This window comes from Pistacia vera, unplaced genomic scaffold (assembly GCF_008641045.1).
Source record: "Pistacia vera cultivar Batoury unplaced genomic scaffold, PisVer_v2 Contig57, whole genome shotgun sequence".
Lineage (NCBI taxonomy): Eukaryota > Viridiplantae > Streptophyta > Magnoliopsida > Sapindales > Anacardiaceae > Pistacia > Pistacia vera.
Window position 1 is genome coordinate 181,434 of NW_022196412.1, and position 123,078 is coordinate 304,511.

A 123,078-nucleotide genomic window follows, 5' to 3' on the forward strand; every position below is an offset into this window, starting at 1 on the left:
TAACAAATAACAACATGTGTATTTATACATACTAAGTCAAATTAAGTGGTTAAGATTTTAATATATATCATGACTGGTGGGTTAAATAAATTCATATTTTAATTGAAATTTGAACTAAATTATAGGGACATATTTCCTCTTTATATATAATAAAGAGAATATGTATGCAATATTCCAGTGCACATGTATAGGTTTTGTTACTACTGAAAAGTTAAAAACAGTATTTGTTTAATCACTCCAGTCGAGTGATTATCACCCTAATATATATAAGCCTAAAATATGAAGTCACAAGATCAAAAGAAATAAAATAAAGGAGGGAATAGTTCAAGTCAGTGTATTCAAGTTCAAGGCTTGCAGGAGTGGTTGACTGTACCGATTTCAGCCAAATACTACTCGTTGCACATGGCTTTTTTTAAGGGCGGTGGTTGAATATAGTTGCAGTAAATAAATAACATAATAGTCACATTCGGTGCGTTTGTTTATTTGTTTTTGCAATATCCTATCCCTATTTTTTCGAAATAAATATTTGTTTTTTGAAAATTTTATTTTATTATATTTAATTATCTTTAAACCCTCTAGGTTTGTTAATTTTACTAAACACCCAAAAAAAGTTTAAAAATTGACAAAAACACTCATATCCACCCATATCTGTCAGATTCCGACCCAAAATCTGGTATTATGGCGTAGTACTGGTTGGATCTAAAGGTGGAAAAGTAACCCGCCCGGCCCAGCCCGACCTGGCCCGCGGCAGGTTACATGCTTTGGCGGGCTGGGCTCAACCCGCCCGCCAACAAAGGCGGGCCGGGTTAGGCCCGCCAATTTAGGGAGAGTGGCTGGCCCAGCCCGGCCCGCCAGCCCTAACCCGCCGGGTTAGGCACGGTCCGGGCCGGGTTAGCCCGATTTTTTTTTTTTTGTGTTTTTTTTTTTTTTTTTTTTTTTTAATTTAACTTTTCAAATAAATAATTATAAATATAATTGTTTTTAGTTAACTTTTCAAATATCAATAATTCAATTCAATTCAATTTTTTTTTTTTTTAACATTTCAAATATTAATTCAATTTTAATACAATAAAATTGTAATATAAGAAAAATTAGACTTATTCATTTATCAAAAAATAAAATAAGAAATTACAACAATTATTGCCTCGTTAAAAACCTCACCAAGAAAAACCCAATGGGAGAAAAACTTGGTAAAGAAAAAAGAGTGCAATAATTGACAATTAATTTACAAATTACATTTTACAAAACAACTAAATTGGGGGTGGTTCACTAGGACCTCCCTCATCTGTATCATCTATATTACAAAATTGAAATGATTCTACTAAAGCATTGTCGATAACCTCGTATTGATCTTGATGGCGCGATCGTTCCCAATCTCGAAGACATGTGAGGACTTCAATCATTTTTGGAGCAAGTTTAGTCCTCCTTTCATTTAAAATCCTTCCACTTGCACTAAATGTTTGTTCGGATGAGACGGTTGAGACAGGAACAGCGAAAACATCCAAGGCAAGTCTTGATAATACCGGAAAAATACATTTTCTGGCTCTCCAATACTCTAAGAGATCAAAGTGACCTGTTGAAAACATTTCGGGGGTTGCCAAATATTGTTGAAGTTCATTACTCTGCGACTCCATGGAGGACAGCATATTAGTTGTTGTTGTTGTTGGTGGTGGTGCGTCTGAAGAGGAGGCTGTGCTTCGGACTCGGGTCCTCTTCGGCCTATTCAGTGCATTCCAAGAGAATAAGTCTTCATTTGTTTCTTCTGCTACAGCTTCTCTGGATATTTCGCCTCTTTGCGACTGCGGGTTCCCATACCTGTTTTCATATTGGAAATATACTTCGAAAAGACTATTTTTTACCTCTCCTATTTGATTGATATATGATTCGTTTTGTAAATTTTCACTTAAATTGTCAAGACCATTTTCTAAACGTGCTAATTTAATTCTAGGATCAAATATAGCACCTAAACAATAAAGAAAAGGAACGGGTTTCCAATATTTCAAAAAAAAATTTTCCATTGCCTTTATTGGTGCATGTAAAATTTCATCATCTTTGTTTTTTGTAAATAACTCGGAAATTTTTATAATTGCATGTATTACCAATGGACTAGTAGGGTAATACACACCAGAAAGTTGTAAAGTGGCTTGGTAAAAACATTTGAGAAAAGAATGAAATACTTTAGCTATCTTCCAATCATTTTCTACCAAATGATGAGGACCTCTATTATTTGCTACAAAATAACTAATTATATTAGCATAAGGTAAACATGAATCAAGCATTAAATAAGTACTATTCCATCTAACAGGCATATCTAATGCAAAAGTTCTAGGAGACATATTTGATTTTATACAAGCTTCTTGAAATTCAGCATTTCTTTTATTACTACCAGTAATCCAAGCTAAAGATTCCCTAATTCTATCAATATTTTGTTTAATTGTTTTCATACCACTTTTCACAATTAAATTAATAACATGACATGCACAACGTTGGTGAAAAAACTTCAAATTATTATATAAAAGATAATTATTTTGAAAAAATTCTATAGCTTTACTATTAGAACTTGCATTATCTAAAGTTAAACTTATCACTTTATCAATAATATCATAATCTTCTAAAACTTCAATAATTTTATTATAGATTTCTAAACCACTATGATCCACATCCATTAATCTAAATCCTAATAAAGATTTATTTAATTTAAATTCATTATCAAAATAATGACTAGTCACACAAATATAATCTTGTTTAGCTCTACCACTCCAAATATCAGCAGTTAAAGCCACACTAATATGACAAGTATGAAATTTATTTTTTAATTCTAATTTCATTTTTTTAAACAATTTTATTAAATCATTTCTAGTTGCAGTTTTAGAATAACTTTTAAATCCTGGAAAAAATGAATTTTGAACAAATCTTTCAAAATATTTATCTTCTGCCATATTAATAGGTTGATCAGATGCAGCAATATATAAAGCTAACTGTTCCCTATATACATCAGAATTATAACGCCAAGTAGTACCCATATTAGTTATTTGAGTTTGATTGCTTTCTCTATTTCCATGTTGATTAATATGTTTATTAGCATGCCTTTTTAAAGTACTAGTACCATTACCTGAATCAGCTTTATAAACATTTGCACAATATTTGCATCTTGCTTTCTTGACTTGAACGCCATTTTCTGTCTCGTAAAACTTGTCGAAATGCGCCCAAACGTCTGATGTGTGTCTGTTTTCGCTTTCGACGGCAGTTGATGATCCCGCCTCAGCTTGAGATGAAGTTGGACGAGGACGACGATTACGAGGACGACTTCTAGAACCACCGGGCGCTGTTGGAATCGACGGCATATTTTGAGGTGTATCGGATTCTGAGACTGGGATTGGGACAGCGGGACTATTTGAATCTCCTGCATTCATAGTAAAATCAGCGGGACTAGGACTAGGATAATAGTTTTCTTCCTCATTGAAATTGATGGGAGAGAAATATCTATCCATTGTAGACTTGTAGTTGAAAAAAAAAATGATGTAGAAGAAATAAAAATTAAAGAAAGAGATTTGGAATATGGAAATTGGAAATATGAATTGAAAATTGCAAAACCTAATAAAAATTAAAATAAGAGCAAATTGATAACAAAAATATTAAGAGAATAAATGAATAATTGAGACTTGAGAGTTGAGAGAATAGAGATTAGAAATTTAGAATAGAGAATATGAGAAAATGAGAGAATTTGAGTTGTGAGAAAAATATGAGAGTTTAGGGCCAATTTATAGAAAAAAATAGGGAAAGAAAATGACGAAAAAGACCCCTCCAACGGCTATAAAACGGCTATATTTCAAGGGTAAAAGTGTAGTTGAAAAAAATAAAAAAGATTTACAATTATTATTTTTTTTTTTTGGCCAACCCGGCGGGTTGGCCGTTGGCAACAGCCAACCCGCCAGCAACCCGCCGGGTTGCGGGCCTCTTGTAAAGAGGACAAATTAGCAACCCGGCGGGCCGCCGGGTTACCATTGTGTAACCCGGCCCGCCTGAGGGTTGCTGGCGGGTTGGGCTCGCCCTCTTTTTTACGGGCCAGGTTAGGGTTGGCCCGCCTAACCCGGCCCATTTTTTCCACCTCTAGTTGGATCTAGCCGATAGTGCACTGATCTAGTCTTTTCGGTCAGATCCATTGTGGATCTGGTTAGAAAATGCTAGATCTTTGGTCGTAGCTAGTCGTTAACAACAGTCATATCTTTGGTCGTCGCGACCAAACGCAGCCAGATCTAGCTATTAACGATTAAACCTAGTCGTAGATCTGACCTTTTCTGACCAGATCTACGGTAGATCTAATTGAAAAATGCCATATCGGTGCACGACTGGCCAGATCCAGCTGGTCTTAGGCCAATACGGTCACTCCGGCCACCCTCCGGCAGTGGTGGCCAACTGCTGGTATTTAATGGGTGAGTGTGGGTGTTTTTGTTAATTTTTAATGTTTTATTAAGGGGTGTTTAGAAATTAACAAACATATGGGGTATTTTTGTTAACTTTCAAATTTTACCTCGTAATAACCATTAAACTTTTAGGCTCCGTTTGGTTCACAATTGGGTGTTTTTGGAAAAAGTTTTCTGAAAAAAGTTGAATTGGGCGGGTATTACGAGGTAGGATTTATAAATTAATAAAATACCCTTTATATTTGTTTATTTACAAAACACCCCCTATAATAAAATCTTAAAAGTTAACAAAAACACCCCCAACCCAATGTCAAATACGGACAGCCGGCCACCACCGCCAGAGGGTGGCCGGGTTCACCGTATTGGCGCATAACCGGCTGGATCTTGCTGGTCGTGCGCCGATATGGCCTTTGCCGGCCAGATCCACGGTGGATCTGGCCGACAAAGGCCAGATCTACGGCCAAATTTGGCCGTCAACGGCCAGATCTGACCGTATTTTCTCGTCAACGATAACCAACAAACGATCGTCGTTGATGGTCAACGACGACCGTTCGTTGGCCGTCGTTATAAATCGTTACGGCCAAAGATCTGGCCGTCAACGGCCAGATCTTTGGCCTTAGATCTGGCCTTTTCCAGCCAGATCCACCATGGATCTGACCGAAAAAGGCTAGATCGGCGCACTACGGCCAGATTCAGCCGGTAGTGCGCCATCCTAACAGATTCCGGCCATTTTCCGGCAGTGGTGGCCGGAATCTGGTAAATATGAATTACTGGGGTGTTTTTGTAATTTTTAAAAAAATATTTAGGGGTATTTAATTAAATTATCAAATTTAAGGGGTTTAAAAAAAGTTGAATAATATTGGGAGTAGTATCCCCAAAAATCAAAGTTTTTGAGTATTTTACTGTTTAACTTTTTTGGGAATACTAAAAGTAGTATTCCCAATTGGCAACCAAACGGAGCCTTACTTTTTCAAAAATACTATAAATCCTATCCAAAATAATAAAACAAACCAACCCTAATATATCTTCTAATGGTCATCAAATTCAGAGTGCTTCAATTATGTGAAAAGAATCTTTATTGTTTGCCATGAAACTCGACTCATCAATTCATTGTTTATTTATTTGATTGATGTATTATATGTTTCAAAATTTTAATTAATTAAGGTGAGCCTAATTTGAGTCTGTGACGGACAACTTGTATTAATTTAGAGTTTTAATCAATAATTAGCTGTAAGTGACTAAGCGTGTTCTATAATGAAATGAAAAGTCTTCCTATATATGCTACAACCAAAATTGGGACAAGGATTTTCCCTTTTCTTTCTATTTTAATGTTGGTCATATATAAATTAAGTAATATTTAATACAAACTATATAAAATAAACATAATTTTGAGGTGTGAGCATGAGTGGCATGGTCCTGGCCCTAAGGAGAACCCAGGAGCTTAAAGAGAGAGAGTCTCATCCATGTGGTCCAGTGGTTCAATTTGGCAAATTAGGAAACACCGTATTTGTGTGGAAGGTGTAGATTATTACTAATTAGTATTGTTGGCACTGTCATTTTATACTTGAACATATATTTTATTTTAAATTTATATACTTATGAGTCGAAATAAAAATTATGGTTGCCAACTTAGCTCTACAAATTCTCACACCCAGTAATTAAACAAATCAAAACCTTATAATATATAAGATTTATAAAATTGTTAAATTGCAGTAGATGCTTTGGATAGACCTGAAATCCCTTTAGTTAATAAAAAGCATGAAACACTTATTTAGTACAAGGAAAGTTCAACTCTAGTCTCTACATTAATTTACGGCTTTGTATTCCAATAAAAGCTGTGCCAAATATGGATTGGGCTCAAGTGGTTCTACTTTGCCACAATCCATTTAAGATTTGTTGACCAGATGTATGCCTTTAAAGGCATCATCCAATATATGGGTTTGATCATGAGTAGGGGCGGACCCTCATATTTAAAAAAAAATTGTTTATATAGGCCCGTAAAAAAATTCTGTTAATATATATATTCATGCCTACTTTCAGATTTAAAAAAAAAAAAATGAGAAACACTATATATATATATATTCTCTCAACTTTTTTCTACGTCTATCTATTTTTTTTTTTTTTCCTAAAATTTTTTACTCCCATTCTCTCTTTCACTTTCTTTATGTTATTAGTTCTTAAAACTTTTGAAAACTGAAATTGTTGAAGCTTTCACTAATCAAGGTAAGTTGACTTAATTTAAGAAGTTTGAGTTATTATCTATGTTTATACTAAGAAAATTTTCCTTTTTTTATTAATTCATATTAAAAGTCAAGGCCAGGTTGATTTAATTTAAGTTTTGATCGACTTTAGCTTAGGCTAGGTCTGATCAAAATCATGAAAATTTATATTATAATCTTTGAAAGCAAAAAAATAAAATATAAAAATTAAAAAAAGAGGAAAAATAAGAAATTTTTGTAGAACATTTTTGTAGATTGTGATTGTTGTAAACTCTTTTAATTATATTGCATTTAAGTATATCGTTAGATTCCCATGGTCTTTTGCTCTCTTTAAATGAAGAGGTTTTTCTACGTAAAAATTTTCTTGTGTTTCCTCGTGAATTGGATATTATTTTCAACATAATTTGCTAAGGTTTTGCTTCTCATAGATTCATTCAAGTAATAAAGTATTGTATTATTGCATTATTTTCTTTCAGATTATTGATATTGTATTATTTCATTTGCTTAAGGTTTGGTGATTTTTTTAAAGTTTTCACTAGTTGTTTGACAAATAATGGCGGAACCGCGAGGCCCCCCCGGGCAAAAATACTGGGTCCGCCACTGACCGTGAGAGAGGGTATTGGAGTCCCACATCAACTATACACGCTCAAGCCTACTGGTTTATAAGAGGAGGTAATTCTCCTATTTAACAAGACCTTACTGGGTAAGGAGTCCGACCCACCTCAAATTCTATCCATTTTTATTCATATAAACACTCTAAATTTTATGAATACAAATAGCAAAGTTTGAGACCTTTTCCTTAACTATTAAAAAAAAAAAAAAAATTATGAAGCAAGAATCAAAAAATAATTTTAAGAAATTATAAGCAAAGGAACTAATAGAGCGTATTATAAGTATTGAATATGTTGTGTATGATCTTTTCAACGACCATATTTGTGCCCCCTAACCTCACACAAAACCAGGATCTGATGGTCGAGCTTACCCCACGTTTCGCTTCCATAGCAGATGATTTCCCTAACAATTCCATCAATTTTAAACATGGGTGTTCAGACTTGAGTATGGGAAGGGTTAACTCAAATCTGGATTATGGGAGATTATGCATGTAATCTACCTTATAACAACAACTCTCAACCACTGTCAGACAGTATATAAAAGGGAGACTCTACCTCTATTTTGGGGGGATGATTCAAACATAGAACATGAAACCCACTTAGAGAGAGTTTAACCTCGCCTTTACGTCCCTTGTAGTGGTTCTGTGTGTAAAGCAAATACAAACAACACTATAGCAATGGATGTAAGCTTGATTCAGACGTAGGCTTGATTCATACTTACCGAACCACTTTAAAAACCTATCTTATCATTTCGTTGTGGATTTTCTAATTCATTCCAAGTTGATTTTTCTTAATCACGCACACATTCTGTCTAGAATTGTCAAAGATCGATCGGGTACCTCTTGGTTGTTGCGTTTTCGCATAAAAGTTTTATATTTCATCATCTTGTAGTAACATTTTATTACCTACCATAAACATTTCGTGTTTAAGATGTGAAAAATAATCATATTTAACTTTCTTTTATAAAAAGAGAGTTAGAAAATTGTTAAAATATTATATATAAATAGTAAAACAAAAGGGATGCTTTTGTTGTATTGGTACGTTGGGTTGTCTTCCGTAGATTTGAAAACAAATAAAATAAAATCACGAGTTGAGTGACAGAAAAAGCCGAGAGAGGTAAGCATCAACTTAATCTCTGTTTAGACAGCCCCTGCCTGCCACACTCCTTAGTTTTTCAAATTCAAATAGTGGCTTTTTGGAGGGAGAACAGAGCACAACCTAATTGCCCTTGTGGTTGTGGACTTCTAACGGGTCCATAATTTTGTGGGACCCACCAGGCGATCTATGTTCTTGTCTTTTGTCTCCTATTTTAATAATCAAAATAGATCCTTAAAACAAAAAGGATTCAATCTGGACCGCTCCTTCTCTCGATTTCATACAATAACGCAGGCTCTTGCCAGTTTAGCATTCATAGTTGTTATATTACCCTTATCATTATGTATGTTACCAAGAGTTTTAAAATTATAATTTCATAGCAATATGTAATTATATATGTAAAAGTAAAAACACAACCTGGGAGTTTTTGCAAATTTGAGAGAACAAGAGGGCCATATGAGTCATGACCAAATCAGAAAATACTGGAAATAATTAGAAAAATAATTTTATGGGAATTATTACCAGGCAGCTCTAGAGGTAGGGCCGCAGGGTTATAGAAATAGAAGTACAAGACGGTAGAGAAAAGACAAATATTTTGGAAAAACAAAAAGGAAAAAAATTCATTTCCCTTTTACCTTCCCCATTAATCACGCGAATGACATAAAAAGGACCCCTTATTATTGGAAATATCAAACTTGTCCTCATTTTGCCCTTTTTTTATCACTCAACGGTATCCAATTACTCTTAACCCTGAAAATGACATTAATTAATTATTCTTCATTATATCATTCACCAAACTTTAATTATATCATCAAACTACCAAACTAAATTTAACCCCACTTAGTCATTTCATGCTTATGTTTACTTCTAAGCAAAATAAAGGATTAGTTTTCATAATAACATTTATTAATGTGTCACCAATTTAAGCCATTACATATGGATTTATTTGGGAGTGAGGAGATAATGTTGATTTGGATAATTAGTTAAAATACTTTATGCACAACGACAACGGTAACTGTCACATGGTAAAGTGGCATTCTTGATATAAACCAAAACACTAAGGTTAAATAAAAAGAATTGTGTTGATAAAGTGACGGGCATCAGAAAATTTGAAACGAGTGGCCGTTTGAAGTCCAAGTCTAAACTTGAAAATCCCACCCGACATAAATACAACCATCAAACGAACTCTAACTCAACCTGAAATTTAAAATTCTTCTCCTCACCAAGAACATTGACCAAAGACAGATTAATCTTGAAGCATGACGGGCCTGGTAATGGTGAGAGTTGGATGTGGTGGTGCTGGTAAAGGAAACAAAGGAAACAGAGACAGTGATGAAGAACAGAACCAGCTTTCACTGGCGGAGATTCTTATAGCAGCTCTCAAAAAATCAATGATGTCCTGTCATGTTGATAGAGATGAAGATGTTATCTCTACGGTTGATAATATGGATATCGGCTGGCCTACTAATGTAGAACACATAACCCACGTCACCTTTGATCCTTTCAATGGCTTTCTTGGTCTTCCTGTTGAGTTCGAAGTTGAGGTCCCATGTCAAGTTCCAAGTGCTAGGTACTCGTTTATTTTATTGCTCTTGTTCAATTTTTAACTAGTCTTTATCCGGGCTCTTGTTTATGCTTTGGAATGTTTGAAATTTGAATGCGCGCTCTTATGTACGGATTAACACAGATCTTTAAATGAGCTACCATGTAGTTTCATTCCAGCTGAAAGTTGGTTCTTCTAGCTCATGTTGATGGGATTCTGAACTATATAACACTGTAGGGAGGTTAATCATACACCGTTTCGAAGCCCTACTTTGCTGAAAAATTCAGCTGAGTATAGGGGCTAAGTATAACTTCTACTTGAATTTAATCTATTTTATAAAATTTAAACCCAACCTCGTTGTTATCATAAGTTGGAGAGAGCCCCTGGTTTCTCATCTCCCTGATTAATATAATTCAAGATTAACAATTTTGCTCTCTCCCAATTATTCATTTTCTATGTAGCGAAAAAATGAAATTTGGGTTCAGAATAGTCTTACTAGTGTTAATGGCTTTTGTGATCTTCATATAGTCATAAATAAGATGCAAGAATTGTTTAAAGGTATTAGATTTACCACTTGAGATTTCTTTAACGCAGGAAAGAAAAAACCAATAAAAGATTTTCTCAATTCATCAACTATGCAGAGTTTTAGTTTCTTTCCATTCCAATTTCGAAATGTATTGCATGGATTTTCACTTGCTAATTTGCAATTGCAATAATCCAGTCCATTTTTTTGTAGTATGTTTCGTGTTAGCTCTTTTCTCTGGATATATGTATTGTTTTTAACGAACATTTCCTATGTGTCTTGTCCGTGGTCTTGTCTCTCGAATATCTAATTTTGCAGTGCTAGTGTGTTTGGCGTCTCAGCGGAATCAATGCAACGCTCTTTTGATTCAAGGAGGAATAGTGTCCCCACTATTCTCTTGCTAATGCAGGAACGTTTATACTCACAAGAAGGCCTTAAGGTACTTGATGTTAAATTTTGACATTAGCTCACCTTCATACAATATGAGCATCGAGTTCCTCACTAGTTTTTGAGTCGCTTTGTAGGCAGAGGGAATTTTCCGAATAAACCCTGAGAATAGTCAGGAGGAGCATGTGAGAGACCAGCTGAACAGGGGCATTGTGCCAGACAATATTGATGTCCATTGTCTGGCTGGCCTTATAAAAGCCTGGTTCCGAGAACTTCCATCAGGAGTGCTGGATGGACTTTCACCAGAGCAAGTTCTCGATTGCAATACAGAGGAAGAATCTGTTGAGCTTGTGAAGCAATTGAAGCCAACTGAGGCTGCATTGCTCAATTGGGCTGTTGATCTTATGGCTGATGTTGTGGAGGAAGAGGAATCCAACAAAATGAATGCGAGAAATATTGCGATGGTTTTTGCTCCAAATATGACACAGGTTATAAGCTGTCAACTATCCTAGCTATCTAAAAATTATATTTACTTGTTTTCAAATGAGAAGTCGTACCAAATACGAAGTTCTACTTTTTGAATGCAAGAAATTCATCTTAAATAACGTCATAATGCCACTGAAAATTTTGCTCCTTGATTAGATGTCTGATCCATTGACGGCTTTGATGCATGCTGTTCAAGTAATGAACTTGCTCAAGACCCTAATTACCAAAACTCTGAGGGAACGTGAAGATACAGCAACTGGAGGATATTCACCAATGTTATCACATTCATCTGGTCAGCAAACTGATGAGGAATATGATAGTCAGCAAGAGAGGGATAGCAGCTGTGAATTGAGGGGGCCAATATCAGAATATGATGATAATGCACATTACAGCCACAGTAGTGAGGATGAAGATGAAATTGAGTCACTCGGTGAAGTAGAAGAATGCTTCTTGAGGCAATTGGATGAGAACAAAAATGTCTCAAATGGTGGTTTCTTAAAGCAGCCAGTGGGTGATTTGCAGGGAGAGTATGCAAGTCCCAGAAGTTTTTCTGGGTTTAATCCTGAGTCTGGTATTTCTTTTACTGATAGCAAAAGCTCTTGTTCAAGTGATGGAGAAGACTCGAGGACAAGTATGATTGCTGTAGAGCAAAACATCAACAAAACGGGTCCATCAAAAGGCATTGAAAACACAAAGGATGTGGAAATGGTCGAGAAATTAGTGGAGTCAGCATCAATCATGAGTGTCCAATAAATCTGTCTGACTATCATTCTCACGGTTAGGAAAAATACTTTATTTGCCCATTTTGGTTTTCTTGCTCTCTCTTCAATCAGAGGGTTATTTCTGTAAATTGATATTGCTTGAAGTTTGGGGGTTTTGCTTGAACTGGGTTGGGTGCGTTTGCTTGTGGTGGTGGATGATTGAGAAAGCCGGTCGTGGTTCAGCTTGGGCTGAACATGTACTAGTTCTATGTTGATGTTCTAGATTGTAAAAGAAATTTAACCTTGACTTATTTAAGATTTAGTATTCCGGAAGTCTATTTGTGGATGATTTCTTAGGGAGTTTGACCTTGTCATGCTTGTTTGATTTGTAGTATAAATGTCCTTCAATAGTGAAAATATAATGGCTCTTTGATTCACTCTTTCAAATAAGATTCTGCGTTTTCCTAATAAAGTTAAATAGTAAAATGGGTTTATTTTCAAAATATTATTTTATATTATTTAATTTTTTTAAACCCTCTAAATTTATTAATTTAATTAAATACCCCTAATTTTTTTTGAAATTACAAAAACACCTCCGATAACCCACATTTATCAGATTCCGACCACCACTGCTAGAAGTTGGCCGGAATCTGGTATAATGGTACACTACCGACTGAATCTGATCAGTAGTACGCTGATCTAGCCTTTTTCGGCCAGATCTACAGCTAGATTTAGTCGAAAAATGCCATATCGACGCAAGACCGGCAAGATCAGGCCGATCATGCTTCGATACGGCGACTCTGGCCACCCTCCGGCTGTCTGCATTTAATGGGTAGTTTGGAAGTGTTTTTGTTAACTTTTAATATTTTATTATAGGGGTGTTTAATAAATAAACAAACATAAATGGGCATATTTGGCTTATTATTTTTATCCATATTCCCAACCCTATTCTTCAAATAATGTTTGGCACATTATTCCAGAAATATTACCCTATTTTTTTAATTACTTTGAGACCCCGTAAGGTTATTAATTTCATCAAATACACTCTAAAAAAAAAGTTTAAAAATTATCAAAAACACCCCTACAACCTATACTTGCCAGATTCCGGCGGTGGCTGGAATCTGGCACTGTAGGTGGTGGGGGTGATTTTATCATTTTATATATTAGGGTATTTAATTAAATTAGCAAACCTATGGGCTTTTTCATAAATTTTTAAATTTTATCTCGTAATACTCCATTATCCAAAATAATAAACCAAACGCACCCAAAGATATTTTTATTAATTTCTAAATCCTACATCATAATACCCACTCAATTTAACTTTTTTTTTAAAATATTATCTTAAAAAATATCAAAATAATTAACCAAACGACCCAATACATTTGTGTGCCAGTGAATAAATAAACTAAGCTTCAAATTGTATTCGGATCTAATTTCTGATGCTTCTTGATTAATAGTATCAGAACTGGAAGTACTTTTACAGGACTGGCTTTAAAGTCCCAGGCGTACCCATTTTTTTATGATTGGTTGAACCGTTGTAGATCAAGAAAGGGTATTCTTGCAGTTCTCTCGTCTCGTTTCAGTTTTGAATATACTCCTAAAAGAGATGATGGTATGTTGATGTAAGTTTCGGATGGTATATGAATTTTTTAAACTGAAAGACATAATTTTTTACTATTGATGATGGCGGAACCTAATCCGTTGATGAACCACTATTAGCTACTTGCTTATCTTTTTAGTTTTTATATTTAATATCCGCATGCTACTAAAGCTGGGATCAACAGATTTTTCAGAATCCAAAGTTTATCTTTCACCTCGGTTTGATGCTTCCTCTTGCTCTCTTTCTTCTTTCCTCACTGTATTCTCTCATACGACGCCTAATTTATCATAGATTGGCATGTTCTTCTTCTTTAAGAAAAAGTGGGTGTTTATTTATTTACCTTGCTTGCGATTTACAACCAATCACCTCAACAATCCATCTTGCAATACTCCGACAAAAGATAATCAACTGCAAACAGTAATCCGGAAAATTTAACTCAAGTCAGTAAATTAAATATGATAATTTGTACAGTTGTTATCATTGAAGTAATTAACTGTCTTTAGACAGGCTGTTTTCCTACCTTTCTCTTTAACTCCAAACCAAATGAAATGATGTTACAAGACGAACAAAGGATCCCAATCCCAATTCCAGAAGAAATATTAGCAAAGAAACTAAATAAGAGAAAACAGAAGCCAGAGTTAAGATGCCAGACACGTTTCCCAGAACAGCTTGTTCTTCTCCATTTCACTCATTACTTTTTCAGATGAATCATTCGATTTCTTGTCTCCAGAAATACCATTTTGTTCTTGACTTGACCATGTTCTGTAACTATGAACCTCCTCTCCTTCCTCCACTTCATCATCAACATGTACAGCTTGAGCATCAAACCCGTTATTTACATCACAAACAAATGGGAAGCCAGATAAAATGTAGCTACATGATTCAGCATCGTCATCTTCATGGTTAATGGCAGTAACAATGTTAGGATCAACCACAACATCAGCCTCTGAGTCACCAGTTGCTTCAAAGAAAAAATAAGAAGACACATCAAAAACATTCTTCACGTCCATCTCTTTCGACGAAAAAGAAGAAAGCGCAACATGAGTTGGATGATTCAGGAACTTTGGTTTAATGACAGCCCACGTATATATATATATATATATATATATAGGAAGCTCTCTACATGATTGGAAAGAAACAAAAGTGAAGAACCAGGGCTGTCTTCTTTTGACTTGATTAATATGTTAACAGTAGTTCGCCGTTTTAGCTGCAGGTGGGCTTCATTTCATCAACTTGCCAATTGTTTTATGTTCAACAAAAGAAGAAAAGTTGATGTTGAAATATAAGAAAATGACCGATATAAAAAAATGTGCATCCCTTCTAGAAGAAAATATCAAATATAGGGTGGGTAATTAAGAAAAATATGATTCATAAAAATATATATATATAGATGAAAACCAGTCTTCCAGAAGGAAAGATAGTCCATGTGTCAACATCTTGGACCTTACTTGTTTGGCACCTCAAACAGTTCTCATCATTTAAGAATTGTTACTTTACCACATTCCACGATTTGCTGCAAGTATTTAGCTATAAAGAAACCCAAACTTGCATGTGTTGACATAACAAAAATTAATGGTAAATTAACTATTGAAAAAGTCATCGTCAACATGCCAACTCCAGAATTAGAAGATGGTTGAAGACAATAGAGAAAAAAAAACGTCATCAAATTTTACCAAGTTGAACAAATTCAGCGTTGAAGACTCAACCGTTAATCAATATACCACGGTTAGTATATAGGTAGGCCCATCTGTTTTTCGTCCCAATCGGTTTGTTTCTTCTTTTAGAACACAAAATGAAAACAAGTGAAATATTTAATGTTTCACGAAATCATTAATCAATGAACATGACAGGGTGTTAAACCATATTTCTGAATCGTGGATGATTCTCAATAGAGACTTGTCCTGTTAAATTATTGTTCCAAATTCCAATCAGTAGGTGGGTTTGCACAAAAAAGGGTAACCAGGATCTAGAATACAAGCTTGACTTTGTGACAACTCAACCTTATCATAACAAGATAATGTCGGGAATCGAAATTAACAGATATATACGTGAATTAAATGCATACGGCAAGACAAGGCAATTACATAGGATTCCACCAATGATTTTACCCACTATAAGTCTTAAATCTACCACGTGTCTATGGATTATTGCCTGATACTTAAAAACCCACCCGAATTGGCACGCCGATGCCTCTAATAGTCAAGTCATTTGGTTTTCGCCTTACCCTTATCAAAGAAAACAATGCGAGTAACGATTGACATTTGACTGTTGATTTATATTTATAAGCGTAGAGCTCACTCTAAATCAGTTTTACCATGATTATCAATTAGTGAGAAATACCTTAGCCAGCCACAACATTCCAACTTCTTATAATACACGGTACACAAAATCTAAGGCCATTTGTTACGTTGAGCTTAGGAAAAAAAAAACACGCGCAAAATTCATTACATTTCGGTCTAAATTTTACTATTGACTTATCAGAATTTTTTCTTTTGTCCCTTCTAGATTTCAGACCTACTAGAAGATGACCAAACTATATTCTCATGCGAGCAAGAAACATGAAAAATTAGAGACCAAGACAAACTCGCACCTGAAAAACTTGCTGCAAATTAGAGGATTGGCAATAATCATGAGCTGCAAAAGCAAAACATGAAACATATTCTTCACAGACGGATACATAAAGTCTACTTTCTAAAAAGCTGGCCAGTCTAAAGATGGAACCTGGCCTCTCTCTAGAAGCTGGCCCAGTCTAAAGATGAAACATCTTCTTCACAGACTGATTCTTCAAATTTATCTCTTCATAGCTTTTTCTACCTTCCATCAACATTGCCATAGTAGACACTATATTAAATAATAGGAATTCAGATTTTTGATACTTGAGACATAATACAAATCACAGATAAATCTTCTATGAATGCAATTACATGATCATGTGGCCTTTCAGATTTATTTAAAGACCATAATCCAACTCAAGGAGTGACCTGATGTTGACTGTCAAATCTTTATTTCATGTGTATATCCTTGCACTAAACAATATTCAGAAGCTGCATTAGATTCTTCACAGACGGATGGATAAAGTTTACCATGATGTTTCCCAGGCAATATCTAAATAATGCATAAAAAGTTAGAAATCAAAACCAAGAAATGCTAATATAATGAGCCAATCTCTCTTAAACTTTCAAGTCCCTAATAGAGTTACAACTATTGAAATAGCTCCTTTGCTCTCTTGTGCTGGTCTTCAACTGTGTGGCTGTAAGGTGATCAAAGTACATAAAATTAGAAAGCAACTAGGGAGCAGAATCACACCAGAAAGAGGATTTTTAACGAACAATTTCCTATGTGTCTTGTCCGTGGTCTTGTCTCGTAATATCTAATTTTGCAGTGCTGTGTTTGGCGTCTCAGCGGAATCAATGCAACGCTCTTTTGATTCAAGGAGGAATAGTGTCCCCACTATTCTCTTGCTAATGCAGGAACGTTTATACTCACAAGGAGGCCTTAAGGTACTTGATGTTAATTTTGACATTAGCTCACCTTCATACAATATGATCGAGTTCCTCACTAGTTTTTTGAGTCGCTTTGTAGGCAGAGGGAATTTTCCGAATAAACCCTGAGAATAGTCAGGAGGAGCATGTGAGAGACCAGCTGACACAGGGCATTGTGCCAGACAATATTGATGTCCATTGTCTGGCTGGTTTATAAACCTGGTTCCGAGAACTTCCAATAAGTGCTGGATGGACTTTCACCAGAGCAAGTTCTCGATTGCAATACAGAGGAGAATCTGTTGAGCTTGTGAAGCAATTGAACCAACTGAGGCTGCATTGCTCAATTGGCTGTTGACTTATGGCTGATTTGTGGAGGAAGAGGAATCCAACAAAATGAATGCGAGAAATATTGCGATGGTTTTTTGCTCCAAATATGACACAGGTTATAAGCTGTCACTATCCTAGCTATCTAAAAATTATATTTACTTGTTTTCAAAGAATCGTACCAAATATGAAGTTCACTTTTTGAATGCAAGAAATTCATCTTAAATAACGTCATAATGCCACTGAAAATTTTGCTCCTTGATTAGATGTCTGATCCATTGACGGCTTTGATGCATGCTGTTCAAGTAATGAACTTGCTCAGACCCTAATTACCAAAACTCTGAGGGAACGTGAAGATACAGCAACTGGAGGATATTCACCAATGTCATCACATTCATCTGGTCAGCAAACTGATGAGAATATGATAGTCAGCAAGAGATAGCCTGTGAATTGAGGGGGCCAATATCAGAATATGATGATAATGCACATTACAGCCACAGAGTGAGGATGAAATGATTGAGTCACTCGTGAAGTAGAAAATGCTTCTTGAGGCAATTGGATGAGAACAAAAATGTCTCAAATGGTGTTTTTCTTAAAGCAGCCAGTGGGTGATTTGCAGGAGAGTATGCAAGTCCCGAATTTTTTTCTGGGTTTATCCTGAGTCTGGTATTTCTTTTACTGATAGCAAAAGCTCTTGTTCAAGTGATGAGAAGACTCGAGGACAATTGATTGCTGTAGAGCAAAACATCAACAAAACGGGTCCATCAAAAGGCATTGAAAACACAAAGGATGTGGAAATGGTCGAGAAATTAGTGGAGTCCAATCAATCATGATGTGTCCAATAAATCTGTCTGACTATCATTCTCACGGTTAGGAAAATACTTTATTTGCCCATTTTGGTTTCTTGCTCTCTCTTCAATCAGAGGGTTTTTTCTGTAAATTGATATTGCTTGAAGTTTGGGGGTTTTGCTTGAACTGGGTTGGGTGCGTTTGCTTGTGGTGGTGATGATTGAGAAAGCCGGTCGTGTTCAGCTTGGGCTGAACATGTCTAGTTCTATGTTGATGTTCTAGATTGTAAAAGAAATTTAACCTTGACTTATTTAAGATTTAGTATTCCGGAAGTCTATTTGTGGATGATTTCTTAGGGAGTTTGACCTTGTCATGCTTGTTTGATTTGTAGTATAAATGTCCTTCAATAGAAAATATAGCTCTTGATTCACTCTTTCAAATAAGATCTGCGTTTTCCTAATAAAGTTAAATAGTAAAATGGGTTTTTTCAAATATTATTTTATATTATTTAATTTTTTAAACCCTCTAAATTTATTAATTTAATTAATCCCCTAATTTTTTTGAAATTACAAAACACCTCCGATAACCACATTTATCAGATTCCGACCACCACTGCTAGAAGTTGGCCGAATCTGTATAATGGACACTACCGACTGAATCTGCAGTAGTACGCTGTCTAGCCTTTTTCGGCCAGATCTACAGCTAGATTTATCGAAAAATGCCATATCGACGCAAGACCGGCAAGATCAGGCCGATCATGCTTCGATACGGCGACTCTGGCCACCCTCCGGCTGTCTGCATTTAATGGGTAGTTTGGAAGTGTTTTTGTTACCTTTTAATATTTTATTAAGGGGTGTTTAATAAATAACAAACATAAATGGGCATATTGGCTTATTATTTTTATCCATATCCCACCCTATTCTTCAATAATGTTTGGCACATTATTCCAGAAATATACCCTATTTTTTTAATTACTTTGAGACCCCGTAAGGTATTAATTTCATCAATACACTCTAAAAAAAATTTTAAAAATTATCAAAAACACCCTACAACCTATACTTGCCAGATTCCGGCGGTGGCTGGAATCTGGCACTGTAGGTGGTGGGGGTGATTTTATCATTTTATATATTAGGGTATTTAATTAATAGCAAACCTATGGGCTTTTTCTAAATTTTTAAATTTTACTCGTAATCTCATTTCCAAAATAATAACAAACGCACCAAAGATTTTTTATTAATTTCTAAATCTACATCTAATACCCACTAATTTAACTTTTTTTTAAAATTATCTTAAAAATTCAAAATAATAACCAAACGACCCAATACATTTGTGTGCCAGTGAATAAATAAACTAAGCTTCAAATTGTATTCGGATCTAATTTTGATGCTTCTTGATTATAGTATCAGAACGGAAGTACTTTTACAGGACTGGCTTTAAAGTCCCAGGCGTACCATTTTTTTATGATTGGTTGAACCGTTGTAGATCAAGAAAGGGTATTCTTGCAGTTCTCTCGTCTCGTTTCAGTTTTGAATATACTCCTAAAAGAGATGATGGTATGTTGATGTAAGTTTCGGATGGTATATGATTTTTTAACTGAAAGACATAATTTTTTACTATTGATGATGGCGAACCTAATCCGTTGATGAACCACTATTAGCTACTTGCTTATCTTTTTAGTTTTTATATTTAATATCCATGCTACAAAGCTGGATCAACAGATTTTCAGAATCCAATATTTATCTTTCACCTCGGTTTGATGCTTCCTCTTGCTCTCTTTCTTCTTTCCTCACTGTATTCTCTCATACGACGCCTATTATCATAGATTGGCATGTTCTCTTCTTTAAGAAAAAGTGGGTGTTTATTATTTACCTTGCTTGCATTTACAACCAATACCCTCAACATCCATCTTGCAATACTCCGACAAAAGATAATCAACTGCAAACAGTAATCCGAAAATTTAACTCAAGTCAGTAAATTAAATATGATATTTGTACAGTTGTTATCATTGAAGTAATTAACTGTCTTTAGACAGGCTGTTTCCTACCTTTCTCTTTAACTCCAAACCAAATGAAATGTGTTACAAGACGAACAAAGGATCCCAATCCCAATTCCAGAAAATATTGCAAAGAAACTAAATAAGAGAAAACAAGCCAGAGTTAAGATGCCAGACACGTTTCCCAGAACAGCTTGTTCTTCTCCATTTCACTCTGACTTTTTCAGATGAATCATTCGATTTCTTGTCTCCAGATACCATTTGTTCTTGACTTGACCATGTTCTGTAACTATGAACCTCCTCTCCTTCCTCCACTTCATCATCAACATGTACCTCTTGATTTAAGATGTGAAAAATAATCATATTTAACTTTCTTTTATAAAAAGAGAGTTAGAAAATTGTTAAAATATTATATATAAATAGTAAAACAAAAGGGATGCTTTTGTTGTATTGGTACGTTGGGTTGTCTTCCGTAGATTTGAAAACAAATAAAATAAAATCACGAGTTGAGTGACAGAAAAAGCCGAGAGAGGTAAGCATCAACTTAATCTCTGTTTAGACAGCCCCTGCCTGCCACACTCCTTAGTTTTTCAAATTCAAATAGTGGCTTTTTGGAGGGAGAACAGAGCACAACCTAATTGCCCTTGTGGTTGTGGACTTCTAACGGGTCCATAATTTTGTGGGACCCACCAGGCGATCTATGTTCTTGTCTTTTGTCTCCTATTTTAATAATCAAAATAGATCCTTAAAACAAAAAGGATTCAATCTGGACCGCTCCTTCTCTCGATTTCATACAATAACGCAGGCTCTTGCCAGTTTAGCATTCATAGTTGTTATATTACCCTTATCATTATGTATGTTACCAAGAGTTTTAAAATTATAATTTCATAGCAATATGTAATTATATATGTAAAAGTAAAAACACAACCTGGGAGTTTTTGCAAATTTGAGAGAACAAGAGGGCCATATGAGTCATGACCAAATCAGAAAATACTGGAAATAATTAGAAAAATAATTTTATGGGAATTATTACCAGGCAGCTCTAGAGGTAGGGCCGCAGGGTTATAGAAATAGAAGTACAAGACGGTAGAGAAAAGACAAATATTTTGGAAAAACAAAAAGGAAAAAAATTCATTTCCCTTTTACCTTCCCCATTAATCACGCGAATGACATAAAAAGGACCCCTTATTATTGGAAATATCAAACTTGTCCTCATTTTGCCCTTTTTTTATCACTCAACGGTATCCAATTACTCTTAACCCTGAAAATGACATTAATTAATTATTCTTCATTATATCATTCACCAAACTTTAATTATATCATCAAACTACCAAACTAAATTTAACCCCACTTAGTCATTTCATGCTTATGTTTACTTCTAAGCAAAATAAAGGATTAGTTTTCATAATAACATTTATTAATGTGTCACCAATTTAAGCCATTACATATGGATTTATTTGGGAGTGAGGAGATAATGTTGATTTGGATAATTAGTTAAAATACTTTATGCACAACGACAACGGTAACTGTCACATGGTAAAGTGGCATTCTTGATATAAACCAAAACACTAAGGTTAAATAAAAAGAATTGTGTTGATAAAGTGACGGGCATCAGAAAATTTGAAACGAGTGGCCGTTTGAAGTCCAAGTCTAAACTTGAAAATCCCACCCGACATAAATACAACCATCAAACGAACTCTAACTCAACCTGAAATTTAAAATTCTTCTCCTCACCAAGAACATTGACCAAAGACAGATTAATCTTGAAGCATGACGGGCCTGGTAATGGTGAGAGTTGGATGTGGTGGTGCTGGTAAAGGAAACAAAGGAAACAGAGACAGTGATGAAGAACAGAACCAGCTTTCACTGGCGGAGATTCTTATAGCAGCTCTCAAAAAATCAATGATGTCCTGTCATGTTGATAGAGATGAAGATGTTATCTCTACGGTTGATAATATGGATATCGGCTGGCCTACTAATGTAGAACACATAACCCACGTCACCTTTGATCCTTTCAATGGCTTTCTTGGTCTTCCTGTTGAGTTCGAAGTTGAGGTCCCATGTCAAGTTCCAAGTGCTAGGTACTCGTTTATTTTATTGCTCTTGTTCAATTTTTAACTAGTCTTTATCCGGGCTCTTGTTTATGCTTTGGAATGTTTGAAATTTGAATGTGCGCTCTTATGTACGGATTAGCACAGATCTTTAAATGAGGTACCATGTAGTTTCATTCCAGCTGAAAGTTGGTTCTTCTAGCTCATGTTGATGGGATTCTGAACTATATAACACTGTAGGGAGGTTAATCATACACCGTTTCGAAGCCCTAAACCTTCTTTTCTTTGCTGAAAAATTCAGCTGAGTATAGGGGCTAAGTATAACTTCTACTTGAATTTAATCTATTTTATAAAATTTAAACCCAACCTCGTTGTTATCATAAGTTGGAGAGAGCCCCTGGTTTCTCATCTCCCTGATTAATATAATTCAAGATTAACAATTTTGCTCTCTCCCAATTATTCATTTTCTATGTAGCGAAAAAATGAAATTTGGGTTCAGAATAGTCTTACTAGTGTTAATGGCTTTTGTGATCTTCATATAGTCATAAATAAGATGCAAGAATTGTTTAAAGGTATTAGATTTACCACTTGAGATTTCTTTAACGCAGGAAAGAAAAAACCAATAAAAGATTTTCTCAATTCATCAACTATGCAGAGTTTTAGTTTCTTTCCATTCCAATTTCGAAATGTATTGCATGGATTTTCACTTGCTAATTTGCAATTGCAATAATCCAGTCCATTTTTTTGTAGTATGTTTCGTGTTAGCTCTTTTCTCTGGATATATGTATTGTTTTTAACGAACATTTCCTATGTGTCTTGTCCGTGGTCTTGTCTCTCGAATATCTAATTTTGCAGTGCTAGTGTGTTTGGCGTCTCAGCGGAATCAATGCAACGCTCTTTTGATTCAAGGAGGAATAGTGTCCCCACTATTCTCTTGCTAATGCAGGAACGTTTATACTCACAAGAAGGCCTTAAGGTACTTGATGTTAAATTTTGACATTAGCTCACCTTCATACAATATGAGCATCGAGTTCCTCACTAGTTTTTGAGTCGCTTTGTAGGCAGAGGGAATTTTCCGAATAAACCCTGAGAATAGTCAGGAGGAGCATGTGAGAGACCAGCTGAACAGGGGCATTGTGCCAGACAATATTGATGTCCATTGTCTGGCTGGCCTTATAAAAGCCTGGTTCCGAGAACTTCCATCAGGAGTGCTGGATGGACTTTCACCAGAGCAAGTTCTCGATTGCAATACAGAGGAAGAATCTGTTGAGCTTGTGAAGCAATTGAAGCCAACTGAGGCTGCATTGCTCAATTGGGCTGTTGATCTTATGGCTGATGTTGTGGAGGAAGAGGAATCCAACAAAATGAATGCGAGAAATATTGCGATGGTTTTTGCTCCAAATATGACACAGGTTATAAGCTGTCAACTATCCTAGCTATCTAAAAATTATATTTACTTGTTTTCAAATGAGAAGTCGTACCAAATACGAAGTTCTACTTTTTGAATGCAAGAAATTCATCTTAAATAACGTCATAATGCCACTGAAAATTTTGCTCCTTGATTAGATGTCTGATCCATTGACGGCTTTGATGCATGCTGTTCAAGTAATGAACTTGCTCAAGACCCTAATTACCAAAACTCTGAGGGAACGTGAAGATACAGCAACTGGAGGATATTCACCAATGTTATCACATTCATCTGGTCAGCAAACTGATGAGGAATATGATAGTCAGCAAGAGAGGGATAGCAGCTGTGAATTGAGGGGGCCAATATCAGAATATGATGATAATGCACATTACAGCCACAGTAGTGAGGATGAAGATGAAATTGAGTCACTCGGTGAAGTAGAAGAATGCTTCTTGAGGCAATTGGATGAGAACAAAAATGTCTCAAATGGTGGTTTCTTAAAGCAGCCAGTGGGTGATTTGCAGGGAGAGTATGCAAGTCCCAGAAGTTTTTCTGGGTTTAATCCTGAGTCTGGTATTTCTTTTACTGATAGCAAAAGCTCTTGTTCAAGTGATGGAGAAGACTCGAGGACAAGTATGATTGCTGTAGAGCAAAACATCAACAAAACGGGTCCATCAAAAGGCATTGAAAACACAAAGGATGTGGAAATGGTCGAGAAATTAGTGGAGTCAGCATCAATCATGAGTGTCCAATAAATCTGTCTGACTATCATTCTCACGGTTAGGAAAAATACTTTATTTGCCCATTTTGGTTTTCTTGCTCTCTCTTCAATCAGAGGGTTATTTCTGTAAATTGATATTGCTTGAAGTTTGGGGGTTTTGCTTGAACTGGGTTGGGTGCGTTTGCTTGTGGTGGTGGATGATTGAGAAAGCCGGTCGTGGTTCAGCTTGGGCTGAACATGTACTAGTTCTATGTTGATGTTCTAGATTGTAAAAGAAATTTAACCTTGACTTATTTAAGATTTAGTATTCCGGAAGTCTATTTGTGGATGATTTCTTAGGGAGTTTGACCTTGTCATGCTTGTTTGATTTGTAAGTATAAATGTCCTTTAATAGCTAAAATATAATGGCGATTCACTCTTCCAAATAGTATTATGTGTTCTCCCAATAAAGTTAAATAGTAAAATTAGCTTATTCTCAAAAATACCCTAACAACCCACATTTACTAGATTCTGGCCAGCTTCTAACAGTGGTGGCTGGAATCTGGTATAATAGCGCACTACCAGCTGAATCTGGCTAGTAGTGCGTCGATCTAATCTTTTCAGATCAGATTCATGACAGCTAGTGGCCGTAGCCAGTCGTCGACGATGGCCGTATCTTTGGCTATCGTTGACGACCAAATGCAACCAAATCTGGCCGTCAATGGCTAGATCTAGCCGTAAATCTGGCATTTTCTAGTCAGATCCATCGTGGATCTAACCGAAAAAGGTCATATCGACACACGACCAGTAAGATCCAGCCGATCATGCACCGATACGGTAACTCTAGTAATGGTGGTCGGCTATCTATATTTAATGGGTGAATTGGGGGTATTTTTGTTAACTTTTAATATTTTATTATAGGGGTGTTTAATAAATAAACAAATATAGAGAGTATTTTTATTAATTTCTAAATCTTACATCGTAATACCCATCTAATTTAATTTTTTTCAAAATATTATTTAAAAAAGTATCATAATAATCAGCCAAACGACTCAATACATTTGTGTGCCAGAATAAATAAACTAAGCTTCAAATTGTATTCGGATCTAATTTCTGATGCTTCTTGATTAATAGTATCAGAACTGGAAGTACTTTTACAGGACTGGCTTTAAAGTCCCAGGCGTACACATTTTTTTATGATTGGTTGAACCGTTGTAGATCAAGAAAGGGTATTCTTGCAGTTCTCTCGTCTCGTTTCAGTTTTGAATATACTCCTAAAAGAGATGATGGTATGTTGATGTAAGTTTCGGATGGTATATGAATTTTTTAAACTGAAAGACATAATTTTTTACTATTGATGATGGCGGAACCTATTCCGTTGATGAACCACTATTAGCTACTTGCTTATCTTTTTAGTTTTTATATTTAATATCCGCATGCTACTAAAGCTGGGATCAACAGATTTTTCAGAATCCAAAGTTTATCTTTCACCTCGGTTTGATGCTTCCTCTTGCTCTCTTTCTTCTTTCCTCACTGTATTCTCTCATACGACGCCTAATTTATCATAGATTGGCATGTTCTTCTTCTTTAAGAAAAAGTGGGTGTTTATTTATTTACCTTGCTTGCGATTTACAACCAATCACCTCAACAATCCATCTTGCAATACTCCGACAAAAGATAATCAACTGCAAACAGTAATCCGGAAAATTTAACTCAAGTCAGTAAATTAAATATGATAATTTGTACAGTTGTTATCATTGAAGTAATTAACTGTCTTTAGACAGGCTGTTTTCCTACCTTTCTCTTTAACTCCAAACCAAATGAAATGATGTTACAAGACGAACAAAGGATCCCAATCCCAATTCCAGAAGAAATATTAGCAAAGAAACTAAATAAGAGAAAACAGAAGCCAGAGTTAAGATGCCAGACACGTTTCCCAGAACAGCTTGTTCTTCTCCATTTCACTCATTACTTTTTCAGATGAATCATTCGATTTCTTGTCTCCAGAAATACCATTTTGTTCTTGACTTGACCATGTTCTGTAACTATGAACCTCCTCTCCTTCCTCCACTTCATCATCAACATGTACAGCTTGAGCATCAAACCCGTTATTTACATCACAAACAAATGGGAAGCCAGATAAAATGTAGCTACATGATTCAGCATCGTCATCTTCATGGTTAATGGCAGTAACAATGTTAGGATCAACCACAACATCAGCCTCTGAGTCACCAGTTGCTTCAAAGAAAAAATAAGAAGACACATCAAAAACATTCTTCACGTCCATCTCTTTCGACGAAAAAGAAGAAAGCGCAACATGAGTTGGATGATTCAGGAACTTTGGTTTAATGACAGCCCACGTATATATATATATATATATATATATAGGAAGCTCTCTACATGATTGGAAAGAAACAAAAGTGAAGAACCAGGGCTGTCTTCTTTTGACTTGATTAATATGTTAACAGTAGTTCGCCGTTTTAGCTGCAGGTGGGCTTCATTTCATCAACTTGCCAATTGTTTTATGTTCAACAAAAGAAGAAAAGTTGATGTTGAAATATAAGAAAATGACCGATATAAAAAAATGTGCATCCCTTCTAGAAGAAAATATCAAATATAGGGTGGGTAATTAAGAAAAATATGATTCATAAAAATATATATATATAGATGAAAACCAGTCTTCCAGAAGGAAAGATAGTCCATGTGTCAACATCTTGGACCTTACTTGTTTGGCACCTCCAACAGTTCTCATCATTTAAGAATTGTTACTTTACCACATTCCACGATTTGCTGCAAGTATTTAGCTATAAAGAAACCCAAACTTGCATGTGTTGACATAACAAAAATTAATGGTAAATTAACTATAGAAAAAGTCATCGTCAACATGCCAACTCCAGAATTAGAAGATGGTTGAAGACAATAGAGAAAAAACAACATCATCAAATTTTACCAAGTTGAACAAATTCAGCGTTGAGGACTCAACCGTCAATCAATACACCACGGTTAGTATATAGGCAGGCCCATCTGTTTTTCGTCCTAATCGGTTTGTTTCTTCTTTTAGAACACAAAATGAAAACAAGTGAAATATTTAATGTTTCACGAAATCATTAATCAATGAACATGACAGGGTGTTAAACCATATTTCTGAATCGTGGATGATTCTCAATAGAGACTTGTCCTGTTAAATTATTGTTCCAAATTCCAATCAGTAGGTGGGTTTGCACAAAAAAGGGTAACCAGGATCTAGAATACAAGCTTGACTTTGTGACAACTCAACCTTATCATAACAAGATAATGTCGGGAATCGAAATTAACAGATATATACGTGAATTAAATGCATACGGCAAGACAAGGCAATTACATAGGATTCCACCAATGATTTTACCCACTATAAGTCTTAAATCTACCACGTGTCTATGGATTATTGCCTGATACTTAAAAACCCACCCGAATTGGCACGCCGATGCCTCTAATAGTCAAGTCATTTGGTTTTCGCCTTACCCTTATCAAAGAAAACAATGCGAGTAACGATTGACATTTGACTGTTGATTTATATTTATAAGCGTAGAGCTCACTCTAAATCAGTTTTACCATGATTATCAATTAGTGAGAAATACCTTAGCCAGCCACAACATTCCAACTTCTTATAATACACGGTACACAAAATCTAAGGCCATTTGTTACGTTGAGCTTAGGAAAAAAAAAACACGCGCAAAATTCATTACATTTCGGTCTAAATTTTACTATTGACTTATCAGAATTTTTTCTTTTGTCCCTTCTAGATTTCAGACCTACTAGAAGATGACCAAACTATATTCTCATGCGAGTAAGAAACATGAAAAATTAGAGACCAAGACAAACTCGCACCTGAAAAACTTGCTGCAAATTAGAGGATTGGCAATAATCATGAGCTGCAAAAGCAAAACATGAAACATATTCTTCACAGACGGATACATAAAGTCTACTTTCTAAAAAGCTGGCCAGTCTAAAGATGGAACCTGGCCTCTCTCTAGAAGCTGGCCCAGTCTAAAGATGAAACATCTTCTTCACAGACTGATTCTTCAAATTTATCTCTTCATAGCTTTTTTTACCTTCCATCAACATTGCCATAGTAGACACTATATTAAATAATAGGAATTCAGATTTTTGATACTTGAGACATAATACAAATCACAGATAAATCTTCTATGAATGCAATTACATGATCATGTGGCCTTTCAGATTTATTTAAAGACCATAATCCAACTCAAGAAGTGACCTGATGTTGACTGTCAAATCTTTATTTCATGTGTATATCCTTGCACTAAACAATATTCAGAAGCTGCATTAGATTCTTCACAGACGGATGGATAAAGTTTACCATGATGTTTCCCAGGCAATATCTAAATAATGCATAAAAAATTAGAAATCAAAACCAAGAAATGCTAATATAATGAGCCAATCTCTCTAAAACTTTCAAGTCCCTAATTGAGTTACAACTATTGAAATAGCTCCTTTGCTCTCCAGTGCTGGTCTTCAACTGTGTGGCTGTAAGGTGATCAAAGTACATAAAATTAGAAAGCAACTAGGGAGCAGAATCACACCAGAAAGAGGATTTGGTCTGTGAGGTATTTACAAAATACTAACGTGGGATAAAAGTAATAAGTGAGAGGTAAAAAAAGAAGCACTCATCACTCAGAAATGGGGATAGAAAGCTTTTGTACTGTCTATTCTTTGTGTCGTCTTTGAAACCTTCAGTAATGCAATCACAAACATCAATAGGGTTGCTGAAAGCTACTTGAAGCTGCAAAAAAAAGCTTCACAACTCCAAATTAAAAAAAAAAATTGTCAAAATAAGATACTACTGACAGGTTTGACCATTGATCACAACATAGCAAAGATAAACAAACATTATTATGAAAGCTCAACTCACCCTGTACATACAAGCTCAACTTCTTCATAGGTCATGAGGAAAAAAAATCAAGAACTAGAAACAGTCACGATGACAAAGCACAAAAACATTAAAATGCTACAAGAAGACAAGAATTCATAAGCAGTGTCAAATGTCAAGAAACAAGAACTCAATCCTCTAGTCAGATACAATGTTGATACCGATGTGGAAGGAGAAACTTCACAAAGGAAGAACTATAGCAAATAAGATACTGAAAAGATTTGGATATGAAATAGGCCCCAACGTATTCTCATTATCAACAATTTAAATTGGCTAATATTAGAAATATGCATGCTAACGTGGATGTAGTGAAAATAAGTTACACTTAGCAAAGAGCAAAAGAGGAAGGTTATAGTACACTGCACTTCAGACAGACAACAAGCATCCTAACCAGCCTGCATTGAAAAGCTTTTTATTTCAATGGTCAGACATGGTTTTCACATTGAGTCACTGTAGACTAAGAGACTGCAGCATCTCTATTTTCAAATATTTGTTTGGAGAAACTATCTACTTCCTACTGGCTGTTTCCGGTTGCAAATTGGTGTGAACTGTCTAAGTAAAATTTTAAAAGATGAAGTCCTTGCAAAGACCAAATATAGTACAGTATCGACTCTTAAGAAGAGTAAAGGGAAAAGGGGATTAAAAAAGTACAATTCGTCATTGTGAACAAACAATATTAATCCTTCAGCCAAATTTGTCGTGGGCAAGAGTTTACTAGTGAAATGAAGAAGAGTTTGGATTTGTGTGTGAGTTAGCAAAAGCATGTATATGCATATATACAGTAGTTTGTAGAAGTCTTTCGCAAAATAAGAAAGATTCAATAAGTGTGTCAACAGGAAACCAAAAAGTTCATTAAGGCCAACAGCACAGACCTCCATTCATATCCTCACATAACGATGTACCTCTTCATCCTATCCTTGTCAATCAATTATCTCTGGCCACCTACAAAAAATGTCATGCTGGTTAAAACTGATTAACAATGAAATATACAAAAATGCAACATATACTTCTATAACAACATACCTATCCTGGTATCAAGTGAACTATCCAGGAAAGAGAACATAAGCATGCAGAATGTTAGATAGAAAAAAAGTAAAATCACCCATGAGAAAATTAATAAAGCAATATATTCAAGAATTGGAAAACAATGTTCACTAGACAAGTTCCTAATTTGAGTTATAACATGATCCTAATATTAGTATTTGATGTGACATCCATTGTATGAACTATGAAGTACACAAAAAAAATAAAAATAAAAAAATAAAGAAAGACAAGAGATCAACACAGTTTTCTCAGCAAATATGTATATGGTAACTGAACATTGATACATATCCTCAATGGAAACAACATTGACAAGCACTCAGTATAACTTTGATTTTGACCCAACCAATATAGCACAATTCTTGGAAAATGATTCTGGTGGCTAAAAAACTAATTTTTTTTTTTTTCTTTATATGTATCTTTTTGGACGCAATCACGCAATGGCCTATGCCAGGGAACACGGGAAAGAATAAAGAACAATGCACTATGCAGTCACAAAATATGCAGGAGATAACATACTTGTAAATCTTTAAGTATCTCCAACACAATGAATTACTTCCTGATTCCTGAAAACAAACGCTGCCAATATTAAGAGAAACAAAAAGGTTTTTATCAAAAGAAAATAAGCAAAAATGCCAATAAGGACAGGAACTCTACAGCGAAAGAAAAAAGAGAGGCACAGGGGGGGATATGTGCTACAGAGGTTTCGTAAAACATCATACCAACAACGTATTTTGTGGGAAAAATCAATAAATTAATAATTGATGTCTAAATGAATTTCCATGATACACAAATTACAAATTGTATTGGCACAGGATGCACCATGAATTACAAGTTTCTGGGATTTCAATCCCAAGAGGCAATTACAAGGAGGATGGAGTAATGCATGTAAGCACCGATTTATCTCAACCATCCCAGATGCAGATACTGAGGTCACTCCCGAACATCCAGATTGCACGAGAGCACATATCATAGAGCATTCTGCTTCCTTCCATGACTCAACCTTCCAATCAATAAGGTTTATTCTGTTTGTTGTCTCTCTTAAGCTGAACTTTCAATTTCTTACCACTTAATTGGAATCCATTCATCATAGCAATGGCGTTTTGAGCAGCAACTGGTCCGTCATAACTGACAAATCCTGCAAATAAAGGCTTACTAAGATATACAACCCTACGTATTTCCAATGAATTCAGAGTTAAGAATAATTTGCTCACCAAAACATTTGCTTACACCAGTAGCTTTATCAACAAAAACTTTGGCGCTCAGGACCCTACCAAATTGTTGAAAAGCATTGGCAAGATCTTGGTCACCAAAATCTTGAGGTATGTGATAAATGAATAGATTAGCACCCGGTGGACCTAAGTAAGAAGATAGCATAAATTAACGGAATAAACCTCCAAGAGCTTTCCATGAAAACAAGTGAAATGAAGCAAAAGATGGCAAACCTTCAAGCTGACCCCCAGAACTTGTACCAGGACTCGATGAAGCTGCTGAGTTAGTATTTGCACCTGTAGGTGTGACCGAACCAGGTGAACTGCTCAAAGGTCGGTGACCCAACATTCCTCCAGGATATGCCATGGGATACTGAAGAGCAGGTACATTAGGATAACCTGAGCCCACATAACTTGCAGGAGGTATTGCATAATTTCTAGGGCCCATATTTGGTGAGAGGTCAGGTGTGGCACCACGTATTGCATTTCCTTGATTTACAGGAGGGATTATACCATGAAAGGCATGTTGATTCTGCATTGGTGGTAGGCGGTACTGCATAAGTCCATAGGCCCCAGGAGCCTACAAAGAGAAGAGATGATCAACAACTTATAAGTCAATTTTGATTTTAAGTACTATTCAGGAAGTGTGGTACAAAGCCAAAATAGGTGAAATTGCTGATCATTTCTACTATACTAGCCCAGATGCATTGCAAAAAATTTAATAAACACCATATAAAGCAAACATAACTGAACTTGCCTGATATCCATATCCATTATATGGGGGAACATACCCTACTGGCAAGGCTCCGAACAATGAGGGATGTTGAGAATCAACATTTGGTACATTAGAAGCCTGGGATTGAGCTTTCTGGGCCCTTCTTGCTTGTCTTTCCTTTTCTGTATCTGCCCATTTGACAACCAAAGGAACACTTGAACCCTAGCAGAAACAAAGGATAACCATCAGAATAAAATCACAGAAATAAATTAGCCCAGCAGTCCCAGGCTTCTAATTGTATATAAGCAAATGGTAATTATAAATCCAACTCAACAACTTCAAAAATAGTACTGTAGATTAACACATTGAAGTTAATTGCTCTAGGCTTAAGAGCATACTCAGAAGCAAATTTTCTGTCTTTAATTGTAATCCTACTATTGATTACCATGGCAGATCTATTGAAGAAAGATAAGAAGGGACAGTGCAACACAAGTTTAGGGCCAAAAAGAAAGATATAACCTCAGATGTCTTTGTCCAGAGAAAGCTAAAAGAATTATCAGAACATTGTACTCCAAGTAATTTCTTCTAAAATACCAAATAGAACAGGAATAGATCTCCTAAACAAGTACCAGCAACCCAGAGGTTAATTTTTTGAGATAATATCTCAACTACAAAAAGAATATAAATATTAGACAAACCTCCATTTTATGTTTTCCATTGATAGCCTCCAAGGCAGCAAGGGCTTGTTCTTTTGTCTCGTACTTCAAAAAAGCACAACCTGCAATAAAGAGAAACATGTAGACAAATAAACTATTTTGCTAACCTTGAATAAGATAATTCATTGTTTGGAAACAATTAAGCCAGAGACATGGAAAAGGAAAAAAAAAAAAAAGGATCTTCCAAGCACCTTTACTCGTTTGCTGAGAACCTCTTAAAATTTGTAAATCCTTTATTGTACCATATTTAGAGAACAAAGCAGAAACTTCAGCTTCAGAAACATTCTTCGGCAGCATACCTACAAAAAGTTTGTGTTCTAGATTGCAAAGACAGCAACCAAAAACAAAAGATCAGAATACATGATATGAATATAGTATAAAATGCAGCAAATGGAGCAGCATCAGACAAATGAGATTTACTGCTGCAACAACACACTTTAAAGGAGATATAAGTACCAAGTATTAAAAATATATTATACCTAGCCTTTCCAATTCGCCATCTGCATATTTCACTTGCAACGGACTAGATGCCTGAATTGAACAATGAGCAAGAATAACATGAGCAGGTCAAAATCAGCAATCAGCTGTGGCAACACACTTAAATCAACGGAATTCATGTAAGCACTTACTCATCAAATTTTTCCATTTCTATTTTTCATAAAATTGGATTTAATCAAGAAGTTCAAACCATAAGATCATAAATAACTAGTAAGCATATGCAAGAACACAAAGGCTTAACTGGGTAAACACTTGAAAGTCCAGTGAGGCCTAAATAAGGCACTAAAGTAAAGATCATACTTTTTAGATCTGCGTTTGAAAGCAGAATCAATCAGTTAATAAATAAAATATTCAGTTTAGCTCTTTTTCATGGATTTCAATTCTATTTTGACAAAAAGTTTGTCCCATTTCTCCATAATCATTTGCAATTATTCACAGCTAGTCCTCAGTATTTTCCCTTCATATCTAGTCTATCCAAACCAATAACCATTTGACAAATGCAATTCACCAAAACCCATTGCTCTTTTCTTCCATCAACAATACACTTTGCTATGTGATTAGAAACGCACAACCAACAATAATAGAATTGGCAATTGCAAAACAATTATATCTCCAAGAAGAAGCATTGACCTTCAAAAGGACCATACAAGTAATAATTGGCCAAACGTCCAACTCCAAATGAAAAGAAAACAAAAGGAACAGGATACAAACCCAGACAATTGATTCTATTTAATGCACATAAAAAGTTTCATAATGCAAATTTCAACTCTCCAAAAATTTAAGCATGTTGTATTTTGCAAGTCTCTGTTTATACGTTATAAACAGAGCCATTAATTTGGTGATACATAATCTAGGTACTTCCGTTTCACAGCATACCATGCACAAAACCAAACTAAAGACACTGTTTTACAATGTGGATCAACACATTGCATCATATTTGCTTCCTAATCTACTTTGAAAACAAGTAAATGTTAACTTCAAAACTAACAAATAAGTATACACCATTAATTACTTAATATAATTATTGAACACAATGTGAATTAATCTACAAATACTAACACAGTAAATGCAGCAATTAGTTTCAGTTAACAACTAATTATTTCACTAATAGTTATAGTTGGACACTGAACAGCTTCTCAGATATTTGACCACATTACAACATTTTATCAAGTTATTAGATCTGGAGATCATTATTATAAGCAATTAAACATAAATTCTAATAATATTGACTGATAATGTACGAAGTAATCTATAATAAAACCCAAAGAAATACACATAATTGAACTAACCCCTGGAAGTGTCTTCTTATTATGACAGGCATTGACCGCCTTATCGGCCTCCTGTCTCGATGGACATATTACAAAACAACACCCTACAAACCAAATACACCAAGATTAGGGTTTAAGACTCGCACTGACCAGACAAATCTCAAACAAAACAAAACAAATCACACATTCTTAACAAACACAATAATTTTTTAAAAAACGAAAAAAAAAAAGAACAAGCTTGCAATAATGCAAGATTTGAAAGTAACCTCTCGAGGCACGAGTGGTCTTGTCTTTGATGATATTGACCTCGTCGACCAGGGCGAACTCTTTGAACATTGAAAGAAGCTGAGCTTCGTTCATGTGTTTGGGTACTTGACCTACGAATAGCTTGACGCTTTCTTCGTTGGAATTCTTTTCTTTTTTACCCTCCGCCATTAATGCCTTAAACACACAAACAGGAACACAACTATCGCTCTGTGCCTCTGGTTCTACTTGTTGTCTTGGTTTCTCTCTGTATAAAATTGCTTGTTTTGCGTTGGTTTTTCTCTCTCTAGATTTTCTCTTTCTTCGTGTAGTCGTCCCTTTTTGTTTTTGTTTGGGGAAATTTGGGGATTTCTGGATGGCAAAGTTGGATCTTCAGTAGATTTAATGTAATTAAATTACATCTTAGTGGGCTTTGTTTTAGATTTATTAACAATATTACCCTTACAGCTGTTTCAGTTCTTGGGTTGATGATCGGTGTACATGTACAGTATTGAGTTGAATGGAAGACTTTCGTACTTCCATTACTCTGTCATCTCAAATGACGTCTCTGCCCTTTCTTCTCACTGTCTTATTCCAAGTCTGCATATTTTTTTTTAATCAAACAAATTGATGGATCACGTGGGGCAGATGCGTCTTGTTGGCTTATACAATGATTTAAACCATTTAGTTAACTATCCATTTGTCTTAATTGCCAATTCTCTTTAACGCTATATTATTGTCACACTCATTATTTTGATGTAATATAAATATATATTAAAAAAATAATTTAATTATATATTTGAGAGATTCATATTTGCTATAATTGGCATGCCAACTCTTTATCTTGTTATGGATTAGTGGGAAAAAAAAAAAAAACCAACTTTTTAGCTCATTGTCAAAACAAGTTTTCCCTTGATTCTTTTTTAATTTACTGTGCGGTACCCACTCGTGACGTGTCCACAAATAAATGTAAACTTAAAGAAACAGAAATGTTCCATGGTTGGGGAATTAGGCTTTTTGTTTTTTACTTCATTAATTTGCATCTGATTGATCTAAAAATTCAATTACTATATTACTTCCATAAATTCAACTTAATTAAAATATTATCTTTAAAATAAATAGTATTATTGGAGATAGCTTTAGTCAAGATGAAGCAATAAATACATGTGGATCACCAACAAACAATAAAGACGGCATTCCTTTTTGGTTGAATCATCATTGCAATTTACAACTACCCCTCTACCTCATTGCTGATTATGCATTAATACATCTTCAAATAGTCCCTTTCCACTTTCAGATTGCTTCTCCAAAAATTCAGGTTGGATTTTTACAATCAAGTCTTATGTTTTTGACATGTTATATTTTCATTCATTATGTTTAATTAATTTGTTGGAGGTAATTACTAATTACGAAAAAAGAAAGCATGAAATTCAGCAAAGAAGAAGAAAAAATAACATCAGTTGAGTTTGAGTTGACCATTCCTGGTTGGGTCATTTTCAGCAGAAAAGGGTACGGATGCCGTTAAATGTTAGGGGTAAGATAGTGAAGAGAAAGGGCACAAGTGTAAAAAGAGAAGGAGGGGTATAACGGTAGATTAGCGTGAAAACTGAGGCACAAAGATAAGTGCGCCAGACTGTCCCGCCAAGGCCTCCGCTTAGCTTCCAACACTGCCACTTCTGTTTCCGTTGCAACTTGCAATACAAACACACCACTTCAAATATTTACCCCCACCCTCTCGGTTTAAAAAAGTGAACATTATTATAACTAGCAGTCAAAATGCCCAATTCACCGACATAAAACATAAATGTCATATATAAATTAATTATATCAAAACTTTTTATATTTTCAGTTTGACTTGGATAAACTAAAAGTTGTTTGATATGACTTAAATCATATTATATGATAAATCATGACTTAGTCGGCATGTCCAAGGATGTGATTTTATTTATTTAAAAAAGGCTTTATTGAATTGAAAACAAATCCAAATAATGCATGAAACCAATATCCAGCAAAACATTTGAGTGGGACCCTAAAAATCTGCATCTTATGTTAGACTAGATTATGGGCTGGGTCAAAATACAGTAAGTGGGATAATGATGATGACTCCAGTTTTGTTTTGATCCTTAGACGTAATACCAGATGCACTCGGAAAAACAAACGTATATTGTAAATTGTCTTGGGGCCAAAACTCTGTGAAGTGCGGGAACATGTGACAGCATTTTGATGTACTACCATCAGAATCTTGCCAACCTCTACATTATAAAAATAAACCACCCCTAGTCAAATTCAATTACTCAACTCATTCGTTGTCTGCATATATTCGGGCGGATCAATCTGTCCACTCACTATTTTTATGCAACATATGAAAGTCAACTACAGTATTCCTTCAAGCTCAGTTATTACTAATAACATAAGTTGGATGATTAAAAAAAAACTGATAGGATAAGATCATAAGAAGAAACAACAATATAATATATGACAGAGGCTGCACACTGATATAATCATATAACAAAGACGCAGTTCAATCAGTAACCTTCATTTTAAGAGGTAAGAGTGTGGTTTAAGAAATTTTCTTAAAGTCAAATGATAGTTGGTTGTACCTAAATCTCTAATCAAGTGAGCATCGGTCAAACACATAACAGCAAGTCCACGTTTCACATGCTCCTTCATACCCTTCCATCTTCTGTAATGTCAATCAGAAATTTCTTGACTAATATTTATCACTAAATAAATCCCCATGGATAAGGAGAAAAGACAAAGTAGAGCATCAGTACATAAACAAACGAGAGACTTACGTACTTTTGCCAAAACCAAATAAACAGCAATGCCATTATTGACACAGTCATGCCTGTAATACAAGATGGTTTAAGTTAGACCAGCAGAAGGTTGCATGTTTTCGTTGATTCTTTTAAAATGATACAAAAGTGACAAGTAATATGACTGTAAATTTAACAAAACAAAAATTTTTATAGTTATACCTGACCAGAGCCAGAAAAAAAAAAAAATGTTACACCCCTACTATAAGAAGCCAACTAAATATTGGTTTTCCTAAAAGGGAGTGGCAGTCCTAACCACCAAAGAATTAATAGAAAAGCGAACTAAAATAAATTCCCTTAGTTGGCATTTGCTGGTTATGATGGAAGCTCTCTGGCATATCAAAAAAAGGCTTTATGGTCAACTATTGTGGCCTGTGGGTGACTGCAAATAGACAATCCCACCACTACATAGCATCCAATCCAGCAAGCTTGCGTAGCTTCTCACAGAGGATAAAGGTGATTGTACTTTGTGGACCCAATCTTGCGAAAACGGCAAAGCCCCTACAAAAATTTTAGTGGAAACTGTTCAAAACCATGAACTTTAACATTAACTGAAATGAAAAAAAGAAAATAACCTGTTAAAAGATGCAAATACATCAGAAATATTTCAGAACAGTAACTCCGCCCTCAGTAACCAGAATTCTTTGGAGAATGCACTGAAGTAAACATGGTAATAAATTTAAACCATTAACTAGTAAGTCATTGAGTAAAGGCTTTAATAGATCATCACCCTTTATAAAGTGCCCTTAGGCCTTCTGTACGCATGACCTGAAAATGCACATTACTAAGATATCAGACAAGAAATACAGGGAATGAATAGTGTTTCAGAAGAAAGTTTTATTCTAAAACTATAATTGGTAGTCAAGTGTTCAGCACGACGCATTAAAGTGATATGTAAAATAAGATCATGTTAATTCAAATTGAACCCTGATATGTGTGTATTATAGAGGAAAAGGAGGGTGCAAACACACAACTTTTTTTTTAGCATAGTCAGAACAGGTTATGGCAATGACTCGGGAAAATGTGGATCAAACAACAAATGAAACCTTTAGCAACATGAATATGGAAACCAGAAGTGTTAAAATTGGGACTCTGGTTACGATTGCATGTTACAACGAGAATGATATAATGTGTATTGAACCCACAACAATGGCAGAAAGGAAACAGAAGAAAGCAGCGAGAAAACAATTTCCTAAAAGGTAAAGAAAACTAGCACAACACAATATCATCTGCAAAGCTCAGTGGTCTTTTCATACTTAAAGGTACAAAAGCTATATATCAGAGTCACTGAATTACTATTCTAATCGTTGACTAATTTAAACAACACAAGTAATCAACACTACAATAAGGTCAATCTCAATGATAAAATAATAAGATAGGTAAAGGAAAAATCTAAAAAAGTAAGAAGTAAAAATGAAACAGAATAGATACCTGGTATGCACAATGAAATCCATTTTTATAGCTTCCAACTGTCCTGGATTCCCGTTGCAACATGAGACGGGTTTTGACCATGTCCACAGGTGCAGTTATAAGGGTACTCACCAAGCCTGCGATTGAACTTGAGCTACATCAAGTACACTACAGTTAGATATCAATGAAATAAAACAACAAAACTAAAACATTTAATATTGAATTAAATGGTGTCAACAAAAGAAAGTATCACAAGATTGGGCTTCACTTACTAGTATATGAGCAAATCTAGTAACAATATAATACACCATGAAGTATTATATTAATACTATGTAAACACTTCATCAGAATGACTAAAAATGTCACCAAAACATTCATTCAGTCATACTTTGATAAGACTTGACCACATCGATTGAACCTTCATCTTTGATAACTTTGGCTTTTTCTGTGACAGCATCAATTATTTGACTAGAGTGTATTTAAGTAATAATTTTTAAATTATTATTTTAATAATCTAATAATTTAAATTTGATTAGTTTCATGATCTTTTTAGTTTTCAATGTCATCTTAGGGCCTAACTTTAGAAGGTTCAAAAGTTCTCTGAAATTTAAAACACTGTATCTCATAGGAAGAGGAAGAAAGTTACAAATAATGTCATACATCAAATGCAGATGAAATCCTTCTTCAAGAGGTGTCCACCTAATCAAAATCTGCATCAATCAGAAAGGAGAACATTTAAATTATGCAAAGACTGTTTAGAAGAAAATATTTGGACAATGACAAAACAGACAGTCTCTTTAGGCTACAAAACTAAAATGAATTAAACCGTTCAGAAACTGTGGAAATTACTTCGTGGCATTCAAAGTGAAAAATAGCATGCTTAGAACTTGACCCGCTTGGATTCATCGTACGTTGCAAGCTGCGAGGCAGTCAAAGCAGCAGCTCTGGCCATAGCAGGGCCGACCCCTTTCCACAGAGCTCTTATTCCTTCTTCGGAAATGAGTCTCTGCATTTCTGCAATTGGTCCAAGGCTCGTGTTAGAGCTCATTTGCAGCCGTACCTGATGAAAGAAATGATTTCTTAGATCCAAGTATAAAAAGGAAAGTTCTGAAAAGCCTAACCTTATAGTTTACCTTCAGAACTTCAGTTGGATTAGTTAGTGCAGTTGCAGTCGCACCAGAAAATGCTCCAGATGCAATCTTAACCAAGATATTGGTGGACCCAAATGCCCAATCGCAGGCATACTTTGAGGGCTCATACAAGCCCAAACGTAGACCACCATACAAAAGTGATCTTGCCAGTGCAGGTGTCAATCCCAGATACAAAGACTTTGGGCCTTCATTTTTCAACATTTGAACAAATAATTGTCCCTGTATGCATACATTAACAAATCATAAAACAGAATTAACTAAGAAACCAGAACATCATGGTAAAACAAAATCAAAAGCTTGGCAACATACCATTCCAGTCAAAGGACCCCTCTGACCAACAAGTTGCATTTGCAGCCTAACTTTGAGTACATCTGCATCCCAAAATGAGATAATTAGATGTCTAAAGATTCAGGAAACTTTTCCTATACTTCCTACAGCATATTAGAAAGTTCAAAATCAAGGTCTAAAACATCATCTTCCCTTTGAATTCCAATTGTTTCATATCTAATTGTTCTCAAATATAGTTACCAGGATAATCATCCATGACTTAATAATAGTAGAATAGTGAACCATTTATCCACTTGCTCCCTTTAACGCAAAAGCTCATTGTTCAAGAAGATTTCATGAATGTACAGCTTGCAATATGAAACCCTCTGTTCTTTTTTCTAAGCTAAAGGTTCATACTCCTTAATCCAACTTATGCTTAGAAAGCTAGGTTGAACCTTCCTATGAATGCAGTTACTCCTATAGAATTATTGATGATCATTTGCTCATAACCACCAAAACACAAAAGTCTTTAATAAAGGGTCCAGTCGGCACCTCATTGTCAACCCTTTCGAAGGATAGACCAGGCAATTGAAAATTTAACCCAAATCATCATCTACGTGGAATGCAGAACAGTGCAATGAATTTACGGCCAATGGCAGTGCATCAGTTCCTCCAAAAGAGATAATCCAGTTTGAGTTGAATTGTGACAAATTGGAAACTCTTAACTAGCAAAACATAACTCCTAGTTTCTAGCAATTTCTCATAACACAATGTAAAGCTACTTTTCACAGCCACCTTCAACATTTTGTCTATAGTAACCCCATTTATATACACTGTGAACCAGACCACCACGTTGAATGGAAACAAGGAATAAAGAACCCAATCCAGATAATCCCTGAACCTTTAATTTTTTTCCCACCCACTAGTTCTTGCTTTGACATTTGAAATTAAGCATCAAGCAATCATGATAAGATTACACATGCACAGTTGAACTAAGATAGTGCCATGCCCAGAATTTTTTTTTTCTTCTTGTAATAAAAAGATTATTAAAAAAAAAAAAAAAAGTTATTGCAAGTCATGGAAAAATGAAATTAACCTAAAGGATGAGTGACACCAGTTGCAACTGCAACAGCAAGTCCGCTTGTGCCGAAGTGAGAAAGAATATGAGATGGCGTAGCCGACCAAATCTGCTTCTCTTTGACTTTGACATTAACGGCACCTGAAGAATCCAATTAAGACATCAGTATCAAATTTTTACTCTCACTTAACGAGGCATAACCATCAATAACGCTAACGATACGAAACATAAATTTCATAGATCCGAAAAAAGATGATTATCTGTAAAGTACATTAGTTCTGAATTTATTTAATTTTCTCTATCTCCGTCTTCTCAGCAAACGAACAACGATGAAGATCGAATAGAAAATCGGAAATTACCGGAAAGCGAAGAATCGGCGCCCATGCTCTCGATTTTTTCCTGCAGTTTACTGTCGGAGAAATTAGTGAGGAACTGAGGATGTAAGGTTGGTTTAAGAATCACTTTAACCGTTATCCTTTTATTCAATGGGTAAACGCCACGTGTAATTGGAAAGAAAAAAATGATTTTCTCTTCTACAAATTATTTTAATTATTTTTTACATTATAAAATTATCAAAATTGTTATCATTCCGTAAGCTTAAAATGCATGTCAAGACAAACTGTTCAAATATATAATTTTCTTATATATAAGTGTGCTTGTGCACGCGCATGTGTTAATTTCTTATAAATTTGTTACTCTCTCTATTTCGAAATAAAAGATGTGTTAACCTTATAAATTTTTTCTAAAATGAATATCGCTCGACCAAATGCAACCCTCTCTCTCTTTGTCGAAGTATGCCCTTATCTCCTCTCTCTCTCTCTCTCTCTCTCTCTCTTTCTCTTTCTCTTTCTCTTTCTCTTGCCCTTTCTCTTTCTCTTTCTCTTTCAAAAGCCATTTAACACAACTTTTATATCAATCATCATTGTTTTTTCTTCGTTCCATTTCCCAGCACTTTCAGAGGGAGGAGCAAAGAGAACAAAATTTTACATTAAAAAATTAGTTTATTAAAAAGTGTACAATAACTTAAAATGATTTTTACTTCGAAACGGAGGGAGTAATTAATTAAAAAAACTTTTTTCATTAAAAAATATTATATTGAATTCTATTCTTTTGTTTGATAGAATAAAAAGTTGAAATAAAGTTGCAGCATTCTTAGGAAAGAAAAGGACCTTTTTAAAATTATACGTTGATTTTACTGACCTTTAGACGTTTTTAATCGATTTTAAACTTCAAAAAGGGTCATCTATGTAAATTCATTTGGTATAATATTCTCTTGTAATGAAAACTTTCACTTATAGCAATAATATGCTCACAAATCAATGAATAAAACTCATATGATATTGTCACTCTTTTTTTCTTTTTTTTTGGTTAGTTACAATGAATATTATTTTTGTGTTTTAGTTTTTAGATTATAGCAATAAATAATATATCATTGTGTCTTATTAAAGGATTTTTTTTTTTTAATTTTATAAAAAAATATTTTGTAACATAATTTCAAACTTTCAAATCTGGTCACACGTTTTCTAACAGCCCAAGAAATTTTAAATTTGGGTGCCAATCGATTCATATTCATCCTCATAATTACAACTTTGAAAAATTGATTAATAACTTCCACATGTGATAATCGATCACGTGCATTCAAAACTATACATTCATGGACATTAAAATGCAAATAAAGAAAATGAAAGATATTAGCTATCTATATTCAATTTATTTGAGAAAGTTTAAAAAATTACAACTTTAATAAGCACAATAAAATGTGACCATTCAATATTTAATAATTATAATTTCTTCGACCCTCACATTTTGGTATATTAAAAACATTCGAACCACATAATAAATTTAATAGTCACATAATTCACATTCTATACACTACAAAACATGATTTTACTTGACCACCTTGCATTAGTAAAAAAGAGTAATTTTATTATTATATATATTTATTTGGGTCAAAATTTTCGAATCAAATCCACTTGATTCTCATAATGTAAATTTTAGTTATTTTGTTGATTACACATTAAAATGGTGACTCAATAGAATGGATAGTGAAATTTAGAATAGTAGGGGTGAAAGTGATATTTTAAGGAACTAAAGGGGTAACAAATAACTAACAGTAAGGCGGTTTTTGTTATTTTGAAAACGATAGGGGTTTCTTTATTATTAGATAACCTCAGAAGGTTACATAGATATATAAATATGGTTTCTGTCCATTAGCGAAATGTTTCTCTAGTTGGTTCACTCTCTCTCTGCTAGGGTTTTTAATTTTTTCTCAATTCACAGCATTGATTCTTGCTATTTGGTTTTTTGATCTATACTCGGTTGTAAATTGATCTACACAAAGCTATGCCTCGGTACGTCCTTTTAAGTTTTTGATGTTTGATTACGAACGATTTTATGTTTATCTAATCGCGAATTCTTACGCATTTTCTTTTCATGTTGTTTGTACTAATTCGCAGGTATTACTGTGACTATTGCGACACATATTTAACCCACGATTCTGTAAGTGGTTTTGGTTTTTTCCAAGTTCACTTTTAGAATTGATGTTAGTGAGCATGATTCAATTTTTCTTATGACATTTGATTTTATTAAAAATTGCGCTTGCCTTCATTCGTACTATTTGTGCGCATGTTGTGCCTTTGAATATCTTCCAAGTCATCTAACTGGAAACATCCTACTAAACTGATTATTCTTGCTGTCTTTTTCAGCCATCTGTCAGGAAGCAGCACAACGCAGGCTACAAACATAAGGTATTGTACAAATGTGTCCTATATCTAAGTGAAATGCGCCACTTTATTTTCTCCTAATTATGTATTCATTTAAGGCAAATGTGAGAAGCTACTATCAGCAGTTTGAGGAGCAACAAACTCAAAGTTTAATTGATCAGAGAATCAAGGAACATCTTGGCCAAACTGCTGCATACCAGGTTGGTGCTGCTTACAATCAGCATGTAATGGCTCAGAGGCCCCGCCCACCAGTTCTACCAACACCTGTTATGCAAATGCCTGGAGGTGCTCAGTTAAATCCAGCATTACTCCCAGGGATGAGGCCTCCTGTTCTACCAAGGCCAATTCCTGGTCCTCCAGGTAAAGTGGGGTTAAAATATATTTTGAATCCTTGCTAAACATGTATTGATTCATATGAGAATGCATTTTGCATGTGAGCACATATATTTTATAACTTGATTGTTGGTGCCCACATCCTTGCTTATTGATCTGGCAGATGTCTTGTCGCTGGCTGTTCCTGCTGTTGGTTGATGTCATACGTCGGTAACAAATTTGTATAGTGATGGAGAACTTATAGATTTTTTCTGTATCAGTTACAAACCATGTTAATAAATCATTTACTATTGCCAATTCTCTTTTTCAAACTTAATTATCTTTCTTTAAGGATTTATTACTGGCAGCACCAGTTTATTAAGTGGGGGTTTTGCTCGAGTAATTAGATACAGAGACCATTTGATAGGCTTATTCAATTTTTGCTCCTAGATACTTAGGTTATAGGTTTTCTCTTTTGATCTCCTTGTGGACAGCTAATTGACCCAAATGTACATCTTTGATAAAAATTTCTTTATTTCCTATTTAAAAAGATTAATGGGCAGTATCAGTTTAATCATTTGATTGGCATGGGGTTGTTAGAAGGTTCATTTGACATGGATTATGGTGGATTGCTCTGTTTATGAAAACTAGGGCTGCCCCGCTCTTTACTATCAACTGGCTCTTTTTTTTCTTCTCCTTTTTTCTAGAAAGGTAACTGTATTATCCTAGGTTTCTTTGACAGACATGCCAAAAAAACGATGCCTGTTGACTTCCCTTTTTAGAGTTTAATGCTTGTGCTTTTTGGTGACCATCTTATAATGTATTTTTTGCATGTAATCTAATCGTGTGGCAGCAAGAATGCATGGATTTGAATTATTCTGATGGTGTTAGCAGGTTATGTGTCTGCTCCAGGCATGCCATCGATGGTGGCACCACCTGGTGCTCCTCCTGTACCTGGTCAAGTAAATGGTCTTCCTAGACCTCCTCCTGTGCTTAATCCAATAGCAGTTCCTGGTAGTGCCGCGCCACCTCCTTCGTCTACTGGAGCTCCTACCATGGTTACACCTTCATATCAAGCAAATTCATCTGTTCCAACGAGCGGTGGGTTTGATGGTTTCAATGCCAATGCCCAAGCTAATGAGTCCAATCATTAGTATGTTCCAAGCCGGTATGTTTTGCTTCTCTACCAAAATGAAGGATCTTTATTGCAAGTATGCCTTGGAATCTTTTGTGATTAATGACGTGTTATATCATCATTAGTGCGATGAAATGTAAAAGAATAAATTATATAAGTGCTCTTTGACTAGAGTATGTGTGGAATATGAGGCAGTATGATAACAAATTTGGGCAATTTATAACAATTGAACAAATTGTGTTATGTTTGGTCACTTTTTTCTTTGAAGTTTATGGAGTTCCCATGCAATAACTTTTCCAAAGAACTGTCCACATCATGAACTGTAACTTTGAAGTGGATGACTGACTGGGTTCCAAACAGATCTGTTTAAATTATGTTAGGATCAACTTCCCTTAGCCCACTTACTTGGGATGTTGAATCTTACACATTTCTTTTCTAATAAGATTTTGGGGTTTGACAAGAGTCCCTAATTTAGACTTCGGCAAAAATTTAGAAGGTTGAGACTCTTTGGCAACAAAAAAAAAAAAAAAAAAAATAAAAAAAATAAGAACGAGATGATTAAATGTTTTATATATCAATACTCTTTAAAAGCTTCTAGTTCTGATTTCTGTTCTTTTATTGCCTTTGAGAATTTAAGACAAATGAAGGCTTTTCTGATGTTTGGCTTCCAATGATTTTTAAGTTTTTTGTATTAATGATGACTACATTTGGATACTTATTTTATTGTAAATGACACTGCTTTTGTTGCAGGGAGTCTAACTAGCACTTTCACTGCATGATGTATGACTTGGGGTTCTGGATAGGTTGTAATGTGCTCCCAGAGCTTGGCATGCAGCCCAAAATGGTTGTGAATTTTTGTCATTTTTGTAAACATTAATGAAATGTCATGGAACCCATGTAGTTATGTTAAAAGGTTGTGAAAAATTTCTATTCAATGTGATTTGATTAGTGGCGGAATAAGAATAGAAGAAGTTTGAGACTAATACAAGTAATTGCTGAAACTAATGGTTCTTAATGGATTTTAGTTTGTTTTACTCGGTATGATTAAGCTGAAATGGTGCTTTTACCTATAACTGATTGTCTTATGGAAATATATTATATCTTTATATTAAGCTGGCCAGATGTAGGAAAGGTTTCACTTTGTAAATTATTGCACTTCACTGTTGGTTGGCAAGCTTAGTATGGGTAGATTGTCTCATTGTAATATGAATGTTCTTCACTGGAAGACGATTTTAAGAGCAAGAAGAAAGAGACATCTTGTTCTCCTTTAGGATATATATATGTTTAAATTCTAATTGAGTTTACAAGAGTAACAAGACAAGACGATTGCAATTGCAGCACACACCAACAAAAAGATGGAAAAGGTCGCCATCCAGTGTTTTACCCTTACAATTTGACTAACTCCCGTTGCAAGCACACATCTTTCCTTAACCTTGTTCTGGTTTGACTCCGACTGGCATGATTCTTGAAGAGCTGATGTCTGTAAATAAAATAAAAAATATATATTATATAAACCAAAAACTTGATTCACCTTCACAACTCCAAAAGCATGAGAAAAATTCCAAATGCTAATCAATAAACGATTGATTCTTGTTCTTGCAATGCAAGTTCTGACCTCTCAAATTCCAGTTTCTGGATTATTATCCCATTCAGTATAAGTTCTGAAGTATACGCCGCTATTCCTGTAGTAAGAATAGACCAAAAATGTTTTACTTTTAACATTTGAGTAAATTCTTTTGTTTAAAGAAAAATGGGTTAGTTGTATTACCTTTATCAAGGAGAGGAACACAGATTGCACGATCTTCTTCACAGGAAAGAATGAATAGATTATCTTGGATGTTTGCAGCAGAAGCAGATATCTGACTTTTCTCCACTACCTAAGTAGTAGGAACAAATATCAAGCACATTAAAGGTGCTATAAATTGCTCTACTGGATCACTACTAGCCATTGAGTCACAATTTTTTGGCAGATTCACAAACCTGGCCATGAACTGCCTTGACCAAGCTACTCATCATTTCTTTAGGAGGTTTTATGTTTGGGGTAATGAATACACTCCGACCCTGTTCATATCACCATTTTCAGTCTCTCTAATAACATGACATTTTTGTTATTTTTTAATTTTTATTTTGAATCAACCAAAAAAATTGACAGTAGCTTATGCACAATCACCTCTAGAAGTGGATGCTGGCTTGCACGAGCAACCGAAACAGCCATGCTAAATCCAATTTCTTTTTCCTTTTTGGCATCCCTCAGGATGTAATTCTTCTCATCTATTAAACACCTTGCTTGTCCGCAGCTCTCCAGCCATAAATGTGTCACCACTGGTTTACCAAGAGCAATGACTTCTAACATATTCCTTGTACGCACAAATCTATTTGCTATAAAGTGTGTGGCATCCATGGGACATGTTGCGGTGGAAATGCCAAGCCGTGCTGAGATCTGCTGGAATCAAAAGGAAATAACAATAACAATAAATACACATATATATAAGTATATAAGTGATCTTGCAGCTGATTGAAAGACAAAGGACTTGTAAAAAACACCTTTTTCTGATGCTTGATTACACTGTCATCCAAATGCTGGCTAAACAATACACGAACATGTGCCGTATCTTTTCGTCTTCTTAATTCCTTCCATGTGAAATCGGGTATTGACTCAGGGACACCTAATTTGATAAGCTCTTTCAAAAGGGAGGATTTGGGTAGGTTTTTACTAAAGGGTCTTTTGTGATATTTAGAAGAAAAACAGTTGGAACGTGCGACGTTCATAAGATTGGTACGGTTAGTGGTAGTATATCCTGAACTCGAGAGCTCAAGGTTCTTGTTTGGTGAAACACCAAACTCCCGGTTCTTTTGTACACCATTGCTAAACAACCCAAAGTCCATTTCATTTACCTCGCTGGACTGCATGAATGCCATTTTTCTATCATGGTCTCCTCTAAAGGTTTCCTTTGTGCCTCTATTGTAAGAAGAGGTTTTGTGATTGTCTTCCATAATTCTTTCACTTTTGTTACAATAACTTTTGTGTACATTCCCACCTAGTGTTCGTAAAGGAACAGAAATGTCATTGGATTTTGAATGGCTTCGCACTTTCCGCAATGCTTTTTTCCCTTTAGGGTGGCTCCATGTAACTAATTTCATACAACTGGTTGAAGCACATAATTCTTTGCAACTTTCCTCCTTTTTACTTAAGTTGCTGTCTCTAGCTTCAGCTGATGAATCTGCATAAAATGTAGGACATCTTTCTCTGCCACTCACAAATTTAGTAGGATCGGCCACTAATCTACTCCTCTTTCTCCTGTATTTAAGGATGCCATCATCTGTCTTTTGTCCCGGATTATCTGATTGATGATAGGTCCTTTTCAATATATCTCCAGCCGAAGACGGCGGGATTGCTCTGTTTATGAAAACTAGGGCTGCCCGCTCTTTACTATCAACTGGCTCTTTTTTCTTCTCCTTTTTTTAGAAAGGTAACTGTATTATCCTAGGTTCTTTGACAGACATGCCAAAAAAAACGATGCCTGTTGACTTCCCTTTTTAGAGTTTAATGCTTGTGCTTTTGGTGACATCTTATAATGTATTTTTGCATGTAATCTAATCTGTGGCAGCAAGAATGCATGGATTTGAATTATTGATGGTGTTGCAGGTTATGTGTCTGCTCCAGGCATGCCATCGATGGTGGCACCACCTGGTGCTCCTCCGTACCTGGTCAAGTAAATGGTCTTCCTAGACCTCCTCCTGTGCTTACCAATAGCAGTTCCTGGTAGTGCCGCGCACCTGCTTCGTCTGCTGGAGCTCCTACCATGGTTAAAACTTCATTCAAGCAAATTATCTGTTCCAACGAGTGGTGGGTTTGACGGTTCAATGCCAATGCCACAGCTAATGAGTCCAATCATTAGTATGGTCCAAGCCGGTATGTTTTGCTTCTCTACCAAAATGAAGGATCTTTATTGCAAGTATGCCTTGGAATCTTTGTGATTAATGACGTGTTATATCATCATTAGTGCGATGAAATGTAAAAAGATAAAATATAAGTGCTCTTTGACTGAATGTGTGGAATATGAGGCAGTATGATAACAAATTTGGGCAATTTATAACAATTGAACAAATTGTGTTATGTTTGGTCACTTTTTTCTTTGAAGTTTATGGAGTTCCCATGCAATAACTTTTCCAAAGAACTGTCCACATCATGAACTGTAACTTTGAAGTGGATGACTTACTGGGTTCTAAACAGATCTGTTTAAATTATGTTAGGATCAACTTCTAGCCACTACTTGGGATGTGAATCTACGCATTTCTTTTCTAATAAGATTTTGGGGTTTGACAAGAGTCCCTAATTAGACTCGGCAAAAATTTAGAAGGTTGAGACTCTTTGGCAACAAAAAAAAAAAAAAAAAAATAAAAAAAATAAGACCGAGATTAAATGTTTTATATATCAATACTCTTTAAAAGCTTCTAGTTCTGATTTCTGTTCTTTTATTGCCTTTGAGAATTTAAGACAATGAAGGCTTTTCTGATGTTGGCTTCCAGATTTTTAAGTTTTTTGTATTAATGATGACTACATTTGGATACATTATATGTAAATGACACTGCTTTTGTTGCAGGGAGTCTAACTAGCACTTTCACTGCATGATGTATGACTTGGGGTTCTGGATATGTTGTAATGTGTCCCAGAGCTTGGCATGCAGCCCAAAATGGTTGTGAATTTTGTCATTTTTGTAAACATTAATGAAATGTATGGAACCATTAAAAATTATACGTTGATTTTACTGACCTTTAGACGTTTTTAATCGATTTTAAACTTCAAAAAGGGTCATCTATGTAAATTCACTTGGGATAATATTCTTTTGTAATGAAAACTTTCACTTATAGCAAAAATATACTCACAAATCAATGAATAAAACTCGTATGATATTGTCACTCTTTTTTTTTTTTTTTTTTTTTTGGTTAGTTACAAATACAATGAATATTATTTTTGTGTTTTAGTTTTTAGATTATAGCAATAAATAATATATCATTGTGTCTTATTAAAGGATTTTTTTTTTAATTTTATAAAAAAAAATATTTTGTAACATAATTTCAAACTTCCAATTCTGGTCACGCGTTTTCTAACAGCACAAAAAATTTTAAATTTGGGCGCCAACAGATTCATATTCATCCTCATAATTACAACTTTGAAAAATTGATTAATAACTTCCACATGTGATAATCGATTACGTGCATTCAAAATTATACATTCATGGACATTAAAATGCAAATAAAGAAAATGAAAGATATTAGCTATCTATATTCAATTTATTTGAGAAAGTTTAAAAAATTACAACTTTTATAAGCACAATAAAATGTGACCATTCAATATTTAATAATTATAATTTCTTCGACCCTCACATTTTGGTATATTAAAAACATTCGAACCACATAATAAATTTAATAGTCACATAATTCACATTCTATACACTACAAAACATGATTTTACTTGACCACCTTGCATTAGTAAAAAAGAGTAATTTTATTATTATATATATTTATTTGGGTCAAAATTTTCGAATCAAATCCACTTGATTCTCATAATGTAAATTTTAGTTATTTTGTTGATTACACATTAAAATGGTGACTCAATAGAATGGATAGTGAAATTTAGAATAGTAGGGGTGAAAGTGATATTTTAAGGAACTAAAGGGGTAACAAATAACTAACAGTAAGGCGGTTTTTGTTATTTTGAAAACGATAGGGGTTTCTTTATTATTAGATAACCTCAGAAGGTTACATAGATATATAAATATGGTTTCTGTCCATTAGCGAAATGTTTCTCTAGTTGGTTCACTCTCTCTCTGCTAGGGTTTTTAATTTTTTCTCAATTCACAGCATTGATTCTTGCTATTTGGTTTTTTGATCTATACTCGGTTGTAAATTGATCTACACAAAGCTATGCCTCGGTACGTCCTTTTAAGTTTTTGATGTTTGATTACGAACGATTTTATGTTTATCTAATCGCGAATTCTTACGCATTTTCTTTTCATGTTGTTTGTACTAATTCGCAGGTATTACTGTGACTATTGCGACACATATTTAACCCACGATTCTGTAAGTGGTTTTGGTTTTTTCCAAGTTCACTTTTAGAATTGATGTTAGTGAGCATGATTCAATTTTTCTTATGACATTTGATTTTATTAAAAATTGCGCTTGCCTTCATTCGTACTATTTGTGCGCATGTTGTGCCTTTGAATATCTTCCAAGTCATCTAACTGGAAACATCCTACTAAACTGATTATTCTTGCTGTCTTTTTCAGCCATCTGTCAGGAAGCAGCACAACGCAGGCTACAAACATAAGGTATTGTACAAATGTGTCCTATATCTAAGTGAAATGCGCCACTTTATTTTCTCCTAATTATGTATTCATTTAAGGCAAATGTGAGAAGCTACTATCAGCAGTTTGAGGAGCAACAAACTCAAAGTTTAATTGATCAGAGAATCAAGGAACATCTTGGCCAAACTGCTGCATACCAGGTTGGTGCTGCTTACAATCAGCATGTAATGGCTCAGAGGCCCCGCCCACCAGTTCTACCAACACCTGTTATGCAAATGCCTGGAGGTGCTCAGTTAAATCCAGCATTACTCCCAGGGATGAGGCCTCCTGTTCTACCAAGGCCAATTCCTGGTCCTCCAGGTAAAGTGGGGTTAAAATATATTTTGAATCCTTGCTAAACATGTATTGATTCATATGAGAATGCATTTTGCATGTGAGCACATATATTTTATAACTTGATTGTTGGTGCCCACATCCTTGCTTATTGATCTGGCAGATGTCTTGTCGCTGGCTGTTCCTGCTGTTGGTTGATGTCATACGTCGGTAACAAATTTGTATAGTGATGGAGAACTTATAGATTTTTTCTGTATCAGTTACAAACCATGTTAATAAATCATTTACTATTGCCAATTCTCTTTTTCAAACTTAATTATCTTTCTTTAAGGATTTATTACTGGCAGCACCAGTTTATTAAGTGGGGGTTTTGCTCGAGTAATTAGATACAGAGACCATTTGATAGGCTTATTCAATTTTTGCTCCTAGATACTTAGGTTATAGGTTTTCTCTTTTGATCTCCTTGTGGACAGCTAATTGACCCAAATGTACATCTTTGATAAAAATTTCTTTATTTCCTATTTAAAAAGATTAATGGGCAGTATCAGTTTAATCATTTGATTGGCATGGGGTTGTTAGAAGGTTCATTTGACATGGATTATGGTGGATTGCTCTGTTTATGAAAACTAGGGCTGCCCCGCTCTTTACTATCAACTGGCTCTTTTTTTTCTTCTCCTTTTTTCTAGAAAGGTAACTGTATTATCCTAGGTTTCTTTGACAGACATGCCAAAAAAACGATGCCTGTTGACTTCCCTTTTTAGAGTTTAATGCTTGTGCTTTTTGGTGACCATCTTATAATGTATTTTTTGCATGTAATCTAATCGTGTGGCAGCAAGAATGCATGGATTTGAATTATTCTGATGGTGTTAGCAGGTTATGTGTCTGCTCCAGGCATGCCATCGATGGTGGCACCACCTGGTGCTCCTCCTGTACCTGGTCAAGTAAATGGTCTTCCTAGACCTCCTCCTGTGCTTAATCCAATAGCAGTTCCTGGTAGTGCCGCGCCACCTCCTTCGTCTACTGGAGCTCCTACCATGGTTACACCTTCATATCAAGCAAATTCATCTGTTCCAACGAGCGGTGGGTTTGATGGTTTCAATGCCAATGCCCAAGCTAATGAGTCCAATCATTAGTATGTTCCAAGCCGGTATGTTTTGCTTCTCTACCAAAATGAAGGATCTTTATTGCAAGTATGCCTTGGAATCTTTTGTGATTAATGACGTGTTATATCATCATTAGTGCGATGAAATGTAAAAGAATAAATTATATAAGTGCTCTTTGACTAGAGTATGTGTGGAATATGAGGCAGTATGATAACAAATTTGGGCAATTTATAACAATTGAACAAATTGTGTTATGTTTGGTCACTTTTTTCTTTGAAGTTTATGGAGTTCCCATGCAATAACTTTTCCAAAGAACTGTCCACATCATGAACTGTAACTTTGAAGTGGATGACTGACTGGGTTCCAAACAGATCTGTTTAAATTATGTTAGGATCAACTTCCCTTAGCCCACTTACTTGGGATGTTGAATCTTACACATTTCTTTTCTAATAAGATTTTGGGGTTTGACAAGAGTCCCTAATTTAGACTTCGGCAAAAATTTAGAAGGTTGAGACTCTTTGGCAACAAAAAAAAAAAAAAAAAAAATAAAAAAAATAAGAACGAGATGATTAAATGTTTTATATATCAATACTCTTTAAAAGCTTCTAGTTCTGATTTCTGTTCTTTTATTGCCTTTGAGAATTTAAGACAAATGAAGGCTTTTCTGATGTTTGGCTTCCAATGATTTTTAAGTTTTTTGTATTAATGATGACTACATTTGGATACTTATTTTATTGTAAATGACACTGCTTTTGTTGCAGGGAGTCTAACTAGCACTTTCACTGCATGATGTATGACTTGGGGTTCTGGATAGGTTGTAATGTGCTCCCAGAGCTTGGCATGCAGCCCAAAATGGTTGTGAATTTTTGTCATTTTTGTAAACATTAATGAAATGTCATGGAACCCATGTAGTTATGTTAAAAGGTTGTGAAAAATTTCTATTCAATGTGATTTGATTAGTGGCGGAATAAGAATAGAAGAAGTTTGAGACTAATACAAGTAATTGCTGAAACTAATGGTTCTTAATGGATTTTAGTTTGTTTTACTCGGTATGATTAAGCTGAAATGGTGCTTTTACCTATAACTGATTGTCTTATGGAAATATATTATATCTTTATATTAAGCTGGCCAGATGTAGGAAAGGTTTCACTTTGTAAATTATTGCACTTCACTGTTGGTTGGCAAGCTTAGTATGGGTAGATTGTCTCATTGTAATATGAATGTTCTTCACTGGAAGACGATTTTAAGAGCAAGAAGAAAGAGACATCTTGTTCTCCTTTAGGATATATATATGTTTAAATTCTAATTGAGTTTACAAGAGTAACAAGACAAGACGATTGCAATTGCAGCACACACCAACAAAAAGATGGAAAAGGTCGCCATCCAGTGTTTTACCCTTACAATTTGACTAACTCCCGTTGCAAGCACACATCTTTCCTTAACCTTGTTCTGGTTTGACTCCGACTGGCATGATTCTTGAAGAGCTGATGTCTGTAAATAAAATAAAAAATATATATTATATAAACCAAAAACTTGATTCACCTTCACAACTCCAAAAGCATGAGAAAAATTCCAAATGCTAATCAATAAACGATTGATTCTTGTTCTTGCAATGCAAGTTCTGACCTCTCAAATTCCAGTTTCTGGATTATTATCCCATTCAGTATAAGTTCTGAAGTATACGCCGCTATTCCTGTAGTAAGAATAGACCAAAAATGTTTTACTTTTAACATTTGAGTAAATTCTTTTGTTTAAAGAAAAATGGGTTAGTTGTATTACCTTTATCAAGGAGAGGAACACAGATTGCACGATCTTCTTCACAGGAAAGAATGAATAGATTATCTTGGATGTTTGCAGCAGAAGCAGATATCTGACTTTTCTCCACTACCTAAGTAGTAGGAACAAATATCAAGCACATTAAAGGTGCTATAAATTGCTCTACTGGATCACTACTAGCCATTGAGTCACAATTTTTTGGCAGATTCACAAACCTGGCCATGAACTGCCTTGACCAAGCTACTCATCATTTCTTTAGGAGGTTTTATGTTTGGGGTAATGAATACACTCCGACCCTGTTCATATCACCATTTTCAGTCTCTCTAATAACATGACATTTTTGTTATTTTTTAATTTTTATTTTGAATCAACCAAAAAAATTGACAGTAGCTTATGCACAATCACCTCTAGAAGTGGATGCTGGCTTGCACGAGCAACCGAAACAGCCATGCTAAATCCAATTTCTTTTTCCTTTTTGGCATCCCTCAGGATGTAATTCTTCTCATCTATTAAACACCTTGCTTGTCCGCAGCTCTCCAGCCATAAATGTGTCACCACTGGTTTACCAAGAGCAATGACTTCTAACATATTCCTTGTACGCACAAATCTATTTGCTATAAAGTGTGTGGCATCCATGGGACATGTTGCGGTGGAAATGCCAAGCCGTGCTGAGATCTGCTGGAATCAAAAGGAAATAACAATAACAATAAATACACATATATATAAGTATATAAGTGATCTTGCAGCTGATTGAAAGACAAAGGACTTGTAAAAAACACCTTTTTCTGATGCTTGATTACACTGTCATCCAAATGCTGGCTAAACAATACACGAACATGTGCCGTATCTTTTCGTCTTCTTAATTCCTTCCATGTGAAATCGGGTATTGACTCAGGGACACCTAATTTGATAAGCTCTTTCAAAAGGGAGGATTTGGGTAGGTTTTTACTAAAGGGTCTTTTGTGATATTTAGAAGAAAAACAGTTGGAACGTGCGACGTTCATAAGATTGGTACGGTTAGTGGTAGTATATCCTGAACTCGAGAGCTCAAGGTTCTTGTTTGGTGAAACACCAAACTCCCGGTTCTTTTGTACACCATTGCTAAACAACCCAAAGTCCATTTCATTTACCTCGCTGGACTGCATGAATGCCATTTTTCTATCATGGTCTCCTCTAAAGGTTTCCTTTGTGCCTCTATTGTAAGAAGAGGTTTTGTGATTGTCTTCCATAATTCTTTCACTTTTGTTACAATAACTTTTGTGTACATTCCCACCTAGTGTTCGTAAAGGAACAGAAATGTCATTGGATTTTGAATGGCTTCGCACTTTCCGCAATGCTTTTTTCCCTTTAGGGTGGCTCCATGTAACTAATTTCATACAACTGGTTGAAGCACATAATTCTTTGCAACTTTCCTCCTTTTTACTTAAGTTGCTGTCTCTAGCTTCAGCTGATGAATCTGCATAAAATGTAGGACATCTTTCTCTGCCACTCACAAATTTAGTAGGATCGGCCACTAATCTACTCCTCTTTCTCCTGTATTTAAGGATGCCATCATCTGTCTTTTGTCCCGGATTATCTGATTGATGATAGGTCCTTTTCAATATATCTCCAGCCGAAGACGGCCTATTTTCCTGGTCAACACATGAAGACGTCTTAAGCTCCTCTTCTCCTTGTCCCTTGCTGAGTGAGATACGTTCACCTCTAGTAGGATCAACCACTAGTCTACTCCTCTTTCTTCTGTATTTAAGGATGCCATCATCTGTCTTTTGGCCTGGATTATCTGATTGATGATAGGTCCTTCTCAACATATCTCCAGCTGAAGATGGCCTAGTTTCCGGGTCAACACATGAAGAAGTCTTAAGCTCCTCTGTTGCTTGTACCTTGCTGAGGGAGATACGTTCAACGGAAATTGTTGAGCCCTGGTAAGTTTCACCATTATTGTTCCTACCCACAATTTCATCTTCTTGTCTTTGCTCCATAAGCGTAGGTCGTCTGCCGGGACTTTCATTGGAGTTGGCAGAATTTCTAGATTTAAAATGTTCCCCGATCAATAATTTGCCCCTCTTCATATTCCTCATTATTGCCAACTCTGGGCCCAGCTCTTGATCGGTAGATTTCTTGCCGGATTTTCTAGAAGAACGCTTTCTTTGCGTTGGCTTTCTTTCAGTGGCTCTTAAATAGCAGCTATCAGTCTTAGGAAGAGAAATTTGTTCTGCACGACCTTTCCTTGTTGTTAGACCTTTTAAAGAGTCGTCAGTGATGTTCAGTGGATCTTGGTAAGCATCAGAAGCAATGCAGCCAGCAGATGGCCCATTTGATAAGGCTTCCATCGCTTCAGCAGCTATTTGAGTGTTGAATCCTACATTGAAAATGTCTGGAGCATCCAACTCCTGCTCTGATGATTCTCCATGCATCTCCTTATTGAATCCCTTAACACAATTATTTTCTAGATTTAACTTAGATACCTCTTCTACTCTACAAGTCTCTTTTGGACCGTGCTCTATAAACATTGAATCTGAATAAGTTGAAAACGCTATTTCCTTGTGAAGGTTCAAAATCTCTTTCTTCTGTTCAATCTTATTACCTGAGATGTTACCTTCTTTACTGTTAAGATGCCTAGGCTTGTTACGTCTCGTAACAGATCTCTGCCTAAAACCTCCAAATTCGAAAGGGGTTTCTGTCCTCTCGCTAAAGACATCATCCTCTACATGTTGATCACTATCAGCCCATTGAAAGGTTTCAATTTTTGCAATTGAGGCTGCTCTAAAATTCATTCTCTTAGCCAAAATTTGAGGTCCCTTTGCACTTGAAAGACGAGGAGATTTCTCCCTGACAGTCTTTTTGATGTCAAGTCCAGGAGCGAATTCGAATTCCATCTTCTTAGATGACAGGAATTGATCCACAAATTCAAGAGCATTTGCTTGCGACGACTCTTCATATTCCACATCACCACTATCGCAAGTGAACAACTGAGGAAGCTCTTTTTGCTCATCACTTCTCTCAACATGAACTCCACATCCTTTGTTCCCTTCAAGTAAATGCATAGTAATATTCAGTTCCAGCAGATTCATATTGATTTTGCAGGAGCAATAATCAAGTGCCACAGGAAAAACACCCAAACATATATTTAAATAATACTACAAATAAAATTTACAAATTTCTCAAATTAAATTAACACTGACCGATACTACAATGTTGATGAGCACATGTCGCAGCCATATCCTGAAAGTTTAATGAGTTACCATCTGATAACCCATTGGAAACCCTCACCGTTTTGCTTGTACAAACACCTTCATCTTCACTATCAAGAACAACTTCCTTCTCGTGCTCTGAATGGAGTATCATATCCTTGTTACAATCAGAATCATCCACCACTTGAGTGTCAAAATTAAGTTTCTCCAACTGGGTCTGAACTAAGGGACTATCAAGAAGCATAGTATCTTCAAACTGATGGTACTCATTTCCATCCCCAACTTCCTTTTCATCTCCTAATTTTCAGTATTCGAAAAAAATATAACCATTAGATTAAACTTAACAACTGATTTAGCACCAAAACAAATGAAGATATTTACTAAATTGGAATTAAAAAAAAAATACCACGAGGTTCTGATGGAGATGAGCGAGAGTGCGAGTAGAATGGATGAGTGTTAGTTTGATCAGCCATGGAAGAAATTCATGAGAAAACCTAATTGCAATGTAGGAAGAATAGTGATTTGACGAATAAAATGAAGTTTCAAATATGAATCATTCAAGTTTAGGGGGAAAAACGTTTCAGCTCAATAATTTGGAGGGAAATACTCATCGTATTTATTTATTACAAATATTATTTATATTTTTGGAGTAACCGCAACGGGCATTTGGTCTAGTGGTATGATTCTCGCTTAGGGTGCTAGAGGTCCCGAGTTCAATTCTCGGAATGCCCCTTTTTATTTGATTTTAATTTTTCTGGTGGGATAATTTCGTCTTTTCACCTAGTCATTAGGGGATTCAAAAAGTTTGGGCATGATTTTTATTTTTCGGATAGGATATTTTCGTCTTTTTACGTAGTCATTACAGAATTCAAAAAAGCTTGGGGCATTCCGAGAATTGAACTCGGGACCTCTCGCACCCTAAGCGAGAATCATACCACTAGACCAAATGCCCGTGAATGTTGGCTATGCCCATGTTAGATAAAAATTGGAGAGTAAATTAATCACATTTAAGATACTGCATTGAATTAGATTTGCAGCTGGATTGACAAACTGTCTATTGAAAAAGGAAATTATTAAAGAAAAAAGAACTTTTAGATATTTAATAATATTGGAAAGAAGAGTTAATACAAAGTTGGGGCCTAAGCAGTTTTGTGAATTGGGTAGGGCTTTGATTTGAATTTTGAAGTATGAGTTGTGATAGTTGTCAGTGGTTTCCAGTTGTAATTGAAACTCTACTACCTCGTGCATCATTTGCTTTTTAAGTAGCAAACTCTCTCCCTGAATCTGACAAAATGGTGATGGTTTTTCTCTTTCTTTGTGATTGCATTTCTTTATTTCAATAAAAAATGTAATATTAATCATTTTACATGTTAATTTCTTTTCTTATTTGCTATTGCTAAAACATTGCAGCCTATTGGGATGATATAAACCCATTGCCAAGTTACAAGATTTAGTTTTTTTATTTGATCTGAAAAACTTATCGGATCAAATGAAAAATATTAATCTTGACATCCTTGCAAGGTGTTTTTTCCATCAATGGTATCTTCTAGTCTTTTAGAACCCTTCTATTTTCATTGCTTTTAAATCTTCTCAACCGTCAACTGTAGTCACTTGTATTCTATTATTTAATGCTTGATAAAATCTCTTTTACTATATTTGAATGCAATACATTCTTACAAAATTGTCTTTCTCTTTTTCAAGTTGATTTAGTTTAAGTTGTTTTCAGTAGTTAAGTTTATCTTCCAATCTTATAATTTATTGTTTTAGTAGTATTAGTATTTCTTATTTTATCTTTTCTAATAGAATTAGGTTTATTCCAGTCTTATAATTTCTTGTTTTAGTAGTATTCAGATTCCTTATTTATTTTTTTTTTTTTTTTCTAATAGAATTAGAGCTAGTTTACCATAAATAGGGTTATTATGTTATTCATAGTTATTATCAATAAAATTTATAAAGTTTTCTTTTTAGAATTGTTTTGTAGTGGATTCGACATCCTCTTGTACGTTTGATATTCATTGTTCGTAGATTCGAGCTGTTACGTGTCTAGTGCCTATCCAAATTCTATTATGCCAGTTAGTTTTGTATTTTATTTTCCTCTATAACGATCATTGTTTTTGTTTCAAAATGTTTAGCATTAGTAATTTGTTCCTAATGACAAAGTAGTTTTGCAGGATTGGATGCAGTAAAATGGCAGAAGCACGACGAGGCTGGGCTGATCTTCCTACTGATATAGGAACATCAATTGCTGAACATTTAGTCCTAATTGATCTTAGTTTTCGCAAGGTCTGTAAGAGTTGGAACTCTGCTTATGCTGCTTCCAGATGTTCAGCTAAGATTGAATCCCCACCTAATTATGAACCCTGGTTTATTCTTTATGGCGAGGATTCACAATGCATTTTGCTTAAAGGATCCCAAAAGAAGTACAAAATCAATTTCCCAGAATTGGATGGAGCAACATGCATTGCATCCAGGGATGGGTGGCTTCTTGTACACCAAGAAACCGTAATTTTCTTCTTCTGCCCCTTCTCCCGCTCTAAAATAGTCCTTCCTCAGTTCCCTGACTCAGAGCAACGTGATTATATTGGTGCATTTTCATCTCCTCCTACATCAAAAGATTGCGCTGTTTGTGTTGTTCGCCGTAATGATAAATTGGAGGTGGAACTACAATTGCTTTATCGTGGAGCTAATGCATGGACTATGCACAAATATAGTTACTGCAGAGACTTTTTTAACAATATTAAAGCAGCAGCTTATCTGGACGACAGAAAAAGATTCCACATTTACGATGATATAAATGGGTTCCTTACGTTTTCACCAGAAGACGGAAATTGGAAGATATATCTTATTATTGGTATTGGTATCTCGAGGTATAAGTCAGCAGAAGTTGAAAGAATACCCTTTTTTATTAGCAGGTGGAGTTTTCAAATGAGGAGCATGAAGACAAAGTTGGGGTTGAAAGAGGATGTTTCAATTGATACTTGTGGAACACTAGCATCATATCGTACTGATAATCATATACAGTACATACTACTTTTCAATGAGAATATCTCTCAAAAAACTGAAACCCGAAGCCGCCGCGGCCGCCGCCTTAAAGGAGTATGGATTGAACCTCGGTTCCATAAAATTCCCCAGAAGTGTAGTCGGCATGATCTATGAGAAATTGACTCTTTATCTTAGAATAATTGCTATACTTATACTATTTATTAGTTTTATTTTTGCTAAGATTCTTTGAAGAATAATTGAGTTTATGGTTTCACTTTTTAGAGTTGAGGTTTAATTAATGGAAATATTTCTCTGTTGCTTTGCTATGCTTTTATATGTCTGCAAACTATTTTCTAATCTTCCATGAAACTAATCAACTTAGACCATCATCAATCGTTGAGCTCAACATAAACGTGTTTGGAATATTGTGGCTCATTTTCCTATTTGTTTCCATGTAAAATTGTATGTCTTTATTAGAATTATGACAGTCTTATTATGAATTGAAATATGAATTTTATTAAGAATAGAATATCTCATATACTATCGATAAATATAAGGGTGAGAACCAATTCAAGATTATAAGAGAATGTGAGAACACAGAGTATTTGATGTAAAAGTTATTAAACACCATGGGAAGAATTTCTTAGAAACTGAGATTGTTTACACACTAGGTATTGGGTTGAGCGTGGTTAGAAACTAGGATGTTTTCACTCTGTTTTATGTACCGGGTTTATGGCATTTTGTACTCTTGTATATCGTGTTCATGAAATTATAATGGATTTCTCTCATCCGTGGATGTAGACAGATTATGCCGAACCACTTAAATATCATGTCTCTTTGTATGGTATGAATTTAATCCTATGTTGTTTATCTTGAAAATATATTTTTCGTTGCGTGATCTCCTAGCAAGTGGTATCAGAGCTCTAGGTTTCTACATGGGAGATGATTTCTTTCAAGATGGTGGATGCACATAAGAGATAGACTACAACAGGTTTAAGTTATAGGTGGAGTGGTTCTCAAATCTTGGCGGCAAAATTCGGCAGGGCTACTATGCAACCTGGATGCTAGCAAAATTTGACGTGGTTAACCTCAATGTTGTGGTGATGGAGCGTTATCTTCGTCATGTTCATCATTGTGATGGAAAACTTGTCAAGGTGGAGATTGTTGAGATATTATGACCCGTTTTCCTATTGGTTCCCATGTAAAATTGTATGTCTTTAGGAAAACTCTTTAGTAAAGAATACAATTCTAAATAGGAATAGAATTATGAGAGTCCTATTAGGATTTGAAATATGAACTCTATTAGGAATATAATATCGTGTATACTACTTATAATTATAAGGGTGAAAACCAATTCAAGGTTACGAGAGAATGAGAGAATGTGAGAACACAGGGTATTTGATATAAGAGTTATTAAACATCATGAGGAGAGTGTCTTAGAAACGGGGATTGTTTCCACTCTAGATACTGGGTTGACGTGGTTAGAAACTAGATGTTTCCGCTCTATTTTATGTATCAGGTTTATGGTGTTGTGTACTCTTATATATCATATTCATGAAACTATAGTGGATTTCTCTCATTTGTGGATGTAGACAGGTTATGCCGAACCACGTAATTATCGTGTCTCTTTACGTAGTATGATTTTAATCCTATGTTATTTATCTCGAAAGTATATTTTCCGCTGTGTGATCTCTTAAGAAAATGTTAATGTTAGCACCATCTCATCAAAGGTGGTGAGCGTGAACTTCTGCTAGTAAGAATTTTCAACAGTATTATGTAAAAGCTATTTCTTATATTCCCACAACCACAAGAAACTGTTGGTACTAGCTTTCCACACATACAGGCTACAGCAAGTAAAAATTGAAGATGATGAGACGACATGGCGTCATGGACGATCACCTGATCATATACACGTGCGTGAATTAACTTTAATGATTACTCCTTAATTTTTTCTATATACTGTATAAAGTGGAAGTTAAGCAGGTGTATTTTAAAATTGAAAAATGCTAGTTTGATCAAATGATCTTAATCAAATAGGGATATATTTGAATTTTCATATGATGATTCATATATAAAAAGATTTACTTGCCCTTGATGAATTAAGAAGTAAAAATTGATTCAATCGTGGAATAGTTTCAAATTTCATTTAATTCTCTCCCATTATTATAAAGTTTAGAAATCAAATTCCAAGGAGATATTTTTAAAATTTTGGATTTGTTGTAAAATATTAGATTTGTTACCAAAAAGATTTAAATGTTATAATAAATCTACCTGAAATAAGTTTAAAAGTCTTAGCACAAACTACACACTTGTATTATAAAGAGTTTATTCATAAAAATAAGAGTCCAGCAAATTCTTTATTCTTCAAATATAAATTAAGGAGTGAGTTTGACTCTCTACATCGAGAAAGTCAAATTTCAATTTCTATCATAATTTTAATTAATAAATTACAATTTTTTATGTATTTTATTTATTAATTCTCTCTCCTATTAAGTCTCTTTGTGGGAAAATGCAAAATGCAAAATTAAAATTTAGGAAAATGCTACACCTATAACCTCTTCTCATAAACTTTCTCTCACAACCCCAACATGGTAGTTTACAATTAGTCAGCTTGTAATGGGTCTCACCTGAGTCCCATTTGATAAATTGCAGCTGACTAATTGCGAGCTATCACATCAGAGTTGTGAGAGAAAATTTGTGAAAAGAGGTTGTGGGTATAGCATTAATATAAAATTTAAAGAGTCTATTGGATTTGTATAAAAAATTTATTTTTTATATTTAGAAATTAATGAATATATTTTTTACTAATATGAAAGATGCTCTTTAAATAGAAAGAACCATTAGAGATGCTCTAAAAACAATGTTTTTTTTTTTGTATTAGTATTGGATTATACTTCACTTTTTAAAACTTTAAATGTAATACTCTACCCATTAATCAGTAGGAGTTTATATATAGCAAGTAGTAATTAGTTAGAAAAGAAAATGTCATATACATATACATATTACATCCTCCAATTATCTCCTTTACCATATGTAACTTAATTAAACAATCTTAAATTCAAGTAATTATTTGAAAGATGTTACACAATCTATGTATTTAAATTTAAAGCCCTACGAAAATTTGATCTCAGATATTATTTCTATGGAAAACAATAATAATAATAATAATTTGACTTTGAAATTCAATTTACATAAAATTTATTCAACATTACGTGACTTACTATATATGTATGACATGTATATAGTATTGCTTACTATATATGTATATAATAGGTCACACACACACACACACACACACACACACACACACATATTTATATATAAATCTTTGTAACTGAGTTTTATCAATGATGACATCCGAGAATTTTTGACCGAATTCAGTGGATCTTTGAATAGGTATGATTGTACCATTGTAGATTATTTGACCTAAAAATCGGATTTTTGTTTGGAAAAAGGTTTATTTTTGTTTTTGATACAACTAAACTATTTGTTTTGACAATGTGAATAAATGTTTTTAAATGTTTAAAGTGTTGATCTATACTAGATGAAAATATAAGAATATCATCTATTTAGACAACAAGGAATTGAGAATATGGATTGAATATATTATTTATTATTCTTTAGAATTCTGATGGGGCATTTTTTAACCAAAATGACATTACATTCCATTTATATTGACCAAATGGTATAGTAAATGCGGTTTTATACCTATCTTCTAGTTTAAGTTGGATTTGCCAAAATCCAGATTTCATGTCAAATTTAAAAAATATTTTTGAATTGGATAGTTTTAGTAATAAATCTTTTTTGTTTGGAATTGGGTATTTTACCCATCTTAAGGTTGTATTAAGAGGTTTATAATTTATGACAAGTCTTGAAACTCCTCTTTCAAGTTCAGCATTTTTCTGAACATAGAAGGCCGAGCAACTCCAAGGAGACTTGCTTTTCCTAATTAATTTTTTTTTTTTTTTTGGTAGAAGATCGTTGATTTCCTTTTTACAATGTTCTTCTAATTCTTTATGCATTTGTATTGGTCTGGCTTTTTTAGGTATTTCTTTTTCATTAAAATCTTTTTCATAAGGCAAACTGACCATATGCTTTTTCCTTTTCCAAAAAGCATTAGGTAGGTCAGAGCAGATTTGAGTTTCAATAGTTTTTTGTATTTGATTTATCTTTGAGCAGATATCATTCTGTTGAAGTTGAGATTCAATTCTTTTAGTTTTAACTTCTTCTTGGAGGAAGCGTATATGTTTTTGTTTGTTTAGGATAAGGTGATTAATTTCTTTCTTTGATGTTGAGTATTCTTGGAGAATATTAAGGTTTTTTTTTTTTTTTTTTTTTTTTTTTTATGGGTTTGTGTACAAATTTGAAGATAAGAACTTCACCCATTATTTTTGTAGATATTCCTGAATCATCAACACTAAATGGTTGTATTAAATTAATGAAGAGTGTTCCTAATATTGTACTTCTTCTCAAAAATTTTACTAATAAAAATGAGGTTTTTAAACAAATATTTTGACTACAAACTTTAACATCTAATAATTTGTAATTGACAAAAGTGTTGAGCCATTAGCTAACTTAGCAGATTATAGTGTTTTTTCATTAAAGGTGGAAAAGTAACCCGCCCGGCCCAGCCCGCGACAGGTTACGAAGGTTGGTGGGCCGGGCCTAACTCGCCCGCCAACAAAGGCAGGCCGGGTTAGGCCCACCATTACGGAGAAAATGGCTAACCTAGCCCGGCCCGCCAACCCTAACCCGCCAGGTTAGGCGGCGGTTCGGGCCGGGTTAGCCCGATTTTCTTATTTTTTTGGTTTTTTTATTTTTTTTGTTTTTTTATTTTTTTTGTTTTTTTAATTTAACTTTCAAATAAATAATTATAAATATAATTGTTTTTAGTTAACTTTTCAAATATCAATAATTCAATTCAATTCAATTTTTTTTTTTGTTAACATTTCAAATATTAATTCAATTTTAATACAATAAAATTGTAATATAAGAAAAATTAGACTTATTCATTTATCAAAAAATAAAATAAGAAATTACAACAATTATTGCCTCGTTAAAAACCTCACCAAGAAAAACCCAATGGGAGAAAAACTTGGTAAAGAAAAAAGAGTGCAATAATTGACAATTAATTTACAAATTACATTTTACAAAACAACTAAATTGGGGGTGGTTCACTAGGACCTCCCTCATCTGTATCATCTATATTACAAAATTGAAATGATTCTACTAAAGCATTGTCGATAACCTCGTATTGATCTTGATGGCGCGATCGTTCCCAATCTCGAAGACATGTGAGGACTTCAATCATTTTTGGAGCAAGTTTAGTCCTCCTTTCATTTAAAATCCTTCCACTTGCACTAAATGTTTGTTCGGATGAGACGGTTGAGACAGGAACAGCGAAAACATCCAAGGCAAGTCTTGATAATACCGGAAAAATACATTTTCTGGCTCTCCAATACTCTAAGAGATCAAAGTGACCTGTTGAAAACATTTCGGGGGTTGCCAAATATTGTTGAAGTTCATTACTCTGCGACTCCATGGAGGACAGCATATTAGTTGTTGTTGTTGTTGGTGGTGGTGCGTCTGAAGAGGAGGCTGTGCTTCGGACTCGGGTCCTCTTCGGCCTATTCAGTGCATTCCAAGAGAATAAGTCTTCATTTGTTTCTTCTGCTACAGCTTCTCTGGATATTTCGCCTCTTTGCGACTGCGGGTTCCCATACCTGTTTTCATATTGGAAATATACTTCGAAAAGACTATTTTTTACCTCTCCTATTTGATTGATATATGATTCGTTTTGTAAATTTTCACTTAAATTGTCAAGACCATTTTCTAAACGTGCTAATTTAATTCTAGGATCAAATATAGCACCTAAACAATAAAGAAAAGGAACGGGTCTCCAATATTTCAAAAATTTTTTTTCCATTGCCTTTATTGGTGCATGTAAAATTTCATCATCTTTGTTTTTTGTAAATAACTCGGAAATTTTTATAATTGCATGTATTACCAATGGACTAGTAGGATAATACACACCAGAAAGTTGTAAAGTGGCTTGGTAAAAACATTTGAGAAAAGAATGAAATACTTTAGCTATCTTCCAATCATTTTCTACCAAATGATGAGGACCTCTATTATTTGCTACAAAATAACTAATTATATTAGCATAAGGTAAACATGAATCAAGCATTAAATAAGTACTATTCCATCTAACAGGCATATCTAATGCAAAAGTTCTAGGAGACATATTTGATTTTATACAAGCTTCTTGAAATTCAGCATTTCTTTTATTACTACTAGTAATCCAAGCTAAAGATTCCCTAATTCTATCAATATTTTTTTTAATTGTTTTCATACCACTTTTCACAATTAAATTAATAACATGACATGCACAACGTTGGTGAAAAAACTTCAAATTATTATATAAAAGATAATTATTTTGAAAAAATTCTATAGCTTTACTATTAGAACTTGCATTATCTAAAGTTAAACTTATCACTTTATCAATAATATCATAATCTTCTAAAACTTCAATAATTTTATTATAGATTTCTAAACCACTATGATCCACATCCATTAATCTAAATCCTAATAAAGATTTATTTAATTTAAATTCATTATCAAAATAATGACTAGTCACACAAATATAATCTTGTTTAGCTCTACCACTCCAAATATCAGCAGTTAAAGCCACACTAATATGACAAGTATGAAATTTATTTTTTAATTCTAATTTCATTTTTTTAAACAATTTTATTAAATCATTTCTAGTTGCAGTTTTAGAATAACTTTTAAATCCTGGAAAAAATGAATTTTGAACAAATCTTTCAAAATATTTATCTTCTGCCATATTAATAGGTTGATCAGATGCAGCAATATATAAAGCTAACTGTTCCCTATATACATCAGAATTATAACGCCAAGTAGTACCCATATTAGTTATTTGAGTTTGATTGCTTTCTCTATTTCCATGTTGATTAATATGTTTATTAGCATGCCTTTTTAAAGTACTAGTACCATTACCTGAATCAGCTTTATAAACATTTGCACAATATTTGCATCTTGCTTTCTTGACTTGAACGCCATTTTCTGTCTCGTAAAACTTGTCGAAATGCGCCCAAACGTCTGATGTGTGTCTGTTTTCGCTTTCGACGGCAGTTGATGATCCCGCCTCAGCTTGAGATGAAGTTGGACGAGGACGACGATTACGAGGACGACTTCTAGAACCACCGGGAGCTGTTGGAATCGACGGCATATTTTGAGGTGTATCGGATTCTGAGACTGGGATTGGGACAGCGGGACTATTTGAATCTCCTGCGTTCATAGTAAAATCAGTGGGACTAGGACTAGGATAGTAGTTTTCTTCATCATTGAAATTGAGGGGAGAGAAATATATATCCATTGTAGTTGAAAAAAAAATTGATGTAGAAGAAATAAAAATTAAAGAAAGAGAATTGGAATATGGAAATTGGAATTTGGAAAATTGGAAATATGAATTGAAAATTGCAAAAACTAATAAAAATTAAAATAAGAGCAAATTGATAACAAAAAGATTAAGAGAATAAATGAATAATTGAGAGAATAGAGATTAGAGAATATGAGAGAATGAGAGAATTTGAGTTGTGAGAAAAATATGAGAGTTTAGGGCCAATTTATAGAAAAAAAAAATGGGGAAAGAAAATGACGAAAAAGACCCCTCCAACGGCTATATTTCAAGGGTAAAAGGGTAATTTAAGAAAATAAATTAATTTTACTTTTTTTTTAATTTATTTTTTGGCCAACCCGGGGGGTTGGCTGTTGCCAACTCGTGGGTCAACCCGGCGGGTTAGCAACAGCCAACCCGGCGGGCCAACCCGCATGCAACCTGCCGGGTTGGCGGGCCTCCTGCAGAGAGGACAAAATAGCAACCCACCCGGGGGTTGCTGGCGGGTTGGGTTCAACCCTGATGGCGAGCCGGTTTAAACCCTCTTTATTACGGGCCGGGTTAGGGTTGACCCGCCTAACCCGGCCCATTTGTTCCACCTCTATTTTTCATAGTATTTTGTAGGAACTAATCATTCTTGGATGCAATTGAAGTCTGCTCTAGTATCAAATAGAGCAATTGTTTCTAGGATAAATTCATCATTGATTAAGAGTTTTATCTTAATATGCCATTTTTTATAAGTTTTTTGGGTTAACATATTTATAAAATCTTCATTATGATCTTTATCATCTTCATATTTATCTTTTTCTTTAGTAAAAAGTAATTTCGAATGTTGTTCTTTTAATTCTTTGACTTCAATTTTTGTTTGTTGGATTTCTTTTGTTAAATCTTCAAGTGTTAATTTCCTTTTTTCTTGTTTTTCGAATTTGTCAATAATATTTTGAAAACTAAGCTTTATGGGTTTCTATTTTTCTATCAGTTTTTTCGAATGTATTTTTTAGTCTTTCTAGATACTCTTTTCTCAAAAGAGAATCATCAATTTTATTAACGGCTTCTAGGAAGAATTTTTTGTCTTTGGTTAAGACATTTATTTCATTTTCACTTGAGGTTTCGATTTCATCAATTTGATTGTCATTAGAAATTTCCTTTTCACTTGAATTTGAATAAGAGGATTGTATCATTAACATTTCAATTTTATTTATGACTTCTTCGTCAAGACTTAATTTTCTAATTCCTTTACTAATTTTGAAATACTTAGCGATATGGCCTTGTTTACCACACCTAAAGCATGTGAATTATCTTGTGGGTTTGTCTGTTTTAAAGATTTGTTTTGTTGAAAATATTTTTTTTCTTAAATATGGGTTTGTATGGGTTTTTCTTGTATGTACTGTTCTTACAATTATTTATGGTTTTATCACATTGATCTTTGCAGGTTATTGTTTTCTTGGTTTTCTTTCTTTTAAAAGAATCTTTGTGTTGATTGTCAAATTGTTGACAAAAACTTCTTAATTCTTTTCTTAACTATTTTCTTTCTTTTTGCCTTTAGTAAGTGAGTTTTTCATCTTTGCAAATTTTCATTTTAACTTTCTGGATAAAACTATGTAATTGTCCATTAGTTAAATTGTCAAATGGTATAATACCATCATATTGTTTCCTATTGTTTCTCTAACCTTTTAGCTAAGATGTTGGATAATCCTGCTAAAAATTTAACCTTCCAATAAACTTTGTTACTATCAAACATTTGCATAACTCTAACAAATAATGTTTCTTTATACCACCTATAATCATGAAAGGGTTTTGCATTTTAAATTCATTAATGCAGTTTAACTTTTGTCTTTTACGTTTGCAACATCTCCTACGAAGTGACGAATTATTGCAAAATTTAAGGTATTAACAACATCTTGAATTTCATTATCATCTTCATTCAAAATTGGTATTCCATTATCATCAATTTTGATTGCGTTAACAATTTCACTTTGGTTTTGATCTTGTAGGTGGCTATCCCACCAAGATTTGAGAGAGCTAGTGAAACCAGCTACTAACAAGTGGGCTATGGCTTGGTCTGTTGAATTATGTTTAGTCCTCCAGGCATTACTGACCATGGTCATTTGTTGTAAACCATAATAATATTATAATCAGACATTCCATCTCTGTTCCATTCATAGATAGAATTAGCATTGTACTTTCTTTGTTGTATTTGAAACGACTCTTCCAAAACTAAAATTGGGGCTGAACCTCTTGGACAATTCATTTTGGGGGTTTTTTCCAATTCAAGTTGTTGATTTGAATAGAATTATCACTTGAGGATGCATTTTGATCATCAGTTTCTAACGATTCTGATAAATCAGTTTTGCCAAAAAAAATTTATATGTCTATAAGTTTGTGGGGTTTCTGGTGTGACAACATTAGAAAATTCTTCTTTTATTTGGTTGAGTTTTTTTATTTATTTCTTGCATAAATTATTCTTTATTCGTTAAAGTTTTAGTGTGTTTTGGTGGGAATTCATGTGAAATAAATCAAAGTTTATTATCTACAATTTTTGGTGGTTTTGACCTTATGTCAATAGGTTTTAGGATATGTTTTCCTACCATGTCTTCAATTCTATTCAATTGTTTGCCAATAGTATTCAAACATTGATTTGCATAATTATTTTGTTGGTAAATATTTTTATATTATTTCTTGATATTTCACTTAAATTTTCTTTGACCTTAAAAGGTGAAGCCTTAATTTCTACTCATTTATAGAAAATCGTTACTTCTGCTAAAGGTAGATGAATTGACTATATTTTTTCAATATATTTTCCTTTTTTGATTTTCCACTGTTTTGCTTTTGTTTGGACACACACATATATATATATATATATATATATACACATGTTGTATTTCACATTTTAGAATTAAATATATTTACATGTTGCATATACTATGTGATTTTGTATATAGTATACCATATGTAGTATTGAGTGTATATATATATATATATATATAAAAGTTAACATGTAATTTGGTAAATGACATGATTTACCAAACAACACCATACAAATATTATTGAAATAACATGTTTGTCACAAATTTTACATAGTAGTATAACTTACATATATATATATATATATATATATGATTTTGTGAATCATAAAAAAATTTAAATAGAATATCTATTTGTCATTTTAAAAAATCGTCTTACTTGCATTAATAGTATAGCATTATATGACTCACATAATATTATAATAAGAGATTAGAGTTCGCATTATCTTTTAAGGTCATTAACGATAATATTATTTTTTAAGACTACTAACGATAGTATTCTAATATGAAATTAGGGTTCGTATTATCTATTAGAGACAGGTATTGATGCCATATGTCACAGATGTAACATATGTGGAAATGATAAAATCTCAAGGAAATAGTTTACATGTTTTTTTTTTTTAAAGAAATTTAATTATTACAAATAATTAATTCAAACTTCTATTCTTAAAAATAATGAAGTATTACTTCTTTAATGTCATTAACGATAATATTATCTTTTAAATAATATTATATTTTAAGACTACTAACGATAGTATTCTAATATGAGATTAAGGTTTGTATTATCTATTGGAGACAAATATTGATGTCATATGTCGCAGATATAACATATGTGGAAATGATAAAATCTCAAGGAAAGAGTTTACATGTTTTTTTTTTTTTTTTAAAAGAAATTTAATTATTACAAATAATTAATTCAAACTTCTATTCTTGAAAATAATGAAGTATTACTTCTCTCTCCTCATTCGATAATGTCAATAGAGGGAATTGTTTTCCCTCCAAAAGGTCGGATTTAGGAGTAAAAAATAAATTTATTTTATTGAAGGGTAAATTTATAAATTTATCTTCTAGATCTCCTTTAAAATTTTCAACTTGAAAGGGAATATTCCGTCAGCTACAAAAGTTGTGTTATTAAAATATTTCCTCCACCTCCCTTTCCATTTGTGTATCAACTACTTCCCATTACCCAAAAACTGAAGTAGCCCCTACTCTCCGTCTGCCTGTGCTGTGCGTTTCCATCTGCCAGTATGCTCAGAAGAGGGTTAGGGTTCGTTTCTCCATTTTATATTTTAATCTCTGTAGTCTGTACCTTTTCTTTCTCTTTTTTATCTTTAAGGTCCGAGATCCGACTCTTCTTTGATCTTCAAGCTCAGATAACAAATTTACATGGCTGTCCTTGTCCCCAAATTCTGTACCTCCTTAACTTTGCAGCTTTCAATGCCCCTTTTTCGTTTTGGTTTTTCTTTTCTTTCTTGCTTCTTAACATTACCTGTGAAATATCAGTTATGATCTCATGGCTGTCACTTAATTGAGATTTGAGAGTTTCCAACTTGGCCACGTGAATGTCAATTATATATAATTTATTTCTTGGTCTTGGTCCCTTCTATAGGGTATCACCAGCAGTTTAATACAGCTTTTTAATATTCTTTTTGCTATTGCGCAAACAGTAAAAATTTGTCCATTTCAAGTGATTCTCTTGCTCAGAGCTTAAACAGGGGATTCTCCACCGAGACTGGAAGGTATGCCATCGAATTTCTCCTTCCTTTATGCTTAAGTAATAAACCATTTATTGATACTGAACAGAGAACAAACCTGTTTCTTCAGAATTTACTTAGCACTCAGAGGATGCCACAAATATATATTCTATATATATGATATATATATATATATATGATAATATATAACGCAATAGTGTAGACACAAGTATAGAATTCTTAGAGATTTTTCAATTAAATATTATTATATACGTAACAAAAATGTTTTTTAATACACAAAGAAGCAATCGCCGGCCTTTTTTTTTTTACATTTTTTTATTGTTTTATTCGCACTTATATTCCACTTAGTCATTAGGGGAATAATTGAATATTTGAAGGTCATTGTCTTCATGGTGATTAATTTAATGAATCTCAATTTAGAAGAATTGACCATTTGTTACTTAGCATTTGGCTGCTTCCCTTGCCTTATCTTGAACTGGGAATTACCTTGGCCCACCCTTAACTCCACCATGATACAAATGATCCCTAAAACACGAAAGACAGACATAAGAGTTCAGAATTTGCACTGAGTTGTAAATGGCGAATTGGCAATAGAGATGGTAATCAAGTGGAAATTATGGTCTTACATTAATTAATGACAAAACTAGATCCATTCTTGTTATAGTCTTAAACCAATACAGACTTTGGACTAAGTTTTTATTATCTGTGGGCAAAATATTGCACGGGCATTTAGATGTGCACTGCAAATTAATCGTTGAAATACAAGAATACATCTTTACTCTTCGTTACACTTAAGAAGGAAGATTTTAGTTTGCATTCGGTAATTAGAATCTTTTGTTATATTTGTGTGATAAAGAAAGCTAGAAGGAAAGGTAGCGCTGATCACTGGAGCAGCAAGAGGCATAGGAAAAGCAACTGCTGCAAAATTTATCGACAATGGTGCCAAAGTTGTTGTAGCTGATATCGATCAACACATTGGTGAAGAAACAGCAAAAGAACTTGGAGCCAACGCCGCTTTCATTGCTTGTGATGTCACTAATGAATCAGATATCTCTAATGTTGTTGATTTTACAATCTCTAGACACGGCAAACTTGACATCATGTACAACAATGCAGGGGTAGCCTGCAACACTCCCCCAAGTATTGTGGACCTTGACCTTCAAGTTTTTGATAGAGTGATGGGCATCAACATGCGAGGAGTGGTAGCTGGGATCAAACATTCATCTCGTGTGATGATCCCTCGTAGAAGTGGGTCCATTCTATGCACAGCCAGTGTAACAGGAGTAATGGGTGGGCTAGCACAGCATACATACTCTGTCTCCAAGTCAGCTGTTATAGGAGTTGTCAAGTCTATGGCAGCTGAGCTAAGCAGCTACGGAATCAGGATTAATAGCATATCACCTTTTGCCGTTCCAACTAGATTTGTGCTGGAAGAAATGAGTCGGCTTTATCCTGGTGTTGATGCTTCGCGATTTACTGAAATGGTTCAAAATACTGGGGTGCTAAAAGGTGCAAACTGTGAACCCATTGATATAGCTAATGCTGCACTCTATCTTGCATCTGACGACGCCAAGTATGTTAGTGGGCATAATTTGATGGTAGATGGAGGTTTTACATCGTTTAAGACTTTTAAATTCCCTGCACATGCACCTGATTCGGTGCAGTAGAGTTAATTGTCAAATGCTATTAGAGGAATATTGCAATCACAAACACAGCCTTCCACTTAAGGATGTAATTTAGATTGCCCATGATGTCTTACTGCAAGTCCTAGAACACCATTAGGTGAAATCATATTCGTTTTCTACACCTTATTCCTATCAAGTAATTTGGCAGAGCCATTTCAACACCAGCTCAATTATTTTACCAAGTTTAGAAAGCAGTCGTCTACAAATAAACATTTTATTTCTTGGAAAACTATTAAGTTCAGAATTTTCAGGTGAAAGTTTCAGCTAATCATCTCGAAACAAATATTCTCATAGTATTTTCAATTGTTTCTGGAAGTGTAAAGGCAATTTATATGTTTTTTGATATCCAATCATTCTTCCGTTTGAGGAAATATTCCATTTACTTTTAAGCGAGTGATGCATGTAATAACCAATCTAAAGATTTACGGCTTCTGATAAATGATATTTTGTTAATTATTTAAATAGTGCAAATACTCAGGAGTTTATCCTTTCTTGCACAAAAGACAAATATCAAAACACGGTGACCGTCATGCTTTCAAATTATTATTTGTTGTTAGAATTTACAGTACTCTGAACCACTTTGATACATGTCTGATCATTTTAGGAGACTTAAACTAGCATTCAATTTGCAGGCTATCAGAGCTGCTATTTTTATACTACAGAGGATATTGTGAAGAAATTTTTGCCAACATATCTCATCCTTGTCATATAAGTGAGCTAACCATCAGAATTGATCTAGCACAAGCTTGCGCATGTAGGATTCTGCATCTGCAAAGGAATGGAAGCAAAATGTTATACAGGGTAGATTGTTCCTACCGTTAATGGAAAAGACCAATGAAAAGTCTAAATTTGCTAGCTAGATATAGGACGAGATAAAGGTTCCAGTAAGAAGATTGATACCTAAGCCACCAGTGAACAGTCTAAATTGACCGAGGGCCTGCCTGATGAACATCTCAACCCCGCTCACCACAGTGGCCCCAACCTCTGCAGCCTCCTGCAAGAGTCTTGTATTTCTAGGTGTATAGACCGCATCAAACACCAACTCATATGCTTTTAAGGCCTCCTAAACAAGCATAATAAGTGAAGGGTTTATTGATGGCTGTGTGAATTGAAAGTATATAATGCAACAGAGAGCGAAAGACTTGAGTCAAAAACCTTCGGAAGAGGACTTGTATTTGAATCTGGCTCCATTCCAATAGCAGAAGCATTTGCAAAAATCATGCCTTTCTCTGGGCAGAATTCGTGTAAACATTCAAATGGCAGTGCTTCCCCTGAAACTGCATGTGCAAGAGCCTTTGCTCTCTCTTTTACAGTAAAATACAAGACATAGTTAGACGCAAGAAAACTGCAGGAGGGGAAGTTTAAATTAAACTATAGTACTTTTATAGCTTATCTTACCATACTTGCGGTTGAAAATAACAACCCGAGCCCCTTTGATTTTGGCCCCAAAAGCCAATGCTCTTCCTGCACCTCCTGCTCCAACCAGCACAAAAGTTTTCCCCGCTAGTGGAGAAGTGTCTGATGCCACCCCTTTGCTAACTTGTTTTTCTGTTCATCCCATGCAAATGCATGAGCTATTTATCTTTTTAATTTGATTCTCTCCCATATTCTATGAAAAGGCTTTCAGAACAAGTTCTATAGTAGATCAGGTTTGAGACGTTTTTAACTATCCAATGATACCGGAATGTAAATGAATGACTTTACTGGATATATAGCAAACGAAAAAATAAATAAATAAAGGCAGATAGTTAATTATTGATGTGCCCCTCCCCAGAAGAGTCTTTAATCCTTTGCTCATCATATGACATTATGAACTCAAATCTTTAAAGAATATTGTATCTCATCGCAGTCAATTAGCATAGAATTATAAAAATTAGAAATTTCTCAGATGCTACCTCTTAGAGCATCCTCTATTGCAGAAATTGAAGCATCACAATCTGTGTTGTAACCGATCAGCTTCTGGTCAATAGGCCTCCTTATGATGGTATTTACAGCTCCTATGGACTGATCACAAAGCATCCCAAAGTTCAGAAGATTATATTTGTTAACATCTTATATATCATATTTTCAGAGTAACATATAATCAATTCACTCGGCATGAAACTAAAGTTCTTTTATGCTATTCATCATCCTGTATCTAGGTCCACTTGGTAGTTTATGTGAAGTTGAAACCTTGAGTAATCACATTCACAGTAAAAGAAGAAATTGTCACAATTCTGGATTTGAATGAACACAGTTTTATACTTTACCAATCTATGGCCCCACACACAAAAATTATAGAAAGGCAGTTGAGAAGGATTTGATGATGAAAACAATCTTATATACAAGTTGACAGAGACAGACCTTAGCCAGTGGATCAACTTCATCACAGCAAGCCACCGCTGCTTCCTTATGTGGAATGCCAACACTACAAAATACGCCAATTAGTTAGAAAGAACAAATAATCCTTCTAATCTAAGGAAATGCTATCCCAATTTTGCTCTCTTAATATTGTGTACCTGAAACCCGCAAAGTCAGTTGCTGTATAGGTTTTAAAAAACTCTTTGACATCATCAACGAGCATGGGAACATAAATTCCATTATATCTGGTATGTCTGAAGGTGGGATTGTGCAGAATGGGGCCTTTACTATGGCCTACTGGATTTGAAACGAGCCCAAAAACTTTTGTGTCTGCGTCCACATTTTCAACCTTATACACTTGTCTAAGGCTGACAAGAGTAGGTAAGCCCGCAACTGATTTGCCTGCCAGAGATCCATACACTAAAAACCCACCAAATTTTGGAGCCAGTATCTGGCTTATTAGACCTCGACTGCCCACCGCCAAAACTATTAATGGTACCTGAACATAGGGAACACCCGGAATGAAGTTGGTTGCATTGAGGAATAAACAAAATAATACAATTACTTGAATTACTTAGCCGTGATACATAGCATTTTCAGCCTTAAAAATGATAATTAATTATCCCTATCAATAATTTCTCCTTCAAAATCAATTTTACAGTTTGTCCAAATTAATGACAGGTTTAAATATATTGCCAAGTGCGTAAATATGTTTGTAATTTTAATTAGCATATGTAAACCTGGCAATGAGTAAGCAGCTGAAAAATGGGTGCCAAATCCGTGATGAAGTCCACAGCAATTTCAAGTTTTATAACAGCTGCTCCGATTGACTGAATGGATGCAATTAGATCACCAAGTTTCTCTGTCGAAGGTTTGCCACCATTCACGTAGCTTGACACAATTACTTTGCTATGTGGTCGATTGTGCATATATTCGCTCATGCTCTTATCAGAAGCTACCTGCAATTAATTAAAGTTCAGATTATTAATATAGTATTTGCTGGTCCGATAACTTCACCGTTGCCGTACTCTAGGAAAATCCCATCGACAGTAGAATTAGACAAAGATGTTCAATGTATAGCTCCAATATTGATTAAAGAGTTATTTGTGAAAGTAGAGTGGAAAAGTACCTCATAGTCCATTTCCACAAATTCGACCTCTAAATCCAGAGCCCGTTTCAATACTTGCATGCAATTACTCTTGCAGTCTTCGTTGGATGAATTGAGCCTGCCAATTGCATTCAACTATATTATGAATCCATTGCATGGTCTTTTCATTTTTGTTTTTGGAGTGCCCACATATCAACTTATTAATTTTTTTATATCTAATAACAAGTTTAAAAGTACAGTACTTATAAATATTTAGAATGGTAGATGGAATATTTTTGTAGGCCCATGCTTTCTCAATAATTGCACGAAACTTTAAAAAGTAGTGTAAGGTTTGGTATGAATTGCAGCTGATAACTTATCATACTGCATAAGTCATGACACATATATCAAGCTCTTGTACTCACCATCGCCTCCCTCTTCAACAAATTAACCAATCTTCCTACCTACGGTTCTCTCCTTGTTCACTAAAAATCACCTATACTAGTGTGATTGTTTTGACATATATTAAAAATCACTTCCTACCTGCTACTGTTTTGACATATATTAAAAATCACTTCCTACCTGCTACTGTTTTGACACTCTTATACGAATTTCAATGATAAATAAACCAAGATGGTTCAATGTTCATAACTTTAAACGCACCAGATTCAGAATGCCACTGAAATTCTTGGTCATAAATATATATTTTCTTGGTTTTAAATAATCTCTTTCTCTACACTTGTTGTAACTATGATGATGAGGCACATACTTTGTCGAATGACAATACACAGGGAAAAAAAAAAAAAAAAAAAGCGTGGAGAAGTAGAATGAAATTTAGCGACAGGATAGTTTTTAAATGAGATGTAGGCTAATGCATAACCTGGCTTCATTATCTGAAAATGCTCAAAAAATGGTATTTAAAAACATAATAAAGTATAAATGAAATATATATGTCATAATATGTGTAGAGAAAGAGATCATAAGTTTTAATAATGAAATATAGCAAGGAAGAAGAAGAAGAGGGATGCAAGAATGTTAGTTAATAGAACTGGACCTGTAGGAAAGTATAGTGGGCAGAGTTTTTTCGTTGAGGAGGTTGTCAACCTGAGAAATGTGAGTGAATTTCATGGCATGAAAGCAAAGTTCTACAATATCTGCACCTTCAGCCTTTGCTTGCTCCATGGAGCTTAACATTTCTTCCACTGTTTCGCATTCAAGCTGTGTGCACACTAAGACATTTTTCTTGGCGTCTGCCATTTTCAGAGCTAGGCTAGGGAGAGAGACAAACAATTGTGATAAAACAAAAGGTACGGTTGTGGTTTCTTGCTCTCTTTGTAGCGAACCATTTTTCAATATTGCATTTCATAATTATTTCTTGAATATTAGATATGATTCAACTACTTTTTAACTATTTTAATAATTCATTTTCTCTGTCTCTATGATTTTAACTATTTTGTTTTTTTTTATGACCAGGACGTCCAGATTAACTTACGTGCACCTCAATTAATTCTTTAAGACTCTGAAACTACCGATCAGATTAAAATTCTAGTGGTCACTCCTAATAGGGGTGGTGGAGACTCAATCCCGGGAGATCGTGTTATTAGATCTTTCTCTTTTACTTTTACCATTAAAAAGACTCAAACTTGGGAGACCATATTACCATCAAGTCATCAAATGATAGTTGTAATTATACAACTTTCTCTATCTCATAAATAATATAATATTTTAAATTTCCTATATACGGTGTTACTATAAAATCAGTTAATTATTAAATATGTATACAGTCATGAGATTTTAAATTTCCATCTTAAATTGGTGCGTATATAAACGTCATATTTATAATAAGAAAAAAGACATCTTTTTCACATCATTCTATAACTAATAATCACATAAATGGAAGTTCAAGGTTTGTGATATATTCAAATTATGTAATATAATATTATTTCAAAAATAAAAGCAGTAATGTTGTATACACAATTGACAGTACTATGAATAACATGTATATGAATGTAGAAAGGCAGCATAACTGCATAAGTGGCAGTGGCACTGCGTGACTTGCATAAAAATGGACAGGGACTGGTTTCTCTGGTCCAGACTCTAATAATTTCGAGAACATGGGAGGTACCAGGGGGACCTATTAAAATAAATTCAAGATGAATGACAATTTCTTATCCAAAATTTGCCATAATTACATTTTCCCAAACGTAAACTTTGAGAAAAATAATTTCCCACCCATAGTCATTCAATAAGATTTGTTACCTGATGCTGACAAGGGTAAGGCTGCGAAAAGATTATAATACATTTTATTTTATACTCCCCCCCTGTTTCTTTATAACTGTTGTTTTGAAGGTATTAACTTTTTTCAAAATAAATTACGTTGTTTTTTCTCTTATCCACATCTCCTTTCTTTACTCTGCCCCTCATCTCCTTTCTCTCCACTTTTTTCTATAGCCCACGTCTTCTCTCTCTCTCTCTATCTTTTCCCCTATCTCTTTCCTATTAAATTATTTCATTATTTAACACATGTGTGTGGGAAAAACAAAATTTCCCACTCACAATATCAGAGGAAAAAGCCAAATTGAGGAAAAATAAAATTGATTCATTAAAAAGTGTGCAAACGCTTGTCAGTTATATAGAAATGGAGGGAGTAATTTTTAACAAGGATGAACAATATTTTCCCACCTAAACTTTGTTAAATGTAATTTTTAGTTTTCACCCCTAATTTGGTTTATATTAATTTTAGGGTTAATAAATGTAAAGAAAAAAAAAGTCATTTATTAAAATAAAAAATTTGGAAAAAAATTAAAAAACTGAAAAAAAAAAGTGGTTTGGAACCAACGGTTCTGGCCAAATCGTACTCGGCCAGCTAGGTGTGATTCTGACCAACTTTTTTTTTTTTTTTAGCTTTTTAATTTTCGGATTTTCCTTGTTTTACAATTTTTCAGTTTTTGGGAAATTATATTTTTATATAATTTCATAAAATATATACAATTTTAATAAAATATTGTTTTGTAGTTTTATAAATATTTAATTGACATCTATTTTTTTTTTATAATTTTTAAAAATAATATTTAAAATTTTAAATTTTTTTTAGAAACATACATACTTTAAAAGTGAAACCTCCATTGCAATTATAAAAATTAAAGATAAGACATAAATAGTTAATTTCCAAGTTGGTGAAGGTAATTGTTCTGTATTTGTAATATAAGGGTGTAAATAACATTAACCTTGTAACATATATTGTGAACTTATAATAATTGTTATGGGTGTAAGTAACATTAACTTTTATAATATGTATTTTGCAAGCTGACAATTATACATTTTTAATATTAAAACTACCGTAACGATGGTAGGAAAATGTCACACTCTAAATTTAATAAATTCAATAAGAGCAAACGACATGTTCCCACGCAAGGTAAAGCGAAATGCCAAGTTCCCACCCTTAGTTTCATAAATCTCATATTCGCACCTTTAAACTAACGGAAAATTGGTTAATATAACAGTGAAATGGTAGAATAGTCATTTCCAATTTTAGATCCAAACTGAAAATGAGCCGCCACCAAAACCACTCATATAGCCATCACCACCGCCACAAACCACCACAAATTACATAGACTTCCAACCCAAATCAGTCGATCATCATACAAAACAAAGAGAAAAGAGAAAATGGGAAGGAAAGAAAATCGCTAAGCATCAATCTCGATGGTTTGTAAAATAAAGAGACAACATGTCTTTTCTCCTTTCCTTCAACCTCCTTGCTATCTCCCTCTAATGATTGATGAAAACAATTTTTTTGGGTGGTTTCTCTTCATCATTTGTCTCTCCTGCACTACCGATTCAAATTATTTCTTAATTTAGCCATGCCAGATGAACAACTTTAGAGGTGTTCATCATATGCAGCGTTCAAAATCTGATCTCATTGTGTTATTATCGGCTACCAACTCAGCAACCACTTCTCCAATTTCAACTTGATCCAAATTTCAATTTGGCAACCCAGGCTTCCCTTTTTTGCACTAATTCAAAAGCCCCAGCCTCTCTGTCACGCCCCTTAATAAAAGCCCCAGCATCCTGACATCTGGTCATTCGTCGAATGCCGTCCATTGCCCTTTTGGTTGTTGCGCAAGACTGTCACGATTGAGAGCTAATTGGAGTTTTTTTGGAAGGATTTTGATTGTATTTGGAGTCCTTTGCTGTTGTGGATTGATTGTACAAATTTCTCAACCAATTTCCCTGTTGCTAGCCACCAATCCACCTGCCTTTGAAACACGCCCACAAACTATTAGATTTTTTGCCCCAACCAACAAATCTCGGCGTTGACCATGATTTTGGACATCCACCACCTCTTGGCCAGGAGATACTGGTTGAAATCAGCTCCTGACTTGGCGATCTCGACCGAGATTCCTGGCCAACGGTGGTTGAGGTGGAGGCAAAGAGGAGGTGAAATTTTTTTTTGAGATAAGGGTTAAATTTTGAGATACAGGGTTATTTTCTAATTTTCCTAATTTGGGGTTAAAAGTAATTTGTAAATTTATTTATTAAGGGTGGTATAGTAATAACACTTTTTTTACATATGTTAAAACTTTAAAATGGGTAACAGTATTAATTTAAGGTGGAAATATGAAATTTATAAAAACAGTGGCGAGAACTTAACATTTCACTTTACCTTGGGTGGGAACATGTCGTTTGCTCATTCAATAATGGATGGGGATATGGCTATGGGGCCCCGCCTGATTATTTATTAACAGGAAAAAACAATGACATTTGATTTGATGAAATATTAATTCAACTAATTTTGCACACAATACCATGAGTTACACGTGTATGAATGTAGAAACTGGCAGCTTGAGTGGCAGTGCGAGACTTCCAAAAAAAGGATAGGTACTAGTTTCTCTGGTCCACACTTTCAATAATTTCGGGAACGTGTGGGGGGTAGTATTAATAATATGTATTTTGCAAACTGACAATAATACATATTTAATATTAAAACTACCGTCTGAATTCAGCGATGGTCGCTATATGTCACACTCTGAATTTAATAGATTCAATAATGGATGGGGTATGGCTGCCTATGGGGCATGGGCCCCCACCTTATTAATAGGAAAAACACATTGACATTTGATATGATGTAATATTAATTCAACTAATTTTGCACACAATACTATGAATTACACGTGTATGAATATGGAAATTGGCAGCATGAGTGGCAGTGCGTGACTTTCCATAGGAAAATAGGCGACATTTGATTTAATGTAATATTGACATTAATTCAATCATTCCAATTTTGTCTGAAGTTATTAAAATTAGTTTATAAATAATAAGTATTTATAAAAAAAAATTAATTTATAAATATTAAAAATTTTAAATAATTATATATTTAATTAGAGTATTTATAAATGATTAATAAATAGTTGACGTGTTTGATAAAATGTGACTTATAAATATATTTTATTATAAAATGACTAAAAAATATATTACGTTAAACAAGGGTATATTATGAAATTTTAAAATTAAACAAGGATAATGTAGTAATATATTTGGTCAAACTAGCTCATAAACATAAAAAAAAAAAAATACCTCCCTTAAATTTATTTTTTTGGCTTATTCAAAAAAATTATAAACAAACAAATCAGTTTAATTTTAGAGCTTATAAACTAGTTTGACAAGCTTATAAGCTTAGACAAACATCTCCTTATTATGTTAATTCATGAGATTGAGATACGACTCTCGATTCTCCCTTTCTGTAAAATGTAAATTAGTGATTGATGACTGACCAACGACGTTTACCTTGATGAGTAGTAATAGTAAATAGTAACTCTGTCCTCAATATAACAATGAATAATACTATATTTATAATTAAATCATACAACCATTAAAAAAATAAAGAATAAAATAGTTATTTTACATAAATTTGGTGTAATTTTTATTTGATTATATAACTTAATTATAAACAAAACATTGTTGATAGTATTAGCATTTGTAACAGATAATCCCATCTAATTGTCGTCTTTACTTATCCTAAAAGATTAAAAATACAAAATTTTAATTATGATGGGCAAGAGATTTGATTGGGACCAATAAATCAATTATTTCACCTAACGCCACTCTATGGATAGGGATCCACAAATAATCCCATTCAGTAGCCTCAAAGAAAATTGCTAAAACCATAAAATAGAAAATTTTAAATATAATGTTTATTTGTTAGAATAAAAATCATTTTGTTCAAGTTTAACATGCGCAAACATTTAAGGCAATATTAAATAATGACAAGTACCAGTCCAAATATGAAGTCGGTATTGATCTTGTGCAGTAGTGAACAGAATCCTAGAGCTCCCACCAGTCAGACAGGGTAAATTTGAAGATTCACGTGTGTCACATTCACAACAACACAACACCGCTTAATACAAAAGGAAGGGCCGGTTAGCATGTGTAATTATGAAACGATAGGGATATGAAATGAAACCATTGAAAACTTAATTTCCTGTACCGTCCAGCTCCTCCTAGTATGGTAGATGTTCTTCCTTCAACTAACCATACAAGTTTCAACACTAAAAAGTCTTCAATGCTACATCATTCAATCAGCATTCTAAAGATATATAAATGATTCTCGATTTATTAGTTGAATTCAACATTTCTTATGACAATGCACCATGGATACAGTTCCAAAATCGACTCAATTACTGCTAAGAAGATTGTCAGCTGCATATTCTCTCAACATGCCTCGAAGAATCCTGAACCATCTGGAGGGAACAGAAAATTCTCACCTAACCTCCAACTCATTATACTTACCGTTCACCAACCAGATCTCAATCCATGATCTTGAAAGAAAGTTTCTAATATATGTGCTACATGATCTAATGGTGTATAAGAAATCTTAGCCTTCGGAGTAAGTATTGGCACTTTCATACAATGGCCTATGATGAAAATGGCATACCATTGGTGATAAGTTGCATAATTTGAGTGTTTTTAGGGTTCTTTTGATGTTAGTTTAGTTAATTTCTCATTTTTTTTTATTTGTTTTGGTCTTAATTTTTCTTAAGTTTGAGATATGAATGGTTAACTATTGATTTGGATAGCTTTTGTGTTTTTCAGGCTTTGATTGAGTAGATTGGAGCATTGGAATGAAATTGAGACTTAAAATTTGAAGAAGTTGAGACTACCTAACATTCTTGAAAGCCACGGCTATGCTTTGGAGGTTCACTATGGCTATGGTGGTGAAATTAAGATAAAACAAAGAGACCAGAAAACACCACGGCCGAAGCTGTGGTGACTTAAATTTGGCCACGACCAGGCCGTGGCGGAAACTATTAGGGCGTTTTTGTCAGCTTTTCTTTCCTTTTTTCACTTAAGACTCTTTTGAGTATTTAAGTATAATTGAGATTAGTTGTCAAGGGAGGAATTTTGCATATTTTGGAGAGAAGAAGACGCATTCTTGGGGTTTGAAGATTGAAGATTAGATTTAAAAGTTTGATTTTTATTTATTTTCAAGTCTAAATATGTTTTCCTTCTTCTCTATTTATTTCTTTGTTCTTAGAATAACGTAAATCTCTTTTGTTAGGAGAGGATGAAACCCTGATTATGTTTTGAACAATTTTTATTCTTAATACCAGATTTATGTTTATGAATTTGTGCAAGAGTTTAGGTTTAATGCTTTATAAATGTTAGATTGATTCAATTACCCTAATGATGTTTCAAATAGAGAAGTTAGGGTTTATTACTTAATTCATATTCATAATTGTTTTATTGGAATAACATTGCACAATGTACTAAAAATGGAAGTAATCAAATAGAGATTTTATAATTAATTTTTGGTTTACCTAATTCATAACCGAATAGGGTGAATTAATCGTAAGAGATTGATGAATTTATGTTTCTTAATTTCAGAGTAACCGAATAGAGATCTGTATTAAGTTGAATATTATGCCTGAATAAGGATAATTGACCTTAAAAGAATTCCACAAATTCATAGCATAAACGGGTATTAAGAGTAGTTGTCAAGCATAATTAAAGGAAAATATGTACCCTAACTTCATTAATACTGCAAAGTTCTTCACATTATTTATTTGTTTAATTTATTTATTTTTAATCCGTTAGTTTTACACTCTAAAATTTCATTTTTTCAAATAATGTGTAGGTAGTTTTAAGTAATTACGAATATTTACTTTGATCTCTGTGAGACGATACTCAAACTCATCACTTTATTACTTGAACACGACTAATGCACTTGTTAGAGTTGATTTAGTTGCATCGATTATTAACATGCATCACATTTCTCAGTGACATACATTTATGTGTTAGGCATTATAGCTTAGATGATGACTTAGCATACCTTACTGAGATAATTTCAAATATTTAAGCTCCGTTCGGTTCATTATTAGGTAGTTTTTAGAATAATCTTTTGAAAAAAGTTAAATTGGATGGGTATTATGATGTAAAATTTTGAAAATTAACATAAATACCCCTATGTTTATTTATTTACTAAACACCTCTATAATAAAATATTCAAAGTTAACAAAAACACCTCCAATCCACTCATAAATACGGACAGCCGGCCACCACCGCCAGAGGATGGCCGGAGTTGCCTTATCGGCGCATGACCGGCTCGATCTTGCCGGTCGTGCGTCGATATGGCCTTTTTCGGCCAAATCCATCATGGATCTGACCGAAAAAAGGCAAGATTTGCGGCTAGATCTGGCCATTGATTGCCAGATCTGGCCGCATTTGGTCATCAACGACAGCCGTCGTTGACGATTGTCTACGGCCAAAGATCTAACCATTATATCAGATTCCGATCAGCTTACGACAATGGTGGTCGAAATCTGGTAAATTTGGGTTACTGGGGTGTTTTTGTCAATTTTTAAAAAAAATTTTGGGGGTTGTTTGGTTTAACAAATTTAGGGGGATTAAAAGAAATTGAATAATTTAGAAAACTTTTTTGAAAATAGGTGAAATAAAGTTAACTTTTTTGGGAAAATTAGAATATGTGAACCAAACAAGCCTTATTCTTCCATGTCAATGCACTTATCATTTTTATCTTATTATTAACATGATACTGAGGCTGATTTCTAAAGTAGAGCTATTACACCAGAGATCAAAATACGTAATGGTCATGAACAGGGGAAATATTGTTCCATGCGTGACATTAAGTAAAGGAATATTAACTACAAAAGGGGCAGGATGCAGTAATAAATCTAGACAGTTACTTCAATAAATTGAACCTGGCTAAACAACTATGCGTGCTCTATGCGTTGGACAATCAAGTTCACTGCTGCATTTGCTGATGAGAATGCACCATGAAAGCTTTCTTGATAGGAAATAGATTCCAGTTCATAAGCCATCTTCAGCAAAATCTCACCTAGGTCTGTTTGTTTGTCTAGCAATGATTCATAGAATGAGCGAGCAGCAACCTTACTAATCTCCACATTGGTTGGCTCGGGGCAGTACTCATCGTCCAACCATTTATGCAATGCAACCCTAAGCCACTCTGATTCCTGCAAACCTAATAATTAGTGCGACCACAATACAACTAACTCTCCACAGTCCACATACTTTTTTTCTTTTTCAACCACAAATTCCTAAACACGAATGTGCCCACGAGCATACACAGACAATAGTTGAAAATTAGCAATCGTCAGGGAGGATTATGAATGTTTTATTAATTAATTCCATCCAATTAAACCAGAGCTAGGTGGCATTCAGCCCATGTTGAAAGATAAATTTTTAAGATATGCGTGTAAAATTAAATTAGAGGCAACCAAAAGAAATAAAAGCATCTATAGTAATGCAATTGAATGAAAATTTAAACTGAAAAAAGAAAGAAACCTCTAAAGCTTTGGAAGGGAGGAACCAATGGTCTGGCACGCTAAGTTCTTGAACCGGGGAATCTGGGAGTTGCTGTTCTTCATTGGATGGTGGAGTTGAAGAAAATCGAGAAGATGTAATGGTGGGTAAACGTAAAGATGGTTTTAAGGGGAAATTTGGTAGAGAGGAGACGGGGAAATGAAGGGGAGGACGGACTATTGAGGTTGAGTTTGAGATGATTGCAGTGGATGCCCAAGACATAATTAGACATTTCATACCTTTGCTTCTTTGTTGACAGATTTTTAGGAGGGAAATTGTTGATGGCGGGAATTAGGGGTGGAATCTGATAGGATTCTGATTTCTGGGTTAGGAGATATCGCTAGGGTTCAGCATGAGTCAGTGAGACTGTGACGACATGAAATAGTGCCGTTTTACTTTTTCTTTAGTTAAAACTTAAAAGTATGTACACCACAGAAATTATACTGGCCCTCTCCTGAGGCCTACTGTACTTTCGTTAATTAAATAATGGATGTGTAAAAATAACAATTTTGTTCCTTTATGAGTTACGAATTCAAGAAAATATTTCTCTGGTTATTTAAAAGGCACATCTCTTATTATATTGTCCACTGAAACAGAGAAAGTATATAATTGTTTTCCACATCTTAGGAGTGCTAAGTGTATTCAATTTATATTTGTAAACTGAAATAAATGTTTTGCCTTGTTATTTAAGATCTTGACTAGAACCTTGGTCATACCAGGGATAATCCCAGCAATATCACAACTGAGAGAACCACCTAAATAACTTAGAGCCAATGTAGAAGATAGTAAAATGAGGATATTTGTGGAGAATGATTCATATAAGTAGACAAACCACCTTTATTTAAAAGAAACATATAGATATAGTTATTTATCTAGTTGTCTGATATGATATAAAGCACACAAAAACTGTTTTCACACATTAAAATTTGCATACGATTGCCTTCTAAGAACAACAGTTAGGCAATGCATCACAATTTTAGGTACATATAACTGCATTCATATAAAATGCACTGATATATGCAAATCTGCGCAATTGACCTCAATTGTTATGATTATGAAGGAGGTGTTGGATTTGGTGAGCTCGCATTCGGCTCGATGTCTTACTTTGGGCATATCAACATTCGTCGTACCGCACACAGAAATTCCCTGCGCTTATAACATCACACAACAAATCAATTCGCCGCTAAATTTTCACATCAACAACATCCAACCACAAATACAATAACACCAGGTTTTGCTACTTAACTGCCATGGGTAGTCTCCAGCTACCATCATGTCCCCTTCATAATCCATGTAGGTAACATGCCACCCGCTGCTTCCGTCAATCAGACTTCCCTTGAAATCAAACTTCTTGTCAAGCTCACACAGGAGTTCTTCATACCCGTCAAATTGTGTAAGATCAACAGATCTTCCAAGAACAGTTCCATACTTGAGCACCTGGAACATAAGCAGACAGTATTCTTCCGATTATTACTATATGAAGAAAAAAGAAAAATCTACTGACCCATGCCAAGGGTGCTCATGGAAGCAATTTTTAAGGAATTAAAAATGTTATGGTGGCCTGACTTCATACACTTGCGATCAGGAACAAATTAGTTTTCGGCCAACTGTCCATGTAGTAGATATATTTGTGTCTAATATTAATCATTGGCACGCATAAAATTGCAAGAACTATGAAGTCATTAAACAGTAATCTAAATATTTACTCCTGAAGCCTTTGTTCCTTTTAAGTTGCTTCTAAACTCACTGCAAAGGTGTACCTTGGTGCAACTCCTGAAAGAATGGCAATTCTTGCATTGCATTTCTGAAGGGTTGCCGGATACACTCTTAGATGGGTCTGAAACCTGGATGGTTTCAGAAACACTTGACTGAGATATTGGAGGGATAGAACCATGACTTTCAAGCTCAGTGGAATTGGCAACTTGTGGTGAAGGGAGCTCCGGTGGACTACATTTAAATAAATTGACTCCAAAAAGCATGTATCTGCTGCAATCATTTGGTGGGGCAAGTGGAGTTCCATTTTCATCCCTGAGTTCCAAAGCCCTCCAATCCTGAGAGCCGGAATTCAGAGAGTTGACATCAGGAACTGACAAGTTTTTGCTTGATACAGCGTTGTCATGAACTCCATAAGGTGCGATCATTGCGGGCCAGTGATTAGGAATACCCGAGCTTACTATGCTTCCACCGGGACTTGACTCTGCACTGCTGGGACCTCGATAAAATGGAGAATGCATCGGAAATTGCAGCTTATTCTCCGGCCCTAATTGCATATGGGCCCAATGTGGATCTGGTGGGGGAACAAAATATGGTAATAATGGTAGTTTTAGTGCGTCCAATTGCTTAACACCTGTTATCCTGCTTTCTTGACCTTGCAAGCCCCCTGAAGGAATTTGAGGTAATTGCTCAGCTTAACTTTGGAAAAAAAAAAAAAAAAAAAAAAAAAAGCTCGTTAGAGAGTGAGATATTAGGTAAGGACTGCTGACCAATGCTAACAAAGGACGAGAATCCAGGTGATGTTGCATCAGTTGAACGCAGCCTCTTTATGCGGGGTAGAACAGAGGCAGGGTTCCTGTTAGTGCATTCTGTCATCGGCTCAATGTTCCAAGGTGAAACCCTTTCTGGGCGCGTTAATGTATCTGATCTGACATCCCATTTTACCTAAGAAGTAAAAATAACAATAATAAGCAGAAAAATAGCGATGCAACAAAGTGATTGTTGATCAGCATCTTGAATGGCATAAAACAACCGCTTACCTTGAGACGCCTCCATGCAGAATTAGGCCACCTATTTTGATCAATATCTCCAGCGCCAACAATAGTGCCAAATATTCTGGTTCAGGTAGTTACTATGTCAGTTCGGAGAAGCAAGAAAGACGCTTATTTCAACTTAACCAAAAATCTGTTAAAATTACTTTTACTAATCAAATCACTCTTCATTACAGTTTAAGTCATAGAAGCCTTCAACAAGTTTTTTTAACAGGTTTTACTATTACAGTGTTATTCCATTCCACTGGTAAATGTAAGAACATGAAATAAATTTAATTATAAAAAGTGAGAGCCTGAGGGTCAAAAAGGCGTGGCTTGCACCTCTGTTCTGCACATTCTTCATCTTCAATCGCCATTCTAAATCTTGTCCCAACAGAATAGTTGATTTCAGCAGACCTCATGTAATGATCAAAAGGTACGATGAATTCGGCAGGGCTTGACCTGAAAAAGTTGAACCAACAACATCTTGTTTGAATTCAGTAATATGACTGCAGGACTGTTTATCTTCTACACATATTTATTTTCTAAAATTTTTGCTGCACTAACCCAGGAACAATCTCCAACTTACCAAGGACGGTAATAGACAGTAAACCTCGTCCCGGTAGAAATGGCATGAGAAGCAGTGGCAAGTATCCCATGTTGCATACTAGGGCCAGATATGATTGACGTTGGCATATTGTTCTGTAGTTTCATTGTGCGGCGAACACCGACACGAAGTTCCCCATTTTCTCCTCTGAATACAATTATAATCATTATGACTCCACATAAGAGTAGATTATTTTAACCAAAAACAACTAAATGGTACAAAACGTTCATCTAAACCATGTTTAAAGTCAACACGATGTACATAAACATGTATATACATGACTTGTTCATGCACATATAATATACCAAATTGAAAAGAAAATGTTTGGTGTTGAGACAATGATTTAAGTGTCTCTATGTTATAGTCTCCATGAAATGCAAATCAAATGGCAAAGTTGTATGTGTAAGCAAGAAGGGAGAGAGAGCGCGGAACCTGAGGAAGATACATGCATCTCCAGCAACAAGCTCTTTTGAAGTCACAAACATACTCCAACCACTGGTAAGCAAATGTCGCTTTGGCTGACCTACATTTATTGCAGCAAAATGAGCAGCAGTTAAACTAAGATATGTACCATGTTTATAGGGAAATTACATATGTTTAATAAAAGAAAAATGAAGTAGAAAGTGTTTTCCACATTGCATATAGTTATGATTATAAATGTGAAATGAACTAAAATACTGAAAAACTTTGGGCTTTGACGAAGAAATAGGAACGGAATTTCCTCTAAAATACAGCAGTGACTTCTGTCAATGAATGCGAGTAAACTGATCCAATTTCAAGGGAACATCCACATTGTTTTTGCAATACAATGAACAACTAAAAGTAATGGTTCTCTTAATTATTCCAGGCAAAGGTGTTTTAAGTCTATCGAAGGTGAGGTTTAAGTACCACGATATATATGCCGAAAGTGCCATTCATACCCATGCAAATCCTTTGCAACCAGTTGCTGTGCTGGGGGATCCTTACTCATGTCCTGCAGCATATAACATGTGTTAATGCAATGGGGCTTAGCCAAATCATTTTATGCATTCTAGTAATACAAGTGATCCCAGACAGAAAAATACTTCGATGTCGGATTCTACAAAGTACAGAACACTGGCATGATGCCAAGGAATTGTTTGTTGTATATCATTTCTATCAAATGATTTAACTAACTACCAGATTGGCGAGATTACAGGATTCTGTATTATTAGTGGACACAAAAGCAAGAGAATCCTAAATGAGCCTAAGCAGCTTTCCTGTGCATACCTCCTGTGGCCGTGAAACTTTCAGGAAGTAATGAGAAGAATTTACAAGGATACTAACCAGGGGCGGAAGGCACTCATCAGCATGTCGCTTTGGAACAGAGAATCCACCATGTGTACTGGTATCAGAGGGAGTGAGTTTCTTGCTAAAGGAACACACATTAACCTTTGAAGGTGAAGGCAGAGAAGTCGCATCTTCCAAGCTTGGCTCATCTTGCTGAAAGGAATTACCATCACACATGTATATGTTACACCCACATGTATCACATAAGCATTTGGAAACAAAATACAAATGAGTCATTTCAAGTGAAATTCGCATAGTTATTTCAATTAAACATTTACATAATAAGATTGTCATTGCTTTTAGAAAATTTTGAGGATCATCTAACCGTGAATGAGGTGGCATTAACTTTTAAAACTTGAATATAACCTTTATTTGCTTCATAAAGACCCCCCAAGAAATAAAAGTAAAGATACCGTTCAACAGTCAGAACAATTACGTATGAGACCTTCAAAACTTCAGTAACTAATTACCTCTGGCTTTGGAAGCAGAGTAATTTGAGCATATACCTCATCTGTACCAGCTTCCGCCTGCAACAACAACAAACCATCAAGAAAACGATGAAAAAGAATTTATATATTTACAAACTAACTTACAGTGTACTAAAGCCTTGAAATTTAAGTTGATGGTTATGGTGATATTATATGGATCAAACAGAAGTTTAAAAAAAAAAAGGATGTGCCTTTAGTTGAACATAGACAACTTCACAGAGAATCTTGGAAGGGACTTTGTAAATGGGCATTTCCATTTTACCATCTTCGGTCATGTATGCCTCAACCTGTAACAGATTTGAAAATATATATACATATTAAGACCAAATGCCAAAAATAAAAATTAAATAAAATTCATGAGCTGCACATATGGGATGTTTTGGTGACATAGGCTCTTGAATGAAATCATCCCATTATCCTTTAGATAGAAGTTGTGAGTAACAAATATAATTATGAGTAAAACAAAATATATGAATCTTATTTATGCTATTTTAGGAATACATAACATTACAGTTTGGCAAATAAGTCGTGATTTCTGTTTAGGATTTGTAATTATTGACTCAACTATTCTATGTAGTAAAAAAATCTGGAACCATTTCAACTTTCTAGACCATTTAACAAGAAAACCAAGCCACTAGGTTTCATACAAATTCATTTAAAAATGTAACTGTTACCTGTTCAATATGACCTTGAAGAAAGTAGTAAACTTTGTCCCCAGCACGTGGAACATAAACAAGTGGACCCGCGCATGCACGCCATAGTTCTGTATATAGCTCATCTTTCCCACCTGAAATCATCACCTTTTTTAACAACCGGCGAGGGACTATTAACTCATAGTTTTAATTGGTTAAAATAATAAGGAAAATTTAATTAAAGGAGCCATTATACTAATGAAATGATCGAGTACAAGAATGAAAATCCACTCTATTGATGATTAAGTGAAAATATTAGCAGCCGAGTTGGAAGGTCGTGGCCAATATTGTTACAGTTGATTCTGATGAAGAACTGCTCATTACCTCCGTATTATAAGTAATGATGAAAGAGCTTTCTCTCCTATTGGAATAGTAATTTCTTTTCTCTTCGCTTAAAAAATTTAAGTTATGAAACAGGAAAATATTTGAATATGAAACATCGCCATATACGCTGGAAAACTGATTGTACATGTTAACATCAATCATCACATATTTCATTGAAAATGTTTTATCGTTTAACATGGAAGGAGACAAAGGGTACTGTTAGCTGCCGTTATGTGTAAATTAATTTCTTTTTCAGAAGAAAACTAAATAAAATCAGAGAGGAATTGGTTTTTGACATCAAATCACCAACTAGTCCGGACTTAAAAAGGAAAATAAAAATAAAAATCACTGTAATAAAAATAATAATAATAATAATTAACGAAGAAAATAAACAAAGGCGTTACCATGGTTGTGGTCGGAAGGCAAAGCATAGTCCATACGTTTTCTGTTCTGAGAAGCCACCTTATCAGTCCTAAACCCTTTCCGTTCTCCACCCACACCACCCATCTCTCTCTTATTGTTAAAAAAAAAAAAAAAAAGTGATATATTGCAGAAGAAAACAAGAAACCCACAAAGGAAAAAAAAGCAAGCTAGGTTGAAATCAGAGAAAAGAGGAAATGTGTGTAGAAAGACAAAAGACAAAGAGTCCTTGAGAATCTGGTGTCCCGTGTCACTTTGGAGCACTCAATGTAGCATGCACTTTTATTCTCATCAATTCTGTTCACACACCACCTCTTTCTCTTCCCTGCTCTGTATATATAGCGTGATTTGCTTAATATTTTGTTGGTGCGTACTAACTGGTAACGTTTATTATGGGTGTTGTGGCGCAGACAATGCCGGGGGTCGATCAGGTGGATATGTCACTGTACCCCTCTGTAATTCTGACTCTCTCTCCCTCTTCTTTTCTTTTTCTCTGCTGGCTGTTTGGCTGGTCGAGTTTGCTACTTTGCACCGATATCTTCTATGCACTACTTTAATGCCTTCATGCACATCCTGACATGCATCATTCTAGCCTTTCCTATTTACTCTGTGGTCTTCTCCGCCTATTTTTGCTTTCTTTATATTAACTATTTGGAGTGAAACAAAATGTCACCCAACTCCAAAGTTCAAGTTTGTTTTATTTTGAGTTAATTGAATTGATTATGATTATGAGGGAAGTTTGCTGGGTTTTAATTACTCATATTTGTCATCTTTTAATAAATTTAAAGAGGAATCTGAAATAAAAGAAAATGCCCTCTCAATTCATTCATTAATTAGAGTGGTTGATGCATGGTGTGTTCGCCTATAAGACAGGTGATTATAGGCTCTAACTACAACTGTTATATACATGTTGAATGATTATTTGTTCAGCATAAAGACATTGCCAGCATGCTCGACATTTGGAATTAATATCAATTCATAATTATTATCTCTATAATATATTAATAATTTTCTTTAATATTCATTTAAAATATTGCCGAATTTTACCTATATGAATTAATTAAGTAAATATGTCAAAACACACTTAAAATAGCAAGACTGTTTAAGTAATATTTATCATTGAATTCATTTGATTTCTTAACTTGGTAAATAATAAATATTAATTTATTCTAAGAACATATATTAAAATGGTAGAGATAAAAGATTTACATAATATTAATTAATTTAACATCCTATTCTCTATTTGAAAAGAAGAATGTTGGATAATACAAAAAGAATGATAAGATAGGGTAATTGGCTGTTAAACTGCTAATTAATCAGAGAAGGGAAAAGAAGCCAATGGATCGATGCAGCTGACAGAGTATCAAATTGATTGGTCATAAACAGTCGACGAGGAAATTCAATCCAAGTTTTAATTAATGATTTAAACTCCGTGCAGAGAGAAAAGTACAAAACAAATAGCCTAGACCTAGAGCAATTAAACAGTGAAAACGACACGTATTTGAAACATGGCAGGGCCAATTAATTTAAAAGGCAGCTCATCTCTGCCGTTCAACCTCAGCGTTAAATATAACACTAATAAGCCAATTGAATGGTCTGGTAATAGTAAATTACCAGAATTACTATGAATCTGACAAGGTTAACGCCGTCAGACCGTCTTACAACAAATAGGTGAGGATGAACTCGAGAGAAAGAGAGAGACAGTCCATAAGGTGACACGTGATCATGTCTTCCTTCACGTGTCCATTGAAGGTGTTGAGATGGAAGCGTTACGTTTGTTTAGTTTTGGCATATAGCAGTATGATTGTGGGAAGCATGCATTTAAGGTTACTACTGTAATAATAATCCACGGGTTTTGTTGGCGATTTAATGATTCTTTAATTTGTTTCCTTATGTTCTTGCACCCAAAGCGTTACCAAGTATTGTTTATCGTTTTCTTCGCGCAAACATAAGATTTGAAGTAATCAGAGTATTGAATCTTAAACAATTCAAGGGAGAATATTTAGAGACTTAATCTACAGGATCCAAACATCTTTAGCTTTTGAATTACTGTAAATAGTGCAGATGACATGTGAGCACTGAATATGATAATAAGGCACTTCAAGAATCAAGACCCGCAATTATATGATTTTTTAGGAGAAATTTGCAACTTGGTGATTGACAAAACGAGATTCATCTGAAACGAAGCCGTTCTCTTCAGAATATGGGCCACAATTCTAAGCCCGCACGTTGATCTAAAAATCCAAAAAGAAGTGGGCTAAAGTTCGGTTCTGATAAAAATCAAAAAACAAGTGGGCTTAAGTTTCGGTTGTTTCGGAGGCACCCCATTGGTCAAAAATAAAAGGACAGAGGCGCCAAAAGGGAGCGACCTAATCCAATTTCTTCATTAATAAGGCAGATGGATAAGGAAAGAACTGCCTAAGCCTACTGAGTCCTGCACTCCAGCTCCTGTAAACAAAAATATCACTTAGTAGCCTGGCCTCTCCTCCATATCAATATGGCCATAGCAATAGCAGTCGCCAATTCCTGCTTCTCTGCGCTCAATTCTACTGTTAAATGCCGTTGCATTTCCTCCCAACGCCGTAACCCCACGTCACAGGCCCTCGCTTCCCTCACTCCCCATCCCGCCAATCAAAACAAAAAAAATTTTAAAAAATCACCATGCACTTCTAAAATCACCACCTCTGATGTAAACCCTAATTCTTACAATTTCATTTCATTTCATTTTGTTTGTCTTTAATTTTTGGGGTTTTTTATTATTATTATTTTTTAATTCAGTGAGTTCGTTTCTGTTTCGCAGTGGAAATTTCCCGGAAGATCGATTGATGGCCGAGTAGACGTTGGACGTTCTCAATCTACTGCTTCTAAATCTTTTGGCGCGCAAAGGAAAGACAGAAAGGAGCTTCAGCTTGATTCGAAGGAGCAGCCGGTACTCTTTTCAAAATTTTAAGTGTAATTAATCATTTGAAAACTCTCTGTTTTTAATTATTGACGTAGTATATTCTCAGGTTGAACCAGGGAATCTTCAAGATGCAGCTTTTCTTAATGCTGTTGTGAAGGTAAATATTTTTTTCTTTCTCTTTTACGTGTTCGCATTGTAGTTTTTAATCAGTGGATTTTCTTGTAATTCGGTTTAACATAAAGAGAGGTCAATGTAATTTTTCCTTCTGTTTACTGGGTTCACACTTAAAGGATCAATCATATTTTTGTTTGCTTCTACTTGTCAATGTTTTTCATTATTTATTTTTAATTTCTCAAGGTTTATTGCACCCATACTGCTCCTGATTACTCCCTTCCATGGCAAAAGCAAAGGCAATATACAAGTACTGGAAGGCAAGTTTTCAAATCTTAATCTGTTTATTGTTCAAGATCAAAATAAATGTTGAAAGAAAATTCTAGAAAAAAGATAGAGATTGAAGAAGTTCAGTTGGTTCTTTCTAGCTCTTTATTAAACATACTGGTTTATCGCACCCATTATTTTCTAACGTAATGTAGTTGGTGGTAAAAGCTTACTTTTTTCTTTTGAATCATGTTTTTTCCAGTGCTTTTATGATTGGAGATGGTAAACTTTTGACAAATGCACACTGTGTTGAACATGATACACAGGTAATCTACTCAGTTGCCTACCTTTTGACGGATATTTAATATATTAAATGATGTCTGTTGTCTGAACTTCTCTAACTGCACTACATGCCACTGATTTGGAATCACCATTACCTTCAAGAAAAAAAAACTTTAGCTGGAGTTTATTCTCTAGTGAAATTACTACAGTATGCATCAGTTAAATGATTCCATAAAGCCAGGTCTCCTATTTCTTACCGTAGGATGCATTAATTTGCAGTATTGTCCTATAATGTGTCAGAAACCTGTTTTAAAGAGTGATTTTAGGTTTTTTGTTGCTTACTTTGGTTGCCACTATTTTTTCTTTTGTGTTCAGAGGAATTGCCCTATGCTGCAGTTGCAATTTTTTGAAAATAAACTCTAACTTTGTAACTACTGCATACAAGGTGTTGACTGTACGAGTGTCTCTCAGACCTATTAACCTTGTATATGAGTTTGTCAAGTATTCATGTAGATTATCAAGTCCATTTGTTTAATTGATTACTGTTTCTTATTGTTGTTGTTGTAATTATTGCAGGTTAAAGTGAAGAGAAGGGGAGATGATACCAAATATGTGGCTAAGGTATATATCCAATAGAAAGACAAACTAGTTTTTTGTCATGTTCCCAAGTTTTTCAAAATTTGTAACAGGATTCACGATATTCTGCCGTTTTTCTTAATATCTTTAGATAATCTCTGTGCTATGGTTGCTTGTTCTCAATGAAATTTGTGGTTTTAGTGGTTTGACTTAGTTTTTTTTTTTTTTTTTTAAAAAAAAATTATATCAATGGAAGTACTTCTTAATTGCTTCACTTCTGTCATATATATGCTATTATGAGGTATTTAGATGTGCTTGGGGATGGGACCTCATTACTTGTGTTTTGTGTCACACATTGACAAACTAAATTGGAGATTATTTTGATGAGGTTACCAGTTTAATTGTAGACATGGCTTAAGGTTTTCAGTTCAAATTTTATTAATTCTTATTCAACCATAATTAGAGTTGCCACTTACTTTCCTTTTAGTGATTCAACCCAGGTTTTAGCCAGAGGTGTTGATTGTGATATAGCTTTGCTTTCAGTAGAAAGTGAGGAATTTTGGAAGGATGCTAAACCACTGCAGTTGGGACAATTGCCTCGTCTTCAGGTTTAAATTATCACCTTCCTTTGTGTAATTCTGTCATTGTGTTTTATTATGTTTATGGACTTTTTCTCTTTGTGCTATCATGATGCTCCCTACTTCATCATAGACAACGGAGTAATATGTTTGATGTAATGCTAGAAGTTATACTTGACCACTGTTCCAGATCTGATGTTGAAAAGGATGCTGATCTAGAATTTGTTTATCTTCAAATTATTCATAGCTATTACGATATGCTGTGTTTTAAAATCAGAAATTCCTCATTCATGTGCTGTAAACATCTCTTGGAAAGACTTTTGAACTCCTTCTGTGTTGCTTTCTTTGTGATCAGGATCCAGTAACTGTTGTAGGATATCCCCTCGGAGGAGATACCATTTCAGTGACTAAGGGTGTTGTATCACGTATAGAGGTATGATTGATTGGCCCCATCAATGTGAAATTATATGATGGTTAGTCCATTTTTGTTCTGCCCTTGCATCTTTGATTCCATTAGCTATTTCTTTGACCCAGCATGTTGTTAAACAATTAACGGTGTTTAATTTCTCTAATGTTAATTCTTCAGGTCACATCATACGCTCATGGGTCATCCGATTTGTTGGGCATTCAAATTGATGCGGCAATAAATCCTGGTCAGTAGAAATTTGTATATTTGAACCTCTTTTTGGTAGCTGACAAACTTTCTTCATGGAACCGGCTTGTTTTTATCTGCCTTATCACTACTCTTTCAAACATCACCACCCCCCTTCTTCTCCTCCTCTTTTTCTTTTGTTAAGGCATTATTCTATATCATTGTGATAGCCACTGCTTATACTTGCTAGATTTTAGGTAATAGCGGTGGTCCTGCATTCAATGATCAGGGCGAGTGCATTGGGGTGGCATTTCAGGTAGATTTCTGGCCCACTGTAACTGAAAATGTGCATCTAGTACATTCTTCTATCTATTGTATTGAATGTATATATACTGCTGTGTCAATCCAGTTCACTGCTTCAATCCAGTCCACTTTAGCACAACAAGGTTTACCTAGCTGAAATTTCCTGGTGTATGAAAAAATATGTGAATAATTTTCTTTTTATTTATTCTTATTGTATATTATTTATTACATTAGCTTCCTTCTTCATATTGAAGCATGGTTTTTAATTCCACCAATCTTCTTGTTTTTTACTGCTCATGATACTCTTTATCTTTTGCTCTTGCTTCTGCAAAGATCACACTTTGTTACATGCATTTCTTTTTTATCCCAAATTGTTTGTCTACCATGTGTTTACAAGACACTTCCTTTAGGTTTACAGATCTGAAGAGGTTGAAAATATTGGATATGTGATTCCAACTACAGTTGTATCTCATTTTTTGAATGACTATGAGAGGAATAGGAAATACACTGGTGAGTTTCTCTTCTTGCCTTAAATTTGTGCAATTCACTGTCTGGATACCTGAATCTGTCAGCAAAATTTCTGCTTACCATCACTTTTTTGAATTAAATCATAATTTAGTCATTGGCACTTCAACTCTCTGTTGTGTTTCATACCTTGTAATCGAGCTTGAGGATGGCAATTCATTGAATCTCTAAAAGTATTTGACAACTTTGATTTCTAGGTTTCCCTTGCCTTGGTGTACTGCTGCAGAAGTTGGAAAATCCAGCACTACGTGCATGCCTAAAAGTACAGTCTAATGAGGTATGTCTTATTGAGGTGTCCTTTTGTAACCCTGTCTTAATAAAAAATCTGTTTCATACTTTTCTAAAAATTTCATCTGCTACAAATATTACTATAAACTTCTCAGCAATTTTTTTTTCTTGTTTGTTTTTTGGGTGTGTGTATGTGTGCACACGTGTGTTGATTATGTTCTCTGTGCTGTGTTTTCTGAACTGCACAAATCATCTTTAAAATGTCTTGTGTCCCTTTATCTACTGAATAGTCAGCTATCTTAGGTATTCCCTCATAAATTATCTCTCATGCAGGGTGTGCTAGTAAGGAGAGTTGAACCCACTTCTGATGCAAATACTGTATTGAAGGAGGTATGCTGGCTATTTGTAGCTTCAGGAGCTGCTGTACTTAAATTTCATTCTTTCTTTTTAAAAAATCATGAGAGTTTGGATCATTTTTAGATGTTAAAGGGCTCTCAAATGGCTAAATATATAGTTGGTTTAGTGTCCATCTCGTTTATTTTGAACACATGTAAAGCTGTTATGGAAAAGGTAATAGAACTAAAGTAGTAAGCTGTCATATGGAAGAGAAGGTAAGTTAAATAAGAAAAACTGGCCTTCAACTGGGCAACTTCAATTTGTGATGCACTGGTCCATGTTGGAGATGAACCTTGTATTTCGTCACATTTGGTAAGCTTGTATATATTTAATACATTTGAGTATTCCTGTGACCCATTTGAGATACTTTTTCCATTATCATTATTATTATTTTGGTGGGTTGGGGTTGGCATGGTGAGGTGGAGTGGGAGTATAATGTGAATTTAAGAAGGAAAACCTAAGATTTGAGTGCTTCTGCTATGAGCTTTTTCATAGAATTTTGAGTCTTTTATATGTTAAAAAATTTGATAATACTTTTTCTTTTCGCAGGGGGACGTGATTGTAAGTTTTGACGATGTTCGTGTAGGTTGTGAAGGAACAGTGCCCTTCCGTTCAAATGAGCGCATTGCATTCCGCTACCTCATTAGTCAAAAGTAAAGGCTCTTATCTTCCAAGAATTTTCATCTAAAAACTGCATTTGATTTTCTTGCAATTTAGGTTGTACAAAAATGTTATGCATTCTAACTATACCGGTACCTGTAATGGTGTACGTCTGGGATGCTGACTTCACTTTATAACCTAGCCTGCCCCACCATTTTTCCCTTAAGGATATCTCTTCAAGGTTGATTGTTTCTATGGGATTGTAAAGACATTAACTTTAGTAATTAACATCAAGTCAATAAAATCAGTGCTGCTAAGGAGGTATTTTGTATGCCTTGTGGCTAGCATCAGTAGTCATATTCAGGCTATGTATAATCCCTTCTTAATTGGCATTTTTCTTTCACGATTGGCGCTGCTTATGAATGATCACCATACTTTCTAATTACTATTGCTCTAGACTATAGTCATGACATGCATGTTTATGCTTTCACCACGGTTTCTATCCTTCTGTATCTGTTATATGTAGGGCTAATTTGTAGTGGCCGTTATTTCTAATGACACTGCTGTACAGATTTGCTGGTGATGTAGGAGAAGTTGGTATTATTAGAGGCGGGATTTTCATGAAAGTTCAAGTTGTCTTAAATCCACGAGTGCATTTGGTATGACGCTAACTTGGCATGATCCCAAATGATGTGGAAGTGATATCTGTCAGTTTCATTTGCTTTCTATGGAGATTCTAATTATGTTGAATTTCTCATGCGCTGACCTCAAGGTTCCCTACCATATTGATGGAGGCCAGCCTTCTTATCTAATCATCGCTGGTTTGGTGTTTACCCCACTGTCAGAACCCCTGATAGAGTATGACATGTTTGATTCCTCAAACTTAGCTGTATACAATTCTACATATAACTTTTTTACTGTGAGAATATTAATATTAATACTAATTATTATATATTTTCATTCTCCTCTATATTGACAGGGAGGAATGCGAAGACACCATAGGGGTAAGTTGTGAATTACAGAGGAAAACCTTTTAAGTACAGTATTCATTCTAAATTAACATGCGACTAGATGGTTTAAAATTTAATTAGTTGGTCTTTCTTCTGATTAGCTGAAACTGCTAGCAAAGGCTCGGTACTCTTTAGCGAGGTTCAAAGGGGAACAAATTGTGATCCTATCACAGGTAAGCTTCACGCTTTTCCACCAAACGCTATTCATGGAATATTGAAATTTTGACTCTACTTTAGCTGGAATCTTTCATTCTACTTAAATTTTAGTCGCTTGCGCTTTGGTAATAGTGTTATGTTTTCTTCTCATTCATGTGCCATTGCTTTAACAGACTGTTTTAATCTGAATGTTATTTTGTCGGATTGGTATGAAAGTTTCTCTTTGCATTGTGCTTTTCATTGGCAGGTCTTAGCAAATGAAGTAAACATTGGATACGAGGATATGAGCAATCAGCAGGTGAGTCTATTGCTACTAACAAACTTAACTAGCCACTGCAGATTTGACATAGTCTAATTTTTATTTTATTTTTTCTCTCTGAAATGTAGGTTTTGAAGTTCAATGGAACAAGAATAAAAAACATTCACCACCTAGCCCACCTTGTTGATTGTAAGTTGGAACATTTTTTAACTATTTCTTGTTTCTAATTCTATTCTCATGGTTGCTGTGTTGTTGGCCAGCATGCAAGGACAAGTATCTAGTTTTTGAGTTCGAAGAAAATTACGTTGCTGTATTGGAGAGAGAAGCAGCTACTGCTGCTTCGTCATGTATTCTCAGAGATTATGGAATTCCATCTCAGAGATCTTCTGATCTGTTGGAGCCATATGTGGATTTGCATGGAGACAACCAGGCACTGGAGCAGGAATTTGGCGACAGCCCAGTTTCAAATCTAGAAATTGGTTTTGATGGAATCCTTTGGGCATAATTATTATATTTTGAGATGCCACTCCAAAATATTTCACTTCAGCCATACGCGGGGAAGCATGGTGAGAGCTGTAGAGCTTGCAAACCACCTTAAATTGCAATGCCAGGGCTTCTGATTCTTTTACGGTCATAAAATGGGTTTTTTTTTTTTTTACTATCACATGCTTATATATTTTTTTCAATCTTTCTGAGGTCAGATTTTTTTAATTTCTGGCTAGCAATTTTCCACACCTATTCTTTTTATTAGTGAGAGCATAATTGTGTGCAGGGTCACTGAATTATCTGTGAAAGCATTTGATGTAATGATGTGCGATTATGAAATTGCTAAATTATTCATATTGTAATCCAGTTGGGATTAATGTAAATCCAGATTTCTGTTAAATCTTTAGTCAATTATTTAGGGAGTTTTCTGACAATTCTGTTGGGTTTAGCATTGCAGAGAACATGGGATTTGTTTAAGAGATTAATGCAGGAGGCAGGTTTCATGGTGCCTCAAAAAGCAGGTACACTGCTTTGGGAAATTGCGAAGCCCAAGTCATGGTGTTTGTTGTTCGCTTTCTAAGCTTGAGTTTGAACTTGAGGTGAGAAGTTGGAAGGTGGGATCTACCTAGAATTTAGAATACGAAGACTAGTAGTTAGTTGTTATATCAATAACCCTTTTTTGTTTTTATGTAACCATTAACCAGTAAGAAAGTCGCTGCAGTTTTACGCATTAGTTTTAACTTTTAATTAGAATAGAAATCCAATTATTTAGCACATTTTTATTAAGTGAACAGCAATCACCGAGTTCGGAAAATCTCTACCATTTCAGCGAAGCTACTGGCGAAACAGAATATCTTTCAACCATTTTTGTAAAAGGCAGAATAATTTATAATTACACAAATGTCTGATTTTTATTTCAATAACTTTAAATATTTGTATAACAAATGAGATGTTCACACAATACTAAGTAAGTTTGAGAGATTTTCACAGAAGTGACTTAATTTCATTAGCTATGTTTTGGGCATCTGCGGAAGCTCCATACAGTCCTCTCCTTGACAATCCAACGCAGAATAGACCATTCTTTCCTTTCCAATGGTTTGGGAAATTGGGTTTTGGAAGTCCGTCATCGTTCAATAGATGCTCATCCCCCTGCTCAACAATATTACAATATTAGCTTTTTATATTAAGAATAATATAGAACAAGTGGGTAAATATTCACTTTGGTTTTTACCTTAAGCCATGTATTTGTTGATCTCTTGAAGCCGGTACAAAGTACAATAGTGTCAAAAGGATGTGACTTTCCATTCTGAAATATCACCTCATTGCCTCTAATGTTTTCTATTGCCGGCAAGACCTGCGCATATGTACAATGTTTTTGTTTACTTAGAACAACAGGATAAGTCTGGTGGTCCTGGATCTCTACAAAATATCTTGTAATCACATGTCTCTAACCTATGGTGTATATAGGAAGGGGGCTGTTAACGACTGTGATCAAAAGATGGGTACTGAGTTGGAATGATTACACCGCGTCACTATTTTTGTAAAATTTCTCGTAAACAACACCTTTTGGCTTTTTCTCCTCAAAATCCTGGGATCCCTACACTTGCTATTTAATTACAAGTTTAACGCACACGGAGTGTCATAACCAATAAATAACGTCAATTTATGTAACAAAGATTCTTCAATAACTTGTGATCAAGTTATCAAAAACTAAGAGCTAGTGTTTAACGTCTGGAAATGACACCACGTAAACCAATAAATTAATTTGAGGAAGATATTATGAATTTTCCAGTGTCGTTCTCATCACCAACTGGGTCAGGTCCCTTCGCTTAACCAGAAAGCAAACTCTATCCACTATTCAGACACCAAATTACTCCTACAAAAAAATAATTATAACTGGATCACTTACTTGAATCTCCCCAGATTTGATCTTCTTACAGGTTCCGATATCAAAAACTGGATACTTTCCGTATGCAACTTTCATGAAAAATGGACCCTCCTTTGGCCGATTTATGCCATACTTGCTCAGGTCTCCATATACTAGCTTGCTAAGCAACACCATGATTGAGTCCACCACGCCATAAGGTATATACTTCAACATAACCAAACCCAAGTATACCATCTCTCTTGTCAATACGTGAACCTGCGTACGTTATTCAAGTATATATTATTATGTTATATCATATTTACTAATTAATTAAAATGACATAAACAAGAGATGGATCTATGTTAAATTACCGGACTACGAACAACTATGGAAGTTTTGGCACCATGGTTAGCTAGGTCTAGTGCAATTTCCATGCCAGAATTACCAGACCCAACAACTAAAACACTCTTATCACCATATGCCTTGCCGTTTTTATAGCTAGTTGAGTGAACAACTTCTCCAGTGAAAGTATCCATTCCTTCAATATTTGGTGTAAAAGGGTCCGTTGTTTCTCCACTTGCCACTACTAAAAACCTCCCAGAATACTCTTCAATCTCACCAGAAACTGTATTTCTAGCTTTAACAGTCCATTTCTGGCTTTCTTGACTGTAGGTTGCAAAGTCAACAGATCTTTTATACAAAGGTCTAATGTTAAAATGAGAAACATAGTCATCTAAGTATTGTAGGAATAGGTTTTTAGGTATTAAATTTGGATAAGAAGCCGGGAATGGCAAGTGAGGAAGTTGACAGAATTGTTTAGCCAAATGAAGATGAAGACGATCATAGGCATATTTCTTCCAAAGAGAAGCGTAACAATCTTCTCTTTCAAGAATCATGTAGGGTATTGAAAGCTGGTTAAGGCAGGCTGCGGTGGCCAAGCCGGAGGGGCCAGACCCCACTATTATGACGGATTGCTCTTGCATTGTATATAGTTTGGTTTTCTGATGAGATGCTTCTTCTGGCTTTCTTTTGCACAGAAACGGAGGACAACGGGGTTCCAAAATGGAATGGCTCAATTTATACATACATATAGGATGAGATCTTTTTCCATTTAATAATTCAGTTGACAAAATAATTCCGAAATGGCCCCCTAGGACCCAATACTTTTTACAGAGAGTCTGAATGTACAAATACAATTGAATTGGGTCCACATTTACTTTAAGCTTTGACAAATGACGTGTGAAAATACTCTTCTGGAGCTGGGACAAAAGGCGAGGCCTTCCTGGAATTATTACTTTTTTAATTTTCTAATTCTATTATAGGATACACATTGTACACCTTGATTAAAAAATCCCGATGGTGGTGGTTAAACCTTATTCGAAAACTGATCCTTAATTTTTTCATCAATATAACATTTTTCAACTCTCCATATCCTTAATAAGTTATCTAGGTTTACACGTTATGATCTTCCATGAGATATGCAAATGATGTAGAAGCATCCAACCCCTTCGCCTTCGAAATAAAAATGAAATGCGTTAGATGATTAGTTTGAATAATCCATTTTATAATCTTGATTCTTGAATTTCATGTATAATCTAATATTCCAACCAAATCCATAAACCGATTCATGTGAATGAAGAAGGAATAAAAAGACCTAAAAAGTGAGAGTAATCTTATCTTCTCTGAGAAGTTGAAACTTTAACTAACATTCCTCTTAATTCAAAAGCAGCATAAGGGTTTTCAGATTGATCCTCGGTTCTAGTGTTCTCATATAACCATTTCTGCAAGCCCCAATACATATATAAATGAGAACATCAAATTTACTTGACGTGCAAACAAGGTTAATTTCTGTATATCAAATCTTTTCAACGATCATTTTGTCTGCTGGGCTGGAGAGACATAGCTTTTCATGCCATGCCGACGATGCCGTCACTGGAGGTGGAGACTAATTGATTAACAAAACTTGGCAAATCGTGCTACGTAAACTGTCATATCATGTGTCCAAATGCTTGTTGGACACTCTGTATAAAAACAATTACATTTTTATTTGTCCACTTGCTCAATTCAATGCAATTTCTATTTTTATATTTAGACTATTACCATGGCATTCAGCTCTAGTCAATGCCCATCTTGAAATACTGCTGATTTTTGGCTGCTTCATTCAAGTTGGGAAATTTCATACCTCAAGAATCAACGCCCAAGGAAAGCGTTATGAATAGAAAAGTGTGAATTATGAACCGAGGTTTTGAATAATTATCTTAATGGCCGGTCCTATAGAAACTCTTGTGTGTATTATTCAAGAGATCTTAAATTTGATTCTTTTTGTAAGTGTTAATATGAATAGCCACTAAAGCTCTTACCCGATCAGTAGTTCCAGAGTCTCATAAAATTAATTGAAGTACACATAAGCTAGTCCAAACACCCTCTAGTCAACAGAAAAAAAAGTTTTATTAAATAAGTTAGTTATAAACATATTACTTGATAAAACAATATACGTTATAACTTCTCTATAGTGTCATAATATTGGGACCAATTAAATTTATTACTATAAAGAGGTTGTAATTTAATAGAGGTGTAGTTATAAGAATTATTGTTTTGATTTCTTATTTTATAATTCATGTTTTAGTAGTATTAAGATTTCAATTAATTGTTTTAGTAGCATTAAGATAGTACGGAAATGAAAATCAAAGAGTCATTGTAAAATTGAGTGATCAGATCCGACAATTTTACTACACTAATTAGATAGATATTAATGTCTTCTTTAATCATTCAAATGAGCAACAAATCATGTATATTTTAATTGAAGAAAAAATTATTACTAAAATTAGACAAGAAGAGGAAGGAGATAATCTCGAGGATGATAGTATGAAAATACAAAAATTTCATGGCAAGAAGCTCTAAACATGCTTGAGAGTTGGAAATATTTTGGCTTTAACAAGAAGGTGTCCATGCTAACGGCTTATTACGTACCCGCAAGATAAAAGATATGGTAACAACTCTAAAACATAAATCATTGTCTCAAACAACTTTAGATAAATATTTTACTTTATCTTAAACCTTTAATATAATATAGCATATATTTTTTACAATATACATATAATTATAATTATGTAGAGGCAAATTCCTTAAGACGAGACCTAGAAAAATTATAACTTATTACAATGTGAAATTTATTCTTATCTATAACTGGCCCAAGTTGAGACCATAATTTTTTATGACTACATAAAGTTTATTCCTATATAGAGTATCACTATAGAGATGTTTTATTTTATCAATAAATTACTATATGATCATCTTAACGTATATGTATTAAGAAATTTATAACAGTAAATTGTTAATGATAATTTCTTATCTTTTTATAAAAATAAATTGACATTTTTTACTTATTATATAATAAATAGTTCTAATTAATAAATTTCTTTTATCTTCTTTTAATGATAAAAAAATATAATGTTAACTAACTATTTGAAGTTTCTCAATAAGAGTGTCATACGACTTTGTAGATAAATAGGAGTAAGGTCACTCTATATTTATTGAATAATATTATGTGTTGATACAGAAATCTGTACCGACCAGAGAATTCTGATTGATCCTGTCGGAACTGGAATGGATATGCTCGTGATTACAGATAACCATCAGTGGATGAATAATAAATGCAATAAAGTAAATGACAGAGAAATTTTTAAAGTGGTTCGACAAGTTAGAACTTGAGCCTACGTCCACTGTTATCTTATTGTTTTTTAGAGCTTACAAATAACAATATAATTACTAGAAAAATTTGCTTAGAACAATTGCCCGACCCCCCCTGAAAACAAGTTATGATGGGTTTATATAGCGCCCAGTTACATGATAGAGTTGAGATAAGATTCAAATATGTAGGATTAGGAAGTTGCATGATCTTCGGCTACCTTAATTGGAATCTAAGTCAATCTGAATATCATTATTCCAAATTAGGCCAATCTAAATATCTTTTCTCCTAATAAGGAATTATCCTCTCCGAATTTCACGCACAACAATAGCCCCCCAGTTTTTGGAGTGCGTAATCGCGCTTAAAAAACTCATGTCTTTGATCTAGATGGTTGTCGCACTATAGGTTGTAGTCTTGAACTGAAGAACTTGAGTTATGCCTGGCGCGATCTAAGAGATCTTGAACACGAGATCTCAAGCGAATGAGCGAGCTTATTAGCTTAACCAGGGAGCATAAAGAGCTCGATCTGAAAACATAAAGAGATCGATCAGAGAGCATAAAGAGCTTGATCTGAGAACATAAAGAGATCGATCAGATAACATAAAGAGCTCGATCTGAGAGTGCGAGGATTTTGATTAGAAAGCACAAAGAGCTTGATCTGAGAGCATAGCTCGATCAAAAAGCATAGAGAGCTTGATCTGAGAGCATAGCTCGATCCGAAAGCATGAAGAGCTTGATCTGAGAGCATTCTCGATCAAAAAGCATGAAGAGCTTGATCTGAGAGCATAGCTCGATTAGAAAGCTTGGAGAGCTTAATCTGAAAGCATAGCTCGATCAGAAAGCATGAAGAGCTTGATCTGAGAACATTGCTTAATCATAAAGCATGGAGAGCTTGATCAAAAGCATGGAGAGCTTAATCTGAAAGCATAGCTCGATCAGAAAGCATGAAGAGCTTGATCTGAGAACATTGCTTAATCATAAAGCATGGAGAGCTTGATCTGAGAGCATAGCTCGATCAGAAAGTATGGAGAGCTTGATCTGAGAGCATAGCTCGATCAGAAAGCATTAAGAGCTTGATCTAAGAGCATTGTTCGATCAGAAAGCTTGGAGATATTGATTTGAGAGCATAGCTCGATCAGAAAGTATGGAGAACTTGATCTAAGAGCATAGCTTGATCAGAAAGTATGGAGAGTTTAATATGAGAGCATAACTCGATTAAAAAGTATGGAGAGCTTAATCTAAGAGCATAGCTCAATCAAACAGTATAGAGAGCTTAATCTGAGAGCATTGCTCGATTAGAAAGCATGGAGAGCTTGATCTAAGAGCATAACTCAATCAAAAAGCATGAAGAGCTTGATCTAAAAGCATAGCTCAATCAGAAAACATAGAGAGCTTGATCTAAGAGCATAACTCGATGAGAAAGCATGAAGAGCTTAATCTAAGAGCATTGCTTAATTAGAAAGCTTGGAAAACTTGATCTGAGAGCATAGCTCGATCAAAAAGCATAAAAAGCTTGATCTAAGAGCATAGCTCCATCAGAAAACTTGTAGAGTTTGATCTAAGATCATAGCTCGATCAGAAAGTGTGGAGAGCTTGATCTGATAGCATAGCTCGATCAGAAATCTTGGAGAGCTCGATTTGAGAGCATTGCTGGATCAGAAAGCATGGAGAGTTTGATCTAAGAGCATAGCTTGATTAGAAAGCATGGAGAGTCTTATCTGAGAGCATAGCTCGATCAAAAAGCTCAGAGAGCTTGATTTGAGAGCATAGCTCGATCAGAAAGCATAGAGAGCTTGATCTAAGAGCATAACTCGATCAAAAAGCACGAAGAGCTTGATCTGAGAGCATAACTCGATCAGAAAGTAGGGAGAGTTTGATCTAAGAGCGTAGCTCGATCAAAAAGTATAGAGAGCTTGATCTGAGAGTATAGCTCGATAAAAAAGCATGGAGAGTTTGATATGAGAGCATAGCTCAATTAAAAAGCATGGAGAACTTGATCTAAGAGCATAGCTAGATCAGAAAGCATAGAGAGCTTGATCTGAGAGCATTGCTTGATTAGAAAGCATGGAGATCTGGGTGTGCAATCTGAAGCTGAAGATCTGGGTGCGCGATCTGAGAGATCTAGTTGCACGATCTAAAATAAGCTTCAATATCTTGACAATAACTTGAGCTACAGACCTCAGATTTGGATGATTCTTGAACCGTTAGAAAGCTTACTCGAAGATCTACAACTCTTATGTTTACCACTTTGTCAGACTCATACTTTATAATGCTCAATACTCCCCATTTGTCAGTGGCTTTGATTCTAGAGTTTGATTTGGTGACATGGATTGTAGCCATGGCCGATTTTTTTGTAGTTGGACGATGGAAAAGAAATTGTTGGAAAACAGAGAGAGCTCAAAGTGTTCAAGGCTCCCCTTCTAGCGCCAAAATGTTGATACATAAATCTGCACCAATCAGAGAATTCCAATTGATCCTGTCGGAACTGGAATGAATATGCGCGTGATTACAGATAACCAGCAGTGGATGAATAATAAATGCAATAAAGTAAATGGTAGAGAGATTTTTAAAGTGGTTCGACAAGTTAGAACTTGAGCCTACGTCCACTGTTATCTTATTGTTTTTTAGAGCTTACAAATAACAATATAATTCCTAGAAAAATTTGCTTAGAACAATTGTCCGACCCCCCCTGAAAACAAGTTATGATGGGTTTATAGCACCCATTTACATGATAGAGTTGAGATAAGATTCAAATACGTAGGATTAGGAAGTTGCATGATCTTCGGCTACCTTAATTGGAATCTAAGTCAATCTGAATATCATTATTCCAAATTAGGCAAATCTAAATATCTTTTCTCCTAATAAGGAATTATCCTCTCCGAATTTTACACACAACATTATGCATACAAAACATTTTATACAATACCTTTTATATGTTATGATGTGGCAAAATTAATATAGAACTAATTTTAATAAAACTAAATTATGAATGCAATATTATTGTAATGTATATAAGATCGATCTGATATAATGATTTATTCGTAGTTATCACTGATAACTGAACAGGAAACAACATAAATGATGTGGCTTGAAAATTTGAATGGACAAGAATGAAAGAAAAAGTGTACAGTCTAAAAATCCTTTCTAATCAAAATTGACTTTAAACCCTGTTTTTCATTGTAAACCATACATACATGCACGACTTGTCCGACTTGTACCCAGCCATGTGTCAAAAGGCATAGAGTTTCAATGCAAGGGAGCGTCCATTCGACACTCCAACATCACATTTAAGAGACAGTAAGCATACACGTATATCGGCGTGAGGTATACTAGTTTCGACTTGTCATGGACTCATGGACTCATTAGAAAAGCGACTCGAACTCTTGGCCAATTTATACGGGTATGGCCTAATCATTTCTTCATCATCGACTATGAAGAATAACTCTTAATGACTCATACACTCCTTTTTTACAAAGCATTTCCCTCTTAATCAGTCTTATGAAACATTGTTAATGAGTTAGGAGGATACACACCTAACCTTTTAAGCGTAACACCCCACATAAATGTTTCGCAAACCCGTCATGATGCTACGGAATAAGATCGAGACACATAACCATGCTCATTGATAATAATACTTGTCATAATCATGTAGTATTAAGATTTGCTTGCATAAAATTTCTCTACTTCGCCAATCTATATACAACATTTGTCTTTCACTTTTTAATGATGGTGATAAATATATTATAACGTGTTAGTAAAAAGCTCATGCACGACAATTTTAGTGGGGGAGGGTGGACCTTACATGATTCTTACAAAATCTGAAAGTAACTGGACGATTTGACGTACAATAAGATACAGGATATTAACTATAATTTAAAATTATAAAATTATCTCTTTTATTATAAGAAGTAATTAAAAAACCATAATAACGTGCTGAAGATAGAGGGAACGAAACGGGACATGTGAACAAAAAAACATTGATGGAGAGGAAATCTATCATGATTCTTGACTTCAAACTATTATTAGATTTATTGGAAGCATAAGATTCATGATTCACAAATGTACTACCATGAATTAAGCATGCACCATATCCATCATATATTAATATAAAGTAAGAGTAGATATTTCATGCAATTAAAATCAAATAATCTTCTCACTATTTTTTATTTTTTTATTTTTTATCACGAAGGGTGTTCTAGTCAATTTATGCACATTTCAACTAATATCCCGATACCCTAGAATTGTTGGAACTGTTGACTGGATAAGAGCTATAATAACCACTCCTATTAGTGTTTGGAGAGACTAGAACTCAAGAGTTCATAGAACTTTCTTATCATTGTTATTCTTTATCAGTATCTAGAGATTAGAGTTGAAAACATACAATTGTGAAAGTCATATTCATTCAACTTGTGCTTGTAAATTGGGCTTCCTTGGGGTTTGCAATACATCTCAAATTAAACGAGTTTTAATTAAATTAGGCAGCAGTAAAAAGTCCAAACTAATGGCGGGAAATGGGTAAGAATCACCTCTAATTAACCTTGTAGGAGTCGCAACATTATATGCACACAATGTCATATGTCTCCAGCATATTCTGTTTAGTAAAGTTATATATACACACATCTCTTAACAACTAAATTACAAATACAAATTCTTTAATAGAAAATGATGTCAAGAGTGGTTGTAAATCCCTATCCTAGTACCATACCATAATAAATTTGTATTAATTAGATGATATAGATATAGATATAGTTTTAAAAAGTTGTAGTCCATGTGTTCATATCCATAATATATAATATCTGATCCAGGAGAGGACCACTTTAACCTAATTAACTTACCACACCTCTACTCATCACTTGCTTTGCCACATTCAATTCTAATAATTAATCATCTTCTAATTACTCTTTAACAAACAAAGCTCACATTAATTCAGGTACATATATATGGCGGCCAATGTATGTATTATTAATGCAACGAGCTGTGTGACATCTTCAATATTAATTAATTAACATTAATAATACGTACATTGCTGTAAAAGGCTGAATATAATTACACAAATGTCTTATTTTTTATTTCAACAACCCTATACCAAACGAGATGTACCCAATACTAAGTTGGAGAAATTTTCACAGAAGTGACTTAATTTCATTAGCTATGTTTTGGGCATCCGAAGAAGCTCCATACACTCCTCTCCTTGATAGTCCAGCGCAGAATAAACCATTCTTTCCTTTCCAATGGTTAGGGAAGTTGGGTTTTGCAAGTCCGTCGTCGTTCAGTAGGTACTAGGTAGTCATCCCCCTGTTCAATAATATGATAATGTTTATTTATTTATTTATTAAGAATTATGTAGGACAAGAAGTGGGTAGATATTCAGTTTGATTTCTTACCTTAAGCCATGTATTTGTTGATCTCTTGAAGCCGGTACAAAATACAATTTGCGTCAAAGGGATGCGTTCCATTCTCGAATATCACCACGTTGCCTCTAATGCTTTCTATTGCCGGCAAGACCTGTCACATGTACGATGTTTGAAAATTTTTGAGTTTACTTAGAACTACAGGACAAGTTTCGTGGCCCTTGCGGTCTATAAAATATCTTGTAATCATGTATATCTAACCTATTTCTATACAAATATTTGATATTATTTGACTTTAAATTAAATATTGAAATAAGGGAGCAGTCAACATTATTCACGATGGGAACAATTTAACATTGCTTGACTAATATTGTAGTATCTCCTTAAACGGTGCCTATTTTCACACTTCTTTTCCTCAAAATCCTGGGATCCCTGCACTTGCTGTTCAATTAAAGTTTCTACAAGGTACTACAACCAATAAGTTAAGTCAAAGGAAAAAAAAGATCCTTCCAACAACTTATGATCATGTTATATCAAAAACTACGAGCTATAGTTTACCATCTGAAAATGAAACCAAGAATAATTGAGGAAGTTATAACAAATTTTTTCCGTGTCGTTACTTTTCATCACCAACCAGGTCAGGTCACTTTGCTTAACAAAAAAGCCAACTCATACAATGACAAACAATAATCATAATTCACTTACTTGAATCTCCCCAGATTTGATCTTCTTACAGGTGCCGGTATCAAGAACTGGATACTTTCCGTATGCAACTTTCATGAAAAATGGACCCTCCTTGGGCCTATTTATGCCATACTTGCTCAGGTCTCTATAAACAAGCTTGCTAAGCCACAACATGATTGAGTCCACCACGCTATAAGGTGTATACTTCAACATAACAGAACCCAAGTATACCATCTGTCTCGTCAATAAGTGAACCTGCTTACGTTATTCAAGTTTAGTAAAATCTCTCTATAGTCATAATAATGAGACTAACTAAATTTATTACTATGAAGAGGTTATAATTTAATAGACGTGTAGTTACAAAAAATTCTTATTTCATAATTCATATTTTAATAATACAATATTAGGATTTCAATTTATGTTTTAATAGTATTAGGGTTTCAATTCAGCTATTCAATTGCCTACTTTTGAACCGAATCGAAGATCATGTCTTGGAACCAACAAAGATAAGTGTTCTTGATGGAATTATAAATACAGTTACTGCATAGTCAATTGATGTGAAGCCACGGACAATTGTCAATTGTTTTAAACATTGCAAAATTAGGACCCCCAATATTGATGAATTGCAAATTACAAATGAAGTGGATGAGGAGAATCAAAGAGTCATTGTAGAATTGAGTGATCAGATTCGGCAACTTTACTATACTAATCAAACGGATATTAATATCTTCCTCAATCATCCATATAAGCAATAAGTCATGTATGCTTTAACTGAAGAATAAATCATTATTACAATTAGACAAGATTAACCTATAAACGTGCTTGAAAAGCTAGAAATATTTTGGCTTCAACAAAAAAATGTCAATGCCAACGAGTCATATACCTGCAAGTTAAAAGACGTGGTAATAACTCTAAAGAATAAATCATTGTCACAAACAACTTTAGATAAATATTTTTATTTCATCTTAAACCTTTAATGTAAGATAACATATATTTTTTTGCAATATACATATAATTATTACTATGTGGAGACAATTTTCCTTAAGACGAGAATTAAAAATATTATAATTTATTACGATATGGAATTTATTCTTATTTATAACTATTTCAAATTGGGAATATAGTTTTTTATGATTATATAGAGTTTATTCCTATATGGAGTACCACTATAGGGAGGTTTTATTGTATATATTATTAGAATATATGATATTTACTAATTAATTAAAATGACATAAACAAGAGATGGATCTATGTTAAATTACCGGACTACGAACAACTATGGAAGTTTTGGCACCATGGTTAGCTAGGTCTAGTGCAATTCCCATGCCAGAATTACCAGACCCAACAACCAAAACACTCTTATCACCATATGCCTTGCCGTTTTTATAGCCAGTTGAGTTAATAACTTCTCCAGTGAAAGTATCCATTCCTTCAATATTTGGTGTAAAAGGGTCCGTTGTTTCTCCCCTTGCCACTACTAAAAACGCCCCAGAATATTCCTCAATCTCACCAGAAACTGTATTTCTAGCTTTAAGAATCCATTTCTAGCTTTCTTGATTGTAGTTTGCAAAGTCAACAGATCTTTTATACAAAGGACTGATGTTAAAATGAGAAACATAGTCATCTAAGTATTGTAGCCTGTAGGAATAGGTTTTTGGGTATAAAAGTTGGATAAGAAGCCGGGAATGGCAAGTGAGGAAGTTGACAGAATTGTTTAGCCAAATGAAGATGAAGACGATCATAGGCATATTTCTTCCAAAGAGAAGCGTAACAATCTTCTCTTTCGAGTATCATGTAGGGTATTGAAAGCTGGTTAAGGCAGGCTTCGGTGGCCAAGCCGGAGGGGCCAGACCCCACTATTATTACTGATTGCTCTTGCATTGTATACAGTTTGGTTTTCTGATGAGCTGCTTCTTCTCCCTTTTCTTTTTTCTCAGAATTAAGGAGAATGAGTTTCCAGATGGAATGGCTCAATTTATACATGCATATAACGTAAGATTCTTTTTCTTTTAATAATTTAATAATAATCCTAAAGTTACAAAAAAATCTGAAAAAGATTTATATAGTGACAGAAAACGGATATAAAAAATTAAATTCATCGTATTTACTTTTTTATTCTTTTTTTATCACATCAATTTCTAAAATTACTCATAATATACTCATTATATTTCAAACATACTATAAAACAATCAATTCTATAAAAGAATTTTAGAAACTCCTGCTAGCAGCTTAACACGGACTCGCTTGCCTAGAAGTCTAGAACCCCATAACGGAAGAAAATATTTTAAAAATTAAATTTCTTTAAGAAATTTATAATATTTAGTTATTATGTTTATTTATATAGTATAATCAAATTTTTGTTTAACTATTTTTCTTTATATATAACAAATCCTATTGAAGATAATTGAATGAAATTAATTACGTTGCATAATTATTCCTTATATGTAATGAATGACATTAAATACTTTCTCGCAATTATATTACTTTCCTAATATGAATAAATTTTTTTTCCATTATTATCTATTAAATAATAAGTAAAGATTAGTTTTTACTAATTATTGTATTAAATTCATATATAATAATTCAAAGGTAAGGAATACTAGCTTATAGATTATATGCAGATAAGATTGATTTTATTTATATAGTATAAGGTTTAATTGTCTTTAATTACCATTCAAATTCTAACTTATGTTTTTAAATTCTATTACATCATATCCTTCTATTTCGGGTCTTCAAAGATTTTGAGTAAGAATTAAGATATTTCACTGTAATTTCAATAAAATTTCAGGTGCTAATATTATTATATATTTTATCATTGTATATTTACTTAATTTAGTATTATTACATTCATTATTTTATATGTACGTTTATTTATTAATTATTTTTCTTTAGTTAATTTTGAATCCTAATTAAGCATGTCTAATAGAACTCACAGGGAGTTAACGTTTGTCTTTCATATTATAATGATGGTGATAAATATATGGATGATAATACACTAACAAAATTTTTATACAAAGTGACATGTCAAAATATGATTAGATGAATTAATATAAAATAAAAACTTAATAAATTGTTAATACAAAAATTTGCACCAATCCGAGTGATTTGATTGACCTTAATGGAATCGGAACATATATGTTCGTGATTTAATAAAAATCAGCAATTGAATAATTAAAGAGCAAAAATGAGTGATGACAAGAGGTAATTTTTAAAGTGGTTTGGTAAGTTTGAACCTTGAGCCTACGTCCACTGTTTGTCTTATTGAATGAGAATTACAAATGATGAATCTTTTCCTAGAACAATTACCTAGCCCCCTAGAAAACAAGTTATGATGGGTTTATACAGCACCCATTTACATGATGGAGTTTAGGTAAGATTCAAATACGTGGGACTAGGAAGTTACGTGATATTTGGCTACCTTACTTGAAATTTAAATCAATCTGAATATATGTCTTCCAAATTAAGCCGATCTAAATATATTCTCTCCTAATAGGGAATTATTCTCTCTGGATTTTCCGCACAAAAATAGTCCCCTAGTTTTTGGAGTGCGAGTTTGGACTTCAAAAACTATGAGTTTCAGAAACGATGAGCTCAGAAACGACAAGCTCAGGAACGACAAGCTCTGAAAAGACGAGCTCTACAATGTGAGCTCTAAAATGATAAGCTATAAAATGGCGAGCTCTCAAAACGAGCTGTAAAATGACGAGATATAAAATGGCAAGCTCTCAAAACGAGTTGTAAAACGATGAGCTCTCAAAACAAGCTCTAAAATGACGAGCTCTCAAAACGAGCTGTAAAATGACAAGCTCTACAATGATGAGCTTTAAAAACGAGCTCTAAAATGACAAACTCTAAAACGACGAGCTTTAAAAATGAGCTCTAAAACGATGAGCTCTCAAAACGAGCTTTGAAATGACGAGCTCTAAAATGATGAGCTTTCAAAACGAGCTTTTAAAATGACGAGCGCTAAAAACAAGTTTTTAAAATGACGAACTGTCAAAACGAGTTTTTAAAATGACGAGCTCTCAAAAAAATCTCTAAAATGATGAGCTCCTAAAACGAGCTCTAAAATAACGAGCTTCGCACTTTAGTTAACGAGTTTGGAACATATCTCAATATGTTACTGATAACTTGAGTTGTAGGCCTCGGATTTGGGCTAGGGGTGTATACGAGCTGAGCTGAGCCAAGTATTTGGACACTTAAGCTCGGTTTGTGATGAACAGCGTCGAGTTTGAGTTCGAGCCGAGCTCGTTTGAGCTCAAATACTTGGGCTCGAGCTCGCGAGTATGTGTAGGTACTCGCGCATGAGCTTTGAGTTTATTGTGAGAAGGGGGATTTTATCATTTTAAAACCTTGAAAAAAAAAATTACAATACTTGCAATTTGGCCCTTCAAGCGCAATGAGACTCGCAAGCCTATCGAGCTGAGCTCTGCGCTAATCAAACTCAGCTCACCCCTTAAACGAGCCACTCGATTGACTTTGAATCGAGTTCGAGCTTTTCACGAGCCGAGCTCGAGTAGCTCGCGAACTGCTCGACTCGCTTCTCATCCCTAATTTGGACCATTCTTGGACCATTGGAAAGCTTACTCGAAGGGCTACAACTCTTATGTTTAACATTTTGCCATATTCAGATTGTATCATGCTCGAGTTCGCGCTCTTATTAATGAGTTATGATGAGTTCGCTCTCTCATTAACGAGCTATTGGGAGTTTGTGCTCTCTTAGCAAGTTCTGACTAGGGCTGTCAAACGAGCCAAGTAGCTCGCGAGCCGGTTTGACTCGACTCGTCTGAGGCTCGTTAAGGGCTTGACTTGACATTGGTCGAGTCGTCTTGGCTCAAACTCAAGGCACTAACTCGAGTCAAGTTCGATCATGAGGGGAAGGGGGGGCTTGACTCGTTGGCTCGCAAGCCTGGGGTGGCTCGTGTAACGCCCCACATGAGGTACGTTGTTATTGTTTCCTCTTCCGCTCTTATTTGAAATGGGTTTTGGTAATATTGTTTGATTGAAAGTTGTGTTGAATGTTTGCCCTGAATTTGGCTGAAAATAGAAGAAGTTGTGTATACCAAGCTTCGCCGGGGCGAAGAAGAATCTTCGCCGCGGCGAAGATGTGTTGAAACCAAGGGGGAACTCTCTGGACAGTTTCGCCGCGGCGACAGAAGTTTCTTCGCCGCGGCGACACCCCGAATAAAATGTTGATTGAGTTTTAGATATTTACTCTCCCCTAAGGCAGTTTGACCATTCTACCCCTAATTAGCAGGAAAGTGGGGAGTTAATTTTAAGGATTTTTCATGGAGAATGTGTTGATATGGGGTGAGTTTGTAATGAATCAAAGGATATAGATGGAATTCCTAAAGAAGAGTAAGGGCAAAATGGGAATGATTGTGTTTATATTTCATTAAAAGGAATTAGAATTACAACCCCTCATTTCTTCTTCTCAAACGCAACTCTTCATTCTTCTTCCTCTCAACTTCTCTTCCTTTTGATCAAGGAATTCCAGGGGTTTTTGAAGTGATTTGAGGTAGAAAAGCAACCTAAGGCTTCCTAAGTAAGAATCTCCACTTAAGTTGTGTGATTTGGGAGTTTTAACCCATATTGAAGTTTGAGGGTTTTCATCTTTTAGTTAAGAAGAGGGAAAGTCAAGCTAAACAAGTGAAAGGAAGAATTTGTGAAGTCTCTCCATAACAAGGTAAGTAACACCAACCCAAGTTGAGATTTGCATTTTTCTTGATTAGGGTTTTGATGAAATGATGAATGTATGTGATATACATGTGATATGCCATGTATGGAGGTTTAAATAAGATTTCTATGCTTTGTAAATGTTTACACCTTGCCAATATGAGAAATGAGTAGTTGGGTTAGAGAGGTAGTTGAGACAGAATTGAAGGGGTGTTAGGAACCCTTTTTGGAAGTGTCTTGTTTGACAGGTTGTCATGGCTTTGTGAAGGGTTTTTTCCCCATTTGGATGGTTAGAAAAGTTTTAGAATCATGGCTATGATAGAGTTTTTCGTGCACATAGTTTTGTTGATGAAATGCCTAATAGAGGTTTGAGTGTGAGTAGTGAACCTTAATTCCTGCAACATTGCATGTTGGCATCTCATAAGTGCTTGGTGAAGTTGAACCATCCATAGGCACTACTTGTCATGGAAAGTGACCTAAGAAAGTGTAGAAAAATTGTGTATGCAATTGCTCTGATTAGAGAGCTTAGTGTGTACAATTCCTAAGTGAGAGCATTGAAAAATGCTACAATAGAATGAATTAGCAGAAAAATGCTACAATAGAAGGAATTAGAAGAGTAGTAAAGTTGGGATGATGCTTTGTGATCATCACCCGACCGTTATGAGAGTCGGATTGATGCTTTGTGATCATCACCCGAATACCCTTAGAGATGGGTCGATGCTTTGTGACCGTCACCCAATGATTAATAGAGATGGGGTAGATGCTTTGTGATCACTATCCGATTAGTTATTAGATAAGTGGGTTGATGCTTTGTGATCATCATCCAACGGTTAGTAGAGAGTTGATGCTTTGTGATCATCACCCGATAGTGACTAGAGACTGGTAAATGCTTGGCGACCGTTACCCAAAATTCATGAGGAACGGGTAGAGTGCTAGGTGATCTCCACCCGATAGTTAGGAAGAATCGAGTTGGTGCTTTGTGATCCTCACTCGGTAGTCACTAAGAACGGGTTGGTACTTTGTGAATTCCACCCGATAGCCATAGAGAGCGAGATGGTGCTGTGTGAACGCCATCCGGCCGTACCTCCGGTAAGATGAGGCCATGATGTTTAGTAGAAACAGAGATAGAATCAGAAATAGTATAAGGAAAGAATTAAGAGTTATTCTTACGGGGACAGACAGATAGAGAGTTTTACTTACTGAGCATTATTTTGTGCTCACCCCGTTATTTTCCTTTGTGAATGCAGGTTCTAGGTGATGACGCAGTCGGAGGGGCGTCGGCAAGCAAAGAGGAATAGCTACACTGGTTTCCCCTGTTTTGTCTTTTAAAATGCATTTTTGTAAACAGTAATCTTTGTGTATAAAAGACATATGATTTCTAATGAAAAGAAATTTTTGGGCCCAATCTTATATTGTTATTATGCATACATTGTCCTAGTTTTCAGTAGTTGTTACAGCTCGCATAAGAAGGTTATTTTTTGTAAGTTTTATAAACCTTGTAGGATTGAAATGTTATATTGCAGTACA

General features: G+C 34.6%; 17 protein-coding genes, 2 non-coding genes and 2 pseudogenes across 31 annotated transcripts; 9 read left to right on the forward strand and 12 right to left on the reverse strand.

Annotated features, from left to right (window-relative positions):
* The first annotated feature begins 9,470 nt into the window (after positions 1 to 9,470).
* LOC116108754 (rho GTPase-activating protein 2-like) lies at positions 9,471 to 12,340 on the forward strand. 2 transcript variants are annotated; one of them, XM_031394991.1, is made up of 4 exons: positions 9,471 to 9,919; positions 10,734 to 10,854; positions 10,940 to 11,290; positions 11,445 to 12,340. In XM_031394991.1, exons 1-4 carry the CDS (start codon positions 9,609 to 9,611, stop codon positions 12,039 to 12,041), a joined length of 1,380 nt encoding a protein of 459 aa, XP_031250851.1. In that variant the 5' UTR covers positions 9,471 to 9,608; the 3' UTR covers positions 12,042 to 12,340. The 2 variants fall into 2 exon arrangements, with proteins under 2 accessions (XP_031250851.1, XP_031250852.1); XM_031394992.1 differs by having other exon boundaries at positions 10,740 to 10,854.
* A 1,666-nt stretch (positions 12,341 to 14,006) lies between these two features.
* On the reverse strand, positions 14,007 to 14,868 carry LOC116108858. Its single transcript, XM_031395096.1, has one exon. The coding sequence runs from the start codon at positions 14,597 to 14,599 to the stop codon at positions 14,228 to 14,230; it is 372 nt and encodes a 123-aa protein (XP_031250956.1). The 5' UTR covers positions 14,600 to 14,868; the 3' UTR covers positions 14,007 to 14,227.
* A 2,107-nt stretch (positions 14,869 to 16,975) lies between these two features.
* On the forward strand, positions 16,976 to 17,911 carry LOC116108781 (annotated as a pseudogene).
* A 3,898-nt stretch (positions 17,912 to 21,809) lies between these two features.
* On the forward strand, positions 21,810 to 24,690 carry LOC116108849 (rho GTPase-activating protein 2-like). 2 transcript variants are annotated; one of them, XM_031395083.1, is made up of 4 exons: positions 21,810 to 22,258; positions 23,084 to 23,204; positions 23,290 to 23,640; positions 23,795 to 24,690. In XM_031395083.1, the coding sequence occupies exons 1-4, from the start codon at positions 21,948 to 21,950 to the stop codon at positions 24,389 to 24,391; spliced, it is 1,380 nt and encodes a 459-aa protein (XP_031250943.1). In that variant the 5' UTR covers positions 21,810 to 21,947; the 3' UTR covers positions 24,392 to 24,690. The 2 variants fall into 2 exon arrangements, with proteins under 2 accessions (XP_031250943.1, XP_031250944.1); XM_031395084.1 differs by having other exon boundaries at positions 23,090 to 23,204.
* Positions 24,691 to 26,251: 1,561 nt separating this feature from the next.
* LOC116108783 lies at positions 26,252 to 26,623 on the reverse strand. The gene has a single exon (XM_031395017.1). It carries the CDS (start codon positions 26,621 to 26,623, stop codon positions 26,252 to 26,254), a length of 372 nt encoding a protein of 123 aa, XP_031250877.1.
* A 4,445-nt stretch (positions 26,624 to 31,068) lies between these two features.
* Positions 31,069 to 35,404, reverse strand: LOC116108815 (RNA-binding protein BRN1). Its single transcript, XM_031395042.1, has 9 exons — positions 34,982 to 35,404; positions 34,737 to 34,819; positions 33,429 to 33,480; positions 33,141 to 33,266; positions 32,932 to 33,011; positions 32,276 to 32,455; positions 31,753 to 32,098; positions 31,522 to 31,665; positions 31,069 to 31,445 (listed from the first exon to the last, which is right to left on the reverse strand). The coding sequence occupies exons 1-9, from the start codon at positions 35,148 to 35,150 to the stop codon at positions 31,318 to 31,320; spliced, it is 1,308 nt and encodes a 435-aa protein (XP_031250902.1). The 5' UTR covers positions 35,151 to 35,404; the 3' UTR covers positions 31,069 to 31,317.
* A 2,025-nt stretch (positions 35,405 to 37,429) lies between these two features.
* Positions 37,430 to 42,119, reverse strand: LOC116108752 (mitochondrial substrate carrier family protein ucpB). 8 transcript variants are annotated; one of them, XR_004124678.1, is made up of 10 exons: positions 42,040 to 42,119; positions 41,699 to 41,821; positions 40,645 to 40,706; positions 40,318 to 40,554; positions 40,077 to 40,244; positions 39,845 to 39,894; positions 39,206 to 39,338; positions 38,505 to 38,542; positions 37,758 to 38,275; positions 37,443 to 37,641 (listed from the first exon to the last, which is right to left on the reverse strand). XR_004124678.1 is itself a non-coding variant. In XM_031394989.1 (9 exons), the coding sequence occupies exons 1-9, from the start codon at positions 42,062 to 42,064 to the stop codon at positions 38,179 to 38,181; spliced, it is 930 nt and encodes a 309-aa protein (XP_031250849.1). In that variant the 5' UTR covers positions 42,065 to 42,119; the 3' UTR covers positions 37,437 to 38,178. The 8 variants fall into 8 exon arrangements, 3 of the variants coding, with proteins under 3 accessions (XP_031250850.1, XP_031250849.1, XP_031250848.1); XR_004124679.1 differs by having other exon boundaries at positions 37,754 to 38,275; XM_031394989.1 differs by having other exon boundaries at positions 37,437 to 38,275; positions 39,206 to 39,321; positions 39,831 to 39,894.
* Positions 42,120 to 43,893: 1,774 nt separating this feature from the next.
* Positions 43,894 to 46,851, forward strand: LOC116108810 (U1 small nuclear ribonucleoprotein C). Its single transcript, XM_031395036.1, has 6 exons — positions 43,894 to 44,031; positions 44,137 to 44,179; positions 44,386 to 44,427; positions 44,502 to 44,763; positions 45,610 to 45,883; positions 46,601 to 46,851. The coding sequence occupies exons 1-5, from the start codon at positions 44,024 to 44,026 to the stop codon at positions 45,867 to 45,869; spliced, it is 615 nt and encodes a 204-aa protein (XP_031250896.1). The 5' UTR covers positions 43,894 to 44,023; the 3' UTR covers positions 45,870 to 45,883; positions 46,601 to 46,851.
* A 381-nt stretch (positions 46,852 to 47,232) lies between these two features.
* Positions 47,233 to 48,970, reverse strand: LOC116108854 (PAX-interacting protein 1-like). Its single transcript, XM_031395093.1, has 6 exons — positions 48,395 to 48,970; positions 48,021 to 48,290; positions 47,831 to 47,911; positions 47,619 to 47,727; positions 47,466 to 47,532; positions 47,233 to 47,330 (listed from the first exon to the last, which is right to left on the reverse strand). The coding sequence occupies exons 1-6, from the start codon at positions 48,842 to 48,844 to the stop codon at positions 47,237 to 47,239; spliced, it is 1,071 nt and encodes a 356-aa protein (XP_031250953.1). The 5' UTR covers positions 48,845 to 48,970; the 3' UTR covers positions 47,233 to 47,236.
* A 2,678-nt stretch (positions 48,971 to 51,648) lies between these two features.
* LOC116108855 (U1 small nuclear ribonucleoprotein C-like) lies at positions 51,649 to 54,606 on the forward strand. Its single transcript, XM_031395094.1, has 6 exons — positions 51,649 to 51,786; positions 51,892 to 51,934; positions 52,141 to 52,182; positions 52,257 to 52,518; positions 53,365 to 53,638; positions 54,356 to 54,606. The coding sequence occupies exons 1-5, from the start codon at positions 51,779 to 51,781 to the stop codon at positions 53,622 to 53,624; spliced, it is 615 nt and encodes a 204-aa protein (XP_031250954.1). The 5' UTR covers positions 51,649 to 51,778; the 3' UTR covers positions 53,625 to 53,638; positions 54,356 to 54,606.
* A 381-nt stretch (positions 54,607 to 54,987) lies between these two features.
* LOC116108857 (PAX-interacting protein 1-like) lies at positions 54,988 to 55,889 on the reverse strand. The gene is made up of 5 exons (XM_031395095.1): positions 55,776 to 55,889; positions 55,586 to 55,666; positions 55,374 to 55,482; positions 55,221 to 55,287; positions 54,988 to 55,085 (listed from the first exon to the last, which is right to left on the reverse strand). Exons 1-5 carry the CDS (start codon positions 55,818 to 55,820, stop codon positions 54,992 to 54,994), a joined length of 396 nt encoding a protein of 131 aa, XP_031250955.1. The 5' UTR covers positions 55,821 to 55,889; the 3' UTR covers positions 54,988 to 54,991.
* A 32-nt stretch (positions 55,890 to 55,921) lies between these two features.
* LOC116108784 lies at positions 55,922 to 59,034 on the reverse strand. Its single transcript, XM_031395018.1, has 5 exons — positions 58,968 to 59,034; positions 58,613 to 58,858; positions 56,150 to 58,398; positions 55,974 to 56,045; positions 55,922 to 55,927 (listed from the first exon to the last, which is right to left on the reverse strand). Exons 1-5 carry the CDS (start codon positions 59,032 to 59,034, stop codon positions 55,922 to 55,924), a joined length of 2,640 nt encoding a protein of 879 aa, XP_031250878.1.
* Positions 59,035 to 59,221: 187 nt separating this feature from the next.
* On the forward strand, positions 59,222 to 59,293 carry TRNAP-AGG. Its single transcript has one exon. It is a non-coding gene; the product is annotated as a tRNA-Pro (tRNA).
* A 148-nt stretch (positions 59,294 to 59,441) lies between these two features.
* Positions 59,442 to 59,513, reverse strand: TRNAP-AGG. Its single transcript has one exon. It is a non-coding gene; the product is annotated as a tRNA-Pro (tRNA).
* Positions 59,514 to 60,748: 1,235 nt separating this feature from the next.
* LOC116108785 lies at positions 60,749 to 61,717 on the forward strand. The gene has a single exon (XM_031395019.1). The coding sequence runs from the start codon at positions 60,749 to 60,751 to the stop codon at positions 61,715 to 61,717; it is 969 nt and encodes a 322-aa protein (XP_031250879.1).
* Positions 61,718 to 72,933: 11,216 nt separating this feature from the next.
* LOC116108816 (secoisolariciresinol dehydrogenase) lies at positions 72,934 to 75,586 on the forward strand. 2 transcript variants are annotated; one of them, XM_031395043.1, is made up of 3 exons: positions 72,934 to 73,034; positions 73,435 to 73,506; positions 74,339 to 75,586. In XM_031395043.1, the coding sequence occupies exons 1-3, from the start codon at positions 73,015 to 73,017 to the stop codon at positions 75,147 to 75,149; spliced, it is 903 nt and encodes a 300-aa protein (XP_031250903.1). In that variant the 5' UTR covers positions 72,934 to 73,014; the 3' UTR covers positions 75,150 to 75,586. The 2 variants fall into 2 exon arrangements, with proteins under 2 accessions (XP_031250903.1, XP_031250904.1); XM_031395044.1 differs by having other exon boundaries at positions 72,934 to 73,028.
* Positions 75,587 to 75,687: 101 nt separating this feature from the next.
* LOC116108836 (bifunctional 3-dehydroquinate dehydratase/shikimate dehydrogenase, chloroplastic-like) lies at positions 75,688 to 79,851 on the reverse strand. Its single transcript, XM_031395069.1, has 10 exons — positions 79,649 to 79,851; positions 78,637 to 78,733; positions 78,248 to 78,466; positions 77,666 to 78,006; positions 77,511 to 77,574; positions 77,063 to 77,171; positions 76,566 to 76,715; positions 76,323 to 76,471; positions 76,068 to 76,230; positions 75,688 to 75,935 (listed from the first exon to the last, which is right to left on the reverse strand). Exons 1-10 carry the CDS (start codon positions 79,849 to 79,851, stop codon positions 75,892 to 75,894), a joined length of 1,539 nt encoding a protein of 512 aa, XP_031250929.1. The 3' UTR covers positions 75,688 to 75,891.
* A 9,461-nt stretch (positions 79,852 to 89,312) lies between these two features.
* LOC116108832 (auxin response factor 2-like) lies at positions 89,313 to 94,357 on the reverse strand. The gene is made up of 13 exons (XM_031395066.1): positions 94,253 to 94,357; positions 93,770 to 93,865; positions 93,561 to 93,617; positions 93,088 to 93,243; positions 92,671 to 92,755; positions 92,215 to 92,305; positions 91,765 to 91,929; positions 91,518 to 91,637; positions 91,185 to 91,260; positions 90,915 to 91,089; positions 90,192 to 90,811; positions 89,678 to 89,868; positions 89,313 to 89,577 (listed from the first exon to the last, which is right to left on the reverse strand). Exons 2-13 carry the CDS (start codon positions 93,851 to 93,853, stop codon positions 89,532 to 89,534), a joined length of 1,866 nt encoding a protein of 621 aa, XP_031250926.1. The 5' UTR covers positions 93,854 to 93,865; positions 94,253 to 94,357; the 3' UTR covers positions 89,313 to 89,531.
* Positions 94,358 to 97,407: 3,050 nt separating this feature from the next.
* On the forward strand, positions 97,408 to 105,019 carry LOC116108805 (protease Do-like 2, chloroplastic). 3 transcript variants are annotated; one of them, XR_004124683.1, is made up of 22 exons: positions 97,408 to 97,703; positions 97,815 to 97,943; positions 98,023 to 98,073; positions 98,274 to 98,347; positions 98,557 to 98,620; positions 99,153 to 99,197; positions 99,653 to 99,760; positions 100,086 to 100,163; positions 100,317 to 100,383; positions 100,580 to 100,638; positions 101,036 to 101,135; positions 101,348 to 101,427; positions 101,712 to 101,768; positions 102,324 to 102,427; positions 102,946 to 103,033; positions 103,147 to 103,232; positions 103,354 to 103,378; positions 103,486 to 103,557; positions 103,788 to 103,838; positions 103,928 to 103,988; positions 104,060 to 104,365; positions 104,735 to 105,019. XR_004124683.1 is itself a non-coding variant. In XM_031395032.1 (21 exons), the coding sequence occupies exons 1-21, from the start codon at positions 97,512 to 97,514 to the stop codon at positions 104,302 to 104,304; spliced, it is 1,836 nt and encodes a 611-aa protein (XP_031250892.1). In that variant the 5' UTR covers positions 97,408 to 97,511; the 3' UTR covers positions 104,305 to 104,722. The 3 variants fall into 3 exon arrangements, 1 of the variants encoding a protein (XP_031250892.1); XR_004124684.1 differs by having other exon boundaries at positions 104,743 to 105,019; XM_031395032.1 differs by lacking the exon at positions 104,735 to 105,019 and having other exon boundaries at positions 104,060 to 104,722.
* A 158-nt stretch (positions 105,020 to 105,177) lies between these two features.
* LOC116108806 (probable indole-3-pyruvate monooxygenase YUCCA10) lies at positions 105,178 to 107,226 on the reverse strand. Its single transcript, XM_031395033.1, has 4 exons — positions 106,524 to 107,226; positions 106,195 to 106,428; positions 105,517 to 105,639; positions 105,178 to 105,434 (listed from the first exon to the last, which is right to left on the reverse strand). Exons 1-4 carry the CDS (start codon positions 107,133 to 107,135, stop codon positions 105,270 to 105,272), a joined length of 1,134 nt encoding a protein of 377 aa, XP_031250893.1. The 5' UTR covers positions 107,136 to 107,226; the 3' UTR covers positions 105,178 to 105,269.
* A 7,737-nt stretch (positions 107,227 to 114,963) lies between these two features.
* Positions 114,964 to 117,756, reverse strand: LOC116108758 (annotated as a pseudogene).
* Positions 117,757 to 123,078: the final 5,322 nt, after the last annotated feature.

Excerpts from the sequence above, each read along its gene's own strand:
- LOC116108806 (XM_031395033.1), bottom strand. The coding sequence starts at position 107,135 with ATGCAAGAGCAATCCGTCATAATAGTGGGGTCTGGCCCCTCCGGCTTG. Across the intron at positions 106,429-106,523 it reads CCATAGTTGTTCGTAGTCCG|GTTCACGTATTGACAAGAGA; the intron begins GTAATTTAACAT and ends TAACGTACGCAG. Across the intron at positions 105,640-106,194 it reads TCAAATCTGGGGAGATTCAA|GTCTTGCCGGCAATAGAAAA; the intron begins GTAAGTGATCCA and ends ACATATGCGCAG.
- LOC116108784 (XM_031395018.1), bottom strand. The coding sequence starts at position 59,034 with ATGGCTGATCAAACTAACACTCATCCATTCTACTCGCACTCTCGCTCA. Across the intron at positions 58,859-58,967 it reads ATCTCCATCAGAACCTCGTG|GAGATGAAAAGGAAGTTGGG; the intron begins GTATTTTTTTTT and ends ACTGAAAATTAG. Across the intron at positions 58,399-58,612 it reads TTCCAATGGGTTATCAGATG|GGAACAAAGGATGTGGAGTT; the intron begins GTAACTCATTAA and ends ATTTACTTGAAG.
- LOC116108858 (XM_031395096.1), bottom strand. The coding sequence starts at position 14,599 with ATGGACGTGAAGAATGTTTTTGATGTGTCTTCTTATTTTTTCTTTGAA.
- LOC116108815 (XM_031395042.1), bottom strand. The coding sequence starts at position 35,150 with ATGGCGGAGGGTAAAAAAGAAAAGAATTCCAACGAAGAAAGCGTCAAG. Across the intron at positions 33,481-34,736 it reads ATAAGAAGACACTTCCAGGG|GCATCTAGTCCGTTGCAAGT; the intron begins GTTAGTTCAATT and ends TGTTCAATTCAG. Across the intron at positions 33,012-33,140 it reads TTCTCAGCAAACGAGTAAAG|GTTGTGCTTTTTTGAAGTAC; the intron begins GTGCTTGGAAGA and ends TCTTTATTGCAG.
- LOC116108849 (XM_031395083.1), top strand. The coding sequence starts at position 21,948 with ATGACGGGCCTGGTAATGGTGAGAGTTGGATGTGGTGGTGCTGGTAAA. Across the intron at positions 23,205-23,289 it reads ACTCACAAGAAGGCCTTAAG|GCAGAGGGAATTTTCCGAAT; the intron begins GTACTTGATGTT and ends GTCGCTTTGTAG. Across the intron at positions 23,641-23,794 it reads TTGCTCCAAATATGACACAG|ATGTCTGATCCATTGACGGC; the intron begins GTTATAAGCTGT and ends CTCCTTGATTAG.
- LOC116108816 (XM_031395043.1), top strand. The coding sequence starts at position 73,015 with ATGCTCAGAAGAGGGTTAGG. Across the intron at positions 73,035-73,434 it reads ATGCTCAGAAGAGGGTTAGG|TAAAAATTTGTCCATTTCAA; the intron begins GTTCGTTTCTCC and ends TTGCGCAAACAG. Across the intron at positions 73,507-74,338 it reads TTCTCCACCGAGACTGGAAG|AAAGCTAGAAGGAAAGGTAG; the intron begins GTATGCCATCGA and ends TGTGTGATAAAG.
- LOC116108857 (XM_031395095.1), bottom strand. The coding sequence starts at position 55,820 with ATGGCTGTTTCGGTTGCTCGTGCAAGCCAGCATCCACTTCTAGAG. Across the intron at positions 55,483-55,585 it reads TCAAGGCAGTTCATGGCCAG|GTAGTGGAGAAAAGTCAGAT; the intron begins GTTTGTGAATCT and ends CCTACTACTTAG. Across the intron at positions 55,288-55,373 it reads TGTTCCTCTCCTTGATAAAG|GAATAGCGGCGTATACTTCA; the intron begins GTAATACAACTA and ends TTCTTACTACAG.
- LOC116108810 (XM_031395036.1), top strand. Across the intron at positions 44,180-44,385 it reads CATATTTAACCCACGATTCT|CCATCTGTCAGGAAGCAGCA; the intron begins GTAAGTGGTTTT and ends TGTCTTTTTCAG. Across the intron at positions 44,428-44,501 it reads ACGCAGGCTACAAACATAAG|GCAAATGTGAGAAGCTACTA; the intron begins GTATTGTACAAA and ends TATTCATTTAAG.
- LOC116108754 (XM_031394991.1), top strand. The coding sequence starts at position 9,609 with ATGACGGGCCTGGTAATGGTGAGAGTTGGATGTGGTGGTGCTGGTAAA. Across the intron at positions 9,920-10,733 it reads TGTCAAGTTCCAAGTGCTAG|TGCTAGTGTGTTTGGCGTCT; the intron begins GTACTCGTTTAT and ends CTAATTTTGCAG. Across the intron at positions 10,855-10,939 it reads ACTCACAAGAAGGCCTTAAG|GCAGAGGGAATTTTCCGAAT; the intron begins GTACTTGATGTT and ends GTCGCTTTGTAG.
- LOC116108783 (XM_031395017.1), bottom strand. The coding sequence starts at position 26,623 with ATGGACGTGAAGAATGTTTTTGATGTGTCTTCTTATTTTTTCTTTGAA.
- LOC116108836 (XM_031395069.1), bottom strand. The coding sequence starts at position 79,851 with ATGGCAGACGCCAAGAAAAATGTCTTAGTGTGCACACAGCTTGAATGC. Across the intron at positions 77,172-77,510 it reads AAGTTGATCCACTGGCTAAG|TCCATAGGAGCTGTAAATAC; the intron begins GTCTGTCTCTGT and ends CTTTGTGATCAG. Across the intron at positions 76,716-77,062 it reads AATAGAGGATGCTCTAAGAG|AAAAACAAGTTAGCAAAGGG; the intron begins GTAGCATCTGAG and ends TGGGATGAACAG.
- LOC116108855 (XM_031395094.1), top strand. Across the intron at positions 51,935-52,140 it reads CATATTTAACCCACGATTCT|CCATCTGTCAGGAAGCAGCA; the intron begins GTAAGTGGTTTT and ends TGTCTTTTTCAG. Across the intron at positions 52,519-53,364 it reads GCCAATTCCTGGTCCTCCAG|GTTATGTGTCTGCTCCAGGC; the intron begins GTAAAGTGGGGT and ends TGGTGTTAGCAG.
- LOC116108785 (XM_031395019.1), top strand. The coding sequence starts at position 60,749 with ATGGCAGAAGCACGACGAGGCTGGGCTGATCTTCCTACTGATATAGGA.
- LOC116108752 (XM_031394988.1), bottom strand. The coding sequence starts at position 42,064 with ATGGGCGCCGATTCTTCGCTTTCCG. Across the intron at positions 40,555-40,644 it reads GGGGTCCTTTGACTGGAATG|GGACAATTATTTGTTCAAAT; the intron begins GTATGTTGCCAA and ends GTATGCATACAG. Across the intron at positions 38,543-39,205 it reads GATTTCATTGTGCATACCAG|GTCATGCGTACAGAAGGCCT; the intron begins GTATCTATTCTG and ends GTGCATTTTCAG.
- LOC116108805 (XM_031395032.1), top strand. The coding sequence starts at position 97,512 with ATGGCCATAGCAATAGCAGTCGCCAATTCCTGCTTCTCTGCGCTCAAT. Across the intron at positions 97,704-97,814 it reads CTAAAATCACCACCTCTGAT|TGGAAATTTCCCGGAAGATC; the intron begins GTAAACCCTAAT and ends TCTGTTTCGCAG. Across the intron at positions 97,944-98,022 it reads TTGATTCGAAGGAGCAGCCG|GTTGAACCAGGGAATCTTCA; the intron begins GTACTCTTTTCA and ends GTATATTCTCAG.
- LOC116108854 (XM_031395093.1), bottom strand. The coding sequence starts at position 48,844 with ATGGAAGACAATCACAAAACCTCTTCTTACAATAGAGGCACAAAGGAA. Across the intron at positions 47,912-48,020 it reads GCCAGCATCCACTTCTAGAG|GGTCGGAGTGTATTCATTAC; the intron begins GTGATTGTGCAT and ends TGATATGAACAG. Across the intron at positions 47,728-47,830 it reads TCAAGGCAGTTCATGGCCAG|GTAGTGGAGAAAAGTCAGAT; the intron begins GTTTGTGAATCT and ends CCTACTACTTAG.
- LOC116108832 (XM_031395066.1), bottom strand. The coding sequence starts at position 93,853 with ATGACCGAAGATGGTAAAATGGAAATGCCCATTTACAAAGTCCCTTCC. Across the intron at positions 93,244-93,560 it reads CTCTGCTTCCAAAGCCAGAG|CAAGATGAGCCAAGCTTGGA; the intron begins GTAATTAGTTAC and ends AATTCCTTTCAG. Across the intron at positions 91,638-91,764 it reads ACTGTCTATTACCGTCCTTG|GTCAAGCCCTGCCGAATTCA; the intron begins GTAAGTTGGAGA and ends CAACTTTTTCAG.